Genomic DNA, 139,938 nt, shown 5'->3' on the forward strand with positions numbered 1-139,938 from the left:
ACTTCACCATAGTATATCACAAATAATTTTATGACCTCCCAAAAGACAATTAACTTAGTATATCGGTTTGACCTATTGTATCAGCTTTATGTTCTCGCACTAAACAAACAGCTTAATTATTAGAAAAAAAATCAATCTTCTATCGTAATTTCTTTCCTTTTTCCTAATTGATATCTACTATTTCTGTAAGAAATTGAACCATTCCAGTGACAAATACATTAATAATGATATACTTTTTTATTTTCGATGTAGCTCCGCTATGCCTGTTTGTTCCTTTTTTTTTTTAGGTAAATATAAAAGTAAAGTTTGTTCTCAATCTCTTGACAAATTTCATATAACAATTTCAGCGCTGAGGATCAAACTTATCATCAACTACGAATATAAGTTAAGGGTAATAGGGTAGCTGTAATTTTTGTGGACTTTTATTCATCAGAAGTAAAGTTTCTCTAAGACTGTAAATGTTGTTGTAGTGAACAAAAACCTCTCCTTTTCTGTTTGCGTTATGTCTGCGATATAATGGTATATAAAATGATGGTTTTTAAACAACCTAATCTGCTTCAGCCATTTTTAAAACTGGTTTATGAGAAAATCTAGTTCCGCCATTATCTTTGTACTGTGAAGATAGGTATGATTATTATTTAGTTAATAAGACTTTCCCACATCTTTAACAACTCGAACAATTTGGCTACTGGAAGAATATTTTAGAGATATTAAAACTGAGTGGCCAGCCTGAAAGATTACTAAAAATAATTTTGTCTAAGTACAGAAAAAAAGAGAGAAAAAAACGGATTTTAAGAACAAAAAGCAACTTTTAAGATACAGTTTATTAGCACTATAATTATTAATATTTTTAGGAATGTAACCTGGTCTACTATATGGATAAGAGAAAGTCCAATACAATCCTTAGTTACATTATGTTCATTCGGCGTTTATTTCACATGACCTTCAGAAATTTAATTGCATTCCACGTAAGTTTGGTCTTTAAAAGAAATGCACGAAGAAAAATATAATTTACACTACATCTTGTACTATTTGCAAAGACATATTAGGGGAAACTAGAAGAGGTCTGTTAGGAAACGTTGCATGAAACATTTTTTAGCTACTATATGATAAACCGTGATTATGAAAAGACCGGTGTAGAAAAGCATTAACACGGCTTAGTTAAGTCTGATCATTCTGTCACTGTGTGAGTTTCATCGGTTACAAGTTTATTTGTTTTTCTGCAGAATCTAATCGCAGGAAATATCTTTTCAAAATCCATCTCGCCAGCAACTGTTTAGCCTTCAAAGCAACTTTTGAAAATTCAGTTTCTTTCTTTTTCTAAAAAAAAAACCCAAGCATGACTGATTTCACTTTCAAGAACGTCAAGGAATATATCAGATGTCTTCAACAACTTCTTCGTTTTGTTTATTTGAACCAATTATCATACCAAACTTTAACAAATACCCATTATTAAAGGAACCTACCTCATCATTTGTAGTCCAGTCTTTTTATTTTTTAAGTTATGTATATTCTTGAAGTTGTTCCAGAGCTTCCTGGATACTGTCCAAATTACAGTGTATCATTTTATGTAATTCACATGACTTTCCTGTCGTGTACTGCAATGAGATTTCAAAGAAATGTGTACAGTTTTTTAAAGTATTGCCAAGTGAGCCGGTGATGACGAAAAATTTTGGTAAAGTCTTGTTATCATTGAAAATAACAATGTGGCGCTTACAGAGGACTTTGCAGTATCCGTTATTATTAGATTCAGGGAATGTGCAACACATGGCACATGCATAGTCTTATTAGTAAAAAGCAATCGTACTTGAACATCACCGCTTTTCACATTCTTATTATGGGAAATTAATTTTCAACTATGCTGAGTCCCGCTGTACTATGTCACAGCGTTGAGTATCTGAAGTTTGCTCAAACCAATGGGCAGAATCGTTGTTATTTGAGAAAACTGGACAGGTTTCTGGACCTTTGCGTGTCAATAAACTTAAAAAAAAGAGAACGCTGTAGTGAAAAACCTTGAACATGTATAAACATATTGATGATCAAGTTTTAGTTGGATATTAGATATTACCTTAACACAGTCTTTTACAAGTATAAATATCTACATCAATAGTTTGTTTGTTTTGGAATTTCGCACAAAGCTACTCGAGGGCTATCAGTGCTAGCCGTCCCTAATTTAGCAGTGTAAGACTAGAGGGAAGGCAGCTAGTCATCACCACCCACCGCCAACTCTTGGGCCACTCTTTTACCAACGAATACTGGAAGTGATCGTCACATTATAACGCTCCCACGGCTGAAAGGGCGAGCATGTTTGGTATAACGGGGATTCGAACCCGTGAACCTCAGATTAAAGTCGAACGCCTTAACCCACCTGGCCATACCGAGCCATGATTAATGTGATAGGAGAACAGAATATGCTATTTTTTATACAGTGCTATTATATGACATTAATAAGCTTATATATTTTAAAATTAACTAAACTTCAAAACTGCTATGTTTAAAATCGAAAGAAACCTCATCGATATGTTAATTTAGAAAAACAAATATTATTTCAATGTAAAAACTTAAACCAATAAATAATATCTTCCAAAGAAGATACGTGATGGTCAACGCGTTCTTCTTGTAATCTACGGTCACTGAATATACTCACCCTTTCAGCCGTAGAAGCGTTATATAGTGATAGTCAAACTTCACATTCGTTGGGAAAAGTTCTAGTTTGATGATGCTACTTTCACTCTAGTCTATCATTACTGAATTAGGGATGGCTAACACAGATAGTTTAGAGTGGATTTGCTAAAAAATTAAACAAACCAGACTCTCCCAGTGGCACAACGATATGTTTGCGAACTTTCAACGCTAGAAACTTTCGATATCTGTGGTGGGCAGAAGACAGATAGCCCATTGTGTAGCGTTGTGCTTAGTTAATAACAAACAAGCTAAAGATGTTGCAAATGAATATTTCACTGCAAGGTAATAAACCTGCTTATAAGACCAACAACATAATCCTAAAATTCTAGTTCAATCGTTATACAAATTTTGTTCAGATATTATAAAGGCTTTACGTGTGTGATATATAACAAAACTTTTGTAGATAAACTCTGGAAAGAGTGAATCGTTTTGTTATACCTAGATGCATTTAATTAACCTTAACTGTGTAAAATGTACAATCCTTTATTATTAGAATACGCCATGCTTTCCTTTCTTAATATAGTAGCATATCCCTACTTGTTACGTCTTCCCCTGTGATACATGCATGGAATATAAAATATTGTATCAAAAGTTTATTTTATATTTATAAACAACTCATTAGAGTGACCCAACATACAACTGTATTTTCTTTGGTTATATTTATTTTCATCTTACTACGCTTCAGTGGTGTCATTCTTGATGCATTCCTTCTCCTGATTGAGAGTAAATGGTGATAAAACTAACCACGGCTCTGCGTTTGTTTGTTTGTCTTGAATTTCGCGCAAAGCTACACGAGGTCTATCTGCACTAGCCGTCCCTATTTTAGCAGTGTAAGACTAGAGGGAAGGCAGCTAGTCATCACCACTCACCGCCAATTCTTGGGCTACTCTTTTACCAACGAATAGGGGGATTGACCGTAACATTATAACGCCCCCACGGTTGAAAGGAGGATTCGAGCTCGCGACCCTCGGAATATGAGTCGAACGCCTTAACCCACTTGGCCATGCTGGGCGGACTGAGTTTGGAAAATAGTACTAACCTGTTCAATAAAGTCATGTCTTAAAGAACCCGCAATATGGAACGTTGGGGGAAATAACAATAATAAAAAAAAATCACTGTTTATTGACTGTTTCTCTTTTCATATATATTTAAATTCCAATGTGAACGTCACTAACATACGTTCACGGAATTACTTGTCATTGTGCGAGCAAGACAATTACTTGCATTGGCGCCAAAAGAAAGGGGCAAGAGGGGGAATTTGTACCCTTTACATTTTACAAAATATTGCACGTATTATATTGTAAACGTAACATCGTAGTTATCTAAGTAGTTTTATCATTTTTTTATTAAACTGTAAATCTGTGTTTGTGTTTAAGCACCCATAACTCATATCATTTTACTCTCTTGATTTACACTGTGAAAGCTGATCCCCTGCATACGTGCTCCCTCCCCTACCATGAAAATATTTCTGTGGGCGCTCAGAGTTACTTGATTGCAAGATTAGTAATTGAGAAAAAACAAACAGTGATGTTATGGTATTTTCAGTTAAAAGCTACTGATTTCCAGACAAATATAAGATAGACAATTTGGCACGCAACTATATATTAATTCATGAAATAAGTAAAGTGATTGTGATTAAATAACTGCGTTTTCCCATTGTTTGTAAAATAATGAAACAGGATAAAATTGGTAAAAAATTAAACAATCGTTATTATAATATAAGCCAAAATGTGTGTGTTTTGTGTGTTTTTCTTATAGCAAAGCCACATAGGGTTATTTGCTCAGCCCACCGAGGGGAATCGAACCCCTGATTTTAGCGTTGTAAATCTGGAGACATACCACTGTACTAGCGGGGGCATAAGCCAAAATAAAACGAAGAGTACGCAGTCGTGTACGTGATAAGAAAGCTGTGTCTAGTCCCATAGCTTTCAATCTCTCAAAGTATAATTCCATTGAACAAAACATAACAATTTTTAATAATTTCGTACTATAACTGGCTCAAGAAAACATACTGTAATTCAAGAGGTAAATTTGCTTTCTTACCCTAGTTGACAATCAAATCGTTTCAAAAAAATGTTTCTTTATGCGAAAATTTACAGTACGAGCTATACTTGCTGTGTTCACCAGAAGGATCAAATCTTAAATTTTAATTTTATCAGAATTGAAACTTAATGCTGAGACAAGGTACTAAAGAAATATGTGATGTAAATCGAATGAAAATTATACAATTTTGCAGAAAATATGTATTCATAAATTTTAGGGTGTGAAATTAAAAAGTACAACTACTTATGATGCAATACAAGTATAGTTTATGAAATTTGTTTTGATTGCTTTTTTATATATAGAAAGTATTTCTTAACTGGCATATATAATTAGCGTATGAATTATTTTATTACGGTTTATGCATAAGATATATTTTGGCGGGAATTCACGCCTTAACCACGTGGGATATAGGCGAAGTAATCTTCATGTTGAAGAGCTTTTGGAATTAAGTCTCAATCTTTCATGTATATAACGACAAGATTGACCCTGTTAGAGAGTTCGTGTCACCATGGCAGAGCATATGGAGGTAGGTTTATGTGGTAGTAATAGTATTGCCTTAGGGCGTCTCTTCATTCAAAATATTCTGGGTAATATGAATGAAGGATATTCTGTTGGTTTTTGGATATATTTTCTTTTTCATGCCAAGGAATTCATTATTGTTTTGTACAGTTGAGTTGAATAATTTAGACCTTAGAATTGTATTACCGGTAAGGCATAACATTAAGCCTAACAACGCATTAGCCAAATTCTTTGTTGCACAAGCAAGTACAAATTACCGCTGCTAGTATTGCTAATAGTAATAATGTTTGTGATAGTAGTAGTAATAATGATAGATTATCGCAGATTGAGTAGTACTAGTAGTGGTGCGTACATTTAAAAGTAAGTTAAACTTAATGAAATGGTGTATATATTGTATTATACTGTAGGCTTTTTTTGACACTAGCAATAGTTGATTTTTAAAAATAAACACGTGTATGCTGGTTTTTGTATAATGAGTACCGGTTGTTAGCTTGTGATTTATTTGGTAGGCTTCTAACTATAGTGCTGGTTTTTATTTAAGAACATAATTTGAGTAAACGTGCAGTTGGACAGAATTATAATTGGGATAATCTTTCCCAGTTTCAATTTTGTCCACCAAAAACAAAATGGATAATTAAAGTTAAATCGAATGTAACCTTTTATATTTGTATATATTTCCAATAAATGCCTAAAACATCAAATCTAACACTAGTAATAGTACTACTAAAAGTAGTAATAACAGCACCAACAATTTTTACAACTTATAAATTTCGAAGTATGTAGTGAACGTGTATGATACACAAAGTGCATTGCATTTTAATTTCAAGTATAAGTTTCATGAACTTCAGAAAATAAGCTGTAGCATTTTAGTGGTTGAGTGAGTTGCCTTTTAACCTATTCAGAATATAGGTTAAATCTGTGAGCAGTAAATATTGAAGACCACATAGTTTTAGTAATATTTGTATCATTTCTTTGCCATTTTTGGTGAAACAAACCTCCAGTTGAACTTTAAAAGATCAATTTTCATTATATAATTAATTTTTATCACTTTTACAAATTTCAGTGATGTGTTGGCTGCAATGTTGATATATAGAAATGACATGCAAATATAAGAGCAATTGTTTATGATGAGAAACCCGCTTGAAATAAAAATGTAAATGTCAGTAAATGTGTTAATACCCATACTAGGCATTCTCTTATACATAAATATAAGAGCAATCTCAACAGTACAAATAATGTAACGTAGATTAGTGCAACGTAAACAGACTCTGTAACACGTTTACCTTGCTAGGCGTATATGACATGTGAATATTCTTCAACCTATTGCGCATAGGTTTTGTAAAGGATAAGGAAATGTAAACCATTTATGGAGCATAGACAATGACACACAACATAAGTCACCAGTTATTGATAACATTAACTTTTATCTTAACACCAGCTATTTAAAAAAAAGCAGTAGTTTTAGGAAATAATGTTGTATTTCATATACACACTCAATTTCAGCAAAGTATAAAAAAACAGTAAAAAGAATTGCCACTATCATCTGATTAGGGATATCTTCTATGGTAGTCATCCATTGTTAAAAAGCTTGCTGAAATGTAGTCATAGAAAGCCATATAGACCCAGCAAAATTGAGTAGTAATGTGCAACAACAAAATAAGGAACCTTTTATATTAGAAGATGCAGGAGTTGTAGCTTCCGTTCATGTAATAAGAAAAAAACCAGTAAAGAGCGCAGAAAATTTTACAGTACAACAAAATTAAAAAGATTAAAATAAGTTTAAAAGTACTGTGTTTTTTTTAAATTTCTGTGGGATAGTGTACAAAATATCACTTGGAATAGTTTTCCAGTAGAATCACAGTAGGAGTCTGTAGCTTGAACAAACTGTCAACATTAGGTCTCCAGCCTTATTTGTTTACACACACACAATTTGACTGGTAGAAAAAGATCCTTTTCAAATGAAGAAGTACATCTAGACCATCACTTAAAATGGACTCTCATGTATGTATGTATTTAGTTATTTAACCAGGTGACTTTCTGTCTGAGGTTTCATGTAAACATGTTTAACATGTCAACTACATAAGCAGTAACTTGGAACAACATAGATCAACCTTCTGTAACAAACAATTAAATTTTTAACAGGCCATGGACATTCCCAACATTCCATATAGTATTTCTATGTTTTGATGTCAAATATACAGCCAGTTTTACTGTAGGTTTGTTATTAACAATAATATGAACAGATGAGCAAATTTTAATTTTGTCTAACAGTTAACAAATCATCAGTGATGTTGAGAAACCCACTTGTTGAGAAATTTATATGCAAAAACGTCTCGTTTGGGTTGAAAATATTTTACGTAGAGGAGCGAACAATATGTTTTCAAGTCAAATAAACACAACATAACCATAGAAAACACTCAAATACTAAATAAAGAAACAAACATAAACAAACGCAAAATTAAAGAAGCCTTACTTATACAACAACTTAAACCCAAAGTAAACCAATATAAAGGAACACCTTTATACCTATATTAATATAATAAGCTAAATAAAAATTATATATTCAAACATCTAACACCGCCCTCTACATTCCGACACTCAGTTACACAACCGACTTCCAAACATGTGGTCATCTTCCGGTCAGTTACCTCTTTTTTTCTTTGTGAACCTGACGATGACCGAAGAAGGTCGAAACGTTGTTCGCTCTTCTATGTAAAATATTTTCTGAACCCAAACGAGTCGTTTTTGCATGTAAATTTCTCAACAAGAGGGTTTCTCGACATCACTGATTATTATTATTTCATCACAGCGATTGTACGAGAAAGGTAAGTTTTTGTGTTTTTTCTCAGTGTATTTGTACTTACCTGTTACCATTATGTCTGAACTAGCATACCGCACACCACTATTAACAGTACACACTCACACGATCGTTAAGAAACTAAGAAATTTAAACCAACGAATTAGTAATAGAAGAAATGACATTTATTTTATTCAACAATGTAGAAAGGAATAACTAATCCCTAATTTTGTAAAGGTAAAACTTTCAAATAATGTTAATACATACACAAACATTATCCAAAATTTACAGAAAAAACTACTTAAAGCCATGTTGAACACAAAATACAAAGAACTACATGACTTACGAAAACAAAAAATGAACCTAGACCATCAACTGCCATGCTGCATTAAACCAGAGATTTACGGACTTATACAACGAAACATAAACCAAATCAATACTAAGAACGACAGAGACAAAAAGATCTGCCACAACAAAAAGCTAGAAAAACTAAGATGCAAACAACAGAAAAGACACCAAAACGACAAACCATTGACTAACCTCATAATTAACAGATCCGACCGACAATTTAACACAGACGAGATACATCTACTTAACAAAGGACTCAACTTTGCAATAGCACCTAGGTACATTCCAACCATAGAAATCAAAACATGTTTAGAAGACTGAGCCAGGAGACTTGTGATACTTTCTACAGAGAACAAAAAGAAGGAAACAACCAAAAACAATCAACAGAAAGAAGACAACTTAGATAATTTTAGTGACATCCAACAGTCAAACTTCCTAGGTAAAATTACAAATTTATATTTTCCAGAAACACCTAAAAACAACATCTTAAACGATTTTCTCAAAGAATTTTCTCACAAAACCATCAAGATAATTTCACAAAACAGAAAATTAAAAAACAACCCTGCAAAAAGAGACATTAATTCCATTAAAAACCTAAAACAAGACAAAAACATAAAAAATCTAAAAGCAGATAAAGATAACGCTATAGTCATAATGAACATGAACGAATACATCCAAAAAATGAATAACATCCTATCAGACACGAACAAATTTAAACCAATACACACAAATCCAACAAAGACACACGAGACGCAACTGAACAAATTGCTACTAAAAATGAAAAAAGCCAACACAATTTCACAAACACTTTATTCCTACCTACGTAAAACCGACTCGCGCACACCGCAAATATACGGCATCCCCAAACTTCATAAACCATATTGTCCATAACGACCAATAATGTCCACATATGAATCGTTTAATTACAATCTTGGTAAATACATAGCATGGGCATTCTCCAAATATGTAACATCAGCCAGCTCATTCATCAAAGACTCTTTTAATTTCAAGTCTAATCTTAATCAACTTAATCATAAAGCCTTAATGGCCAGTTTCGATGTTATATCCCTCTTTACAGAAGTTCCAACCACTGAAGCCTGCAAGATAGCCTTAGAACTCTATATCCGAGACCCTAACCCAACTATAGACATTCCCAGCAACCAGTTAGCAACCCTCATAGAATTCACCACGATAAAGACAAACTTCATGTTCAACAACCACAACTATATACAAATAAATGGCCTAAGCATGGGCAACCCAGTATCACCAGTTCTGGCCAATATTTTTATGACACAAGTTGAAACACAAGCAATTAACACAGCATTACATCCACCACTATACTGGTACAGATATGTAGATGACACGGTTGCGGGATTCAAATATACAGAACACATTATTTAATTTTTTCAATCACATTAACTCTATACATCCCAACATGCGAACAGGAAGAAAGCAATCAAATATCATTTCTTAACCTCAAAATTACAAGAACCGACACACAATTCAAAACAGAAATCCACCGAAAAATCACCCATACTGGACTATACATTCCTTGGGACTCAGCACATGAAACAAAACAAAAACTCAACATACTAAGAAACCAAATAAGCACAGCCATAAAACTATGCTCACTGGATAAAATTACCAATGAATTAGACAAAATAAAACAATACTTCATCAACATCAATAAGTTTCCTCCACAAACCATAGAAAACATTATACGCACACACCTAGACAGAAAGCAAAATCAGCCAACTAAAGTAAATATATCTCACGAATCAAAAAAATCACGAAACCATACACTGCTGTATACCATATATTCCTGACATCCGCAAACAAATAACCACCATTTGGCAAAAATTAGTAACAAAATATGACATTCCAGTTAATACCAAATTTATTCAAAAACCAGGCACAAAACTGAGGTCTATACTATGTAAATACTACACTGACCAACACCACACCAACATTATTTACAAAATACAATGTGATAACTGCTACAACTTCTCTATTGGAGAAACAAGTAGAAAAATGGAAACCAGATTCAAAGAACATAAAAAGTCACCTTCACACGTTTTCAAACACTGCAAATCAAATAAACACAACATAACCATAGAAAACACTCAAATACTAAATAAAGAAACATACATAAACAAACGCAAAATTAAAGAAGCCTTACTTATACAACAACTTAAACCCAAAGTAAACCAATATAAAGGAATGCCTTTATACCTATATTAATATAATAAAATAAATAAAATTATATATTCAAACGCATAATACCGCCCTCTACATTCCGACACTCAGTTACACAACCCCTTTCAAACATGTGGTCAGCTTCCGGTCAGTTACCTTTTTCTTTGTGAACCTAACGATGACCGAAGAAGGTCGAAACGTTGTTCGCTCTTCTATGTAAAATATTTTCTCAACCCAAACGAGCCGTTTTTGCATATAAAAATTGGTTTATTTAATAAGCCATAGCTCTAAGACTTAATGTGATACAAAGCTGAATTTTGTTTTCCAATTTCATATAACATATCAGTTGATAAATCTGCAATTGTTGTAATTAATAGTCTGTTAGATCTCCTGTAAAACAATTTAGTTGCATGCAACTTTTTATGATTTTGTTAAAAATAGCCCTACTTTAGGCCATAGTTTGACTATGTCACCAGTTATTCAGCCTTTTCATATTTTTACCATATATTCTTATATTTCTGAATATGATCTACAAAGAAAATCAGGATGGTGTTCAACCTACTTTTTGAGTTATAATTTTTTTGAGTCTCCTCTGACCATACATTGTTTACTTGAGAAAATACACTTCAATTCTGGTGTGTTACTGTGTGCAAATATATCCATACAATTGTGAAATAATTGATGAATCCCATTGAAATATTCTGATCAGCCTTTACCATATATTCTTACATTTCTGAACATGATCTTCAAAAAATCAAGGTTGTGACAAATAATAAGTTATCAAATTTTATGTCTCTGATACGTACCATTGGGCAAAGGACCACATTCAGGGCATTGTTCTTTCTTGTCAGTCAGGAATCAGTCCTGCAGAATTGTGTAAAGTTTTGATCTACTTGAGCACTATGAAAATGCAAAACTGTGGCAGGTATTAGGTCACATCATAGCTTTATTCCCCACTCTACCAACAAATTGTATATGAGAAGGCTATCAGATGATGATGTGTACACAGTTGTAACTGTTGGTAGTAGCAGTGAAAGTGATGCTACAGCAGCTCAAATAGGGTCTAATGATAACAATGACAATTATCAGCCAGGGAAATATGTGGTATGCATATACGATCATGAATGGTATGTGGGAAACATAAAAGATAGATCAGATGAACATTCTGATGTGTTGGTGTCATTTATAAAGACATCAAGAAACGAACTGTTCTCATGGCCTGCAAGGTCACGTAAAGATGAAAGCTGGATTTCTTTCCAACATATTCTTTGTCTGATAAGTGCACCTACCGTGCAAGGCAGTAGCGGTCGCCACTATGTTCTAAGTCAAAGTGATTTCATCATAATCAAATTCGAATTTCAGAAACTTATTCAAGCTGTCTGAACAAAGCAATGTTTATTTGATGTTGTTACGGCTAATTTATCGCCAAAGCAATTTTTGAAACATTTCATATTCAAGATTATTGCAGTTTGGTGTGACTATAATTTTTCTCAATTATCCCCTGTTGTAGCACTGTGCTTTTTGTATCTGATTTACCTTTTGTATTTATTATATTATGAATCTTAAACTCGGCCATATCTGCATAACTGTAATGCATACACAATATACTTGCATTACCATGTGATCTAACTAGTTATGCCAATAAACTTGTTCAGAAATGAATTAATTCTTTCTTGTTTCTTACAACTTCATTATTTAACATTGTGAAAGGCTGGTTAGAATATTTCAGTGGGATACATAAAATTCTGACAGGTATTTTTCAAAATTGTATATATGTATTTGTACACAGTAACACCTGAACTGTATTTTTTAAAAATAAAGAACATATGGTCAGAGGATATTTAAAAAAATTATAATTCAAGTAGGTTGAACACCATCCTGATTTTTTATTTTTTTAGATCATATTCAGAGATGTAAAAATCTGAAAAGGCTGAATAACTAGTGACATGGTCAAACTGTGGCCTGAAGTAGGGCTATTTTTAGCTACATCATAAAAAGTTGCATGCAACTAAATTGTTTTACAGGAGATCTAATAGACTTTTAATTACAACAATTGCTGATTTATTTTATCAACTGATATGTTATAGGAAATTGGAAAACAAAATTCAGCTTTGTATCATATTAAGTCTTAGAGCTATGGCTTATTAAATAAACCAATGTTTTTTATGATTTTGGATTTTCAGGTGATTTTACAGCCTCACTATTAAAATCCTAAGAGAGATATACTTGGTCTGAGACCACTTTTGAATTCTGTGAGATTAATTCAGTCAGTGTAGCAAATTTCAGCCTTCTACCACCATTACTCTTGCAGTTTTAAGCAGCCAAAGTTGCCCAAAAATGAATTTGCCAAAAAAAAAAATATTAACTAAATTTTACAGGGTTGTAAATCAGAAACTATTAGAGATATTGATCTAATCTTTGGCAGTGTTTCATTATATGGGTAGATGAGCACATGTGAATTGTTTCAAGGTATTCTGTGGGGGTCACCTGCAGCCCCTTGGATGATTTGACATGGAATGACCCTTTACCATCTTAATCACTTCAATCATATCCCCTCTATCTGTTCTTTTTGTCTTTCCTTAGGTAAGGAACTCAAGGTTGAACATAATACTTTAAATGTGGCCAAAATAGCAACATGTAATGAAATTATAACCTCTTTCAGACTTGTATTTGATATTCCTGTTGTTGCAACTTGGATGGCTTTAGAGACTGATCAACTATTATGCTGAGATTAATTGTTTTCATGACACTGTTAAGGTCACCCCCATTCACATAATACTTATTCAAATTATAATAATCCTCGTGGATTATCATGTATTCATTTTAGTCAAAACCCATCTGCCATTTATTTGCCTGATTCACTGAATAATCTAAATCTTGCTATAAAGCAGCAGTATCCTCTTCACAGCCAATAACACCCAAGACATTGATATTATCAGCAAATTTAAGTAATTTATTCACAATTCCTCGATGCCATTTAGGTAAATCCTAAAGTGCAGATGTCCTAAAACTGAGCATTGAAGTACCTGACTTATAACATTAATCCAGTTTGATTGATCTCCATTTGTAACAACCCTCCACTTTCTTCCACTAAGCCATTGTTTTATCGAATCTAATAATGTGTATCCCTCATACCAACAGATATATATATATATATATATTTACAAGACTCTTATGTGATACCTTCTCAAATACTTTTTTGAAAATCCAGATAAACCAAATCTACACTCATATTCATAAGAAGTAACTTTTTAAAAGAATATTAAAAGATTTGTAAGACAGGATGTTTCCTTGGCAAAACCATGTTGACTGTCCAATAACATTTAAACTCTCTTGAATATATAAAAAAAATAGTAGCAATTGGATAATCCTTTACCTCCTTTAGAGCCTTTGGGTAAATATTATCTGGCTTAAGAGTCTTATTCTTTAAACCAGGGGTGTGCAACATTTTTCGTCGGTGGGCCATATAACCAACTTCATCAATCAAGCGGGGCCACTTAAAAAAACAAGCTTATTTGTGTACATGCACAATAAATTAAAAAAAAATCTCAACATGCAAGCAATAATATTTTATATTTTTGCATGAGTGATCATTTTAGTGCGACACTTGAAATTTAGAGTCCTTGCAGAGCTTGTCAATATCAGCTTTGACAGAAGTGGTTGCCACTCTTAACTGACTGGTCAAATGTTCATCAGTCAGCTGACTTCTACATTTGGTTTTGATGAGCTTCATTTTGGAGAAAAATTGCTCACAGAAGTAGGTGCTACCAAAAAGGGAGGCAATTCTTTGTGCATGACGGGGACAAATTGGGAAACTTTTCACGTACACAGAGTTTGTAAAAGTCTAGCAAACTGTTTTCAGAGAATTTCCTTTTAGTGTCCATGTCAGCCTGCAGTTCAATGAGTTCCATTTGGCAATCATCAGGACTGTCTTCCACTGCCAAATCAAAAGGTTGAGCGAACAATTTCAATCTAATTTTAGTTTGTCTGAAATCTGGAAATCTGTTTGCAAACTCATCACGCAGCTTTTGTACACTGGTTCCATATTTGGTGCAATCCAGATTAGGAAATTCCAGTTTCCTGGTTGCAAGACATGTAAAATGGGTCAATATGGCTCTTCTCAACTGAACCTGGAAAATTTCCAATTTCTTCTCAAAAGCACAAATATGCTCAAACAACTTATTCACAAGTTGACTTTTCCCTTGTAGTTTTAAGTTTAAATCAGACAGATGCTGTGTAATGTCTGTGAGGAATGCTAAGTCATTCAGCCAGTTCTCATTGCTCAAGAAGTCCACATTCTGACGTTTGCTCTCCATGAAGAACTTAATCTCCTCTCGAGATTCCAGAATCTCTTCAAAGTAGCAGCTCTACTAAGCCAACGCATACAGCAGAGAAGTACAAAACATCTGAATACTCACTGTCCAGCTCATCTAAAAAAGTTTTAAATTGTCGATGATTTAATCCTCGTGTTCGAATATAATTTATGCATTGGACGACATTTTTCATGACTTCTGCAAAATCCAGAACTTTGGTGCACAAGCTCTCTTGGTGAATAATGCAATGGCTTACAACTACGTCTTGTGCTCCAATTGAATGACGGACAGCAGAGGTTAGGGAAAATTGTCGCCAGCGGGCGAAGGCGAGGTTCAGGACATGACGTTGAGTCGTAGACAATAGTGCTAGTGCACGTCACCTATTCATGCCCTAAGGAGGCCGACCAATCGAATTCGGCTTGCTCCTCTCTAGCAAAGATAGTTTTAGAAGTTTGTCGAGTCGAAGCCTGGGAATCCCGTAGGATCGATGCTTTTAAAAATATTCCATTTGCGTTGGATTACAGATCAGGCCACATGGTTAGATTACAACAACTAGGGCCACACTAAATGGCTTGGCGGGCCGGGTTGTGGCCCGCGGGCCGCCTGTTGCACACCCCTGCTTTAAACTTTCCAATTATTTCTTAATAACTTGGAATTAATCCAGCCATTTTGTTCATTCTTGTTAGTATCAGCTGTTCCAGATGTGGAATAAGGCTTCAATCTTCATTAGTAAAACCTGAAAAAGGAAACCTTGATAACCTAGCCATCACATAGTCATCAGATATGAGCTTTCCTTTATCACAGTGGTTCTCAACCTTTTCTGACTTGCGACACACTACGAAATTCTGAAAATTTTTGCAGTACACCTGGAAAGCCTTAACTATGTTTTAAGGTACACATTATACGGCAAGCATTAAAAGCCTTAGAAAGAAAATCACGGCCAAAGTAAGCAATAATAATGTCATTGTGCATCACGTTTAGATACATGTAACACAAAAGAGTTAACTTAAAAAGCTTCAAAACGAAAATTATGACCAAAGCAAGTGATATTCATGTCAGCTGCATTTGCACGTTGACAATACTATCACTTGGTTTGGCTGTGAGTGTTGTTCTAAGGCTTTTTAACGATTTTGTGGTATAGCAGAAAAATCAAAACTTTTTTATTTTTACATATGTTTTCAATGTGACACTTGTGCTTGCTTCTGAGAACAAATCAAATTTAAGCGAGGTTCTAACATAGACAAACAAGCTCACATTTCATCATCGACTGTAAGAAGCCTCTCTCTCTTTCTGGTTTTAATTTCAGTCAATGCTGAAAATCCAATTTTGCAAAACCACAAAGATGCAAATGAAAGCAGAACTTTTAACTGCTTTTGAACTGATTGCAGGATATGAATTTTTAATGGAGACCCAAAACTCATCCAAGCTCTTTTCGGGAAACAATGACTAATAAAATTTGTCGTTTCATAAATCGATGAGCTGTTCTTCCTCCTCAGTTGTAAGATTTGTTGTCTCATTGATTCCGAATGGATAGGCCACCCAGTTACATTCGTCGACAGCAAGTGACGGGAAGTAATGCTTTAGTGCGAACTGTAAGTTGCTTAATGTGTTCAAAATTTGATTGACAATTTTCTTCTTTGAAGGGCATTCGTTAACAGAAGGAAAACAATCAAGGACTCTTTTTGAGATCTTATTCTTCCACAGCGTCACCTTTTCATTGAAGGCCTTCAGTTTGGCCGTTGTAGTATTAATGTTTTCAGATGGTTCTTGGAGACTTATTCTCAGATAATTTAATTTTTCAAACAAGTCGGAGAGAAATTGAGCCTTCAGCCATCATATCCCATCATGCAAAGAAAATTCAAAACCTGCTTTCTCAACCTCCAAGAAAGAAATTACTTTACTTTTAGTTGGACAAGACGCTTTAACACCTTTCCTTTCGAAATCCATCGAACTTCAGTGTGATACAGTAACTTTTTTAGTCTGAATCCATCACCTCACAGAGAAGAGAGAAAAGTCGAGATTAAAGTGGCCTAGACTTGATGAAATTCACCACTTGAACAACTTAATTCATAACAGACTGCAAATCTTTCGGCAAAGATTTGGAGGAGAGCACTTCTCTGTGAATCATGCAGTGAACAATCATAATGTTTGGATTTTGTTTATGCACCAGAGTGACGAATCTTTTCTTTTTTCCTTGCATTGAAGGACAGCCATCAATGCAAATGCTGACACAGTTATTCAAATGTAATTTGAAGAGCAAAATGTTTTCATTCACCAATTCAAACGTCTTTGCCTATTGCTGTACATTCTAAATCTTTGCAAAATAAGTATTCGTTTATGATTTTTCCATCTTTTATGAATCAAACAAAAGCCAGAACTTGAGCTTTTCCACTAACGTCGGTAGATTCATCAACTTGAAGAGACCATAGTAGACACAATTCATATGCAGGCACTTCAAACTGTTTGCAAATTTGTTCCTTCAAATCTGACAACAAGTCTATAATTCTGCGCGAAATTGTGTCATCGGACAGTGGAACTTGCTTAAACCTTTTTGGTGGCATCTATTCCAAGCATAGTTTCAACGATGATTGCTAACGCTGGCGCAATGACTGATTTGGCCTCCGTATGCACTTTCTTGCATTTTGCCAATAATTGAGCAACCTTATAACTTGCAATCAATCCTTTTTTGGGCAGCGTCATGTAGTTCACAAGCTTCCTTGATTGTTCATGTTGTTGAGCTGTGAGATTCTTGAAGTTTTTTGTTTTTTTTTATCCTTCACAGCTGAATGTTTTGTTTCCAAGTGTCTCTTCAGTTTGCTAAGAACAAGCGCCTTGTTTGATAAAGCTGCATTGCAGAATGGTAATTGAGAATGTTCCGATTCCAAAGCGATAAAACCGTATTTGATGTATTCGTTTTTGTACTTTCGTTTGATTCCTTGCTTTTGATTCAACACATTCTCCTTTGCAGCACCAGACTTACTTAAATATTTTTCCATGGATAAATGATAAAGCTAATTCATACATGATAAGCACAAAGTTCTGCAGTTAATATAAAATATCTACCTAGAGTGTAGTAGCTGTAGCTTACTGCAGAATGAAAACGTGTTCCAGAAAGCAGTTTGATGCATCATTTATGACATACAAAGTGCTTGTTGAGCCACAATTAAACTAACAGTCGAACTGTTGCAGTCGAGAATGAAATTTAAGTATGAACTTCTCAGTGCTTGAGTTAAATGAAAACCATCAAATGTTTTGGAACGTTTCAGAGTGTCTCTATAGTAGCTTTTATTAACTGAAGTGTTCGACTTGCTTGTAAAATCCCAAGAAAGTTGAATGTGTTTCAAACACACCACGGCACACCTGCTAATCTCTCGTAGCACACCAGTGTGCCACGGCACGCAGGTTGAGAATCGCTGCTTTATCGTTTTCTAAGGGTTTTACGCACATCCTAACATTTTAATGTATTCAAAGAAATCCTCGCTGTTAATTTTAACATTTTTAGCCAACCTCTTTTCACATATCCTTTTTGATGTCCTGATCTTTTTCACCAACTTTCTTGATATTCTATAATCTTCTAAATGTCCTGTTATACCAGTCAATTTAAATGTCAAATTTGTTATGCTTTTCTTGATTTTAATCCTTATACTCTTTGTGAGTAAACCTGATTTTTTTTTTTTTTTTTTTTACTTGCAGCTACTCTTTTCCTACTGTAAAGAATATATTTGTTTTGAATATTGAAAAACATTTCTTTAAACATTTTCCACATTTGGTCAAATAATTCTTGTTGAATCCTTTCAATGTTTGCTTTTTTGTGAAATTTTAAACCAAAATATTATTTTCATGTGTAACAAAACTGTGACCTGAATAGATCAGAGATCATTTTCTTCCAGATGCTCTCTAATTTCCACCCTCTGATATTTCCGTATTAGAAGTAAATAGTAAATCTGAAATTATATTGTTTCTAGTTGATTCCTTGACTAATTAGTAGACAGCCACCTTGAACGGTTTTGTGAAACATTTCTACCTAATAATTTGACTTTAGGTCTTCCTAATCTGTGTGCCCTAAATTAAAATCACCCATAATTAGGACTTCATTAACAAGTAAAATCTTTACCCATTTTATTATTGTAAAGTTTCTTTTTAATTTCACCAGCATTATCTGATGGTCTGTAACAGATTTCCACTAAAAGCCTTTTCTGTTTAGATTTGCAAATAGAAACTCCAAATTAATTCTGTTTTCCTGCTGTTATCTTTTGAAATCTTAAACTTCAATAGGATATAATTAACATTTTACACACAAAGCCATTTTGTTCCCCTCTCTTTAATACTCTCTATATTAAATAATGTCATCCTTTATTCCAAAGAAATTCTTATCGTAAAAATCAACTGTGTTCACAGTGTTTCAGTTATTTTTATATAAAATTCCTCCATTGTTACTAGGACTCCAGTCATCTGTTTTATTTCTTATACTTCTAGCATTACAATCATGAAAATTAAGACTACCCTTATAACTATTTGTATACTTGTTTCCTGTGCTAAACTTTTCTCTACCTTTATTCTTTTTGCAGTTAGTTTATTCTGGCTGTTCCTTACTATGGTCTTGTTCTAGTTTAAAACTTTCCAGCTGAATTGATAAGCTTAACAAACATGCCAGCTCTCATCCTATTTTACCCTTTTGTGATGGGCTCGGTATAACATGCACAAGTTTGCCTACACAATGCAGAAATTAAGTTTTTTTTTACATTTTGACTTTTGACATGTGTGTCTTCACAGAAGTTGGTAGGATTTTAGTAAAGATTACAAGTATTTTTGTATACAAAAAAAAATCAGATTTTTTAACAAAATATTTGTATTCAGATCACATGTCCAGTAATATAAAACTGATGTTTAATTTTCCCTGTCTTGGCTGTGTTTTAGTTGAGTAGTATTATGTAATAGACAGCCACATTTCAATTATTCAATATTAATATTATATTACTATGTAGAAACAAGTTATTAAACTTATTTTTCTTAAAATAATGAACAATAAATTTAGAAATAAAGGAAACAATTATCTCTCTTTCTCTACAACCTTTATGCTCAGTTGCTGCTGGATAAGGTTGCTAAACCTCTTAAAATTTTTCTTTGGTTTGATATATACAGTTGAATAATTAAAAAATAAAAAATAACTACAATGATAACATGAATTCCACTATAATTTAAACTTTGTAACTAAGATGTATGTAGATTCAAACAGACTAAAGACACAACCTACCTCACTGAAATCTTGGATCAAAAGAATGAGGTAGTCTTTTCAAATATTAAAATGGTTGAGAACACTACTTGGGACCTTCTAAGCTGTTGATTGTTTACTAACATGTCACATGCTGTACTAAGAATACATAGGGGACTGTTTCATAATATGGAAAGAATTGAAGAGGGCCACTGTGTTTTGATTCAATACATAAGCCATGTCTCAGCAAAATAAAAAGATGTGAGGAACTTTCTTCTGTTCATTATTCTCCCTACAATTTTCCAAAGTGACAGTTTAGTAGTGGTGCATAGAGGGAGTTGTGCACTTTGGTTTCGTGGTGCTCTCCTGTTGGTGAAGAGATGACACAAATTGATTTGTATGATAAACATATTGGAATCTTTGACTCCAATACTGGTGTGCAGAAGGCTTGTGGCATGTTATAAAAAGTTTGAATGTAGTGGGCAGCATAAAATGGGAAAAACTAATTTTGTGAGTAGAGGGTACTATTTATTGGAAATACATTTTCATTTTAAGAAAATTAAAACTTTCTTCAGCTAGTTGATTAGACATAAGATTTGGGTTGTTTTATGGTTTGTTTGTTTTTTTCCAGTCATCTATGAAACTACTGCCTCCTTGATGGCAGAATGGTATGAAGGTGAATATCTAATTTACTTCCTTCATTTGATATTGTTGTTCATGATGGGAAATTTGCTGCTCAAAGATGTGACACGATAGCTATGCCTTATCCACAACATTTGTCTAAACAGCACGCTTTGGCTCACCACTACCTGGAGGATATATATTCAGATTTTCAAAAACTTGTTCCCCTGTGATCACTTTGAACATACCATAATTTTCTTGGGTTCATTAGACTTCCAAATTTTGTAACAAACATATCGGTGTTCCTCGCATCTATCTGATGATGTATTTGGTATTTTGTTGACTTCTACCTTAGCATGTTTATTGGCTTCTGCTCTGTTTTGGTTTCCTGAATGCTGTTGTGATTTGACGGTTAGAGATGCCTTGTAGGAGGGTGCACATGCACCTGCCATAGCCCTACGTAAGTTACACAAGGCTCCTTTGCTATATCCATTGACATTTCATGGGTGTCCTAGAGATGTTGGAATCTCAAATTGATGTTGCATGTTTGTATTCTTCCTTGTTGTCATTGGCTTCTTGGCTTTCTTTTGCTCTTGCTGGTAGTAGTTTGCTCCAATCCCCTGACTTTACTCTTCAAATTGTTGGTATTCAGAAGATCTTATCTTTATATTTGTGGCTCCTTTGTTTGGGTCAGTGACTACCTTTTGTGGGTGTGTTGTGGGAGCAAAGTTACATCATTTTCATGGGTGCTTCAGGTTTTGGTGACAGGTCTGGTCATTCAATTCATTTCACTTCCTCCATTATTTTCCCAACATGTGATATTTCTACGTTTAATAGATCTGTTGTGCATGGATTTTCTTTCCAGGGCAACCAGGGAGTTATTGGTCAAGGGGGTTGTAGAGAGAGTCAATACCATTCTTGTGGGATTTTATTCTTGGTTGTTTGTTGTGTCCACAAAGGTGAGAGACTGGAAGTTGATTATTGATCTACCTTGTCTGAATCAGTTCTTACATTCTCCTAAGTTCATGATGGAGTCCTTTCTCAATTTAAGTTAGGGTTTAACGACTCTATGGATGACCAACTTTGATGTTGCAGATGCATATCTCAACATTCCCATAGCAACATCATCCTGCTGATATCTACATTTTGCAGATAAGGGTCAGGTTCTGCAATTTAAAGCTCTGCTCTTCATACTATCTTCTGCATTGTGTCTCCTGCAGAGTTGTAAAATCTTTCTCTTGTCACTTTCATGCTTTGGGACCATGCACCCACCACTATATACAGAGCAGTTAATTGGGTAAAAGCTGACTCGTCATTGTATGCTGCAATAAATATTTTCTTTTGTTACATGCTAAAGGTTGTTTTTTGGTTTTTTTTCAGCTCTGGTATAAACATAGTATTTGGGAGGAAAATGCAATGCTTTACATTTGCAACTAAACTGAAATTGAATATAACTGAAGATGTACCTGAGAAAGTTTAGATGAAATATATTCATGTTTGGTAGAAGTGCAATGTATGATAGGTTTGGAATGTATTGTGAAATAAAGTCCAGCTATTCGATATTACTAATGTAAGTTATTGATGATATCATCATAACTACCTATTTATATTTCATTAAAAATTTTATTTAACACATAATCTACAAGTGAAATAAAAAAAATTCACAGGTAATTTAAAAATGCATTATATAGAACAGTAATTACATTTTTATATTTAAAAAGAAAAAGTACAATAAGTTTGAATTGCAACAGGAATCTATCATGGCCAATAAAGAGAACTGCAGCAGACTGAAACAAATCTAGTATTTATTTACCAATTATTTGTTTACTCCCAAACAAGTTAACAAGCATTATTACATAAAATTCTTGATTGATTAAATATGTCTAATGAAGAACAGGACAATTTTGACTAACAGTGATAACAAAACAAATGTGTATATGACCTTTTAATAACAAAAAATAAACAAAATCCAAAGGAGTGTATTATCAGTTGCATATTTCTGACAGTATATGTAATTAATTAAACATGCTTCTTGAATAAAAGATCAGGCAAATGAATACATAGCTGTAATAGAAAGGAGTGTATTATCAGTTGTTTTTTTGACAGCATTGAAACCTGGTAACAGTAACATTTTGCTTAGTGAACCTATACAGCCTTTCTTAGGTCCTGTTTCAATAAAATGTATTGAATCAATGCAGTCACTCGTACTTCACTATAATAGTATGTTCAGATGCATATCTGCTCTAAAACGTTGTGTAAAATTAATCAAATATTAGAAGAAAAAACAAAAGGAGAATATTGGTAAAATGTTTCTATGCAAGTTTTTGTGAGGCCAGTGGCAACACTAGCTAATGCTACTACAGCTGATATTGTAAAGGTCTCTTAGTTGGATACTGGACAAATGCTTATTGAGTCATTAATGATGATAATTTGTGCTATACATGCAGATATGTTACTTATAATATAAACAGAATAAAAAAATCTTTGATACAGAAATATAAATATCTTGTTAACGTAACGTACAAGAGAATGCCTCATACTCTGTATTTTAGTAAAAATTTAAATATACTGTATTTGGCCATTATTTCAAATGTTTTTGTGTCAAGTAGTGATGTTTTTTCCTGTGTTGCAAAGTTATAATTACAATCTTCATTCACAGTTGGGCCTATTTTCAATTTCAAAGTGACTTAGTTTCATCAGTGTGCTCAGTGATTTTAGGCTTAACATGTCATTGGAATTACATCAATAGTACTTCCCATGGAAAATATACAAGTAAGGCTGAATTGAAAAGTCTCAAGACTGACTCCTCTATGTTTGGTGGGGAATACATACATAGGATCAGTGAGACATTAGGTCTAACTTACTGGGGGTATTAATATCTTGGAATAATAAGTTGGATATAACTGCTACTGATAATAACTGATGTTAACTTACAAGTTTAGGTCTAATCTCTGCTCTTTTTAACCAACTTTGAATATCTTAAAGTTTGCAACATGGGCATAGAATAATGAAACATGGGAAGTATGGAAGTACACACCAGTGTTACTTGTCACTATGCTTTAAGTGTGAAGCGAACAATGCCCAGTTTTTTGTTTTTTTTTCAAGCAAAGTTCCTTTTCACATATGCCACTGGTGAAAGAAAATCTACTTATATAGTCACTTGTTAACTTGACCAGTACTTTCATTACCACCTTTTAGAAAATATGTGAAAAATAACTATTGGAATAATTATTGGAAAATGAAGCAAACTCATCATCCCCCAAACTTCAAAAACAAATTTAATATAACATTCAGGATTTTATTTTTATTAAACTGTGAACAATAGTTCTAACTTTTGCACTCATCCAGTATTTATTAGAGGCATGAAATTAAAAAAATAACAGTAAACAATGAGGATAAATACAAACTCAAGTATGCTCACACGTCTATTTGTAGAGGACAAAAATTACTCATTTACATAAAAGATCTTCAGAAGGAAACGGTTATTTCACACACACACACACACACATCAGTCCAAATGTACTTGCTGAAAATAAGAACATTAATTTTTGTGTGCAAGATGTATGACAAAATAGATTTGAGTAATTTTACCTATTTTGTCTTGCTGATCTTTCCATAAAGTTTAATTGTACTTTTCTGTTTTTGTCAGCTGGATTTTTTTACCATAGCTGTACATTATATGTCAAAGTAATTATTTAGATTATTTTATATATGAATTTAACAGAATGTGGTATGTTTAGACACTGAATTATTGGTGGTTGCATGTTGTAAAGACAGTACTCGTAATTTGTTACCTGGCAGGTTACTTAAGGTAGAGGGTTTACTTCAAAAAGTGTTGTGATTAAAAGTTTTATAATCTATATTTTTATTATGCTTAGAGGATCAATTAGCCAGAATATTGTTATATACCAAGGAAGTTTTAATAAATACTAGAACATAACAGCACTGTATTTTTATAAGACAGACATAATACAAAATGCTGGTTCAAATTACCAAGTGTAGTTTTGTGTGTGCAATATGAAAAAATCACACTCCTCTAAACAACCTCTTAAAGCTATGAGATAAGAAAAAAACCCTGCATGTGTGTATCCAGAAGTTGCAGGATTTTGGTAACATGGAGCAAACTAATTCATCAAGAGAATTACCTAATTGAGAATGCTATTACAGTTGTTACCATAATAAATCTAATACCATCTGGATTTTGTGGTTTCTGCTTCCTGTTTTTAACACTGATGTACATATGTTACTTCAAAACAATGATTGGTGTGATCAATCCAAGATTCTATATTCTTATAGTGAAAATCTATTTTCATAGGTAAGTAATAATGTAAATTTGGTTACATTGTTAAACAGCTTTCAAAGTATCAAACCATAAGCCTAAATATAAAATATTATAGTGACTGGCATGTAGAAGTTAAATGGTGTTGTTAAAACAATGGTATTATATTATCTGAATATATTGGGTTGAGGAATAATTCGTGAGCGTTTTTTCAAGTTAACAAAATATATTAAGAAATGAAATGCTTTCGCAAAATATTTCATGTCATTTGGTAGATAATTTTTTGCTCTAATAGATGGTGTGTTTGATTTTCATATGTCTTTAATTTTTGCTTTCATTTTCAGCTCATTAAATGGAATGTCAAGTGGACAAAATCGAGCATTTTCGACACCATCTGCTTTTCGCATTTAATTTCTTGCAATTTCGTTTAAAACAATGCATACTATATACCTAGGTATTACATGAAATAAAGTATCATAATAAATGTTTTGGGTGTAATGTGCTCATGCATTGAAGTATTGTATAGTCTTGCATGTAATGCTTGAATGAAATTATTTAAAAATGCTCACGAATTATTCCTCAGCCTAATACTTTAGTTTTATAACAGAATTGACTATTCAGACTATTTAAAGAATATCAAAAATACTAGGTTTGCACATTGTATAAGTTCTAATTTAGGTAATGAATAAATAATTTATAATTATTGGTTTCATCTGGTTGGCTACAAAACATTTCAATAATTGCATGATTAATAGTTAGGTAAAACAGTACTCAGTTGTCTGAAATAATAAGTCCTGAAAGATAGGTAGAAAAATTTATATATTATTGTTGCAACAGGTGGTTGGTAAGTGAATGTTCTGTTATTCAAGAGCTAGAATGCATCTTTTGAAATATCCAGTATGCTATTTGCCTCTCCACTTGTGTTTAGTATTTGAGTGTTTGAGATTAGTGTTTGACTGTTGGGAATGCATTACTATTTTCATGTTTATTTAGTTGATCAGAAATTTTCTATTTTAATATAATAAATACAAAAATAAATTTTACACTTGAAAAGGGAGATTTGTATAAAATGTTTTTAAAAAAAAAAAAAAATATATACTGTTGTTAAAGGCTAGCATGACCAATTAACTTGCATTCATAAGTTACCAAATTTATATATTCTTTGATTTTGGTTATTTATACTTTCCAAGCATATATTTCAAATACAACTCTGCTGTTTTAGTCTTTCTGTGGCAATGAGACAATAATTTGGAAATTATTTTAAAAGTATGTCCTATGAGGAAAGTAATGAAAGCATAATGACAAGAGATGTCTGGACATATGATGAATTAGCTACTCTTTCATAGAAATGCCAAACATTTTTTTGTTTCTTCTGTCTAGTTAACTCAATCCTTTTGTAGTTTGCAACCAATACTGTGGTATATGTGAACATTTTGAGGAAAAGGTGATTTGGAAGGTATTTAAAATTCAAAGTTATTGAATCATATATTCTTCAGTTTACCACTGTTGCTTGTTCATTCATTATCTTGCTGAGAAAAACTGAATCTACTCAGGAGCTCATCTGCAAAATAAAAAAATATATACATCCATGGAATCGCAATTTCTCACTGATTGAGTAGTGTGTAATCTATTAAATACTTATACCAACATATAACTTTTTAAAAAGTATTTGTTGTTTATAATCATGTCTTATTTGAAGTTGGGCATTAATTGAATTTACCAACAGGTATCAACAACAGAAGGAACTACAGAAAAAAAAATGACATCAGAAGATTGTAATTCTACCCCAGCATTAACAAAACCTGGAAAATATTGTTGGAGATGTCAGAAAGAAATGGATGGATTGTCTACATACAAACCAGAAGAAATGACTTCTAAGGATTATTATTTTGACTCCTATGCTCATTTTGGCATACATGAGGTAGTAATGTTAGTTATAAAGTATTTTCTGTCATATTATGGAATTTAACCTAGTATCTTTTAGATTGGTTGAACTTTTTTTTTTTTATCTGAGCTTTGTGTGTTTTCAGAAATTCCCATGCACATGATTGCTGTCTGTCCAGTTTTAATTTTACCAAAAACTCAACACTTTATTTTTTGAATATGTTACAGCCATCAGATTAAATGCTGCCCTTTCTTTTCTCTCCTTCCTTTTTGTAGTTAACTAGAAAGCTACACAAAGAGCTATCTGTGCTGTGCCCACAATAAGTGTAGAAACCTCGTTTTTTAGCATCGTAAATCTGCAGACATAGAGCTGAACCAATATGGGGCCTCCAGATTATTTCATAGTTTTGTTCACCTTCGAGACCTCTGTAATATTAATATCCCTTTTTTGAAGGTTTCTATTACAAAAATGTAGTGAACTTGCACCATCATAAGTAATATCAGTTTTACCTCAAGTGAAATGGAAGGAATTATGATTTGCTGTTATAGTTAATATATTTTTAAGTAACTTCTCAATATTTTCTATGTTCCATTTATGTTTATTATAGCACCAGAATGTATTTTTTTAGCAAATCTAGATTTCTAATTTTAAAATAGTGAATCATTCTAAAAAGTTTTGTACTAAAGTAATAAACCAAAAACTAATACTTAAATTGTCTTATTTTACTGATAAAATTTTTTTTATCTTGAACTTAATGGGATAAAAAGATGGCTGGAAAGTGATAGAATTTCCAAAAAAGTGAAAAATTATAAATTGACTTTAATTTTTGGAAAAAAACATTTTAAATGTTTAGCTAAATTATTCGGTTCTTATCAGAATTGATTTTTCATTATCACATTACAAGTATTATATTTTAGATAAGGTTTACACAGCACATCTTAAAAGTTTGATACCTGGAGTCCAAAGTGTAATGTATAATTTGAATAGAATTGGTATGTAATTAAAATAATATGCACAGAAGGATTAGCCATGAAAATAAAAATTATGTAAAAATACAAACTATTTTTTATTCCAATACTGCTAGTCTTTTAGGAGTACATTTAACAACTGTATAACTATATTTCTTTATATCTTGGATATTATTTATATTAAAATCTTTATATTTTATAATGATTTTGACCTCTTACTCATCTTTTACTTTTCTGGTTTTTGTATTTAGGTAAAATTAATTTTGCTGTCCATTATGCTTTTCAAGAATAATTAATGTCCGATATATAAAATACAGGGTGTTCGGAAAGTCACTGTGCACTTGTATATTTATTAACAGACAAAACTGCACAGTGACTTTGAACACCCTGCACAACTTCTTTCAATGTTGCAAAAGTAAAGGAAAAGGATAAACTGTCATTTTTGATGGATAATTGAAAAATTAATTGTGCAGTAAGAGATTTAAAACATTAAAGCAGTGAATGAAAATAAATGTTCTTTAAATAGATTCTGATTGACATAAAATTTCATGTATCCTTCTTTCCTGTTTTATGATTGTTTTTTTCACTGTTTACATTTATGAATGCTATAAAAAGCAGCGACGTAAAGTACATTAAGATATTTTTAGATAGTCAATCACGCAGGTTAAAACAACTGATTTGTTCATTGCAGTACTCTAAATAAAACATAATATTGTTTTATGTATTATAAGAATAACTGGTTAAAAATATAATGTTGAAAATGAATTTATTTTTTGTGTTTAAATTCAAGTCATAGTATTAGCATGTTCTGCCATGTAAGGTTTATATTACTATTAGGTTATGACTGATGGTAAAGATGGTGGTACCGAGCCTGATTTTAGGTCTTGTTGCCTAGCAATAGTGCCAGCAAAAGATATTACAGATAATGTTTCTTATTTGAATAGGATGTGGTAGCACATCCATTAACTCTTATCAGGTGTTTCAAAGAAGTTTCTTCTGACACTAAGGAAGCTAACAAGAAAAATGATAATGGAAAAGAAAAAAAAAATGTTGCTCTCTTAGAAAAATTATTTTGATGGACTTAAAGATACAGAGGATGAAATATGTACTCTTTGCCCTGAATTTAAAGAGATTGCTAATTTAATATTATTTAGGAGTGGTAACAAAACATCTACAGAATAGACAGCAATGCATTTTGTTTTGCATCTTCCAAACATGTTGAGTGCTGAGACTCATTAAAAAGCCAGAAGAAAATTGTAATTGAATATTTTTTGCAAAGAATGAATGATTGCATATTAAGAAAACTTGGAGAATTAAAAAAAACTTTAATTTTCTATATTTTTAACATTGCCTATTGTATAATAAGTGAAGAGATGTCATTTACCCTTTATCTAACATTTTTGAAATTGCAAGTACAAAATGGTTTAGATTTAGCACATTTTCAGGTTTACCCACCCTAATAAAGCCTGTATAAGTTAAAATGTAATTTTCTATGTGAGCATTATTATTCTTTATCTGTTAGCTGTAACCATGAAATATTACTTCATTTATTGTGTTCTGATTGTCAGGATATACTTGGTCTTTGGAATAGTGTTCCTTTATTAACAAAAAACATCAATGGCACTTTCTCTTCAACTATTTTTATACCCAAGTGTTCAGTTCACATACAGTGTTGTCATATATTCAGTTATTAATATAAATGTTTGCGAGGTTCAGATATGGTTATTAAAAAGCATACAAGTTATTCATGATGGACAGCAAGATCAGCTTAAAGGCAGAACTGACTTACAAACAAAATAAATAATAAAATTGTGTACAATGGCTTTTAGGTGCTTATTATTGAATTACTACATTACATTACAAATTCCATCAGAATTAATACAGATAAGAAGAAGAAATTGTTATTTGTAGTATTGAATAAAAACCCTACAACTCAAGCACTTTCGAGAGGCAAATCTTTCTCTTTCAGGAACAAACTGAAGAAGCAAGGCCCATCTTTCAAAAGTGCTTGGATTATAAGAGTTTTTATTAATTGTTATAAAGACTTCTTGAATCTATGTATTTTTCTAACATCATGAATGGTCATTTTTAGTTAACCTCACCAACTAAGTTATTTTTTATTTTGTTAACCACAAAATAGAAGCATCATGAATCTAAAGAAAGAATATTGCTTGGAAAAATAGCAGATGTATTTTCACTTTCGTAGCATAACAACCAACTGAAATAAGTATGCTGTGCAAACTAGTAGTGCCCTATGATATTAGAAAACCCACCTGCCTCGTTAATGTATGGCTAGGTGTTTCAGCTGGTCTTAGAATGCAAAAGAAGGTTTGTAATCATTATAACCTATCCTTGCTTCCAGTTGATAATCATTTCAGGTTGAGTTTGTGTGACCTCTATGGCTTCCTTTACTTCTCTTAACATAATTAAAACTTATATTGCAGCTTATATTTTAACCCTTCCATTGTGGGTTGGGTGGAATCCATCAAGTCTGTTTCCCTCAACGTATCCCTGAGATTAATTATACTATAATTTTTGAGAATGAATTATTTTGAATTAAGTATTAAATTTTTATTAAAATTTTTTTAACAGTTTTTGTTTCAAAATGTTCACTGTTCAACGTGCAGAGTGATTTTTACTTTAAGATTAAAAATACTTTTACGAATCAGAAAAGTTTCAAATGTCACACGTGAAATTGTTACAACCGCCACATAATTATCTAATGATTTTTTAATAAAAACTTTATATTTCTATCTGTTATTTTCACTATTGAATCAGAAATTTTGTATATGTATGGTAGATTTGGTTGATCTCATAACTGACATTAAAATTTTTTCATTCAAAAATGTATATAAATTATAATTTAAACACAGATGTTTTGTCTAAGCAGCTCAACTGTTATAACAGTTGTATATTTTTCCATTGATGAGGTGCACATGCAGTCACATTATTTCCAAGAATATAAAACTGACCTTCACAAATTAACCTGTCTTGGCTCTGTTTTAATGGACTAGTATTTTCTAAAATAAATCACATTTCAGTTATAATACTTTATACGTGTTTATATGTAATTTTCCACTATAATTTATCAAGTTTAGTATCTAGGTTATATTTGAGTGTTAAAATGAAATTTTGAGTAGACTGAAGATTCAACCACAATTTTCCTGGAGTGTTGTTTCAAAAGGAGGTGATGACATGAGACTAGGAAATGACTGAAAAAGCCACTAGGAGACATTCTGAGTTTTCAGTTGGTTATTCACAAGTAAATATAAATTGCAAATCATGAAATAAGGGAGCATTTTGAAAAATATAAAACAGGTGAGCAGGGTCACTGTTTTATTAAGTACATGAGCGATACCTCAGCAAATGGGGAAAAGTAGAAGTTATTTTATATTCTAATGTCAGTGTTGGTATTTTGAGTTACTCATTCTTACAAAACTGTAGACTTTATTTGGACATGAATAAACATTAATTTGAACCATTGCTGCATTCAACATACCATGTGATGCAAGAAAATCAATATTGAGGATTTCATTCTTAATATTTACATTTTAAAAATTAATTAATGGATCATGCTCATTTAATTATAATACAGACTTTGATACCAGATTTATTGATATACATTCACAAAATTTTGAATGCAAGTGGACAAATGCAATCACATAGCCTTTGAGTATAACCATAGGAAGACCTCTAGAGATAGGGTTAACATTATTTTCAATTTCATGTATTTAGGTGGTTATTTTCAGCCTATATGGTTGTTATTGATCAATCCAAATTGTTGTATTATTAAAGTAGAAGTCTTTTCTTTCTTGTAAATATCATTCAAAGTATGGTTAATGCTATAGTATGAAGTTAAACAGTATTGTTTGAACAATAGTACTATATCTCCTGAACAGTCTTTTTAGTTTTATAGTTCATTTCCTAATGATATTCAAACTTTTTGAAATTGTTATAATTACCAAAAATTTTGTAAAATAAAATGAATAATCATTATTCTAATTTTTCCATTGTTTGATCTTGAGGTCAGGCTAATAGAAAAATATCCTAAATACTACTTTTTTTTTACCTTGGCAAATTATGTATTTGCATAATACAGTGAAATCTTATTCTCTTTGACAATTCAGATGACATTTCATGTAAACAAAACTCCATATTGTAAAATTTAATTAGTAACCAGTGTATTTGTGTACTGATTCCAAATAGCTGTTTCTTGTAACAAACATCCATTTACTTTGGATATATTATTTGGTAATCTGTACATGACTTGGCAAGATAACAACAACAGGAATTCATAAGTGTCGTGTTATGATGGATCCCTGTTACAAAGATGATTGTGAATATGTTAAACTACAGAAAAAAGTGTAAACAATATTGTTGTTGTATATGGCTAAGTAAATAAATTGTTCATTGTTTCTAGGTGCTCGGTAATGTATGGGTTTAACTTCTAATGTTAGAGATATCCAGGAACCTATCCACCATTGTGTGTGAAAAGTTGTAGGCACCATAGCTGATGTATTACTATTTTCATGTTAACTTTGTTAATCTGAAATAATATATTTGTAAAAAAATTATTTTGATACAATTATGTATAGGAGTTAAGATTGAGCAATGGAAACTTTTGGAAGTATATGTTTAAAAAATGCGATACTTTAACTTGACCTTGGGTCATCTTGATATGGTTCCAGAATTGTAACTGCTGTGTTTACTGACAGATAAGTATTTAGTACTATGCTTGAGATGTGTGAAACAAATCCTTGCAGAAATATAAAAAAGGAATGGGCAGCAAAGGAAGGATTCATACATTGTTTTGTAACAAGCAAATGAAAACTCTTAATTCTGACATATATTGTTTTCTCTGTGTTGCTCTTGGAGCTGATTTATAGACAGTTGATTTTGTTCTATGAAGAACAGAAAAGATCCTGAAAATATAACTCATTCAAGATAAATTAAAGCCCTTGTGCAGTACCTTTACAATCCGAGCTCATTCTCATTATTTATTGAAAGGAAAATTAACTTCCTGCTTTATGTATGTTTATGCACCAATTCTACCCTTCAGTATAATCCAAATGGAAGTGGCACAAAAGCCTGGTCTGGTATGTATCAACTTTTGAATGACTACTTTGATATGTGATCTAGGCCTGAAGCAGTGATTTGGACAAATTCACAACAACCCTAATACTGTTAATAAGGATATTAACTGGTATTCATTAATGTAGCTTGCTTATTTCAAGTATGAAAGGTGAAACTTTGACAGTTTTTCTAAATGCCACAGACCAAAATAAATTATATAGGACATAAAATATTAACAAAGCTCAAACAACTGTCAGAAACTGAATATCTTCTCAGGTAGCAACTTTATATTAAGTGTATGTCTGAAGAGCAGTCTTCAACAATAATGTTGGTGTTATCTAAGCTAGCAATATTTATTAAATAATTGTGTAAAGAAGTTTCATGTGGTCTGTGAAGATTAGGTTTAATTTTTCTGCCTCTTTACATCTCAGAGTTTTATATTTAAAAAAAAAAAATTTCATCTTCTAGGAAATGTTAAAAGATGAAGTGCGTACTCTCACCTATCGAAATGCCATGTATCACAACAAGCATCTGTTTCGAGGAAAGGTGGTTTTGGATGTTGGGAGTGGAACTGGTATTCTATGCATGTTTGCTGCAAAGGCAGGAGCTGCTAAGGTTATTGGAGTAAGTATAGTTGAATAACTTTGGTTGTGAGGTGTTGGAATTGCTTTCTATTATTATTATTATAAAGCCAAAAATTTCTAACATTTTAGAAACTACTGTGGACAAAATTTTTATGAATTTGTTAAAAGATAATCATGTACTGTACTCTCAAACATTCTTTTAGTTTCAAGTTAAGCTGAGTAATTAGTAGAATTTGCTAATTGATTAATAATTGGGCTTATTAATAGATTAGATTCAACTTTTAGATTATTCTCACATGAGACCAATCCTCCTATTTAGAAGTTTGTTTATTTGAAATAAATTTTGGAAATACCCCTCATATAGTCTGTTATAAATTGTCAGGTAAGATAGTGTAGTATTAGGTTACTTTGTTTTCATCATGTACGTGAAATTGTGTGACACATGCAACATAATGCACAATCTGTAAGAAGCTGAAAAGATAATTCATTACTGTTCTGTGGTTCATCCATAAAAGGTTTTATCTGAACTGTACTAAAGTACTAATTCTAATATAGTACTTATCACCTCAAATAGCATAAGGTATTCTTACTTGGTACTGCCCTTTATATGTGAATTTTTTTTCTTTTATGCATGTCGCGCGCCTTGAACTACCACCTTATTGAAATTAGTACGTTCCATGTGTGTGTCATGCAAATTAGTGTGTGGTGTCATATAATAGCATAGTATGTTCATGTGACTTCCTCTATGCTCCTCTGCCAAACTGTGATTTCTTGTTTGGCAGCATTTGAGTTTTGATAGCCATATATTATAACGTGGTTGTGGGCTGACTTGTAGGCAGACCGAGTGGATTCTCTCAGTGTAGCTGTTGGAGTTCGAATAATACTATTTGGTGTTACATGAAATATTTATTTGAAGTGATGGTGCAGTGGAGCATGCAGCCATTAACTCAAGGGTTTATAGTTAAAACAGAGTGAAGAGAGTTGAGACTAAGACTTCCAATAACACTTTTTATTTAAGTCATCACACACACACTTTATCTTCATTCATGTTCATCATAGACAATCATTTTAACTCTGTTAACATGGTGACTGTTCAAGAAAGAATGACATTAAAAATACTTACAAAGAGCTTGGGCCAGAAATGGTGTTTATACTAAATGTAAGAGGCATTTTATCCTCCTCCTATGAGATGTGAATGATTAAATCAGTTCGGATTACTTGCTAGATTTTGAATATTCTGGCATTTGTTCTGGGACCTTTTATACCTGCTGAGGGGAGAATTGTTGGCCTATTCATAGTACCATGGTGTCAGGTAACTTTCTCTTTGTGATTTCTAAAGCTAATTTCATAATAATAACTTGTACTAATGCATTGTCAAGTGGTCAGGGTTTCTTGTTTATGAATTCTAAAATTCGTGAGTTACATTGGTTAATCAATCACAATAGCTCACACTGTCATGTTGTCCTTCCCTCCAAGGTTCTTCTTGGTTTCAATGTCCAAGTGTGCTTAACCCTTTTTAAGCTTGATAGCATTCATTCACTTCAACTCAAACATACAACAGACAGTTTCTCATCTTTAGTTTATAGCTTGAATAACCCCTTTTAAACTTGATGGTGTCTATCTGTTCCAGTCTAAATAAATAGCAAATGTTTCTCAGTGGCCTTTCTTTGAATCTCTGTTTTAAATAACTGATGTTGTCCTTGACAGCATCAGTTCTTCATAAACTAGCTATAAATTAATCACATGGCAACAAGTTTGTTGGTGTGTCTCCTTGAGCTGTCATTATTCTATAAACATCATTGCCTTGAACATGTTTTCTTATACTTCACTATTTTGTTTATTATTACAATTACTTATATGAAGCATCCAAATATCTAGCAATACTTCAGTATGGTCTGACTCATTCCAGTCACTCTAGACCTTGTGATTTCTACCCTTGTATTTTATGAATTATGCACATTGACAAAGAGTGTATCTAGCTTGTAAGTGGTGCAGTTCTCCTCCTGATCTTCAGATATCTTTCTCTCGTGGTCAGGGCTATCCCTTTGGATGCTTTCAGGTGTGCTTTTGGTATTCCCTCACACCAGTTCCTCCTCCTTCTCAGTGTGGGATTCTAGCTAATCTTATGATAAATATATTAATTATAAGTCTGTTAAGCATATAGGTACCTAAGGTGTATGTACAAAGGGACTAAATATTACATCAGAAGTTACTTGTTAAAGATAGAGGAGTAGAATATTTCAGTGTGAAGGAAGTCGTATTTATTTTAAATCCACAAAATCTCATTTCAGAAACTATTTTTATGTGGCATAAAACAAAATAATCAAGAAAGATTAATTGAAAATAAGGAGAAATCATAATGGCAATATTTATTTAGATTAATCAATTTTACCAGTTTTGATTATTTGTATGACATTAATTGATATAAAAATAACTTGAATTAGCAGTTATGTGATATGATTCTATGTAATGAGTGATCTTTAGTAATAGATTGTGAATTAATCAAGTTGATTTTCTTGTTTGTTTGAGGTATAATTATCTTATTTTAGTTGACAATGTTTACTTTTCAGTCTAACTGGAACTGGTTGATTAGTGGTGTTGGTAATTAGTTGCTCAACAGTCTTATTAATCAATTACATTTTAGTGACCATTTGTATATATAATTTGGAAAATGATATATTAAGAGAAAAAAATTGGTGTTTGGTGTTGCTTGCCAGTTGACATCCTTTATTTAGTAGTTCAAGAAAAAAAAAATGTTGACAGCAGGTCTTTTCAGACATTTGTCAGTGGGTACTATATGTAATTTGCTTTTTCTCTAGTCAGAAGTTTAAAATTGTCAAATAGCATTATTACATTTACCATAAAGACAGGGATAGCAAATTTGGTGATTGTAGGATTAGTTAATTGTTAAAATAACCAAGAACAGTAGTAATCAGAAGTGGTGATTTTGATTAAGCACTTTAATTGATTTTGATTAATTAATTAACTTGCCACTAATGAGCATAATCACTGCTTGATAATTGATAATAGTTAATAGATTAAACAGCAAAGCTCTAAATCTCTGTATATAATAAAATTGGAAATGTTTATAATACTTGCTTTAAAAGTAACTTGACATTTTTGAGAAAGCAAATACTGATTACTTAATTCAAACTCTCAGAAGGTGAAATATTAAATCTGAAACTGAAGCAAACCTTTCAAGATAATTACTCCATCTATAATGTGTTTGTGAAAATAGAAGTTGAACTAATATTTCTTATTCATTTTTGTCTCTTTATGGTATGTTTCTAAACCAATGTTTTTCATTCACAGATAGAATGTTCCAGTATAGTTGAACATGCAGAGCAGATAGTAAAAGAAAATTATCATGATGATGGTAATAGATTTTGGTTTAAAATTTTATTTTGTAGAAACCTAATGAAGCATTAACTTCTGTCAATATAAAAACAGAATTATTTTATCAAATAAGTTTTCTAAAATTACTAGTATTTTCACAAAATTTGTTGGCTAAAAAAAAAGTTAAACTTTGGTAACAAATATTTTTATTTTATTTAAAGGTAATATGAGCACTAGCGATGTAGTTGGGGCAACAGTCCTGCTGTTGCAATCTTGTTTGTTTTTAAAACAGAGTAACATTTCATTGACCTTTTTTTAATCAAATAAAGAAAATGTGTTCTAATGCTAATATTTTTACATAATCACTTGTGTATGTGCTTGTTCAGTTTAACTGACGTTGTAACTGTGGAACTATAAATATTGCAGTCATTGGTGTACTATGTACATCTTCACAGAAGTTGGTACACTTTTAGTGAACTTCAGAAATCTGTTATACATAAAGCAAAATCTTTTGTTAAAATACTTTAAAATTTGTTTTGTGAATTCACAAAGCCTTTACTCAATCAGTTCAAGTTAAGTGATTTTCTTCCTAAGAATAAAAATACTTCTTTTCACTTTATAGTTCTCATATTTTAATTGTTAACCTCTAGGACCTCCTAAGTAAAGAAATATATATTTATTTCGGTAAAACGGTATTTCATCTTGTAGTTTCTCTACCCTAATACTGACTGTAGTGAAATCATCATTGTACAAAACAATGAAAAGTAGGAAAATATGAAACAAAATAAATAAAATTCCCAGTCATTCTAAATAAATAAAAAATGTATGTGCAGCTTCAAATTAGTTATCCTAACAGCCTCAGTTTTTAACCTATTTATCTGCTGTTTGGTTGAGTGTGCTTTATAGTTTTGTATTCTATTTACTTATTCCTTAGAACTTTTAGATTTTTTTGTTTTTGTAAATCCTTAACTTTATTTTCTTTACTCTGACAATAATAGTTATATTTGTAGCAAGAGCTGAAAAATATGAAGTAAAATCAAATGTACTTTTGATTTTTCTAGAGTGACTACATGTAGAAGATAATTAGAGCTGATTGCCCCAACAGCTTTAGGCCTGTAACCTTTTCACATTTTGCCTTTTAATATTATTGTGTCAGTTTTTAAACTATTCTAAATATTAAACTAACATAACAAAGCAAGAAATCTTGCTGTAAATAAATAAGTATAGGAAACGGTTATCTCTTCTAGTTATAATGACTTTTGTACTCATTTGTTGGTTGCTAAGCCTTTTCAGATTTTACACGTGGAGGATGTGAAATAATGTTTTGTGGTTTCACATATATATTTGAAATAACAAAAAAATCATAAATCACTATATCAATACTACAGAATTCTCCCAACATATATTAAGCTTAGTAACTGAGCTGTATTTGGGTTTTTAAAAAATAATTTTTTGAACTCTCTTAAGTCTTGCCTTACTACTTGGATCTAGCATGAAAGGAAAAGGCCTTCCTATGCAAATAATTTGCAAAGGCTGAAAAAAATCATGAGGAAGACATTCTGATCTTTCAGTTGGTTTTACACGTCATTAAGGGAACTAGATGTACATAAGTAAAGTATCTTCAAAGATGGAAGAGGTGGGCAGGACTACCCTGGTTGATTTAATAAATATGTTAATATGTTGGAAAATAGAAAAGATAGGAGGTTCTTATTTTATGTTCTAGCTTGTCAATATTGATAATTTAAGTCAGTGGTTCCCAACATTTTTATGCCCTGCACCCCTTAAAATGTTAATGTTCTCGTGCCCCTCACAGTAATTATTTATTTAAGAATAAAGGTGAAGGTGGCCTAAACAAATTTTTCTAATTAGTTTTTAATGATATATAAACAAAAACAAATCATTTGGAAAAGAAAAATATTACAACAATCTAAAAGTTGCATAAACCTTACCCTTAATATAAACAAAAAAATAAAACAAAACTGAAATGTTATCTCGCACCCCTGGTTGGGAACCACTGATTTAAGTGTTTAATTTGTACCAGTTCTTTATTCAGCATACTAGATAGCACACAGAAATTGATATTTAGAAATTTTTTTAAACATTTCTACTTTGAAATTAAGAGTAACTTAATAGGGACCCACTGTCCCTATCTACTATCTAGCAAAACCACAGCCAATGGAACTGGCTTGGAGAAATCAGCGCAGAGATTTCTGGTAATAAATCAGCAGAGGTGATTGCTGATATTGATTGATAGAATTAATCTCACAGCCCTAGTTGGGATACATAGCAGATAACACTATGTAACAAAATTTTTACTTTTTCTTATTCCTGCATAGAAAGTGTTATTTCCCAGTTGCTTATGCCTAAAGTAAATGGGAAAAGACCTATTTTTCTCTTCAAACTTTGCTTTTGTGACCTGGGTAATGAAATTTTCAAATTTACCCATTTTTTCAGAATATTACAGGTAGATTCAGTGCTGAGTAGCTGATAGAGAATGTTCTAGAACTTACAAGAATTTTGTAGAACATTCCTTAGTAATATATATATACACACATACATACAGGGGCTCACCACTTCAGTTTATTTCTAGCTGCATAAGTGAACACACAGACCTATCTGATTTTATCAGAGATGTCATCAAGAAGCTGCAAGCATTTTATAGATGCATTCTGTTATGTATGTGGCCAATTTGTCAAGACAAGAGCAAAAAATTACTCTGTGACAGCATCTGCTAAAATGTGTGAAGCCTACAAGGCATATTTCAGCATTCCTCTCTGCAATCAAGACAAACCCTGGGCACCTCATTTTACCTGCGAGCATGCAGAAAAACTCTAGAAGGTAAGACAGACAGTTTCTGCTTGCTTGAATTGTAAGATTTTATATTATACAAATTTTAGACCTTTTTAAAATTTAAATATCTTTTATTAATTTCCAATAGTATAGAAAAAAATATCAAAATATTTTGCATGAACCTCTTGCACATTAGTTGTGGATGAAATAAACTTATTCTTCATAATAACAATTTTATTTTTCTCTTTTGCAGGATGGTACAGAGGGGAAAAGAGACCCATGAACTTCGCTATTCCAAAATATTTTAGCATGAACCCACTGACCACTCAAGCAGCTGCTACTTCTGCATGGTGGACCCTTCCAGACATTGGGCTGGCAAGAATGCATCTGTTATCATGTACCTGAACACTCCATACAGTGCTACACTGTCCTAAGCTCCCTGTACCCACTCTGTTAGAGAGAAAGCAGCCATCCTCAAAAGAGAGCAGCAAATCAGAAGAAAAGGTAGACGTTGAAGATCCAGTTTACAACTTTAGAAATGCAGCTGGTGGGTGTAACCCATAGTACCACCCTAACCAAAGAGACCTCAATGACTTGATCAGAGATCTTGGTCTAACAGAGTCGAATGCCGAGCTTTTGACATATGGGCTCAAGGAGTAGGATTTGTTAGATGAAAGTGTGCAAGTCAGAGGAATCGTCACTGACATTTTTCAAGCTTCTTCACTCCTCAAGATGGGCTCTGCTTTTGCCATAATGTATTTAGTCTGTGTGAGACAATTGGAGTATCCTGTAACCTGAACTATGGCAAAATGGGCTGCAGGATGCCTCTGAAAGTCCATATCCTTGATACTCATCTTGATAACTTCAAGGAGAACATGGGAGCATAGTCAGAGGAGCAGGGCGGGCACTTCCACTAAGATATATTGGACTTTGAACGCTGCTACCAAGGAGCATATAATGAAAACATGATGAGAGATTATATTCGTGGGCTGATACGTGAGAGTGATTTAAATTATAGTCGTAAATCTGGAAAAACTACTTGCTTCTAAACATTTTTGTGTAACTTAGGCATAAATACATGTAAATCTTGATTCATATGTTGTTTCATTCAGACCTTATGTGAATGAAAATGTGCAAATTTGCCTGTTTTTACACAGAAAATAGGTTAGTTTTTAAATTTCATTATGTAGGTCACAAAAGTAAAGTGTGAAGGGTATAATGGCCTTTTTATGTACTTTTACAACATAAACAATTAAGAAATAATGCATACTATCCAGAAACAAAATTTGTTGTACATAGTACAGGGTGTTCAGGAAGTTGCTATTTATTAACAGACATGTTTCAATATAGAATACAGGAGGTAAATATGAATGACAATTATAAACAATGTTGAAAGTGACCCCCATTGGCATCAATATAGGCTTGAATCCTTCTTATTTTTGATTCTAAACACTGAAATCAGTTGCTGGCTTGAAATAGACTGAATGAATGCTGATTACAAAACTGCACAGTGACTTTTGAACACCCTGTATAATTCATTGTTACGCCTTTACTTTCATGTTTTTTGTAGTTGTGTTGATTTATATATTCTTCGTATTTAATTTTTTATGTATCCTCTTAATTTGTAATTCTGCTGCATTGTCTTCATTATTGACTGTTTAAAATTTTCTTAGCTTTAGCAAGAATATTAACTTAGTTATTAAAGATTAGGTTGCAGATTATCACTATAATTGTAAAGTGAGAACCATAACTCCAAGAATTAACTACTCACCTAAAGCAATTTTTATACTTTAACCTTCCCATTACAGACAGGTCAAAGTGAGTATGTGGTGTTTTTGAGAGAAGTTTTCAAAATTAAACAAAACAACTTTATTATCAATGTATGCCATTAAAATTGGTATAAAATGTAGTATGCAATTTAGAATTTATATGTACAATTTTACTTCAAAAGAGAACATTAAAAACTAAATGCTAAACCTTCTCTGTGCCTTACATTATATGTCCTCTTGTCTGTGAGTCTATATTGTATTATTCCTACTATACAGCATTTATAGTTTTTGAAATCTATGAAAATTGCCTTTCTCCTGCACTTTAAAGAATAAACAAGGCTTAGCATGTACAATGCAAGAACACATTTTGTAATCAGTCTTGTAAGCACTAGAAGTCAGTTCTTATATTTTTATACTTATTATTCTATGTTTTAAGAAAAATAACTAAAAATTGTACATTTTAGGAGAACATAATAATAACATACATCTTTGTAAGCACTCGCACAATGTTTACAGTTATACTTGTAAATTCTGATCAACCTGGAAGAGTAACTAACATCCAAAACTTTAGCAGGTTTTTTTCCCAGCTTTTGTTTAAAGCCATATTATAAACAATTTCTTGAACTTTTGATACTTTAAACCAGTAATGTCCAACAATTTTTCTTAATTGCCAAATTTGTGGAGAATGTTACCTTTTGCCACATGTTAAAAAGACTTTTTTTTTTATAGATACAGAAAGGTATAAAGATAGTTTGCGATTATTTATCAATAGAATGAATTGCATTTTTAAATAAATTGGTGGTAGTTGTAAAGTGCCAATTTGTCATAGGTTTATAACCATTTTGTCACATGTGGCAAGTGGTGACTATGTTGGACACCTTGGCTTTAGACAGTTGTTCTGACAGGCACTGTACTTTAAAGAAAATGATAAATCTTTTCCAAGTGTGTTCTTAGAGGTGAATTATGATAAAAATGTGGAGGAATCAACTTATTGCACTACACCTACCCTTTTGCTACTGACAGTTTCATCACATAAACAGTTTAATAGTAGTAGTAGTGATTCTTTGCTTTGTGTTTGGCAGTTTGTCTGATCCAGCTGCTAATAGTGAAACATAGGAAATAGATGTGAAAAATTTAAAGTAGAAATTCATGGGAAGTGCTTTGGTACTTCATGGTCAATACCAAAGAGGACAGAACAGTACTACTATATTTTTGTTTTTTTATGGTAGTTTCAAGTTTGGTCAAATGAAGTGAATGCATATAGATTTAGGATAGAGAAAATAACAGATAAAATATAAAGTTTTAGTGAAAATAAGTTTTTATTATGGGACTTTGGGATTATGTAACAGTAATTTAGATAAACATCAGATGAAAAGTATTTTTATTCTTAAGTTGAAAATTTTTGCTGATAATTAAAAAGGTTAAGTTTTTATATCAACATGCACACAATTAAAAGGAATATTGTGTTAAAATTTGTAAAATAAATTATTTGTGTAATTTCTGTAACTTTTTAGTATTTCTTTTTAGTTGCATATAAATTTCAAATTATTTAGTAGCTCTTGGTTGAAAGCTTTCCAAAATTAATTTAAAGCAATCAATATTTGTGCAGGTGTAAGATATTATAATAAAACTTTTTAAATACAGTCTCATTAACATGGTTTTAATGCTATAAAGACACTAAATTTTCCATTTCCATAATAAAAAGATGCAATAAATATGTTGTTAAATCAAAGATACTGTTGTAGCTGATTAAAAAAAAAATGAAATTTTATTTTGCAATGAAAATAATACAGAAATATTAAAATTTTGATAAAACCTTTGGTTTTCATGTTTTTACCAGCATTTAACACAATATTGCAGATACAATATGTATAATGAAAGTATATACTATCATAAAAACTTTTGATTTATCAAAGTTTCAGCTATTTAAGTAAGAAAAAATAAAACTCAAAAACTAGAATTTTTTAAAAATCAAAATGAATGTACTCAAAATATAATTTAAATGAAAGAAATATATAATTGTAACTGTTACTTAAATCCTAATTATTGATGTTAATACTGTTATTAATAAGCTTTCAACAGAATTTTACAAGATATGTTTTGGAAATTGATTATTCTGGTTGTTTTGGACATTAAAACATAAATTATTTTAAGAATTAAATTGATTGCAACAGAAGAAAACTAATTAACTCAAGTACATTCAGAAAGTGCACATTCTTTCATTAGGTGTAAAGGTTTTTATTTTTGTCATTTACCTTTGACAGGCCTAAGCATTATTGGATTTCTTTCCCGATTCTATTTTTTTTCTGTTGATTCTGTATGTTTTGGAATGTAAGTGACTTTAACTTACCAACTAATCAAAAAGTTCATATCCTAAAGTTTTCATTTATATATATAATTCAATTAACTCCAGATTTGGATGTTACAGTGATAACCATGGTGAGAGGAAAGGTGGAAGAAGTGGAATTACCAGATGGAATTGAAAAAGTAGATATTATAATTTCTGAATGGATGGGATACTGTCTTTTATATGAGTCAATGTTGGACACTGTTCTTTTTGCACGAGATAAGTGGCTGGTAAACTTTTTTTTTTTTTAGAATGTTATATAAAGTTTATGGATATTTATATATTACAACGTATTCAACTGTGTTGTGTTTTATTAGGTATTTTGTGCTTCAGATGTATGCAAGTGTTGAAATCTAGCAAAATGAATTTTATTTTTTAATTGATGAAAATAAAATATTCATTTTGAAAAACTAATCATTATCATATTGTAATTTTTCCTAATTCATTTTTATTGTTTCACTAGTGAAAATATTTCTAAAACAAATTTTGTTTGTATCATTCAACAAAAATCAAGTTAAGCAAGCTAAGGAGCAGTTTTAAGCTTTATTTGTATATCATTCTGTTCTGTTTTTCAGAAACCAGATGGTTTGATGTTTCCAGATAGATGTACTCTATTTATTACTGCTATTGAAGATAGACAATATAAAGATGAGAAGATCAATTGTTAGTACCTAGTTAATATTGTTTATTATAATTAGGTTATAGTGTTTTTCATGAGTGTAATATTCATAGAGAAAGAAAACTCAAATTGGAAAATTTTAGAAATACCATGACCAACTGACCTCTTTGTACTTGTTATAGTTTGTTTTATATTAACTTTTTAGTAAAATAAGTGTATCTTCACAAACTATGGAAGACTTTCAATGAAGTATTTTTACTAATATTTGTCTGTGACAGTATCGATTATTCCTTTTTAAAACTAGTACGAGTGCAAAGTGATTTTTTATTTTAAGATTAGAAATATTTATCTTTATTTCAAAAATCTATTTCATTTGCAAAACCTCTTAAAAAGATGTACAACTTTTTTCTCAGTAAAAGTTTGTTTTATCTGTTATTACATTTATTACTACTTGTCTATATTTCAAATTTGAGTTTTCGTATTCATTAGATATTTATACATGTTGTATGATGGGCATAATAAAATAGAAACTAAGTAAGTATAGAAATAATTTTTTACTAGCATGTTCGCTATTTTATTGAATACCCCTGTGAGCATCTGCTTGCTTTTCTGTTTGTACCTTCACTGGTATGTGTACGTGCATGTGTGTGCATGCATGACTTTGTTATCTTATTCACTGTGATGTACTTGTAATTGGAAAGTTGTAACTGCATCACAAAAGTTAAGACTTTATATGCTTTAGAAGGGTATTTTTAACCACTTTTATGTTGGTGTCAAGTCTTCAGAGCTAACATGATACTGTTTTGTAGAGAGTTGAAAGTGCTAGTTCCAATATAATATAAAATAGCTTTAAACAGTGAGTACTTGCCTGTTAGTCTTCCTGGCAGGTTATGATCATTACCATTCTGCTACAAATATTCTTTACAACGTTATAGATTGGATGTCAACATCGGTTTTATGCAATTTTCTGTTTTTAATTGCTGTTTTGTTTTTACCTTCGTTTACTTTTACAAATTTTACTACATTTATTTTACTTTTACCTTTTCACTGGACATTTGGCTACTCATTATTACGATTTTGCTATTTGTCTTTTAAAACTTCTATTATTTTACATTTTGATAATGACTGCTATGACACATAACCTGGAACCAGGACTGGAAAGGCCAACTTCAGGTGACTGACGGTGGTTCTTGAACTTAACTGTTAGTCTTCCTGGCGGGTTATGTTCATTATCATTTTGCTAGAGTAAGTACTTTACAACTTCTTTTACTCTGCTTTCTCTCTTAACATTGTAAACTAGCTGTCAACATTGGTTTCATGCTTTTTCTGTTTTTCAATGATGCTTTGTTTTACCTTCATTTCATTTTCTGTATTTTACTACATTTAATTTATTTTTACCTTTTTATTGGATGTTTGGCACAGATAGCCTAGCTGCTTTTTGCCATAAAACACTAAATCAATCAATCAATTAAACAGTGAAGTATAACAATAGTGTAATGGCTAAACCAACCTTGCTGATACTGCTTGAATCTGTAGTTCTGAACCAACCACGCACCTACCAGTTTTATTATTTGGCATGGGTTGTTGTGTTTATTCCTATAAAGTACCATACACTTTATCAGACAACCATGGATAATGAATATCAGTGTATAACATTTCTTAATTATAGATGACATTTACATCCATGAGCTTGTGGAGGCAATAACTTCAATCATAATTTTTTATTTTCAGGGTGGGATAGTGTATATGGCTTCAACATGTCGTGCATTAGAAAAGTAGCTATCTCTGAGCCTCTTGTTGATGTTGTTGACCCTAAACAGGTGGTCACTAATGCTTGTCTCTTAAAAGTAAGTTTTGTTGTTTTATCGTTAACACAATTTCAAGTATGTATGATAAACATATTTTTGAATAAATGAGAAGCAAAACTATAATTTAAGGTTTTTATTAAAACAATACATAGGTAAAAGCAAATGTTCATGACACTGGAAAATTTGTTTCAAAATATAATATATTTTTATTCATACATGTTGGTAGCATGTTTTAATTCAAAGGAAGTTTTTGTATAATATAGAAAATTAAGTTACCCTGACTTATTGCTTTTAATATTGTCAGTGAAGAGCAAAATTCTATATTCTAGGAAGTAGATTTGTACAATGTTAAATCAGAAGATTTGGTGTTCCATTCTCCCTTCCACTTACAAGTTCGTCGAGATGATTATATTCAGGCATTTGTTACGTTTTTTAACGTAGAGTTCACAAAGTGTCACAAACGTACAGGATTTTCCACAGGTATTTTTTTCTCTAGATTTTATATAATTTTAAAATTTATTTTACTTAAGTAACTAACAAAATATTGGCTGTCATTTTTTTAATCAACTTATTAGCACTTACAGCACTGCAGTTTCAAGTTATATTACTTGTTATAGGCTTGAGTATCTTAAGGGTTGTTTTGTAATGAAATATTATTTGATGAGGTAAAAATGTAATATGTAAAGTATCCAAGCTATAAATTAATGGTGATTTTTAGTTATCTTGCAACAACATATCTGTATTTTTATAGGATTTGGAAAATATATAGGATTTATTCTAATACTTTGTTCTTCTGTATTATTTAAAGTGTAAGCTATTTAAGATATTAGGAGGAAATATAAAAGTCCAATTTTTTTTTTCTTCAGTGTTGTTGATAGAGTGAAATTCCTTGAAACCGGAAATTGTTTTCATATCTTGAACAGCTAGTATTCTGAATAAATTAGTAGCATTTATGCTACACATTCTTTAAGTCCTACATAAACATAATTTCAGTGCAGTGAGTGAAAGACAAACACCATACGTGTAATTTGAGTCATCATTACAAGAAGCCTTGTGTTGGTTTTTCAATTTGTTCATGTCCAGGGTCACTGATGAAGGATGGAATTCCCTAAAATTGATGCAACTGATTAACAAGCAGTAACTTGAATAAGTGGGCTTTCATATTTATTTTTACTAAGTTAGATGTTTTACGAAAAAAAAATTCTCGTTATAGCTCCTGAAGCTCCCTACACTCACTGGAAGCAGACCGTGTTCTATTTTGATGATTACTTAACAGTGAAAAAAGGAGAAGAGGTGTATGGTGTTTTCAGTGTGAAACCTAATCCAAAAAACAAGGTTAGAATGCTCAGGAATTGAAAGATAATATTGTTGATTAAAAAAAAAAAAAAATTGTAACATAGGAGTAACTTGTACTTTGTTCAGTATTTGTTATTCAATACAGTAATGTAAGCTACATGTTAATCGAGTGATTTACAACTTGTATGGTAGGATTACCAATGAGACACAACTTAGAGGTCAGTAAAATAATAAAATTACGTAGAAACAGATATAAACTGTTATGAGCCATAAGCTATTTAGTATAAACAATCAGTTTCATATTAGTATTTGCAGTCATTCTAGTAAGAAAAAAGGTAATGGATTTATTGTGTATTTTTCATGGTAGTTACAGGGTCAGTCAAATCACTTAAGTTCTTAGGGAGTTAGGTTATAGAATATAAAAGATTAATTATAAAGTTTAACTTGGGGGACAGCAGGAAATGAAATATATTTAAGAGGTTCTGAGGGTTACAAAAAAAAAAAAAAAAAAATTTCAGATGAAGTAAAGTATTTGAAACTTAACATGACAGTTCCTTCACTTGAAACAGTGACTCCATAAATTCATGGACAAATCTTTAGTAAAAAATAATTAATTAAAAAAAATTGTTTATGTACAACAGACTTGTAGTCTTTACTGAAAGCTTGGCAAATTTTAGGAAGACTCAAAGTATTAAAAGTTATAGTATGTAAAGCCTGATGGGTAGTTGTCAATTACAAGGTTAGTGTAATTCACTAATCCTATAGGGAAAGAGTTAACAAAAGTGATTAAAATGTAAAACTTGGAAATTTGTTAGAGTAAGTAGCAAAACTTAGAATTTAACAAGGAAGCTAGAAAAACCTTTGTGGTTAACAAATATTTGTAACCTGATCATTTGTTTACTTTAAGCTGTATATAGAGGTTTTGCGTGTGATGCACTCTTGACATAGTTACTGCTGACCGCCATGATGGGTGGCACGCTCAGCGTGTTTGTATTCCAACACAAGGGTGATTCATAGTCAAAATTGCGCGATGGTACACTCGTGTTGTGCATTTAACTGTTCAAATCGACATGGACAGGTGGAAAATGTGTCATACTACAGATTTCCTAAAAATCCCCACCAAAGAAGACGATGGATTGCAGCTGTCAATAGGAAAAACTGGACACCCACAGAGCACACCAGACTTTGTAGTAAACATTTTGTGTCAGGTATGTATAATTCATCTATAGCCAGGCTGAATAAATTGAAACTTACATGCATGATATATGTACAGCAGAACACACTGCAGCACCAGTCAAAGAAATTTTTTTGCACACTTTACTTTTAAATAACTGAATAGTAAATTTACTGAAGGAACAATATCATTCATGATGAATAGGTTATATAGCCATTTGTACATTAAGACAAAATGTTAATATTTCTTAAAGGACCAATTTAAGTGATTCATCAGAAAACCACAACTGGCACAAGATTAAAAAGTGTGCAAATAATTACTTTGTTGGCTGTACATTCAGTTGTTAAACAATGTTCAACATATTCAGTTTTATATATATATATATATTCAGTTAAAAGTGTACAGTGTATCTGTTATATATAAATATTATCTGATAATGCCTGTAGATCTATATCTTAACTAAATTATTGTACTCTGTTTCAGGGACGAAGAGTGATGATCCCCTATCACCTGACTATGTACCTTCCATATTTCATTTTACACGTTCTCCCCTGAAGAGAAGGAAAGCTGCTAAATTGTGTAAATATGAAAACAGGAAAGAAGTGACCAAAAGGAGAAAACAACAACAAAAGAGACATGAAGCTGCTGCTGGGCTGCTTGACCTTGCTTTCATAGAATCTGCTGGCACTGCTGCCACTGATAGCAGCTGTACTGATTCTGCTGATGAACTTGAAGCTACATGTGATAATTTTGACTTGTGTACATCACAATATACAACTGAGACATAAATCAAAAATTTAAGTTTTGAAACAGCCTAGACAATTAGGTGTCTTGATATCATTATACAAACATGTATAGAAGTGCTCCTAGGCTAGAGCTTTGACAATAGTCAGTACACATGTAGAACAATAATATTGAACCATTTATTAAAATGGGGGCTCTACTTTACTTCAGTATCTAGTCTTCGTCTAAAATGTAGTTAAATCTATCATACAGAGTACATGATACATGTATGTAATATAACATGATGTACAAACCTTTGCTGTAATGATGACTTTATCCGACATTGCCCTGGTTATCTGGACATTCTGTACAAATCCTGCCACAAAGTACTTGTACACATCAAGGCTTTTGTAACCTTTTAGACTTTCATTTGTATAGGTGGAAGTCCTGTTTATCAAATATATATAAATGTCACCATATGTAATATTTGGCAGATCTACTCCGGCAACAGTCTGACTCTGAGCAACGTTGTCTTGGCTGGATATTACTGGCGTAAATACACGTGGCGGGAGCACATACGGGTCTCATACACCCAGTTCCTTCACTTTTTCCTCATACCTGGCCTTTTCAGCACCTGTCAGGTGTGCTACAAGTGATAAAAAGCCAGCGGCAGCCATTTACATGTGAATAGTACTGAATACAGCAGTTGTTAAATCGTTCAGTCATGCGGGACACTTGCCACCCAATATGGCGGTATGTTTACAAACCTCGTTGTGGTCACGTAACACTAATAGGTTCATGCAAAACCTCTATAAACGTACTATTGTAATTTATTGCTTTTCATGCAGACAGAGTTCAAAGTACAAGACAGACATACTCATCCTTTCAACCATGGGGGAGTTATAACGTGATTGTCAATCCCATTGGTAAAATAGTAGCCCAGAAGATGGCAGTGGGTGGTGATGGCTAGTTACCTTCCCTCTAACCTTACATTACTAAATGAGGGACAGCTAGCACAGTAACTTTGCATGAAAATTCAAAACAAACAATTCAAAAACGGTAATAAAACCACAAAACTGAACAAAAAATATGGCATAAAAAAACTCAGTGAGGCTCTAATAATAAACAATTGTATGTTGTAGTTTACATTCATTTAAGAAAAAAGTATTTACGTTTGTATTTTTAAATTTTTCATTTCATTATACAATGACAATTTTGTTACAGTCAGTGTTCATGTAGAGAAAATAGATAAAATAACTTCACAAAAAACAGAAGTTGATATTAATTTAGGAAGTTCTAGAGGTTATACAAGTATGAACATTATAAGATGAGTTCCTTTTGCTGTAAGTATGAAATTCATCTGCAACTCAAATTGACTTGGTAAATACTTCGTAACTTACACGGAGCTCTTTAACATAAATACTTCATAAAAAGTTTGTGTGTGAATATGCACTTGGTACATTTAGTTATAGTGAACTTTATTATTTCTAACTTCACAGATATGGTTGTTGGTCCAGTGAATTACACCCATGCACTAAGGGCTAAGTGTTGAAGTTTACATCTTGACCTACATTGTTTTCTTCAGAAACATTGGGTCATGCTGTCATTGTTCAGTTAACTTATAAACAATGTACTGAACTGTTAACTAGTGATGACCAGCATTTATTGATTATCGTTACACAGGCTTGCATACTTATACTTCATTGAAGTTGTTTTGGTTTTCATAATGGATTTTCTATAATTCAGCTATACAGTATACCCTCACCTGTTCTCGGTTCCCCATTCGCGGCCCCGCATATTCGCGGGTTAGGCTCTTAACCCTATCGCACCGTATGCCGGTATACCGGGCTAGCGTCATAATGTCATAAAAACGAATGCTCGGTAAACCGGGTTTTTGTAGGTCATAGAGACTAAAAGCGCTTTTTGAGGGTATGTCTGTATTTACTCTCTCAAGCAATTTTATCGATTGACGTCTTTATCGAACAATGGGCTGAGCTGCTATTGGCTGACTGCCTCAGCTTCCCCCACAACGCAAACGGCAAAGCACAGCCGGTAACGCACTACACACACACACACACACACACACACACACACACACACACAGCTAGGTGTTTACATTATCATTACTACATTAGTGAAATACATGACTGCATGCAATATTACTACATTATTACTGTATTAATGAGTAAGAGTGTCTTTAGAAAGTGTCTGGGAAGCAGTTAGTACCGTATATAATCTCATACATAGAAGTTTTAAGACTGCATCCAATATTCGTGGTTTTTCGCTATTCGCGGGTGGTAAAGAACGTAAGGTAGGGAATACTGTACAGGTTTTGAAAATAACATTGTCTCTATTTACCATGTAAGGATTTTTTTTTACAGATCTAGAAGAAAAAATTATTTAAACCAAGTTATTATTTTGTTTACCACAATGAAGTTTATTTACTTTTTTATTATGTTTGTTAATAAAAATACAAACAAACTGAAGAAAATGGAAGAACATTGAAGTTAAACAAATATGCATCCTCATTCATTTCAATTTGTGTGTGTATGTATGTGTGTGAAATCTACATCTTTTAGTCTCACTACTATGGGTTTTGGTCTTTTTTTTATGTATTGGATCTGGAATATATCATTTCAATGACCAGAAGTAATCATTCACCATATTGATGTTCCACTTTCCCTGATGGTTTGATGAAACATTTCCATTGTTCTTTCGCTGATGGCACCAAAATCTTCAGGGAAATAATCAATGTATGAGTGTAAGAAGTGAATTATCAAGTTCCTATTACAAACCAGCTCTTTGAATTTATCAAGCAAGTTATTGACCATATATTTGTAGTTTGGGTCTTTGTTGTTTCCTAAAATTTTGTCAATAACCTCTTTTTTTTAAAGGCAATCCATGCTTCTTCAATTTTCCTCATTGTCCTTTTGAACTGTGCATCTAAAGTCAAATTCTTGATTTGAGGCCCAATAAAAATTCCTTCTTTTAAGTTTTGCTCCAGAAAGAGCTGGATATTGTGCACATAGATGTTTGAAACAGGTGCCATCTTTTGTTAGAGTTCTTTACAAACTGCTTCATCAAACCCAGTTTATTGTCAAGTGAAAGTAATAGGACTTTCGTGTCAAGCAAACTTTCATATTCACTGTTTCTTGATCTAGGTGTGAAGTTGACTTTGCTTGGGCATTGCTTCTTTATACAGTGCTGAGTTTCTGCTCTATTCTCCCATTTACACAAAAGACATGGGAACTTTGTGTAAGCATACAAAGGAATTTTAAGTCTCCACGAAGTAGCCAGTTATATTTTTTGTATTTGACCTTATTAAGAAGCAGTTCAAGATTTGCATACATTTCCTTCAAGTAAACCAAATGCATAGTGGGAACAAATGTATATATGTTACCATTATGAAGGAGAACATGTTTTAGACTCATTTTGAAGGAATTGATGAACAGTTGCCACTGACTTAGTTCATAGACTGCAGCTCCTAGCCTTGTTATTAATTCAACAATATTGTTGCAATAAACAAATGAACATTTTTATGAAAAGTATGGTGTAAATTATTTCTTATGATTTCTGTGCCAGTAAAATGATGTTCCTAGGGAAAGTAAGTCCTTAACCCAGAGTTTAGACCATAAAATCTCTGAAAAATCCTTTGGAAGGGTCAAATCTTTCACTAAATGTTGTGGTTTACCAGACATTTTGTGTTCAAAACAATAATTTCTGTCATCATTTCTATTGATATCATATTCAGAATAAGGTGAAACTGTATCAAGAATCTCTGATGGAGTAGGTACAGGTCCGTGAGTTACAGGTCTTATAGCAAATTGAAGGTTTGGATAATAAATTTTCCCTTTTATTTTGAATGTTGTAGCTTTGCATGTTACATGAGAGAAAATGCAGTCGTCTCCATGGTTGCTAGGCCAATGCCAGACCATTGGAATTGCAAAGGCAAAAACTTTTACTTACCTTTATTTGTCTCAATTCTTCGACATGAATGGTGCAAACATTGTGTAGAGCCAATGATATACCTATGTCCCTGAGTTTTATTCTAAAATACATATAACCTTTTTTTGATAAATTTTTTGCTTTTGTTTATTTACAATAGATTTACCATTAATATATCAGAATATGTTTGGGTCACTTACAGAATGTCTTGTTGCCATAATGATGAACAATAATAGTGAAAAGAAAAATAATGTCAAAGTGCATACACAAACAAATGCTATCCATAAATGAAAAGTCATATGGCCTGTTCATTCTTCATATACTGGTGGTATGCTTCTTGTAAGTTCTAAACAATCGATAAGCCTCTCTCAATCACAATTTGTCTAGAGAAATCTAGACACAGTGGTTATCAGCATTTTAAGCATAACAAAATGTGACTCAGTATCTATTGAAATGATTTATTTATTTAAAAGTTAACATGATGTGTAAAAATCTGTATATGATGGACAAAAATATATATTTTCAGATTTAGCATATGAGAATTACAGTAGAGCTTAAACATTTCAAGATGGTAAAGTCATCACAGACCTGTGTTTATCTTCTCTGGAAGAGGATCAACTGTTTTCACCACATTTTTTATTGATACAAATTTAATCAGAAAAATTTCTTCTTACATTGTTGAAAGTATGTGTTTTTATTGAAAGTCTGACAGTATCAATTCCAATATCAAGTGTATTAGGCTGAGAAGTTTATTCCATTTTCAGTTTCTTAAGATATGTCCTAGGTGGCATGTTTTCTGTATTGCAAAATAGTAGGATCATAAAGTAGATGCCTACTTTTCTAGATGAAGCTACCTTAACTTTTCTGGCATGGTACTGACCTCAACCATTTTGTGCTTGTATTTTTCATGCTATAACTTTTTAAATTAATAAGTTCATGTTTACAAAATGTAGCAGCTTATCGGTAAACATTACAAGGCTTTCATATGCAAAATATCAGATTTTCTTTATTAGTTTTATCATGCCTTTTTTCTTTTTGCATGTTGCCTATCCAACATTAAAGAATTTTTAATCTTAAAATGAAAATTACTTCAAAATCTTTATTATAATGTTTATGTAGTTATTAAACAGTTCATAAGTTATTTTCACTAATGAACCTCTGTATGGGTTTGATAGGTTGATTCAGTAACCACATGCTGTATTATATATTATATACCAACATTATATTATTTTTTTTCATACTGACCTTTCAGCCATGGTTGGTTAACAATACGGAAGTAACAATGACGTGGAGCACTTGTAGTGATGTTTCTGTATCCATTAATATAAAACTGATCTTTAGTCTTCACAAGTGGCTTGTTTTGGCTGTGTTTTAGTGGACAAGTATATTGTAAAATACAACCATATTTCTATTATTATACATTATGTATGTATATACGTTATTATTATTTACACACACATTCTTAACTGTCTTGTCATGGGTTCAGTGAACTTGATTGACCATGTGACCCCTTTGTACTTGTTTAAAGGCTTCACAGATTTAATACTTTTAACTCTTAGTATAGTGTGTATATCTTCACAAAATTTGGCAGTCTCTCAGTTAACACTGTACTTCTTTCACATATAAAAATCATTTTTAAGTGAAGTATTTTTATTAAACTAAAACATTTGTCCATGAATATATTGAGTATTTGTTTTGAATAGTCTATGTGCAAAGTAATTTTCATGTTAAGTTTAAAAATACTTTTCATCATCTAAAAACATCAAATTTCCTTTGTGTAGTCCATAATTTCTAAATGTTTCAAATATTTTCTTCAGTAAAACTTTGTATTTCGTCTGTTATTTTCTCTATCCAATTCAAAATGGGATTGGTCAATTTGATCTATCTAATAACCACAAAAAAAAATCTGAATTGCCCTTTGTTCTCTCTAAAATGACTTCAGATTTTAACATAAAACCACATTCATTTATCCAAAGTATCTTTAAGTTAATAACAGTATATGTCTGTTTTTAATTAAATCTTGTTTTATTGCCCTTTGAACCATGTCTAGCTACCAACTGCTCCATTATAAGTCATAAATTACTTAGGACATGTGTAGCTTCATGTTACAGTATCAATTTACACTGTTCATGTGTTGGTTGCACATGTACCTTTTGAAACATCTTTATTATATTATTATTTTATTTACCTTACTTAACCTAGCCTAAAAAGATCCCTGTTTTTTCATTTGAGTTACTTGTATAATAATAATAATAATAATAATAATAAAGAATAAAACTTGAAAAACAAGAAATAAAGTACTTTCACCTTTTTTTCCTGCCATCAATTCTCAAAGCCATTTAAGCCTATTTTTTTATACTTGTGTCAGTAATGCAGAAAATAATTTTAATTTAAACAATGGACTAAAGGACATAGAATAACAAATGCAAAAAGTAAACAATTCTCCCTAACTCTTAGTTTTTCTGGTTTTCTAATAATGTGACAAGAGCTGTTACAAACTCATCTAAGCTAACTTTCTCTTGGTAGTATGTAATTAAATATAAGATAGAACTGTTAACAAATCATGAAAGAAGATGTGACAGGTGAGTGTGGAAAGAGGGGTCTGAATTTCTGTTTGGTAGTTCCATAGCCAAACAGAATTAGTTTTTTAGAACAATGATGATTTTATAGTGTAGTTTATATTTAATTTTTAACTTTTTTAAGGGACGGTAGGAAAAATAGATGACAAGATGTCTAGAGAAAATGCATCATGTCTCATGCTAGGGGAAATTAGAATTTTTAAAAATATTTCCTTGTAGAATTGGAAACTTAACATGTATACTATTAAAATATAGGTTATTAGGTCAGATTTTATGCCATGCTAATTAGTATAACATAAGCAAAAAGTAGTTTAATCCTTTCGCAATGGGTTTAGTATAATATACATGAGTTTGGCTAAGTATTTGTACTATAACGTATGTATATCTTCAACATTTTTTATACTTTTAGTAAAGATTACAAGTATTTTGTATTATCAAAAATCAGATTCTTTAATGTAATATTTTTACTAAAGCGTTTGTGAAAATAGTTGGTTTCATTACTGGTCTGAATGTAAAGTGATTTTGTTTAAAAAAACAAACTATTTTTCATCCCAAAAATAATCTCTGATGTTATTTGCATAATTTCTAGGACCTTCCAAGTACATTTTAAATGTTTGTTTTCAGTAAGACTTTATTTTCTATACCCTAACAATGTGTGTTCTGTCACTTTACCAACCTTGCAAGCTTTATAAACAGTTTTACACACACACACACACACACACACACACACACACACACTGTATTCTACTCGGTATGTAAGCTGTGTTTCAGCAAAATAGAAAAGATGTGAGATTCTTTTCTTATATTCTAGCTTGATAATATTAGTAATATCAGTTCCTAATTTGTACAAAATTATAGACTTAGCATTTTGACATCACAAACATCTAATTTTAAACATGACTTGTTAAAATCTATATTTTGATTATCTTCAGAATAATCTGAGGTTTACCACAGCTTCTATGAACACTAATTTTATTGAAGTAATTTCAAGATTAACATATCTAAAAATATTACTTAAAACTCCTTTAGAGGAACTCGTGATGTGCTCACTAATTAACAGGATAGCCATTTAACACTGGGGTACCATCATAAGATAGAACATTAATTTCTTGAAAACTTAAGAGGATAATTGTGATGAGAATTTTCCAACATTCTGCAGACTTCACATTTTTTTATTCTTGCATACTGATGTTCACAGAATTAGTAGTAGTGTATGGAGTATGTTTGGTAAAGGGGGTCTTACTATGTTACCTGTATTACCAACCCAATAACATATGTGCTTTAATATTTTGTGGATAACTACCACAATTTTGGACAAATCCTAGTCTAGCTAATATACTTTTTTCATCTTATAAAAGGCAAAGGTTATTGAGTGGTGTTATAAAGTGAGGTCTAGAGAAAATAAGTATGTTTCAAACCATTCATGTGCGACAGGTTGGAAAAAACTATAAATTATGTTTATTAGAAATAAAGCCAAAGTGTTAAAAGTTAACACTGAGAAAATTAATTAACTCTCTGCATATAAATTGGGTCAATTTGACCCATCATTTAAGTGTGAAGCTAGATTTAGAGTTATAGTGTCTTTGTTTATTTACTAAAAGCTTGCCAGATATTGCATTCTGCAGAAGTAATTGAGTTTACATAATATAACATATTTCTTGCTTAATTTCATAAAGGAACTAATATAGTTTTATCCTTTAGATGTTGCTGTTGTTTAACTTGGGCGATTCACAAGATGTAACACTGATTTACTAGTACTTCATAGTGGTAGTAAAGTTAATTCAAAAGAAATAATTGGTATTTAAAATAACTTATGTTGGGTTATTAACTCTTGCTCTAAAATTCTGATTGTGGAAAAATTTTTAAATAGAATTGATAATAAGAAGCAGATAAGTGAGGAAGTGTTTTACCATCTCAAGATTAAAGTTTTTCATCATCTGGAAGCCTATCAGAGAAAAACAACTTTAATGAAGTTATTTCAGTATTCATTTTATGTGCTTTAATATTACTTTTATATATATGTTTAAAAGTGCATGAAATTAAGAATTTAAAATAATCCCTGAGAATATCTACTACTTATAATAAAAAAAAAAAAAAAAAAAAAACTATTACCATTGTCATCAATTTTTTAAGCTTTTTTATTAGTGCTTTAATTCAACTTAAACTTTCATAAGAATGATTGCTTTCATTTGTTTCTTATAGCGTGATCTTGACTTCACAATTGATGTGGACTTCAAAGGTGATCTCTCGGAACTTGGAGCAAGTTTTGTGTACAGAATGCGTTGATAATGTAATTCTGAATTTGGGTGAAACCAGTGGGTATTATCAGTTTTTATTCAGTATAATGGTACTTCCCTTGATGCTTTTGGTGACGCTGTACAACAATCTTCTACCCTCCATTGTAAAAAATATTACCCATGTTGTGTCAGTTTGCATTTTCTCATGGTTACACTAGCAGTGTCAGCCATTTTCTCATAGTTTGTTTTGTAGAATCAAGTTAAAAATCGGAATCAGTTAAATATTCATTTCTGAAAATTTGCTGTTCTGTTTCTCATAGCCTATCACCAAACTTAGAAATGTATTTGTAATGCTAGGTAAATTCTGATTACCCAAAAAGGTTTACACTCTAATAAAAATTTTCTTCAAACACTTTGGCTGAACCATATATCTGGAAATGTTTACTGCTTTTGAGAAAATTACCTGCAGAAATAAATATTTTGTGGTGTAACAAGTCATCTGTCACAACTTATATTTTATTACTAGCGAACTTAGAATGCTCATGATTTAGACTCCATATTTAAAAACTAAAAAAGACTAAGGAAACTTCGGGTTAACATTTTCTATACGAGTGAAAGTTGATATTAACATATAGTAGGGAGATTAATAAAACAGAAGTTTTTAAACAACTTTGTTACAGATTATAAACAATTTAGTTTCAAAATTTTTGTAGCCAATAGAAATATTAAACATAATTGAAAGTGAACTATTAGACAGAAATACTTTTATGCTTTGGAATTTAAGCTTAATTTGTGTTTCTTACATAACAAAATGCTGACTTTTACTAATTCTAGAAGAGAAGAAAACATGGGTACTAAATAAAAAAAGCATCAACTGTAACAAAATGATTTGTTTTTTAATTAGTAGGATTAGTAGCCCATTTAATGCTTTTTTGTTTTTCAACACTGCCTTGAGCTGGTTTCAATATTGGTCACGTCATCCATTGATCATGTTCTTTCCCACCATGCTTAATGTACTTTTCCTTTAACTGACAAAATAAATTTTTTTTAGAAATTTAGTAGTTTTTTATGTTTGACTTAATTAGTGGAAATCTGATTCATCAGACCTTGAACATGAAAATGTTGAGGAACAGCCCATGATGCCATATGTAATGTGAATATTATTTTTAAAAGTTTGGTAGAGGAATATTTAATCAATGGACATCTCGCCTCATCTGAAACCCGAAGAAACTGAGGTACGTGTTTCTAGAACACATCTATAATTTCATACCATAATTTTCTTGTATGTTTTAAATATAGTAGCTTAACTGAATTATCAGGTGAAAGTCACACTGCTAACATGAGATGTGATGAGAAAAACTATTGGTTTCAAACTTTCTACTTAACTGTATAAGAATCAAGAACTTTATGTAATGGTAGTGTTGTTTATATCAGTACTTTAAAAGGTATTAAAATACCTGTAACTTAATAAATATACAGACTTGATTAGTTTTACACTTCTGAAATTGTTGAATCATTCTATAAGTGCAATCATGGCACTCAAGAATATTCTTTATGTGGATGGATGGCAACATGCAGTGAAGGCTAATTGCTCATGCTACATATTGTGCTTGATATACTAAAAACAGCTTATTTCAAATCTAATCAAAACTGTATTGGCCTACTGATTTTAAACTTCAGTTTCTCTTACAAAATGTGAAATTCAGATAAAAATACTTAAGTTGCATTGGAATGTTCCAATCCTTAATAGTATAAAACAGTTACAACATTCAAAGTTTCCATTTTTCTTTGTTATATTCATGAATGTATTTTTTACTATAATTGTTTTTAATCCAGAAGGATAACCTTTGAATTAAAACTGATATAAAGTTGAGGGACAGCTTGTATCAGTACAACATTTTGATATTGGCATTTTATAATAGTAGGATAACACCAAAAATTCTTCACTTTTGGGAAGAGTATGTAACACTTTCTGATGCAAAATATTCACATCCAGGTGTTAAAAAGGTGTTCATATTGGTGGTTCAGAATTTTCAGGATAGACATGTATGCAACTGAGGCTTGTTAGGTGTAATAAGGCCTTGATGTGATGGCTAAAATACATCCCATTTCCAATGTTCTGTATTTTTTAAATCTTACCCTGTTGTGTTGCACTCACACTGATCATTAACAATACATTATCTGCTAAAGAGTTTGGAGCATAAACAAATGGCATCTTTCTTTATTTTCTGCTCACATTATCAACACTGGCAATTTTGGTAGCTGTGATTATGAACTTCAGTTGTGCCAAAAATTACATACAGATATTTTGGTGTTTCCTCCAAAAAAGATGCCCTTAAAGTGATGACTATCTTCATCAGCAGTCTGTTTTTGAGTTTACAGAACACATCTGTGGCAGGATTGATGACTAGTCCTTTGTAATAACACCATTTCCTCAAACAGTTTTAGCTTTGTTGGAGCCTTGTGCTTAACTTCAAATAAAACAGCAAGCAGCTCTAAACTTACCAGGGAACTTTACTGTAATTATTTCTTTTCAAATTTATTGTTTTTATCACTTATTTTTCGTAAGTTTTATAGACAGTTGCTGTATGTATTATTGAAAATATTGTAACAGTAAATATTTGTGGAGGATTAGAACTATATCAAACAACGTCAAGAAGAATGATGCCTGAACAGAAACGATATCAGCGACATCCTACGTTCGACATCCATTCGTTTTTGAACAAATTTGGCAGAAAACGTAGAAGGATCAGTCCTTATCTTCGTGTTTTGTTGTTTTTTACTGCTGAAATTGAGATTGTTTGGTCTACTGAAATCAAATTGACCTATTCCAGAAAAATGTTTTCGTCTATGTAGTAGTTTACAAAAATCAAAATGTTTTATATACCAGTATGGCTAGGTGGGTTAAGGCGTTCGACCCGTAATCTGAGGGTCGCGGGTTCGAATTCGTGTCGCACCAAATATGCTCGCACTTTCAGCCGTGGGGCCATTATAATGTTACGATCAATCGCACTGTTCGGTGGTAAAAGAGTAGCTCAAGAGTTAGCTGTGGGTGGTGATGACTAGTTGCCTTCCCTCTAGTCTTACACTGCTAAATTAGGAACGGCTAGCTCAGATAGCCCTCGTGTAACTTTGCGCGAAATTCAAAATAAATAAATTAAGTATACCAGTATCAAAAAGGGCGTGTAGTTATACCTTACCACCAACTGAATTAGATATACAGTCGTGTGGAAATGTGACACATCAAAATGCAACACGTCTCACCTATACGCAGTGCACTGTAGCTCAATATCGAAGGTATCTCGAAGAAGCAGGACTTGAGTCTTCAATATGTAAGCTTCACTCATGATTAATAATACCAACTGCAAACGTCATGCATATTTTAAACAATATTTGAATTAACACACTTTCCAGGTTATTAATTTATTTCCCTTTGTCTATTTCATTTAGCTTTAAGCCGTTTACGATATTGAGAAAAAAAAAGGTAACAATATAAGTAGGTCTTTAAACAGTAAGTGTAAACATTATTTTATTTTGAGAATTTATTAAAGCATTGGCGATGAAAACATTTTGTGCGTGACAAGTTCTACACTGGCTACTGTTTGATACTTGTGCACAATTATGGTTTGACGTACTAAGTTTTTAATTTGACGTGATTAATATCTTAGCAGATGCGCAACTTTCAAAGACAATATATCTCCTGTACACAAAAAATCCATTATTGTGGATATCTTTTGTTTGTTTTTAATATCGCGCAAAGCTACAAGCTGGCTATCTCCATTAACCATCTCTAAATTAGCAGTTTAAGTCTATAGAGAAGGCAGCTAGTCATCATCACCCACCGCCCACTCTTGGGTTAGTCTTTTACTATCAAATAGTAGGATTGACTATAACATTATAACGCTTCCACAGCTGAAAGGGCAAGGTGTTTAGTGTGAGGGTCGTTCGAACAATAGATCTTCCGATTACGAGTCGAGCGCCCTATCCACTTGGCCCTATCAGCCCATTATGGAAATGGGATATATTGTGCCATTACTTACAGCGAAGTAATTTTTTATTCATATTTATGTGCAACAAAATAATAATTTAGTTAAAATAATGAAAAGTCACTAAAGGTTATTGTAGAATTAAGTACCAATAATAATAACAAATATCTTATTGAAACTGATGATATATTTCTACAGCTAGTGATGTTGCAAGATTTAACGTTAATATATATATACACACACACACACATTCCACAATAAATGATACAAGACATAGATTAGAAATAACCTTTATTATTCTAATAAAAAATAGGAGTAAAGTTTCTGACTTTAATGATCTTACGTGGAATTCTTAAAATATATTTTAATATTTTCACTTGAGCAATACTTTCCGTCTTGATTGTTTAAGATTTCTTGTTTTAGCCCGGTTATGCCATATTTCAAGGGCTAAAGCACAAAGCGAAAGTACTGAGCCAATTGATAGTATGATAAAAAGGCCTTTCACATCTTCAAGTTTGAGAGATCTACTGGCATCATCAGAAGTATGTAGACACTTGGTGAAGTTCTGTAATTCTTGTTGATGGTTGTGCGAAAAGAACCCGCTCACCATAACTGTAGCCATTCTGAAAATATTTAATAAATGAAATAAGGATAAAAAACACTACATCTAAGTGTTAGGTAGAATTGTAAAAAACAATACCAGACAAACATCAAATTAGATAATGTTTTAAGCAACAGATACGATATTGGTTATGCAGTAATGGGCATGTTAGAAATGCAGCAAGTAACCAAAATATTTCCTCAGATGATTTGACTTTAGAAGTTAGTCTTCATCAGTTTGTAAATTTTATAAGATACTTTGATGGTAAAAATACTATATGTTGTCAGTTCGTGTTTTTCAGGATATTTTATTTTGAAAATCCATAATTTTTTTCAGTTTAGGCATTTCACAAGATACTTGGATTTTCGAATACTTCTAAATTTCGTCAGTTTCTGCACTTTTAAAGATTCTCTGATTTTTAAATACTTCATTTTGTCAAATTGTGTGTATAAATAGATAATTTGTTTTTAGGAGTTTATTTTTGTTAGTTTGTGAGTTTCTCGAGATAGTTATTTTGGAAATTAATTTTCGCCAGCTTGTGTGTTACATTATTTTCGAAAATACGTTTCGTCATTTTAGTGGTTTTACAAGATACTTTGATTTTAGAGTTACTTTTAGTCATTTTATGGGTTTTGCAATATATTTTGTTTCTTGGGTTATTTTTCGTCAGTTGGTGCACCCGTTCCGAGAAATTACTAAACATATTGACTCACAACGTAGTACTATGACCAGTTTTAAAAGTCATAGAAAAGTTGATTGGTTGGTTAATTTTAAAGCAAGCCCACATTGGAATAAGCATCTGCTATGCCCACCACGGGAAATAGAACCCTGAATGTCAACGTTGTACGTCTATACACTTACCACTGCCCCACCGAAGGAGCGTATAAAAGTAATTTATATAAAGGAATTTGGTTAATAATATTGTTGCAGAGTGGTTTATCGGGAACTGTACCATTTCTTAAACAGTCCTGTTTACGTAACGATAGAGTTGCTATTTTTGACTTGTTAAAAAACTCCATCACCCCTGACAAGGCCACTTCACAACCCCACCTCTCATGCAAGATTTCGTTTTCAGAAGTGTAGTAGAATCATTCAATGCATCATTATCCAGATCTTCCATTGTTCAATTTGTAATTATTTGGATACATCTCACTATTATACACGTTTCTGGTGGCCCGACATGGCCAAGTGTGTTAAAGCGTTCGACTCGTAATCCGAGGGTCGCGGGTTCGAATCCCAGTTGGTAAAAGAGTAGCCCAAGAGTTGGCGGTGAGTGGTGATGACTAGCTGCCTTCCTTCTAGCCTTACACTGCTAAATTAGGGACGGCTAGCGCAGATAGCCCTCGAGTAGCTTTGCGCGAAATAAAAAAACAAACAAAACAATAAACATTTCTGACGCAAGACAAATCGCTCACATCTTTCGTTTTACATATTTTCTCGCACTCATCACATCGCCTACACTCGTCTCTCTCACAACGAGATGCTTTTCGTGTTTGTGGATAGACAGATAACTGCTATATGTTTTAATTAAACTGCAGAAGTACCAACACCATAAGCGTTCTTTATCTAGACAGGGAAAATTCAACATTAGATATCCACATGTAATGTAATAATGATAATTTTCAGATCCATATACAAACTGGCAAATTAATTTGTTTTTCTCGCAAGTAGAAAACGCATGAAAAATGGCCAGATGATAGTCCTACATAACTACAACAAAGTGGCTGATCTAAAGTTACCCTCAAACCATTGAGAGTACAGACAACAGGCATAATTTAATTTCCTAAGTAAGCGAATTGTTGATATAATATGTTGTATAGTACACTAACGAACTAAGAGTTTAAACACAAGGTTCTAATATAAAGTTCGTCACCTGAAATTCAGTTCTTCCCGTAAACCTTCAAGTGATAAATTTCGGCGGATAAGTAGCACTCGAGATTTTGCGTGGAAATGTCCCTTCGTCAAATAAAAATTGCAGCTTCTTTGTCTTGCGTAACGCAGCGACAGACTGTAAAATATTGATATTTCACTTGAGATCAGAGCGTGTGATCCTCGAGCCACTTTGTCCAAAACCTCATCGCTATACAGTTTCTCCGGATAGATAAGAGAGTCGTTGTGTTGAATAATTCGTTTCCATATTTTCCGGTATAGTTGATCGTCACTTGTCTTGAATAAGTGAATAAAACAGATGAGACTCATAACAGTAAAGAAAAAACTAAAGAGATTTAAAATTATAACTGCCACAACATGGTAATATGGACCGGCATGGGCAGGTGTGTTAAGGCGTTCGACTGTCGAATCGTAATCTGAGGGTCGCGGGTTCGAATTCCGGTTGTACCGAATATGCTCGCCCTTTCAGTCGTGAGGGCGTTATATGTGACGGTCATTCCCACTATTCGTTGGTAAAAGAGTAGCCCAAGAGTTGGCGGAGAGTGGTAATGACTAGCTGCTTTCCCTCTAGTCTTACAATGCTAAATTAGGGACGGTTAGCGCAGATAGCCCTCGTGTAGTTTTGGGCGAAATTCAGAAAACAAACAAACATGGTAATATTAGGCGTATTGTATATTTGAAACGGTAAATTCTTTTTACACTCCCTTAGAGTTTTAAGAATTAGAATAGTGTTCAAAAATAAGAGTCCAACCACGCTGTATCACAATAAAGCAACCAAGTTGTTTACATGTTGGTGACAAATGTTCATGATCTTTTAACTGAAAGAAAAAGTAACAGAAGTTAAATATTTTATATTGAGAGACAGGTAAGATACAAGTGAATGTTCATTATGATAAAGCTACGAGACAAACATACCGAATGTTTATACTGTTTCTTAACAATAACACTGCAATGAAATTATAATTATTGGGTTGAGGAATAATTCGTGAGCGTTTTTTCAAGTTAACAAAATATATTCATAAATGAAACACCTTCGCAAAATATTTCATGTCATTTGGTAGATAATTTTTTGCTCTAATAGATGGTGTGTTTGATTTTCATATGTCTTTAATTTTTGCTTTCATTTTCAGCTCATTAAATGGAATGTCAAGTGGACAAAATCGAGCATTTTCGACACCTTCTGCTTTTCGCATTTAATTTCTTGCAATTTCGTTTCAAACAATGCATACTATATACCTAGGTATTACATGAAATAAAGTATCATAATAAATGTTTTGTGTGTAATGTGTTCATGCATTGAAGTATTGTATAGTCTTGCATGTAATGCATGAATGAAATTATTTAAAAACGCTCACGAATTATTCCTCAACCTAATAGATGAGACTCTTTTATGGTAAACAGTGATATCAGTTTTGTTCAACTTCTCTATTGCAGCTTTCCATAAAACAGCTACTATTTACACGTTAGAACACATAACAGTTGTACAAGTTCAGTGAAACTTTATAAAGGGACTTAATAGGTATGTAGTCTAGCACGAATGTTGTGGTTTTAATTAAAACTTAAAACTGTCATTGATATAAAGGTTTGTCTAGAAGTCTGTCTACTTTAGTTAGACAGAAATATTCGACATTAGATATCCCCAAGTAATGTGATAATGCAAATCATTAGATTCATATAAAAACTAACAGATTAATTTGTTTTGCTGAGAAGTGGAAAACCTATAAAAAAAATGGTCAGATGGCAGTCCTACATAACGATAACAAATTAATTTTTTATCTACATCACAAATATATAAACTATATTTATTTCACAGGTGACAAATATGTTTTTTTAAACTTTGATAATATAAGTTCACTTATTCTAAAACTTCACAATTCAAATCTCTCTGCCTTATACTTTGACTCAGTGGCAAGTTTGATGAGTCCCCTGTTAGCAAAGCATGAAGTCTTCTAAGCTAAAATCAGGAGTTCGATTCCCCTCGGTGGACATAGCAGATAGCCCGATGTGGCTTTGCTATAAGAAAACTCACAAGCCTGATTAAGTATAATGCTAAAAATCTGCTTTCGATACTGGCGGTGGACACACCACAGATAGCTAATTGTGTAGCTTTGTGCTTCAAAACAAATACACTTGAATTCCAAATTCCTCTTTTACAAAGACACTGATATCCATAGGTGATCCATGTTCCTTTATCTTCCGATACTACTAAGTGCAAATCATATTTCCATATTTTTATTTTAAAAAAATTCTAACTCTTCGACCTGAACACATTTTTAATATACGAATATGCTAATATCTCTCTGTGCTGAAAACTTAATTTCTCCTGTGACGGATGGGTTAGTATTTTGCATGTCACTGTAGTACCACGTTAGATACAAAACCATTAGCTACAAAAACTGCATGACAAAACATTACCACTTAACTATTAAATTAGCCATTAAATAATTTCAATATAGTTTATCAACTGATAAAAGTCCATGAAGTTCTTAGACTGTTCATCAAATTGCTACAAACAAAATATTGTATTTCAGGCCAAAGTCCTATATATACCTCCTTTCCATACCAGTATGTAATAACAAAGAACATATGTTTGTATAGAGAGGTTGAGTACGTTATACTAAAATAATTTTGTTGAGTCACCATACTACAGGGTATTGGGAAAGTCACTGTACAGTTTTGTTATAATATTTTTATTCAGTCTATTTCAAGCCAGGAACTGATAGCGGTGTTTAGAAACAAAATAACCAAGCCTGTATTGATGCAAGTGGGGGTCACTTTCAACATTTATATGCAAAAACGGCTCGTTTGTGTTGAGAAAATATTTTACATAGAAGAGCGAACAACGTTTCGACCTTCTTAGGTCATCGTCAGGTTCACAAAGAAAAAGGTAACTGACCGGAAGCTGACCACATGTTTGAAAGGGGTTGTGTAACTGAGTGTCGGAATGTAGAGGGCGGTGTTAGATGTTTGAATATATAATTTTATTTATTTTATTATATTAATATAGGTATAAAGGCGTTCCTTTATATTGGTTTATTTTGGGTTTAAGTTGTTGTATAAGTAAGGCTTCTTTAATTTTGCGTTTGTTTATGTTTGTTTCTTTATTTAGTATTTGAGTGTTTTCTATGGTTATGTTGTGTTTATTTGACTTGCAGTGTTCGAAAACGTGTGAAGGTGACTTTTTATGTTCTTTGAATCTGGTTTCCATTTTTCTACTTGTTTCTCCAATAAAGAAGTTGTGGCAGTTATCACATTGTATTTTGTAAATAATGTTGGTGTGGTGTTTGTCAGTGTAGTTTTTACATAGTATAGACCTCAGTTTTGTGCCTAGCATACCGTACACCACTATTAACAGTACACGCTCACACGATCGTTAAGAAACTACGAAATTTAAATCAACGAATTATTAATAGAAGAAATGACATTTATTTTATTCAACAATGTAGAAAGGAACAACTAACCCCTAATTTTGTAAAGGTAAAACTTTCAAAAAATTTTAATACATACACAAACATTATCCAAAATTTACAGAAAAAACTACTTAAAACCATGTTGAACACAAAATACAAAGAACTACATGACTTACAAAAAATGAACCTAGACCATCAACTGGCATGCTGCATTAAACCAGAGATTTACGGACTTATACAACGAAACATAAGCCAAATCAATACTAAGAACGACAGAGACAAAAAGATCTGCCACAACAAAAAGCTAGAAAAACTAAGATGCAAACAACAGAAAAGACACCAAAACGACAAACCGTTGACTAACCTCATAATTAACAGATCCGACCGTCAATTAAACACAGACGAGATACATCTACTTAACAAAGGACTCAACTTCGCAATAGCACCTAGGTACATTCCAACCATAGAAATCAAAACATGTTTAGAAGACCGAGCCAGGAGACTTGTGATGCGTTCTACAGAGAACAAAAACAAGCAAACAACCAACAGAAAGAAGACAACTTAAATAATTTTATTGACATCCAACAAGCAAACTTCCCCAGGTAAAATTACAAATTTATATTTTCCAGAAACACCTAAAAACAACATCTTAAACGATTTTTTCAAAGAATTTTCTCACAAAACCATCAACATAGTTTCACAAAACAGAAAACTAAGAAACAACCTTACAAAAAGAGACATTAATTCCATTAAAATTCTAAAACAAGACAAAAACATAAAAATTCTAAAAGCAGATAAAGGTAACGCTATAGTCATAATGAACACGAATGAATACATCCAAAAAATGAATAACATCCTATCAGACACGAACAAATTTAAACCAATACACACAAATCCAACAAAGACACACGAGACGCAACTGAACAAATTACTACTAAAAATGAAAAAAGCCAACAATTTCACAAACACTTTATTCCTACCTATGTAAAACCGACTCACGCACACCACAAATATACGGCATCCCAAAACATCATAAACCAGATTGTCCATTACGACCAATAATGTCCACATATGAATTGTTTAATTACAATCTTGGTAAATACATAGCATGGGCATTCTCCAAATATGTAACATCAGCCAGCTCATTCATCAATGTCCACATATGAATCGTTTAATTACAATCTTGGTAAATACATAGCATGGGCATTCTCCAAATATGTAACATCAGCCAGCTCATTCATCAAAGACTCTTTTAATTTCAAGTCTAATCTTAATCAACTTAATCATAAAGCCTTAATGGCCAGTTTTGATGTTATATCCCTCTTTACAGAAGTTCCAACCACTGAAGCCTGCAAGATAGCCTTAGAACTCTATATCCGAGACCCTAACCCAACTATAGAAATTCCCAGTAACCAGTTAGCAACCCTCATAGAATTCACCACGATAAAGACAAACTTCATGTTCAACAACCACAACTATAAACAAACGAATGGCCTAAGCATGGGCATCCCAGTATCACCAGTTCTAGCCAATATTTTTATGACACAAGTTGAAACACAAGCAATTAACACAGCATTACATCCACCACTATACTGGTACAGATATGTAGATGACACGGTTGCGGGATTCAAATCTACAGAACACATACTTAATTTTTTCAATCACATTAACTCTATACATCCCAACATTAACTTCACATGCGAACAGGAAGAAAGCAATCAAATATCATTTCTGAACCTTAAAATTACAAGAACCGACACACAATTCAAAACAGAAATCCACCGAAAAATCATCCATACTGGACTATACATTCCTTGGGACTCAGCACATGAAACAAAACAAAAACTCAACATACTAAGAAATCAAATAAACACAGCCATAAAACTATGCTCGCCCCTTTTAGCCGTGGGGGCGTTATAATATGACGGTCAATCCCACTATTCGTTGGTAAAAGAGTAGCCCAAGAGTTGGCAGTTGGTGGTAATGACAAGCTGCCTTTCCTCTAGTCTTAACTGCTAAATTAGGGACGGCTAGCGCAGATAGCCCTTGTGTAGCTTTGCGCGAAATTCAAAACAAATCAAACCCTTTTGCTTTAATAACTGCAGACAGTCTTTTAGGCACTGTAGTAATATGTTAAGTCAAAGTATCCTTTGGGAATTTACTCCAAATATCTTTAATACACACTCGTAAGTTTACTTGGAAGTAACTTTGATATGTGATGTTTTGATCTATCAAATCCAGATCAGCTCAACTGGGTTGAGATCGGGGCTCTGTGGGGGCCATTGCATTATTTGAATTACTCTAGCAGCTTCTTTCTTAGATAAGTACTTTCTGCACAGGTTGAATGAATGTTTGAAGTCATTAAGTTTTTAGTAGTAGAATCTTTTTCCAATAATACACAAACCACTGGATATACCATGACTGATAAGTATCTGATGGTACTTGAGATGGTCCATTATTTCAGCTATTTTGTAAATATCTCCTGTCGCCTCAGCAGAAAAACATCCCCAAACCATCATACTGCCTTACCCATGCTTTTTAAATGGTAGGTATTATACATTGAGGTAAGTATTTTTCACGTTTCTTCCGCTGGGTGTACAACCTACACTTTGAACCACATATTTCAAATGTGGACTCACCCTTTTCCAATCATCAGCAGCCCAATCTTTGTACTTTTTAGCATATTTCAGTTTCTTGATAATATTTGGAGATCGAAGTAAATATTTTTTAAACTGGTACAACAACCAAATATTCCATTCTTCTTGAGTTTTCTTGATACTGTAAATCCGGACACTTTTCTGTCATTTGGCACATGGTTGTTTATCTCATGCTTGAGATCAGTGTGATTCTTCCTTCTGTCCAGAAAGCTGCATAAACTAAGATATTTAACATCAGTATCAATGAGTTTAGATTTTCTGTATCTTCCCTTCCTATTTTCAAATCTACCTGTCTTGGTCTCACAATGTAGGGTGTACTTGAAATTGTTTGAGAAGTATTTCAAGTCTTCAGCATCACATAAAATTTTTACGAGAACTCTCTGCTCTATTGAACGTTCTCTGTATTTTACGTGCCATGGCATTACAGCAAAACTTAATATATAGTGTAAACACTGTTTTTATGAATATTTATTTGTGAAGTGCTATTAAAGTGATTTCTTTTAGCATATATCAGTGTTTATGGGGCCAACTCTTCCTCACCATTACAGAATGTAAATTTCAACATTATGGTAATGCTTTACTGATACCAGTAGATAATTTAATGAATCAGAGTTAGAATTCTTTAGAATTACCATATGCGTATGCCAAGAGCATGCATAAAGGTTTTCCTTGAATGAACATACTAATCAAACTTAGGGTCTGAAATAGCTGTCATGGTGCCTCACGCAGTGTCTTAACTATATGGAAAGAATGACAAAATATTCTCTTATCTTAACACTTTTGCAGAGCACTGAATATAAACACAAACGTTTCTTTAGTAAGAAAATTCCTCTACAAAATTTCCTGGTTAGCTGGTCAGTCTATAGGTCTTCTGGTTAGTATAGTGCCAATATTACCATCTCAACTTATGACGTTATTGAAATAAATAGTAGATACTGTGAAGATATACTTAAAAAAAAAAAACGAAAAGAAAACAATGATATTGTGTTACTCTGTATAACCTACAAAAAAACCCTACTTTTCCCAGCAACTGCTCAAAAGAATAACACTATTACGGCAGTCACAGTAGCTTGAAAGACAGTCAGTTGTACAAACGAACATTAAAGGACACTTTTGAAAGACTTGACATTTTTCGACTGTATCTTAAAAAAAATATAACTACTTAAAGGCTACATGACTTAGCTGCATGAGTATCACTTTTGTTATTTCAACAGTCTCTTTCTGTCTCTAAGTTAACAAATTATATTCAAAACCAGAGCTTTTGTAGTAGCTTTATTTTTATAATGATCTTCGTTGCAAAAACTATTTTACATAACTTGGTTATGAAAAAAATAATTTCTGATTTTCATAAAACTTGATATGAAATTTTCCTCTCTAAAATTTTTAAAAACTTTTGTTCAAATATTATTTGTGAAGTTAATTTGCTTTACTTATGTGAACCAGAGTTGGCATTGTTTTTACCAAGTAATCCAAAAGACCCGACAACGGTAAAACATGTTACAACATTAATGAAGCTTATTTAGGTAAAACATGAAATTTTAAAGTTGAGGAAAACAGCATTTCCTTTTACGAGTTTTATTAATGATTGGAAAACATTGTACTTTTACTTGCTGTATGCTTAAATAAGCCCTTGATTAATTTCTGAAAGATAAAATATTCTTACGAGAAAAGCGTCTTTTCGGTAAAAGATGTTCACTTCACAAAGGACAAGTACATTCCTTTCACACGAGAAAATATCGTAAGTACCTTTTTCACTCTCTGCTTTCGTTACAGTGAAAGTTAGTGTATACATCGCAGTTTAATTGTATAAGTAAAGGTAAAACTTTTCGGAATGAAGTCACAATAAAAGTTTAAATTTATATTGTAATAGTAAAAACACCAACGGACCAATTCAAGAAAGTATGCATATAAATAAATATATGTATATTTCTGTGTATAAGCATTATTTCTGTATGGATTCATAGTATATTTGTTCAAACAATACAGTTATACATCCCAAACACTTCAATATCTTCTGACACGATATTCAAATCTTCAGTCATTAGGTATATTCATTTAAGGATACGAATAACATTGATATTTAACTACAGCATATAAAATATATATACCTTCGTCAATGGATATGTGATTTTTTATGACTAAAGTTTCTTTTGCAGGCCTAAATTACTGTCATTATTATCTATTTCGTAAATTATCATTGTTCTCACGAAAACTTTTACTTAGTACATCTTGAGTTTTACTTTCTTAATTGTGCATGCTCAGAAAGAGTGGATTTACTATTGTTAAGTGCAGAATTACGTAATAGCATATCTCTGCTCTTCCCACTAATTTTTAGTGTTACAAGTCTGCAGGCTTACCGCTGAGACAATGATATTACAGTTTTTCTACCAAGAAGATCCAGAACGGAGTTTTGACCACTACCACCATAGCAAACACTATACTCCTATTACCTCCCTTGAAAACAGGAGCGACATTAGATAATTTCTAACTGTTAGTTGTCGTTTTGAATTAAGCACAAAGCTACGCAATGGGCTATCTGTGATCTGCCCACCACGGGTATCAAAACCCGGTTTCTAGCGTTGTAAATCCGCAAACATACCGCTGAGCCACTGGGGGGCCAACCAGTTTGTATTTGTCCACTATTTAAGAGATTACAAAAAACAACGTTTTATATATCCAGTTCTTGACCTCCTTTAAAACCCTAGGGGAAATGTTATCTGGCCCAGGAGCTTTATCATTCTCTAAACTTCCCAATTTTATTTTAACAAGCTCAGAATTTATGCAATTGTCTTGTTCAGCTTTGTTTTCATCTATCAGTTATTCAAGATGAGGATTCTTAAGTCTTCATTAGTAAAAACTGAAGGAAACGCAGAATTTAATAACATAACCAGTTCGTAATCATCAGATACAAGGCTTTCTTTATCATCTTTCAGAGATCCTACCTCCATCCTAACATTCTGTTTACTGTTAATTTTTCAGTCAGATATTTTCATACATCCTTTTTGATGTTATAATTTTTTTTTAGCCAACGTTCTTGATATTCTACTTCTTCTATGATATCAGTCAATTCAAATTTCTTAAATCTGTGATGCTTTTCTTTAATTTTATCTGTTATACCCTTTGTCAGCAAACCTGTTTTTTTTACTTGCAACTACCCTTTTATTTCTGTAAGTAACATATTTGTTTTCAATACTGAAAAATGTTTCTTTAAGATTTTTCACATTTTCTTAGTATCTCCAAGAAACTCAGCTGCCAATATAACAATAGATAACTGTTATTGCATCCCTTCGAAATTAGTCTTTTTTTCAAATTTGGATGTAAAATATCATTATTACTGATTTACATATGTAGAAAACATCAAATTTAATACAGCAATGATCATTTGTACTTAGGTGTTCTTCAGTTTCCTTCCTCTCAACCATTTCTATATTATAAGTTAACAATAAACCTAAGATAGCATTATTTATAGTAGGTTCCTCGACCAATTGGTGAAGAACTCTATCTTGAACAATTTCCAGAAACCTTATCCTTCATTATGACGAGAAACCCACTTGAAGTAAAAATGTATCCTGAAGACAGCTGGTTTGGGTATTAAAACTTCAATTAAAATAAAGTACAAAACAACTTTCGACCTTCTTAGGTCATTTTTAGGATTGCAAACTCTTGTTAACCTGAAGATGACCTAAGAAGGTCGAAACGTTGTTCTGTACTTTATTTTAATTAAAGTTTTAATACTCATACTAAACGTCTTAAGAATACACTTCTCCCTCATGGTTTGATTCTAGCATTTCCCAATCTATATACCTGAAACCAAAATTACCCACAATTATGACTTCAATAACAGCTGAAATCTTAATCTCATGGTAAAGTTTCTCACTAATTTCATCAGTTTCATCTAATGTTCTATAAAACATTCATACTAAATGTTCTCCCTTGATATCCATTAACAGAATCCCAAGTGGATTCAATATCCTTGCTATTATCCTCAGTATTCTCAACTTCAACAGGATGTAAGTCACACTTTATATATACAGCTACTTCTCCCCTTTCTTTACTACTCTGACCCTATGAAGTAACTTATAACCATGTATTTCAAATAAATTTCTGTCGTCAAAATTATCTACATTTAACCATGCTTCAACTATTACCATTATATCAAAATGTTTTGTTCGTACTATTACTCTACAATCATCTACTTTATTTCTTATACTTCTAGTATTACGATAGTAACAGTTAAGTCAATTCTTATAACTACTCTTATAATTATTTCCTACGTTACACTTTCCCTTATATCTCAGTTTTGCTCCCCAGTGGCATAGCGGTATGTCTGCAGATTCACACTGCTAAAAATCAGGTTTCGATACCCGTAGTGGGCAGAGTACAGATAGCCCATTGTGTAGCTTTGTGTTTAATTCTAAACAAACAAACAACCAGTATCTCAATTTTGTTTCAATTTGTTCATCTTTGCCCTCACCACTATCCATTTCCTCACAGCTAAGTTAATAGCCCTTGTAGACATGCCAGATCTATTCCAACTTATGTGTAAACCATCCATATCAAAACGTTTCTTTTCCAAACCTTTTCCCTATAGGTTTTCATTTTTTCAAGCACTTTGACAACTTTTTTAACAATAAAAATGTTCAAAACCAGGCAGCTGCAGAAAAAGCTTTCAGGGTGTTCAATAAGCATAGAAACTCTGAGTTCTACTGCAGTGGCATAAACAGCATCGTTACATGTTGGAAAAAGTGTGCTGCGGCAAATGGTGCTTACTATGATTAAATGATGTTTTACAACACTGGTTTATACTTTTCGAAACTTTGAAGTTTAAAAATGACATTTATTTCTGAACAACCTAATATTTCTTTCTCTGTCAGCTATGTGTTCCACCTGCGCTCCAGAGTAGCATAATTTAATTTTTTTTCTCTCTGTTTATCCCACAGACTATTTTATCTACATATATAAAGAAATCACCTATAACGATAACCTCTTTAAGTGCATAACCTTCTCTATTCATTTTGCCTCCCCAACCTCCAATAGTTTCTTATTTACATAACCACGGGCTGAAATATGATGTTTATGGTCTTTACAGTTAAGTTCACTCTGAAGAGTAAAATTAATTCTTTTTGTTACTTTAGCCAGATAGTTTTTATAGTTGAATTTATCCGATAATTTTCTTTTATTTGAGTTTACTGCGAGATTAAAGACATTCCAGACTGGAAAATGGTCGATGTCTGCGTATTCACCTACACTGAATGATATAAAAGATGGGAGAACAGATGTATAGTACATATAATGATTCATTATGTTACTGGAGTGATGGTAACTATTAGTACGTTAGTGTTGTAACATTTATCAAAAATGTATCTTCCATAAACGTCTTCCATTTGTATTTGTTACTCTGAAACCAAAATTAATGTTTTTGCTGTTGAGATTTCAAATAACTATATATTTGCGTTGATATTAGTGTGCGTTAATATCATTTAGTAGCTGTAAATCAAACGACGTCTTTCTAGAGATATAAAAAGTTCCTGCTATTGTTGTTATTTGATTACTACGCTATAGAGTGCCACGTACTATATTCTAGTTAAAACGTGTCGTATTTACAGAGAAGTCTTTTCTAAGTAACTGCATGACGCCTCAGTCAGGTGATTCTTTACAAGCCTTTTCTTTTCAAACTATGTGGTAATCTGCCATGGTGAATTACTGATGTTTAAATCCACAGTTTCTGTAATAAATATTATATCAGCTAGCCTATCATGGTATGATTTGAGATATCTTCAACCTCCTGCCACTTGGAGACAATGCTGTTCTCTATGTTAATGTGGAGAACTACGAATGTGTTCATTCTGTCAATATATATCTCATGATTTTGGTTATAAAGTACGGTTTAAATTGTTTCTAAATTATTTTAAATGAGTGTGATTATGTTGTCTAATATATCTCTATGTGTTTTGTCTGTTTTTTTATTGTATACGTGCACAAATAGAAACATCTAGAACAAAGCTTCAGTGGTTTGGTTTGTTTTGAATTTTGCACAAAGGTCTTCGAGGGCAATTTGTATTATCTGTCCCTATTTCAGCAGTGAAAGACTAGAGAGAAGGTAGCTAGATAATATCACCCACCGCCAACTCTTGGGCTGATCTTTTACCCACGAATATGGGATGGACCATTCTTTATAACGTCTCTGCAGTTGAAAGGGGTAAACATGTTCGATGACGGAGATTCGAATCTAAAACCTACCGAATCAAGTGCTCTAACCACGAAACCATACTAGGCCAAGTATCAATGAAAGTTCATTCTTTACCCATACTACTCATCTTGAACAAAGCTTCCGTGAACGTTCCTTATTTACCTCTACCACTCATCTTGAACAAAGCTTCCGTGAACGTTCCTTATTTACCTCTACCACTCATCTTGAACAAAGCTTCCGTGAACGTTCCTTATTTACCTCTACCACTCACCTTGAACAAGGCTTCAGTAGACGTTCCTTTTTCAACAATTGGTATTATATCAGGGAACTTCAACAGATCCTGAAGATTTTGAATTCGGTCTTGATTATCTCTAAAAAGAAGCCAAGCTTTGATGTTCCCACTGAAACTATTGGTCAGGATCACAAGTCCTATCCACCAAAATCCAATCAGCAGACGTCAAGAAGTACAAGATGGAAGTTGTGGCATGCCTTGGAAAAGAAAATGTTTAAAAAACTATGTATCGATACAGCGAAAGGAAAACAAAACAAACATATTGTTTTAGATAATGTTAATACCACAGGGTTTGATGTTGAAATTACTAAAGTTTTACACTAGATTATTTTTATTGTAATATGTGAATACGTCGTGAATTGGTTTAGGTTGTATTGAAGTTTTAAAAGACTAAGGCATAATAAAGATATAAGTTATTATTATTCGTCTGATATGTATGCACTTCAACTGGTTACTTAGTTTAATCTTCGTTTGGTGAATGTAATAAATTATCCCAGTGACACACAGGTGAAAATATGTTTAAAAATTATTATTTAACCACTACAATGTATCTGATGGTGTGAGTTTTTTTTTTCATCAAAACTCTACAGTGATATAAAGAAAGCAAAGTTTCTGGACTGAGAAAAAAGTTAAATATACTCTGTGCTGTCACTATTGTTAACCAATTATAATTTTGTTGCATTGAACATAGAAATGAAGAACTAATTTGTAAAGCAAAATCTTGATTCAAGCACTTATATTAAAACTAACTACACAAGCAGAATACATTATTTTAATTTTCTACTAAATTTCTCGCTCTCTTTGAACTTCTTACAAGCGATCTGACATGGTTAAATGTTATTTTACCACTTTGCTACGCCAAAAAGAGAATTTTTTTTAAAAAATGGAATTTGTCTTTTTTGTCAATTCATTGAATCTTTTAAAGATTTTCATATAGATAGTGTGTGTACGGTTTTAATAAATATACGTTAATTTTTATTCATTCTCCGTTAGGATTTTTAACGTACTTTCAATCCTGGAACATACTTTTCAGAGTTTAATCAATAATTCAAAGTGAGACGTTGTATGTATTTACCTTGTGTAAAAATACATCCGAAAAGGGCTAGCAGTTTTTTCACCACGAAATCACGATCCACTTTTTCAGGTAAAATAACCAGAAAGACCAGACAATAAGCCATACAAACGACAAAAAGGGCCAAAAATATCGATGCCCACACCTACAGTTACAAAAAAAGAAACAAATAGGATATTTGTAGAAAAATATTATAAAAGTTTTGCTATTTTCTTCTAAGTTACCAGTTAATATGAATATAATGGAACAAAATATTTCTCAGCATAGAAAACACTGTTAACAGTACCTACGTTGTGATTATGGAAACCAAGCTGTTCTTGCAATCTATTGTTTCTTTCCCGTTATATCTTGAGAAATTTAATACAAAAATACCATGTCCTATAACCCGAGCGATTTAGAAAGGTGAACGTTTCTTCTTCAGGTGGGTGGTGATTACTAGCTGCCTTCCCTCTAGTCTTACACTGCTAAATTAAGAACGGCTAGCGCAGATAGCCTTTAAGTGGCTTTGCGCGAAATTCAAACCAATCTTCAGGGACAAATTAGGAAGAAAGGCTCACTTTTCGAAGGCGTTTGGCTTATAATGTATTGTATCTTGGAGTTGAATTGATTTTTCGAACATACGTGTTTTCCTGATATCATGGACATTGAGGAATCTGATATGAATTGATGATAAGGTGTTCGTAAAATAATAAGTTTAAATAATTTTACTTTAATGAATCGGAACTGCATTGGTAAATAAAATTCATATAGCAACATAATTTAGGTTTCCCATCAAAAATAAATGTGTTAACAGTTCACAATTTTTCTGGAATATTCAAGCATAAATTACAAATTCGGAAATACCATGTTAAAATAAAACGCATTTCAGCTAGCTTCCTCCCTTTCCCCTCTCCCACTCTCACAGAGACTCACGAAATATTACAAATCAACTTTAATTAATTATTTATTTTTCTCATTTCAAAATTTCCAGGTTTTACCTTCTGGTTCAAGAAAATAGTATCACATTAGAGGATATTCAGCAATATTATTTACTCAGACGGTTGTTCTGCACCTTTACAACGTCACTATAAAACATCATGTATATGTTAGTCGTAAAATGTTTTGTTCCTTATCTCGGGCCCGATATGGTCAGGTTGTTAAGGCATTCGACACGTAGTCCGAGGGTCGTGGGTTCGAATCACCATCGCAAAAAAAATTTGCTCGCCCTTTCAGCCGTGGATGAGTTATAATGTTACAGTTAATCCCACTATTCGTTGGTTAAAGAGTAGCCCAAGAGTTGGCGGTGGGTGATGATGACTAGCTGCCTTCCCTCTAGTCTTACACTGCTAAATTAGAGACGGCTAGCGCAGATACCCCTCGTGTAGCTTTGCGCGAAATTCAAAACAAACTAAACCAAACCTCGTCTCAGACTGATATTACACATCACTGTGGTCATTCACGGGAGTTTACGCTTGCTCGCAAAACTTCTTTCTCGTCTATCTCCTAGGAGAACTTACAACGATAGAAACCGGGTTTCGAAATCCGTGGTGGGCAGAGCACAGATAGCCCATTGAGTAGCTTTATGTTTTCTTTCCAACAAACTCTCCTGGAATGTACACCATATACAGGAAAAGTGACAGTGTATATTAATACACACTGTATACACACAGTACTTATATTACTGTGTAATATATACACAGAAGTGTATATTAGTTGGCAGGAGTTGGGAGTTAGTATCTCCTCGGATAAGTTTAATGGGAAGGTCATAGACATAAGTAATATGGGATTGCAGTAAGTGGTAAAAGTGACTAGTTTCCTGCAAGTACGATAACAGCATTTAACCCATTCCACACACACACACACATACATAGGTTTTTACATGAATAAACATTTTAACTTTTACGAATCGAAGCTTCTCTAACAGTTACAACATTTAATGGAAAAAATTAGTCCACATAAGTTTGGTTTAAAGCATTTAAACTCTGGACTAGCCAGAGTTCACTAATCGACCTTGAGGAGGTGACATTGATGATCCTAGACATCGTGAATACTTCTCACGTGATTGGAAATATAATCTGAAGGGCAGTAGTTTCTTAGAACTACGTGATATTAATATTGGTAAAACCATAATGATAATTCAAAACATAAAACGACTTTGACAAAATTATTTTTCGTTAAAGGTGTGAGTGTGTTCTTATAGCAAAGCCACATCGGGCTATCTGCTAAGTTCACCGAGGGGAATCGAATCCCTGATTTTAGCGTTGTAAATCTGTAGACATTGGTAAATACTTACCGGTACTTTCATCCCAGTTTGTGAGATACCAAACTAAAACTCTCGTATGAATTGAAAATATGTTATAAATAGAATTTATTTGTTCTACATTGTGCAAATTTTTCATTTACTAGTCATGTTCATTTTATTCTTTTATAAGTATTTTTGCACGGCCCGGCATGGTCAGGTGGTTTGGGCGCTCGACTCGTAATCTGAGGATCTCGGCTTCGTATTCCCGTCACACTTATGCTCGCCCTTTCAGTCGTGGGAGCGTTATAATGGTACAATCAATCTTACTACTGGGTGGTAAAAGAGTAGCCTAAGAGTGGGCGTTGAGTGGAGATGATTAACTATTTTTTCTCTAGTCTTACACTGCTAAATTAGGGATAGCTAACGCAGATAGCCCTCTTGTAGCTTTGCGCGAGATTAAAAAACAAACAAACGACATTTTTGTTCAAAAATCCTGTGCTGTAGAGTTGATATTTACTACAAAACACAGTAAGAGCACAAGTTATCTTACTGTTTACAACTATAAAATACAATAAGAGTACAAATTATACTAATATTTACACATTACAAAAACACATCAAGAGCACAAGTTATTTTACTGTTTACACACTATAAAATACAATAAGAGTACAAGGTATACTAATATTTACACATCACAAAAACACACCAAGAGCACAAGTTATTTTACTGTTTACACACTATAATGAAACACAGTAACAGCACAAGTTATCCTAATGTTTACACACTATGATAAAGCACAGTAACAGTACAAGTGATATCAATGTTTACACGCAATAAAACACAGTAACAACACAATGTATCCTAATATTTACACACTGTAAAGCACACTGGCAGTACAGGTATTGATGTGAGTAACACTCAAAAAGATACCACGCAATATTGTTATAAATTTTGTAGTCAGTTCTAAATATCATAAAACATTCTAGAGAACAACATATCATAGTAAAATACAGAAATATAAAAACTAATACATACCCTAAAATTGTTGTTATATTACGAATGTATTCTTTTTTTCAAAATAAGAGATTCATTTTGTAAAACAAAGGCAATCGAAAACGACCTGATAAATGAATATAGTAAATATTTCAAATTATATCTAAATAATTTCGTTAATAATTTGTTTGTTTTTCCTTTGTTGTTGATTTTTTAAACTAACCATAAATCCTGTTTTACATTATCCAAATAGATATTGTAGACGTGATACCAATGAGTTAATAATCTTAAGGTGTTTGTATAACTAGGTTCTTACAAGACGAAAGAGACGTAAATAGTTTCGGGGTTTAATTTTATGAGAGGAAAAATATTTTAAACTGGTGGTGACTTACAAAGAATAGCTTTGATATAAGGAAATCTGTTTGTTTGTTTTTTTACTTTTTACATTAACATATGATAAAAGTTGGACTTATCTACTCTTTATCTTGATACTTGCCTTCTTTCCTAAAAGCCTAGTCTTACGCTAATAAAAATGTTACTTTTAATTTAAATCATCTTATCGCTAAAACCGAAAACTTGGAAATCCTGTGAACAAGAGTTTATTTGTTACGGTTTCATGTTAAGACAGTAAAGCGATTTTTTCTTAGTAAAGCAAATTTTAAGTTTGTTTTAGTAATGTAATGAAAGACAAAACTTCAAAAATATTTTTAAAACGGCTCACAAAAGATTATTTTTCATGATGTTTGTTTTATTTAATTGTTTCCTTCGTACTCAGTAGGAGCAATTTAAATAACTGCTGCATAATTAAGAGTCAACTTATATTAAATGACTAACCAGTTGTGCTTGAAAGTTTTATAAATAAGGACACTCAATACAACAGAATATACCCCACTGATAAGATAATTATACAAGAAATCCTAGCTCTTTTCATATCAGCAACGTACTCAATTTTGTACTGTTTGGAACTATTAGTACAACTGATGTAGTTTTTACGGAGTATTATTTCTCCATATATAATTACTAAAACGTATCATCCCTCAATATAATTGCTAAAGGGTATCATTCCTCTGTATATTTCAACAGAATATCATTCCTTTACACAATTACTATAAAGTATCATTTGTCTATGATAACTAGTACAGAATATTATTCTTATATATCATTATTACAGAGTGGTTTGGCTGTTTTTGGAATTTTGCGCAAAGCTACACGAGGGTTATCTACGCTAGCTGTCCCTAATTTAGCAGTGTAAGACTAGAGGGAAGGCAGTTAGTCATCACCACCCACCACCAACTCTTGGGTTGCTTTTTTACTAACAAATAGTGGGATTGACCGTCACATTATAACGACCCCATGGATGAAAAGGCATGTTTGATGTGACAGAGATTCGAACCCGCGACCCTTGGATTACGAATCGAGTGCCTTAACCACTTGGCCATGCCGGGCAATTACAGAGTACTATTCCTCTATAATAAATAGTACAGAATATTATTTCTTTATACCATTACTACAGGGTTCGATTCCTCTAGATATGTATTTCTTATTATTATTCCCATCCCGCATGAAAGGCCATCGTCTATAATAACCAATACATTTACATATTTATGCCTCCAAAAAAGCATCCATCTGTAATTGCTTGGTATCAAAAACAGCAAAACAAGTGTAACACACAGACTATTCTTTAAAGTGAAATATTAATGATGGAGTTTGCCCCTCCAACATATTTTATTTATAAAACAGTAATAACGGCATTCGTGTAAAGGAAATAGACAATATTGTAAAATGGGTCTTAAATTTACAGTTTAGGTAGTAACGAGTTTAAACTTCTAGCATGATTAGTTAGTCTAACACATAGTAATATTAATAACCAAAAGCGCATCATTACCTGTCTAGACAGACTTACAGTACCTAGCGTAAACAAGTGTTGCACTTGACATACCTGTTTCGTATTTTGACAGTGTGTAACTTAACTTACATACCTTTCATATTTACTCAATCTTACATATGTAATACAAACGAAAAACATGTATTACAGTTTATACAGTTTAGCATATATACCTCATGTACCTTTGCAGATATGATTAGCCTTACACTTTGTAACGTGGATAATAATCAGTTGTAATATCTGAAATTACCTTTGCATGTTTAGTCTTACAGTATATAACAAACAAACAACTAAAAACTCACTTACATTGTTATATTTTGTCAATCTTGCAGTATATCACAAAACAACAACAAAATATTACACTTTATATATCTTTTATTCATGAATCAATTTGCCAGTATGTAAAATGAAGAAATTACAAAAAATGTTAAACCTAATACATCTTTACGTGTCAAGTCAACCTGTTAGATTTCGCACATCTTTACATGTTTAGTTAGTCTTATAGCACGTAATATAAACAACAAAAGAATACTACCCACACAAACACACACACAATTTCGTACTTAGTCTCACATTATATAACATTAGCAATAAACAAGAATTACAATTCATGTGTCTTAGCATATTTAGCTATTATTACGTTATGTAGTACAAATACGTGTTACACGTTACACACCTTTCCTGTTTAGTGAGTTTTGAATTATATATAAAAACGTGTATGACTTTTTTAATAGTCTTTTACATGTTTAATCATCATTAAAGTACGTAACATAAAAATAAATAGCCATAATATATTATATAATTTAGCATGTTTAATTACAGCATAAATAACTGAGTAAAGTAACTCACATACAGTCATGTGAAAAAGTTAGGACACCCTATGAAAGCCTGTGTATTTTTGTAACATTTGTGGATATATAGATATTTAATCTCAATTTTAACAATACTGAGAGATTATAGGAATGTAACTAAACAATTAAAACTGAAGAAAAGACTTTTCAAGATCTTCTGTGAATGCAATTCTACAAAAATGCATATTCTAACTGAGGAAAAAGTTAGGACACCCTAAAATAGTCAACAAGTGGAGGGCTTTCAAAACAACTGCCAACATGCCCAGGTCTGGTCGTCCAAGCAAGTTCATCCCGAAAGCAGACCGCAAGATGCTAAAAGAGGTCTCCAAACACCCTAACATGTCATCACGGGACCTACAGCAGGCTCTGACTACCGTTGATGTAAAAGTGCATGCCTCTACAATCAAAAAGAGACTGCACAAGTTTAACTTGCATGGGAGGTGTGCAAGGAGGAAACCTTTGTTCTCTAAGAGAAACATCAAGGCCAGACTGAAGTTTGCCAGAGAGAATGTAGACAAAGACCAGGACTTCTGGAATAATGTTCTTTGAACAGATGAGTCCAAATTTGAATTATTTGGACACCAGAACAGAGGACATGTTTGACGTAAACCAAATACAGCATTCCAGGAAAAGAACCTCATACCAACTGTAAAGCATGGAGGTGGAAGTGTCATGGTTTGGGGCTGCTTTGCTGCAGCAGAACCTGGACAGCTCACAATCATAGAATCCACCATGCATTCTACTGCGTATCAGAGGGTGCTTGAAAAACATGCGAGTCCATTTGTAAGAAAATTATAGCTGAAGCGGAACTGGACCCTGCAACACGACAATGACTCAAAACATACCAGTAAATCCACCAAAGTCTGGCTGAAAACTAAGAAATGGAAAGTCCTGGAATGGCTGAGTCAAAACCCAGATCTTAATCCCATTGAGACGCTGTGGGGTGACTTGAAACGGGATGTACATGCAAGAAACCCCTCAAACATCTCACAGCTGAAAGAATTCTGCATTGAGGAGTGGGGCAAACTTTCTTCAGACCGATGTCAGAGACTGGTAGATGGCTACAAGAAGCGTCTCACTGTAGTTATTTAAGCCAAAGGGGGTAACACTAGCTATTAGTGGGTAGGGTGTCCTAACCTTTTCCTCAGTTAGAATATGCGTTTTTGTAGAATTACATTTACAGAAGATCTTGAAAAGTATTTTCTTCAGTTTTAATTGTTTAGTTATATTCCTATAATCTCTCAGTATTATTAGAATTGAGATTAAATATCTATATATCCAAAAATGTTACAAAAATACACAGACTTTTATAGGGTGTCCTAACTTTTTCACATGACTGTAGCTTTGCATGTTTAGTCTTTCAGTATGTAATGTAAACAAATAACAAGTGTAATATTTCACACACCTTTGCGTGTTTAGCGAGTCTTACAGCAGGTAACACAAACATCAAACGAATATTACACCATGCATATCATTCTTTCACTTATTTAGTCGGTTTTACAGAGCATATGTAACACAAACAACAAATAAGTGGGAAACCTTACACAAATCTTTTACAGTACATATCTTTGCATGTTTATTAAGTCTTACAGTGTGTAGCAGAACAAACAGGTATTACACTTTACATATTTTTGGACTATAAACAGCGTTACAGTTCATAAATATGGAAATATGTTACATGTAGAAGGTAAATAATACTAAAGGTAGACTTTTATATTTCTGATAAGTTGGCCTTTTTTTTTCTTGTGGTTCTTTTTTTTTATGTTTTCCAGACACAACTTTGGCTCAAAAATAGCAATGTTTATGATATAGGACAGTGGTGCAACCAATAAGTATCGAGTTTTACTTTAAAGAAATAAAAGAAAATCAAAATCTGTAGACACATTTTAATTCTAAAAAATAGAATTTTTGGTGTACAGGGTCTTAAAAGTGACAGAACAGCTAAATTGTTAGTTTACGGTCCACCTCTCCACCCATACATCGACTAACTCACCTAGCTCTATGTACATTTATTTGCATTCAGTCTCATGTAATCAATAAAGCTTGTACAGAGAAAACATAGTTTACCTCCCACTGAAATGTTTTAAGAAAACTGTATGATTTGTTTTTTCTTTCGCCTTTCCTAATAAAATTGTCAGGTGTTCCACAAATAAAGGATTGGTAAACTCAGCAACGTCATATCTATGAAGATTTGCAGAAAATGGTCCTAGTCTTAAGTTGGCTTCCTGAAAGACAGTAGAAAGGTTATGACTGTCATAACATGTACCTGCTTGTTATATTATGTTTTATTAAGAATTAAGTTGAAAATATAAACCTAACTACACCTGTTCTTACTTTTCCTATATGTTTATTTGAATACACATCCACGTAAAAAGTTCTTTACAAGCTGTATGAGACGAATAGTAAACAAATGAATCAAGACTATAAATCATAAGTAAAACGGAATGAGAATTAAAACAGTTATTTTACCCCTCTGAAGAGCATCCCCACCATTCCATTCCAGGATCCATTTTCCATAACACCCCATTTTCGATCAGAAGCCGTCACGAGGGTGTAACTGGAAGAGTTAAAAACATTAACGTATACGAGTATTTACACACCAATGACTCAGATTTAGGTCTGAAGACTTATAACTGTAACTTTCGGGTATCGACACTCGCAGTGGGCATAACACAGATTATGTTGCTCTGCGTATAACAACAATCAAAAGATACAAGAGCTTATAATGTGTTTGAATTATTCAAATACGTCTGTTTTTGTTATGTTTAAGTGAACTCGGGGAGACATCATTTGGCAAGAATTTACCATTAGTTTGTCTGGAATTTTGATTCGCAATTGATGTTTCGCTCGTTAGTCTCTCTACAACTTAATTCTACTTTGGTTACCGGGTCTATCACTGGATTCTCGGCGCTGACCTAACGTTTATGTATACTTGTATTTTTAAAAATGACAAATCCAAAGCTTAAACTTTCAGCTTACACACAAATCGAATTTTCGGTAACACTAATCCTTCCATTGGTATTAAAAACCAGGCATGAAAAGAGAAAACTTACCGCACTTCTTTGTAACTTATAAATATTTTTTACTAACTCACGCCATTTCGAAAAACTCTCTTCCAACTTTCAGTAACATAATAATACTAACTAGAATAATTTAAATCAGAACCACTTATTAAGTCATAATATTTGGAGTTATCAGAAAGAAATGTATTAACATGCTGCACGACTCACAAAAATGATTAAATATACTGCGGAAAATTATAAATAAACTCAATAGTCTAAGTTAAAGGGAAGTCCTGTACACTCTACACTTTGAACAATGTGTATAGAGTTATATTATGATGATTACAAAGAAAATGCGGCCCGGCATGGGCAAGTGGGTTAACGCGATCGACTCGTAATGTGAGGGTCGCGGGTTCGAATCCCCATTGCACCAAACATGCTCGCCCTTTCGGCCCTGAAGGCGTTATAATGTGTAAAAGAGTAGCCTAAGAGTCGGCGGTGGGTGGCGATAACTAGCTACCTTCCCTCTAGATTTACACTCTTAAATTAGGGACGGCTAGCGCAGATAGCCCTTGAGTAGCATTGCGCGAACTTCAAAACAAAGTACATTCATACCTACATTACGTATGGTATTGCATAAAAGTGTTGATTTTTAAATACTGTTTATTTAAATTCGGGTATTTTTATCGCATTTAAAAAATATATTCTATTAGAGGTTTCAAATCTTTCTGGTGTCTCCTACAAGTCACTGATTATGAGGCCATCTGATTAGTGGTAATACTAAAGAATTTCTGTAATGCTATTTGTTTGCAGTAGAATAAACTGAGCCACTGACGCTGACAAACTAAGGAGGTTAATTGAATTAAGGAGTGGGGCGAAATTCGTATTTCACTGAAGTCAATGAAGGAATCTTGTATCAAATAGCTTCAGCCTAGCTGATAACTTGTGTTAATATCTTAGCAGTACGTCTGTGAACATATAACTGTAAAAACCGAGTTTTGATACCTGTGGTGAGTACATCATTGTGTAGCTTTGAGCTTAAACAACAAACAAACAGTAATTTGTGGTAACATTTCGGAGAAATGCTAGATTGTTACATGAGTTTGTATTTGTAATGCTACTGTTAATATAAGGCTCGTTTATATTAAATCAATTTATTATGAGTGAAGAAATACCTACCTAAAATTTAAATGCTTTGCCAATTCTGAGAGAAAAGTGAACATTGGACCAGTGATGAAAACGCAGCCATTATCAGAAGAGTTTTTCAGCTCCACCAACGGTCTCCACTAAAGTTAATTGCAAGAAAGAAAAAAGGGTTTGAAAAAAATAAAAAGCTTGGAATTGAATATACAATATTTAATACAACTTAATTATTTTGAAAATACTACCCAATGCTAGAGAAACTCAGTTTATCGCTACCGTTTTTAATGATTTAACAACTTTTATTTAGTTCTATTCTAGCTATCAGATATACTTAAGTTAGTTTCAAGACAATAAGTAAATCCATAAAATTTCAAAAGTTTTAGAATTACATTGTGAAAATCCAAAGGATTTAGTTCCAAGAATATCTCTGTTTTCTTTAAGATTTGTCAAAATGTTTACATTATTTTATGATGTATTACGTTTCACTCAAAGTTATTCATCGATGCTAAATAGACGAAGCTTTTTCGCTTGTTTCAGGAAAACAATCAATTATTTGGATGTTGAATCTGAAAATGCGAGCACTCATGAAAACTGTTTATAAGGATTCATGAAAATATTGCCACTAAGAATCACTTTAATATGTACACAAATGAGCTGGAGTGATGAACAATTTTTACATACGGTTCTTGTTGATTTTACTTCTCAAATGTATTTCAAAATTTCAAATAGAGCATATCGTCAGCTATGTTTTCCTTTTTTTTCACATGTTCGAACTTGTTAGATTTTTCTTTCTTGTATGGTTAATGTGCATAATATTTAAGATTTCAACTATGAAAATATATTTACTATATTAAGTCATTATGTTTCAGCTGGCTCAGCGATGAGCTTAAGATTTTATAAAGCTAAAGTTCCCAGTTCAATCCCAGCAGTGGCTTGTTTGTTCATTTGTTTGGAATTAAGCACAAAGCTACACAAAGTTGGGGGGGCTGTTCTGGATACAGCGCAGATAGCTCATTGTGCAAATTTGCGCTTAAACCAACAAAAAAAAACATTTGTTTTGTGTACGAGCTTACTAGAACCTTAAAATAATCTGAAGTAACCACGCTGACTTTATAGGTAAATGACGTATTTTAAACATAAAACACCAAATAAACGTAATAGCATCATGAGAGAACAAAACAGTGCATATGCATCTCAGAAGCGAAATGTTTCAAATTATACAAATTAAATAAAAACGTATAGAAGGCGCTAAATACAGCTAACAAGAAAAAGTACAATAAAACTGATAAACCAAGTAATATAATTATGAATTGATTTTCATTCTTTAAGTTACGTTGTTCCTTTTAAAGTTTTTTTTGTTTTAAATTTCGCGTAAAGCTATCTGCGCTAAGCGTCCTTAATTTAGCAGCGTAAGACCAACTGGTGGACCAATTTTTTTACCAACGAATAATGGGATTGATTGTCAGATTATAACACCTCCATGGTTGAGAAAGCGAGCAGATTTGGTGTCATAGAGATTCGAACCTGGGATGCTCAGATTAGGAGTTAAACGCCTTAACCACCTCGCCATGCCGAGCATCCACGTAAAAAGAAATGAGTGTGTTACATTAAAACGATTTTGAATATGTAAACTATTAAGCCACAAAGAAATAATAAAAAAGAAGATGTAGTGGAAAGATAAATATTAGAACAACATTTTGACACTGATTGGTATTTAAAAGGTAGTTTGATGGCACCGAAAATGTATCGCTTTTCATATAACATAAATTTTACTGAATCTTAAAGCCAATTATAATAACTCATATATTTAGCAAGCTTACTCTTAAACTCACTTAAATTTACTGCCTCCACAACATCCAAAATCAACCCATTCCTAAAGCCAGCCACCATATTAGAAAAATAAAACCTCCTTAGCTGAAGATGACTCCTAAGCTGCCAAAATGTATATATGTATCCCTCTAGTCCTACTATTCTTGCCGTTAAGTATGAAAAAAATATGATGAACCAACATTATCAACTCCCTTTACAATCTTAAACACCTCTAACTTTTCTTTTTTCAAGAGAAAACAGTTTCATATATTTCAGCCTATTTTTGTATGACAACACCTTCGTTCCAGACACCATTCTAGAACCTTCTCTGAACCATTTCCAACATTTCAATGCCTTTCCTAAGGTTAAGAACCCAAGACTGAACACAAAATTATAAATTCAGCCTAACCAGTGGCCTATACAACTAAGTTATAACTTTTTTAGACTAGCATTCAGCATTTTTCTACATACAACTTAAAATAACATTTGCCCTACCACTAGTAACAGCACACTACTTGGATGGTTTTTGAGACTGATTGACTATTACACCAAGATCCTTTTCTTTCATGACACTCTTAAGGTTATTTCCATTCAACTTATATTTATAATTCAAATTATGATAACCTAAATGCGTTATTTTATATTTATTGTAATTAAAACCCATATGCCATTTCTTTGCCCAACTAACTAAATGATCTAACTTTTTTTGTAAATCAGCAGCGTTCTCTAGACAGCAAGCAATACCCAAGACCATATCATCATCAGCAAATTTAAGAAATTGATTGAACATTCTTTCATCTATGTCATTGATGTAAATAAAAAAGAGCAGACGTCCTAAGTTTGTTTGTTTGTATGTTTTGAATTTCGCACAAAGGTACACGAGGGCTATCTGTGCTAGCCGTCCCTAATTTAGCAGTGTAAGACTAGAAGGAAGGCAGCTAGTCATCACCACCCACCGCCAACTCCTGGGCTACTCTTTTACCAACGAATAATCGGATTGACCGTCACATTATAACACCCCCACGGCTGAAAGAGCGAGCATGTTTGGCGCGACGGGGATGCGAACCCGCGACACTCAGATTATGAGTCGCACGTCTTAACACGCTTGGCCATGCCGGGCCGTATATTTGTTGTTGTTGTTTTGAATTAAGCACAAAGCTGCACAATTGGCTATTTGTGCTCTGCCCACCACGGGTATTGAAACCCGGGTTTTAGCGTTGTAAGTCCGCAGACATACCGCTAAGCCATTGGGGGGCGACGTCCTAATACTGAGATCTGAGGAATTGTGACATCAATCCACTTTGACTGAACTCCATGTTAATAATCCTCTGCTTTGTTCCATCCAGCCACTCTTCTAGCCAATTAGCTAACTTATGCCCTACGTCTGTAGAGAAAAATTTTAGGAGCCTTTCTGAAAATCCATATATACCAAACTACACCCTTGCTTTCATTTACATAAGCAGTAACCTTAACCATACCAGTCCATTTTCACGCCAAATATTTATACACTTGTTATGCAAAGATGTATTCGTCAAGATAAAGATTTAGAGTTTACAAGCTATGGATACTTCTTGTACTAAATGACATTGGAAAACAAAGGAATATTGATGAATGTGGAATACTCGTACCACCCAGAAAGAAGTACGTTAAAATCTTATCTCACTTGCGGTAAACAAAGTGTGGCACCTTGCAACAGGTAAGAATACATAAACATAAATGTCAGTGGTAAAGGTCATCCAAGTGCTCCAAGTAATGAAATCAACAAGGATCTGCGTCTGGAAAGCAACATAAGTAACGTGTCTAGAGTTTCTTTCCAAGAAATATTTGTTCAACCATCACATGCCTTGTATTCTCAAGACGGCTGGTATGGGTATTAAAACTTTAATTAAAATAAAGTAAAGAACAACGTTTCGACCATCTTAGGTCCTCTTAGTTAAAGTTTCAATACCAATACCAACCGTCTTGAGAATACATTTTTACTTCAAGTGGGTTTCTCGTCATCATGAATTGCATCACATATCTTAAACAGCTGTAGAATGAAACAGACATTTGTGCTCTTCCACATGTCAAATCACCAGATCCAGCGCTTGTGGATTTATAAGTGATAAGACTATTGAAACGGGTACAGGAAAACCGTTGTCCTGGTACTCTAGATGGATTACGTAAGCAAATAAGGAAAATATCTGCATTTTTGATACGACGGATCCTTTAGCAACGGAAATAACGCGGCAGGACTATTGCCAATATGCGTCATCGTCAATATATACACACATGTATCTTATGGACACCATTACAGTCCTTCAAAAGTTGTCACGTTTTCCTAATCCAGGAATAATCAAGACGACTAGTAATTGGTCTAAACTACATATTGGAGCATTTTAAATAAATTTTCATTGATGGATCAAACATTAGAATCAAATTTCAAAAGTAATTAGGAAGTAGATTCATTCATTGTCAGCCGCAAATCCATGAAGTTCTTTGAATTACAATGTCACTTACAGTTTACAAACAGTAAAACAATTTATCTTTTCGATCCCCTTAGAAATTTTAAATGTTATAACATGATCCTAGAACGTTCAATATTAATTCCATGTAAACATTAAAGGCCTTCGATAGATGTTAGATGAATCGTCGTTTTTGTAATTATTCCTCACGTGTTTCAGTATTTGTATAGCATTTAAAAGTGTACATACTCCTTGTCCCTCATACACACATGAATTCAATAAACGATTTTACTGATCATAAGAAAACATTAGATTTGTGGTTATATTTTCGTATTAACAATTCCTTCAGCAGGCCACTTCTTATTTCTCATCTTTGACACCATTAACGTAACTTTATGTGTCTGATAGCATGTGAAAAGAATACGTAGATAGAAAGCATGCATAAACAGATAAATGGCTGGGAAACAGTTTGCTAAAATATCTAGAGGCATTGGAATAGATGTATAGGCTGACATCTCAGTAATTATAAAAACACAGACGGTTGAGTACGATTTATACTAAACAATTTTGAAGCCTTATTCCCTTCTTGACAACAGCTCTGCAGTATAATTTCCACTGCAAAATTATCCATTGTAAGGATGTCATGTACAAACCACACACTCCTCCCTGCGTGTCTTCTATGATCCATTTAGTGTAGGAGGACAACAAACTTCCAGTACCTATTTCAACAGTCCAATCTCACGGAATTCCTTAGACAACTTCAAAAGTATGCATTTTTTATAGAGTACTTATTTTATTTTTAAACTGCTTGAGGTAAGCGACAACTGAACGGGAGGTATGAATGAAAACCTTATCATGGTAATCCTATACCTGATTAGCCTTATTTACAGAAAGAGACTATTCTTGATTATGTTGCACACTATTGCCTGGGTCATGTGTACAGTTTTTGCCACTGACTTTTGGTTGCATGGATTCTCACCTGTTTACAACAGCTGGGATATGACTTGTTGCAGGTCTTTTTTTTTGGATTTTATGGGTGTTTCAAGTTGGTCCACATTATTTTATTTTCAAATGGCATTAAGTACAAAGGATATGACAAATCCTTTGCAATTTTAAACCCTCGATATGGATGAATGAATATTTTCCGTCGGAAAATGCCGTTACATGTCTTTCTCAAAGGCGAACAATGATTTAGCAATATTACACTACTTACGAACCCAAACAATCTCAAAATGCATTTTTGATACATGCTGTTCCACTTTGACTTGAGAGCGACTGTGATTGTTAAGTGATTTTCTAATTTGTATATTCAAACACATTTGAACATATAACGTACTCAACCATATAGATTATTAAACAGTTGACTGTCTGGCAGAAAATATAAATAGAGACAATGAAATAAACACTGCTTTCTTTTACCTCATCAACAACGATTCTTAAGCAAAACCGATGTTCTGGAAAGTTGTCCTTAGTTTCAGTATGTTTACCAGGAAATACAAAACAAGGATCCATAGAGCAGTTATCTACGTTAACAGAAATTAATTTATTAACATTCTGCAAATAAATATACGTACTTCAAGTATTCTTTACATTGATTAGTGAGTTAAGAAAAAAATGATCATTTATCCAAAATTTGTTGAGCATATCTAAAAAATAATAATATCGTATTTTCCCTTAACTCGCTGCTAATTTCAGTAGGATAACCCATTAGCCTCTTGGGAGTTCGACTCTCACAGTGAATTATTTCATCCAAGGCTCATATAAATATATATATGTTTAAATAGTAAAATTAATGTTGGTGGTTCTGCGTACGTTTGATACTGCGACATACAAAAAAAGAGAAGAAACTGAAACCAGTACAAAGTTCGAACTAATAAGTAAAGTAAAGTGTTGAACTCTGAAATGATTGCATTGAAGAAAAGTGATTAATTACACAAGATTTTCTAGTCAGCACAACGGTCCATTATCTGTTAGTCTTAGTTCTTATGTTTCACTACAGTATCACAGGTTGAAGCTGTCAATTTGCTACTGGTTGTCTCCTATTTGATGGATATAAATACGGTTGTCCAAACAAAATGAACTCGTTGCTTAATACGATTTATCAGCAAACTGCGAATTTTGTTTGTTTTTATGCGCCCAGCTTTATAATGGGCTATCTGTGTTGTGCTGGTTACGAGTACTGAAGTTTGTCTTTTAACGTTATGAGCTTTCAGATATGCCGCTGTCCCATTGGGGGCAACTTTGAAACTACAAAACACTCAAACTATAAAATAATTCAACATATTTTGATTATAAGTTGATGTTTTAACTACCTATGTGTATATGGCTACTCTTCACCGTTATAAGTTCTAATTTTGATTTGAATGTGTATTTAAAATTATAATATCTGGCTTTATTTTAAGTTGTATATTTCACAATATATACTAGCATAGGTATCAAGTTTTCACTTTTCCCGGAGGAGGTGGAGAAGAATTGATGAGACCACAATCATAATTAGCTACTACTATTCCGAGATATATTAATAAAATTGAAATTAAAACGCCACAGAAGGCCTTCGTGCAACTTTGTATTGAATTTTGTTCCACAACAAACAACAGTTGTTTTTTTTGCAGGTTTAATTTAATATTACTATTATTATCTAAACTAGGCATCAACATTTGTTCATGTTCTCCGTGTAGGAGAACATTAAAAATAAACCTCAGAGATCACTTGCACATAATAAGCATTTTACAACAATATTTGCTGGTATAGAATTATAAAATCCAAATTTCACTATTATTTTTATTATTTTGAAAAAAAATATACGTTTATGGTATAAACAGAACGAGAACTTATTTCACTGAATACACGAGGGCTGAGAATGACCTCGTAGTTAGTGCGCCCAGACTGTAGCTCTAGGATTCTTGGTTGATGTCCAGTTGCTGCAATAAAGCCCTCCAAGTTTTGGAGTTTTAACAAATGAGTCTATGAGTGAGAGTCAACTCCCACCATTTTGGTCATAGAAGAGTAGTCCAGGACTTGGTAGTGAGTGCTCTTGACCCTTGTCTCTCAATTTCACAATTATGGACGGCTATGCGCAGATAGCACTTATGTAGCTTTGTATGAAATTTCTAAAATAAACATACCGCTTATCTAAATGTACAAACCTGGAGACCTCAAGATCAATGAGTCTCTCTATATAATATTAGTTTGTTATAACTTAAAAACAGCTGAAATAAACTATATTAAACAAAAAACGCTGCACTAATTGAAAATATTCCAGAGTACAAGATATATGTGGAATTATAAAGTAATATAATTAGTCGGAGGTTTGGATTTGCTGTTTTTTAACGCAGTCCTTCATTGCAATTTTATTTATTTATTTGTTTGTTTTTTTTTAATTTTGCGCAAAACTACACGAGGTCTCTCTGCGCTAGCCGTCCATAATTCAGCAATGTAAGGCTAGAGGGAAGGCAGCTAGTCATCACCACCCACCGCCAACTCTTGGGCTACTCTTTTACCAACGAATAGTCGGATTGACCGTCACATTATAACGCCCCCACGGCTGAAAGGGTAAGCATGTTTAGTGCGACCAGGATTCGAACCCGCGACCCTCGAATTAGGAGTCGAATGCATTAATCCACCTGACCATGTCGGGCCCCAATTTTGTTTACTTTACTTAACTTTATCAGTATTAATTTTCACTAAAATATGTATAAACACATATTATATATATATATATTCACGAGAAGAGTGATTGTGTGTGTTTTTCTTATAGCAAAGCCATATTGGGCTATCTACTGAGTCCACCAAGGGAAATTAAACCCTACATTTTAGCGCTGGAAATCTGTATACTTACCGCTGTACCAGCGAGGGACAAACGAGAAGAGGGGTACAGATCCCCGTTTTCATTTTTTGTGAGAGGTTCAAACTCCAGATATATGTTATAGACAGTTAAAGTGAGTTCTGGTTTCGAAGTTTGTGTTGGTTATTATTTTACGTCTGATTTTACCTTTACATCTACAAGCTACATGCGTGTAGTGTTACACTGTGTGAATATCATAAAATCCTTTAAAAGGACGTACAAGGCGAAGCAGTTCATTTGAAGAACTTCCAGCTCGAGACGTTATTTGTTATTGTGAGTAAAATTACTGATTTGGAGAATACGCTTTTAGACATCAATGATACATTTACTTCGTCCGAGAATAATAGGTGTATTTCATCATCAAATTTGAAATGTTCAGTGATGAGAGGAATATATATATTATCTTCACTAACTTGTCGCTAAATAATTCAGAAGAATAACATCAATGCTACATTCCTCTCCCCAAATGGTTATAATTACCAGTGTCTATACATATATCATATGGCTCACCATTACAAGAAACCTAGTTTTGTTTTTCGATTAATCCCTTCCTAAGAATACTAATGAGGGGGAAATTCTTAAAAACTAGTTTATCTTCGTTATAATTGATCAATCAAATGATAAGAGTTGACTTCCCCACACTTTTTTCTTTCTATGTTAAAAAACATTATATTAAACAGATTGTTCGCTGAATAACTGGGGAAAATGAATTAACAACGTGAATGCTATATGATTCTAAAACGATTATAGAAATATAGGTTCACTGTGGCGAACAGCATCAACACACGACCTCATGACGTCCATACGCCATCTATCTGCAAGACGATGTCATTCTTGGCCAGCGATTGGGTATAGAAGAAGCATCTGAAGAGAAAGATGAAGATCTTATGAAATAATTTTTTGGTGAGTTATATAAAAACCCAAGATTGCGGAAACCAGAACATTACTGCAGGATAAGAGTGCTTGGGCATTCTTGTCGTGCAACTTGTTTCATATTCGCTATTTCTAAACCAATGACATTATTTACCAAAAGAAAAAAATAACATGAAGAGTTATGTTTCTCTCCTCCACAGTAACAGAACTTTTGTTTGAAAATCCGTCATAAAAATATTGTTTGTTTGTTTTTCTAAAGTCATGATCACATGTATCTCATTGACCAAGGCTCTCGACTCGTAATCTAAAGGTCTCGAATTTGAGTCCTCGTCACACCAAACACGTTCGCTCTTTCAGCCATGGGAGCATTATAAAGTGACGATCAATCCCACTTTTCATTGGTAAAATAGTAGGCCAAGAACTGATCGTGCTTGGCGATGACTAGCTATCTTCCCTCTTGTATTACAAGGCTAAATTAGGGACAGTTAGCATAGATAGCCCTCGTGTAAATTCGTGCGAAATTCAAAAACAAAAAAACAAACCTCAATGGTTAACATTAGCCCTTTCTAGTTTAGGCTTACAAGGTATTTTGAAAACAGCTTTGGCTTTGCTAATTTATGCCCGAACATTGTAGGCGTATTTTCATGTTACGCCAAAATAAGCACTACTTTATTGCTGTTTCTTACGTTGCCATGAAGTGTTGTTGGGTTTCACATATAATATTATCCAGTTTGAAAATTATCCATAAATTAAATGGACCTAAAAAAGCAAAAGGGGTTTCAAAACATTTTTTTTTTTCAGTTTTGGTCCAGAAACATATTATTCACCAGCTGCTAAAAGTCTACTTTCCGTCTGCAAAACATAATGTGTTCTGCTTATAAGCTTTGTTTTCAAATTTTGGTTCATTCACGCGAATCATCAATTGTTATGTTAACTTGCTGTTGAAAAGTACAGTTTGAGTTCGTTGAAACAGCCAGTTGTAATAAAAAATCATAAAAAATATTTATTTAAAGTTCCGTGTAAAACATAACTAGTTCTGTTAGCAAATTCAATAAATTGCAGTTGAAGTGTAGGAAATATATTATTTTCTGTCAAAGACTGTGCGAGTATTATTTTAAATTTTCTAGTGTAATGCAAATCCCAGCAGGTTTGAAACCCGTGGTTCCATTAACTACGTAAATCACCACTTTCTAACTTTATTATGATGAACCCTATCGAATGGTAGTCAACCAGACTTCATAGATCATAAAATAAATTTATAAAAGTTAAAATAAGACAACTCAGGGGTGTCATTGGACACTGGCCCACAGTATATATCAGATGTATTTTGCAGTGTCCCGAATCTGTTTTAAGACATTGCATAAATTATAACATATTTGAATCACACTTCGGTAGCTGAATGTAATTAGGCATGTAAAACGCAAAGGATATGTGTCGTTTCATGACTTCCTTAATTTAGTAGGGCAATAGTTTGAAGTTGACTTAGAATTTTCAAACATTTCTGCGAATGCACGTTTCTTGCCATATGTGAAATTTTAAAAAATAAAATGTTATTCTAGGAATGTGTTTAGGTTCCTTTTGCTCTATCTACTATTGGTTTGAGTCGTTCTCCTTCGATGTCACCTTAGTTTTCATGGGAAACTTTGCTGTGTATTAGTATACACGATGTAAAGAAAAACAGTGATTTTTCCACTAGTGGGTCAAATAATGCCTTGAGAAGTATACCCCCTTATTTTTCTATTACAATGACCATCAGTTATTTACATAGTGTAGGCGCAATTAGAAGGATGACTTTGTAGAACTGACACATATTGCTGTAAATCACAAAGTAGCACAAGCCCTCATCATTCAAATCAGGCCAATAAGATACAAACTGGTATAAGCCTTCACCATCCAAATTAGCCACGTAATTTACGTTTTGTTTGTTTGTTTTGGAATTTCGCAGAAAGCTACTCGAGAGCTATCTGTGCTAGCCGTCCCTAATTTAGCAGTGTAAGACTAGAGGGAAGGCAGCTAGTCATCACCACCCACCGCCAACTCTTGGGCTACTCTTTTACCAACGAAAAGTGGGATTGACCGTCACATTATAACGCCCCCACGGCTGGGAGGGCGAGCATGTTTGGCGCGACTCGGGCGCGAACCCGCGACCTTCAGATTACGAAGCGCACGCCTTAACGCGCTAGGCCATGCCAGGCCCCCGTACGTTACGAGTTTTTAGTTTACAGTGCATTTAGTTTAGTGCATTCACTATTTCTTGATAGTTTCTTTGATATTAAACACTTCTTTTTTTTTTTTAATTGTGTCGAGTCTCTTTCTTAAACCTTAGTCAGAATTAGAGAAATTCAGATTTTTATGCGCTTTCTGATATTCCTTAAGCGTTGTGGTACTACACTTGAGTTTGAGATTATTAGTGTCTCTTTCACCGAATATATATTCAAGACAGTCAATTTGCTTATAAAAAATTCTTCAAACACCCTTTTGCCAACCAAATGGTGTTCATTTGATCAATTTAAACAAAGCTTAAGGGAAATATCTTTTTAAGGTTGCATTGTACTTGGAATGAGTTATATATTTATAAAAGTATTCCGTAAGAATTTGATTTTAAACACCTGGCAGTATTAAAACAGAAAATCCTAAACTTCAGCAGAATCTGTACACTAAGGAACTACTTCAATGAATGAACTACATTTGTTACATATATCTATTTTTCAATAAGTTTACAGTTAAACACCTTACACTAAAGTTGTAATAACCTACGACTAGCTTGAATTAGGACATCATCTTGAGACGAAGGTGGCGTATCTGTATAAAAACGTATGAAAAAACAAACAAACTGGTTGCAAATAGTTCTGTCATAAAAAGCTGTAGAACGACACCAACAGAAATATAACTTTTAAAATCAAGATAATTGTTTGCATAAAATCAAATATCAATCAACTAATTTTAAATATACAAATTAATAAGCTTATATTCTGAAGAAAAATATCACTGAAATTTTCTTTTAATTTTTTATGCTTAAAATATCAGTGTTAAAATTATAATAAGTTATAATTCATTAAAAACACAACACGTAACACTTAATTGAACTTTTGAGAAATTGTATATTTACTGATTTCGAGGTGCTGGATTATCGTAATATATATATATAGCGAACAGGAAAAAATAGGATCTGTTATGTCGGGGTATGAGAAAGTATTTTGTATTTAAAATAAGGCTTTGTTTAATTCTTGGAGCTCACCGTTCTTAATAGAAGTAATATACATTTATGGTGAAATATATTTACGCATAATTAAATAGCTTAAATAACACTGTCTATTACCTTTCCCGCTGGCAATATATTTGTGAAGCAGTGTTATGCCTAAGAAAAGTGCAAGTTTTAACATTGTTGAAATAAACTGCCTAACATTCAGGTAAACACATTCGTCATACACAAAGCACGAGTGTGAAAGGACGTCTTGTTCGTTGCACTTATCTGCATTGACATGTTTACTATTAATAAACTACAGAAAGGTGCAGCCTTGGTTTCTTCAGTTGAGAGCAGCAAAACCAATAACCATTTTCTCTCCAATGATTGGACAAATGCCTTAATAATACCTATTTACTTCCGAATTCTTCCTAGGCGTAATGCTGATGTATGAGTTCATTTATCATGTTTTGTACATTACAGTAACTACGTATTATAACTACGTCTGTATTAGCAAGGCTTTATTTATTACAAGGATCCAACTGAAACCACTGTACCAAATATGTTTTTTCTATTAATTGTGTTTTGCGTATTTATAAATATTTTATAATAAATTCACGTTAAATAACTGGCTATTTATTGTAAATAAAATTTTTCACAACACACACGGAACAAAATATTGGACGTATATTGACCCTATATGCCAAATGGCATGCGAGGCGTAGGCGCATGCATCAAACGATTATTTTCACTTAAAACAAACTATGACGATCGAATAAATTCGATTATTCGATAATTCTGAAATTCATCGAAAGTAGCATGTTTATTTGTTTCGAATATTCGCGCAAAGCTGTAAAACAATAACAACAAAAACACTCTGTGACAGCCGTCCCTAATTGCTAGAGGGACGGTAACCATTGAATAGCACCAACAGATCTCGTGCTGTTCAAATCAAATTGTTTATTTTGACCTCACTTTCATAGTGCACCCCCGGCCCCAAAGTTCGGAGAGCGATTTAGCAGGCAATGGGAAACTAACTATTTCGAAAACTATATTAATTACCTCTCTTATGACAATGGAGTTCTGAAAGAAATTTTGAAGTATAATTAAAATTGCATTAAACAATCTCCACACACACACACACATACCAATCAGTGTATCAATGCAAGATGTTATACAGTTTAACAATACTTTAACACTCCTACGAAAAGTGGGGCCTAATAGGCCCCAGAGCAACTTGAAAGGTTATTAATATTAGGCTAATAATTTTGTATTTAAATGAAATTGCCATTTAAATCCATTAATGAATGGATTAACGAGATTCCCACTGTCCCTATCTACTATCTAGCGAAACCACAGCCAGGGGAACGGGCTTGGAGAAATCAGAACTAGAAACGTCTTTTCGTTGGAGTGTTAAATAGATAAATCAGAATGTGTTTTTCTTATAGCAAAGCCACATCGGGCTATCTGCCGGACCACCGAGGGGAATCGAAACAATTTTCTATTACTGTCTTTCCGCATTTTTCGATAGCTAGCTTTTATAGTTATTAGGCGAGATTCTTGAAAGTTCAACAATATTTGAAGATAATGCGCTAGTGTTTTCGTAAAACATATATTGTTGATTCTTACTCTCAAGAAACTTCTGCAAATCTAAAAAACAGGCAGGACTTGCGCAATACACAATAAACAATATACATCACATGCATCAAACTGAAACAAACGTAGATATTAATACAAATGTATAACAGCAAATCAATTATAGTGTTAAGAAAAAATTATGTGTATTAATCTTGTTGGCAAATATCATAAATTTCATAAGTATCGACATTTAGTTAACTTATAAATTCAAATTTCCGCCTATTTGAAATCGTAAGACATAACGTACCTAACACAATAAATCGAAGACTCGTTCGAGATAAATTAAAACACACCACGAATTTTTAGTTTAGTTTCTTTACATTGAAAAACGTCGCTGCCTTCCTGTTCAACCATGTTTAAATAACAGTAAAAATATTTTTAGATGAACACTTTAAACAAGAAGGTAATCACATATTTGACGTTATAAGAAGGTCTAGTGGTTAAAGTGTCGGTCTGGGTATCTGGAAGTCTAAAGTTCACGACCCGGTACCACCAGATATTATCCACGCCTTACCTATAATTGAGGTACATTCTCGTTATTGGGTAAAATATAGCCGTTTAAGTAGTGGGTGCTGCAAATTGAATACCTCTTTTATGGTCTGAACCAAATATAGATGTAGGTGCTGCTAACTGATTGCCTCTTTTCCGGTCCGAATTATATACATTTTTAACAAGACGTCATTTAGACGAAACAAATGAATATAATAAGTTGGGAACTGGTTGTTTTCAGTTAGATTATGAACTGACCAAACAAAGAATTTGAATATAATGAACTAAGCACTAAGATATTAAATATATATGACTGTTTGGTGTCTTTTTATCACAAGTATTTGTGAGTTTGTGAGGATTTTGTTGAAATTTGGTATAGAAACGCAAGTAGACTCGTAAAGATCAAGTTCAAACGAATGAACACGAAGAGTTTGATTTTGGCAGCCATTCCAGTTTTCACTACATGACGCGCACACCAAACGAAAGTAATATTCATGACGCTCGTTTGCTGCTGCAAGAAAACTTGCCGATATGGAGAACCCCACACTTGATGCGTGAACAGATACTTTGTCTAGAAACGATATACAAGACACCGGAGTTCTGGTTCACATGTGTATGTTTGTGGTTCGATTATAAACAAAGACATTAAAGAAAATTAATAGAAGCCAAGACATTAACACACAACACTAAGAAGACATCAACGCATACCACTTCTTAATAAACAAATTATGTAGATACATACAAAGCTGACAATGAATATAACTATATGATAAGCTATGGTAACTTCTAGAAACAGCAACCTTTCACGTTCTATTGAAACTTTATTCTAGAAAACTCCAGTTTATCGTAAGTCATATTAATAAAAGAGGTTTGCAAGCTTCATAAAAGTGGTTTTGGTTTCAATAAAGAATTTTCTGTAATTCAGCTACGAAGATTTCGAAAATAATATTTTTTTTCTATCACATAAGATTTTTTTATAAATTGGGAATAAAAAATCTCTCAATTAGATCAAATTATTATTTCTTTTACTACAATGGACATTTCTTATTATTATGTTTGGGTTCTAGAACGATCAATAAAGCTCTCGCGTCGTGATTGGTCTAGCGAAATCTAATGCCAGTGGTTTTCAACTTCTCAACATTTTAAACATAATAAAATGTGGTGCCCTGTTTTCAGTGAAAATAATTCACTTGTGTAAAAGTACGTATGACGTTTGTTGTGAAAATTCTGTTCGTGATGGAGAAAAATGGAAATCATTTCCAGATTCAGCGTACAGGAATTAGTGTAGAATATGTAAACATTTCAAGCCAATAAAACTATCTCAGGTTTCTTAGATTCTCGATAATAAAGCTTCAGACGAAATACTTTAGTACCAAGAGGGTGGAACGTTAGATAAATATTATCACATGCACTCTTGATTGTTTCTTTCGAATTTTCGCTCTTGGGCTACTCTTTTACCAACAAATAGTGGGATCGACTGTCACATTATAAATAAAACCACATTGCTAAAGAATGCTTATAATTTTGTTTAAGGTGTTTTATAACTTGCGATTTCAGTTTTGTTCCAAGAGACTATAAACAATAAATACAGACAGAAGTGTAAAGGGAGATTATGTATTTTGTTTAAAATCTCGTATTTTAAGAAGTGTTTGTTTTGTTTTGTTTTGTTTTTGAATTTCGCTACAAAGCTACTTCAGGGCTATCTGTGCTAGCCGTCCCTAATTTAGCAGTGTAAGACTAGAGGGAAGGCAGCTAGTCATCACCACCCACCGCCAACTCTTGGGCTACTCTTTTACCAACTCTTTTACCCTCAAATTACGAGTCGCACGCCTTAACACGCTTGGCCATGCCGAGCCTCTTTAAGAAATGTCAGTAAGCATACTTCTGCATGTATCTTAATGGTGTGAAATTACACTCATGGATTTCCATACGTTGGGTTTTCATGGTGGTTCTTTGTATAACATATTTTAATTATTATGACAGTATTTTCTGTACTCTTCCCACCGAACCTCGATTTTTAGCCTTACAAGCCTTCAGACTTATCGATAGACCAACGAGGGTGTTGTAATTGAGTTTGAAAGCTTACTTCCATGTTAATGGATTTAACCAAGTGTATGAGAATAGCTAGTGTTTTTCTGTTTTTTTTTATTGAAGCATAGAATAATTCATAACATACATATATAAACATAAAGAAACCTTCATTCTGCGACTCTTTATGAGAGCAAAACATGGTCATATTATTACACTCTAACAACTTTCAGAAGTACGTAACAGATTTTTTTTTTAATATCTACTCCCTAGTTTTTCTAGTTTTATATGTCACTAGGCCAATGATATTATAAACTTAATAACATCTCTCGGTTTGGTTTTGAATTTCGTAAAGCTACACGAGGGCTATCGGCACTAGCCGTTCCTAATTTAGCAGTGTAAGATGAGAGGGAAGGCAGCTAGTCATCACCACTAACCGCCAATACTTGGACTACTCTTTTACCAACGCATAATGGAATTGACAGTCACATTATAACGGGCGAGCATGTTTGGGGTGACAGGAATTCGAACATGAGACCCTCAGATTAGGAGTAGAGTGCCTTAACCACCTGTCCACGCCGGCCAACATCTAATGGAGAAATTCTTGGATATTAAATAAAAATGGTAATCTAAGATAAAGGATTATTCATGACGCTTAATTAATAAAGACATCTATAAAAGAAAAAGTAGGGGTTTAAGAATTGCTTTCGTTAAATTAAGTCATGAATGATGTATTTTATGTAATAAAAGCAAATTTAATAATTAATGATTTTTAAAAGAACAAACAACTCTGGTGTATATCAAATATCTCAATTTTTGTATTCATACTTTTGTAAAAAACAAATTCGAACAAAGGTTAACAAATGAACTTGGCCTTCATCCTCTTGAGATAAAAGAACCGTACATTCAGGTGATGATAGCTGGAATATATCTATCTTGTTTCTGATGAATGTCGTTCTTACAATTAGTTTTTCACTTTTCAGATATATGTTACAAATAATAAATTCTACTCCCAATAAATATCAAATACAAATACTTGAATAAGTAATAATCATCGTCACTTGTGTATTGCCTAAAATCTAACCGATCATTAAAATGGGGTTTTTCATATTTACGAAATTAAAACGAGTTAAATATACACTAGTACACTCTCAGGTCAAGAATATAACAAAAATGTTATTTGTTGTAGTAACCGTTACATTTTTGTTTTAGAATAATTTTATTTATTAAAAGTGTTTGTGTTGTACAGTATATTATGAATAAAAATCCTATAACCCGAGCGCTTTTGAATGGTGGATCTTTCTTCTTCTTCAGTTTGCCTCTGAAGAAGAAAGGTCCACCTTTCGAAAGCGCCCGGGATAAAGGATGTGTATCCATTTCTATCAAGACTTCTTGAACCTACTTGTATTATTATATCATTTATATTGTACAGTGTATTATATCATTTATATTATTATATAGTGTGATATAGTATATATAATGTACAGTATATTATATCATTTATGTTGTACGGTCTATTACATAATTTATATTGTTCATTATATTATATTGTTTATATTGTGCGTGGGTATGGAATAATTTATGTTGTACTGTTTATTATATCATTTATACCGTTCGGTGTACTATATCATTTAGATTATATGATTTATTACATCATTTATATTGCACAAGATATTATATCTTTCATAAAACTTATTGTAAATATTCTTACCCTCTTTAATATTCTTTCATTTCGAAAAACATTTTAAGATTTTCAGCTGGTTTAATACTCATATTTCTCAAATATTTGTTATTTATAAATGAATATGAAACGTATTGATGCACATTAAATGACTAGCTTATTTTTTCCCATTCTGTACAAATATAGCGAACTGAAAATATGTACAAATCAAACGTCACGAAACATGATATCTGAAAATAAGTTCAAACACTTTTCGAATGAAAGAGCATAAAGATGGCGTGTAACTAGAATATCAGTAGAGCTTTCACTATGGCCTGGTTGGATTGATAAGAACTGAAGTAACTTGAAACTATTGTTCTCAGCCTCAGAAGCGATTATTTGGTATTGAATTTGGAGTTATATTAATTGCTAATGCTTGATTAAATGTATATTCTATGCTTAGCGTGATTGTTTACTGTTAGGAATTCTGACGTATTCGCTGAGTAGATCTGGTAATTCTACGCTGTCTTGTTTAAGGTTCTACCACTTCTAACAAGCTGCCCACGCAAATGACCTGGTGATCCATACTTTTCAAGTGACGTTTTGCAGCTCTGCTAAGAAAGATTTTAGTGTAAGTCAGTGCTTGAGATATGCAGTCGTACAAACTATAGCCAGAACGTAAATACTTATGGACAGTACTTGTAAGATGGTGTTTGTGGTGTGTTTAATGTTATTCACTGTTGGTCTAATGACAGCGGAATCAAAATCAAACGCTGCTCTTTTTAGACGTTCTATTGAAAGAACAAATAATAACGATGAAATTATTGCCAGGCTAATAAATAAACTTCACTATCTGGGATACAAGTTAGAAGAGTTCACCACTTTTCAACAAAAGGTCAGGAAGTTAGAAGAGATGAATAATTTTCATAGTCAAAAGATATCGGAAATGTTAAACCATATTAGCGAGCTGACGTCATCTTTAGCAAAAGAGAAGGAAAGGAGAGATAAAGAACGTACGAAGGGTGAAGAAGATGCAAAGCTATCATCTGACTACATAAACATGAACGAATCTACTCATGAGAAACAAGAAGAAAATTTGACGCCTTCATTGCATAATCTCGCTGGTGAAATAAGAGAACGACTTCTGCACTTTGAAGAATCTTTAAAAACAATGAAAGAAAATATTAAATCACTGAAGGAAAATAGTTCCAGTAATTTCACTAAAATGTTTAAGGACGTCGCAAAAAGCAGACGAGTAACCAATGATATATATTTACGTTTAGATACTGCAGAAAATCTACAAGCCGACATTAGACACGACTTACGATTAGTCTCTGAAAAAGTAAACCTACAAGAACGAAAATTTAGCACAATTAAGACTAACTTGAAAAAAGATTTGGAAGAAATTCATGGTAATATTACTGAAGAACTATCTTATGCAAAAACAAGAATGAATCTCTTAAATGATAATTTGAGTTCTGTTAGCAATAAAACTGGTATATTGCAAGATCAATATAACGAGTTCCGTGAGGAATTTTATCAGTACCGTAATTATGTGGAGAACAACGTTATGGAAGTGCAAACAACGACAAGTCCCCCACATTCAAATAATGAAAAAATGTAAGTTTCACTTCAGCTTACTCTTTTCTATTTTCTATTACAAGACCTTGAGTTTCATTGCGCATTTTTATTACATAATTTGAAATTACTAAAACGAGTTTTCCAGGAAAATATTTTCAATTGATAGACACTTTACTTAAATTTAGTAATTTTTGAAGATACATTCATTCTCTAAGTCGTAGTCAGTTTTCCACTTATAAATTTCATGAACTTGTATTTTTACCCCGAACGACACATAGGCTAAACGACCAACATCTAAGGTTCAGGTGCAATTAATCATAGACTAAACAACTAATACCTAAGGTTCAGGAGTAATTATCTTGGAAACCACTAAAATTCTGGTATATTTATCACAAAAACATTTAAAATATGGAAGTAATTATCCTGGAGACACCTAAAGTTCGAGTGTAATTATTCCAGAAAATCCTAAAGTTTTGGTGTAGTCTTTCCGTAGTCTCCTAACATTCAGGTGTAATTATCCCGCAGACCCCTAAAGTTCAGGTGTAATTATCCCCTAGTTCTACCTGCTGATATGCATGAACATCATTCGCTACCCTATGATTACTCTTATTAAAGTAGGGGGGGGGGGTAGCTATAACCATTACTATGTCTTCACAGCTCAAAGTGAGGAAAACGTTCAGTGATATATCGCAAGTCGATCCCAAGACCTGTCGATAAATAGCTCGGCACTGCTGTAATGTAATAATTTTGTGTTTTAAAAAATATTAATTTTTCATATAAGTTACAGTTTATGATATACGAAGCATATGAGAAACAAAATATGTTGTAATATCAATAGAATTCCAAAATATGGAGAATATTACAAACTTTACAGGATTTTAAAATATATTATTTAGGGTTGTAACTCTCAGTAGATATTACGCAAAAATAATACTGTAATTATTGTTACAATAATTCTGTTTCACTGTCTATGAATAGTGTGGAAATTATTTGAGAGTTAATATATTGTTAATTTATTTCCAAAAAGTGTTTTTATTTTGTGTTGCATTGGTCTTTTTAGTAACATTTTTTAATATTAATTTTTGTCATTCAGAAGTTTAGCTTTCACAATAGATACAGAGCTCTTGACTGACGTTAACATATAGCAGCGAAAAATACATGTCATTAATCTTTCCTTAGGAAACATATGAGTGGGTTTAGATAATTTTTCTACATTTATTTTATAATTAACGTTCGACAAGGTCAGGTGGTTAGAGTGCTTGAGTCGTAATCTGAAGGTTGTGGGTTCGAATCGTCGTCACGCCAGCTATTCTCGCCTTTTCGAGTGTGAGAGCGTTATAATGCAACGGTCAATCCCACTATTCGCTAATAAAAAGAGTAGTTCAAGAGTTGGTGGTGGGTGGTAATGACCTGCTTCCTCCACCTTAGTATTACACTGCAAGTTAGGGATGGCTAGCAGAGATAGCTCTCATGTAGCTTTGCGCGAAATTAAAAAAACAAACATATAAATTTTGAAATTGAACACATACATTGAATAAGGATACTGGAAAAAACACTTCTGGTTCTAACAGTTTGTTTTGATTTATGGAAACGTTTTGTTCTATCAAACATACCGGTGGAAATAAAGTACTATGTATGTTTGGAACAATCAGAAATGGTTCATTAAGCTCCAAGTAAACATCCCACATAGAATATAGTAATTTTCTTTGCTGAAGCTCTGGAAGCTTCTTAAACATCAGTTAGTGTTTTTACCTAAGACTAAAAGTTTATATATATTATAAATGATACATTAAATACTGACGTAAACAAATTTTGGCAACAATGGGTCACAAACCATGAATTCTAAGAGTCATAGTTTGGCCATTCTAGCCACTTGACCACTTCAGTTCAAAAACATTATTAAATGGTTGCTTAGACTTATTCTCTGAAATACTTAAATTAAAATACGAAAGTAAAAACCAAAGTAAAAACAACACACCAAAACAGGTTGAAAAAGAAATTAATTGTGACATTGAAAAAACACTTGCACAGAAGCCTTTTAACTTAGCATAAAAATTATTTAAAAAACGCTCACATACCATGATTAGTTACATAATATGAAGTTTCTTTTATAATTTATTACAATATCATTTCTACAAAAAAATAGAAAGACATTAATGATATTTTATATACGAATTAAGTCCGCTAAATGTTCCTTACAAACCAAAAACTTTTGATTTTGAAAATAAATTCTAGATATTCGCCCAGAAAAGGAGTTTTGAAATATTTTTTATCTGAAAATGACCTAACATATAACTTATACTGATATATCTCTGATCTTATAACCGCTAACAGTACAGTGTAAACATAATTTACGTTAGTGACTTCGAAAGCATTAAAAACTATACAATCAGCAAAATAAACTCGAAAACAATATTGCATCTCCTACACTATAACACAGAAAAACATTAAGTTGAAGTAATTTTGTATCTCACATTTCCCTATAATTTAAATATTTGTGTTCAAATATGTAAACAGCACTTAAATATCTTAAATGAAATTAAATAAAGGTTCAAGGTAATTGTAGTTTCAATATTGAATTAAATTTGAGATATATAATTTCGTTTGTAAGTGGATTGAGAAGAACAAACAAAAACAAATGAAGGAGAATTCTGTTTACGTTAGTCGATAGCAATGTTCCTTTATCTCTAACGTACACTTGCTAACGTTTGCACGCTTGGCAGTTGTTCCTTTATCTCTAACGTACACTTGCTAACGTTTGCACGCTTGGCAGTTGTTCCTTTATCTCTAACGTACACTTGCTAACGTTTGCACGCTTGGCAGTTGTTCCTTTATCTCTAACGTACACTTGCTAACGTTTGCACGCTTGGCAGTTGTTCCTTTATCTCTAACGTACACTTGCTAACGTTTGCATCGCGTTGGCAGTTGTTCCTTTATCTCTAACGTACACTTGCTAACGTTTGCACGCTTGGCAGTTGTTCCTTTATCTCTAACGTACACTTGCTAACGTTTGCACGCTTGGCAGTTGTTCCTTTATCTCTAACGTTTACACTTGCTAACGTTTGCATCGCTTGGCAGTTGTTCCTTTATCTCTAACGTACACTTGCTAACGTTTGCACGCTTGGCAGTTGTTCCTTTATCTCTAACGTACACTTGCTAACGTTTGCACGCTTGGCAGTTGTTCCTTTATCTCTAACGTACACTTGCTAACGTTTGCACGCTTGGCAGTTGGTTTCTTAGCTTAGTCTCTGGCTTCTTTTTTAATTATTTTTTTGTCAGTTCTTCGTGTTCCATCTCAAAACATCCAGTTTTATTTCTCAACTATGACTGGTCACATAATCTTTTTCTACTTTTTTCATCTTATGGGGAACATTGAATTTTCACTACTATTCTCCATCTTTGGCGGTCTTTCTTTCCTCCTCTTCCATTTTGATAGATTCCAATCCTATTTCTCATCAAGGTTTTTATTTTGTAGATGGTTTACCTCTTGCCTTAAAATGATAGTCCCGTTTCTTATATTCTCTGGGCTTACGTGTATCATAACCATCGCTATCTTCTTTCCATGATTTCTTGTCCTATTGGTTAATGATTTAGGAGAGAGAGTAAATTCTTTAGCATACTAACTTTTTTGCCACTTTGTGTCATAGTCGCTCTTTTATGTCTAGTCGAGCTGTACTGAGTATTGATGAACTGCATTAAGTATTGTTTTTGTTTTATTTAAAGAAACTGGTCTCTAGCATATTCCCAATCCCCTTCAAGACGTGATATGGACTACTCTCCATACTACTTAATGATCAACCCTGGAATAGTACAGTAGTTATTGATACATTCGTGTTGCTACTTTTGGAAAGTTTAATACAGCCACAAAATTTGTTATTATCACCTAACTTTATAACATTGGATATTTATGAATTCTTCCTTTAGAAATAAGTGTTTGAAGTATGACTTTTTGGTACTATTTTTACACGTGTTGATTTTGTAATGAAGTTTTTATTCGATCATTATTGTTGTGTCAAACAAATTATAGGGTTTAATATAAATTCCTCTACGCGTTCTTGTTTATGTTTCTCCTTGTAGAACCCTAGAATCAATCAGAAAAGCATTTGAAAAGTATGGCGTGAACCCAGTTAGCAACAAAACGATGAACTATCGAGATAGCAAAGAAAAGGAGAGACAGTGATGACAATGAAGTGCAGAAAAAAGATGGACCTCATTCCAAAGAGTGCCTGCAGTACTTATTAACTATGTCAATCATGCTTTAACAAAATAAGCATAGAATAGACTTGTACGTGAAGATTGTGTCGTAGCAATCTTATTTATTAAATATAATAATGTGCTCTTCAATAAATCAACTTCTTTAACTAATGTAAAGATCAGGATAATGTAATTTTAAAACCCGTTATTTATAAAATAATTTCTATATTTTAGTTTTGTGTTACTATATATATGTGCAATAATGCACATAAATAATTTGTTTCATACATTGTTTAACATTTGTGATAGACCACACTTCTACATCAGATATAAACACTCTATAAAATAAAAAAGAGGGAATTTATTCAAAATTTAGCATATTTAATTGTAAGACTGTCAACCTCCAACATATCCACCATCGTTTCGTTGATCTTGAAAGCGATTTTGAAGTTCCCTGAACATATTCTGCTGTTGTGTATGAGTTATAGCACTGATCACATTTGTTATCCTAGCACGTAAGCCGTTTAAAGAGAAAGGTGTTGTTGAATAAACTTCAGATTTTACATCTCTCCACAGGAAAAAATCTAATAGAGACACAACTGATTCTTTTCTTCAGTTGAAGCCATTTAGTATAGTAAAGATTTATTATTTGGAAAATAAAAGAAAGAAATTAGAATAAATAAATCATTAACGATTTTATTTAAATTCTAAATAAATTCCCTTGTCATTGTATTTTACAGATTATTTACATCCTATACAAAAGTAAAGTTATTAAAGATTCAAACTACACAAAGACTTTATGAACACCCTGTATGTTACACAAGTTACTCGAAATCATTGTTTATATCTTTGTAAATGTAAGCTTACAGGTCATGTATACACAAGCTTAAAATGCTTACTATTTATATATTAATGTTTAAAGCAGTATAACAAAAGGCTACATCAAGCTCAGATTGTTGTAACTGACATTATTTCTTTCGCTTTAAGGGATTCCTTACAGTTAGATGATCCAATAATTCGAAAATGTGCTAATCAAATTGGGTCTACCACAATTTACTGTGCGTTTCATGAACGACGACGTATTGTTCGGTGTTCTTGACCACGGGTCTTCAGTGTTCGACAAATAGACCCAATTTATACCCCTTTCTTACAACCAATACATGAGTATTAATAATTTATGCCTGATGTGTTAGTTTTATTATTCAATGTTTAATTTTTTTTAAAATTTATTTTGAGTCTCGAAACATCGTGCATAATTTTTCGGGTGTCCCAAAATACAAAAATGTAGTTTACAACATATTGTAGCCCAGCTCCAAGATTTTTTGTATTCGATAAATCCTTCCATTACAAAATCACAGACCAAGATAATGTAAGGCTTTGCCACTGTGACTATTGACACGTTGCAGCTAACGTAGACTTACAGACTGAAAAAGCGTTGGAGGTGCTGATAACCATTAACGGTGTACATGTGGAAGTCTATTGGCACGCCGCTAAAAACTCTTTTGATTTAGGCTACATGCTGTTGCAAACTGCATCTTATATATGCGTAATTATTGTTAGTTATTGTTTTATTTACGTTCAAGAAAATAAATATAATTTTTGAACCAATAACCTGTATTATTCAAATAAATGACGTCCGATAGTAAAGCTCTCCAAATAGTTAAAAGTTTTTTGTCTTTTGTTTTTATAAAGAAAAGTAACAACTAAATTTCTACCAGAATTATAACTCCAATATCAAGAGGAGGAAATACAGAATCAAATTATTCTTCCAAAGTAAACGGTATGGTTCATAATGTTTATTATGGCTTTCCAAGAATTTTTAACGTGACTGTATCTTTGAAGTCAACAAAATTACCATCAAGAGATAGTTCCTAGATTATGGGTTTAAGTTCAACTGAAATTTTCTTCAAGTGTCTTATTCCTTAACACATAGAAAAAATTAGGGGTAATTTAGACTCTTATCAGTCTGATCATAAGTTACATTTTTACACAAAATAAGGCTTTTTGGTGACGTATTTTAGTAATTTTTAAGTATAAAAAACAACCAAATAAAAATCACAACTTCTTAAATTCTTATTGCTGTTATAAAATATTCTTCCCTGTTTGTATACTTTATATTCATGTTTTGTTCCTGACCAAGTTGTTCAAAGAGCATTTAATATAGAAAATAGGTAGGGATTCTTTAATTCTGACAAAAATGTATTACAAAGAAATGCAATTCTGTTACAAAGGGTTAACTTTGCTATTGGCAGCTTTAAAGAAAGCATCCACCAGTGTTGTGTCTGTATATGATTATTCCAAATAACCACTGACAATAGTTCTTTGTGTTCTTATTAGTGATTTTAAAAATAAATTGAAAAAAGAACTGGTGAAAGGAACGTGCCATGAACTTAGTTTATGAACAGGTATATGTCTGATCCATCAACTTACTATACCCACAAATAAATAACTGTTATATTTCGTATGATATTGTAACATAATTTTTGTCTTGTTCACATTTCAGTAATTGATGTGAAATAAAATAATAAGTTAAAATGTGGTTGTTACTCTTTTTCAAGTGTTATTGAGGGATAGATTTGAAGTTCTCTCCACAATCTTAAAATAATTAGTTCTTGAAGATGGAATATCTTTGTCAGTCATTCTTCATTAAACCTAATTTGTTTTGTTTCTTTTGCTGGTAGTTCGTGATTGCAAGTTACTGATCAATATTAATATTGTCCTAAGGAAGTTTAATTTCCAACAAAACAACTCCAAGATTCATTATTATGTTTCTATTATAAAGTGTCACAGGTAGTTTGATCACATATGGAACAACAAACTAAAACTTCTGTAAGAGTGTATTAATCATAATGTTAACAGAACAACATAAAGGATTTGTTGGTTGTAATAATTTTACACTGCCCCTGTAGAATATAGAATAATAAAATAGAGTGGGTGAATTTAAATAATACTTTAGTTTACGAATAAGTTGTTTGTTTATGTGTGTTTGTAAAGCTAGACAAAGTAAATCTCTGCAAGCTAACCCTAGTTTTGACTTTATAGATCAAGCACTTATTCAACAGTATTAACCGCCTACTCTTTAGCTACTCTTATCTTACCGGATAGTAGGAATTAATTATCACTCTTATAACGCATCTGTGGCCACTAGGTAATGAGAATAAAAAAGTGACTCCAAGTGGAATAACTTTAAATAAAAAGTTCGAAATTGTGAAATGCTTTGACGAAGGACGACGTACTGTTAATGTTGCACGAGACATAAGGCTTTCTCTAACAATCGTAAGAACAATTTTCAAAACTGCAGAGAAGACATAAACTTCAGCTCAAGCAAATATGCCATTAGCTTCAAGTAAACTAAGACATACGAGAAACAGTGTCATACAAAAGATGGAAGCAGGAAACAATGCAGGTTATCTACCAAATCAAGAATCGTCTGCCACTAAGCCAGGCTATAGTAATGGAGAAAGCTAAAACTTCGTAGGAAGAATTACTTGAAGAGGAGGCTGAAAGCTCAACAGAAGGGCAAGTAAAGGCTGGTTTGACCACTTTAGGTGAAGAAACGATCTACGTACCATCAAAATAACAGGCAAAGCCGCTAGTGCCGATTACCAAACTGCATTGGAATTTTCAAACAAGTTAAAGGAGATCGCGAAAAGTGGGTGGGGGATATCCCCCTGAATTCTTTTTCAACGCGGATGAAAGGGGAATATTTTGGAAACGGATGCCGTCTTCTATATTAATTTCTTGTGAGGAAAAGAATGCTCCAGGATTTAAAAGCACAAAAGATATGCTGTTACTTATTGGTGATGTGACAGGAAACCTTAAATTCAAACTTATTGATGTTTGTCGAGACTGGTTTGTCTCCTAATTTTGCCCAGCAATGGAGAAATACTGCGCTGGAAAAAAGACCTTACTTCTCCCAGATAGTACACCTTGTCACCCTTCTCTTTAAACAATTTGAAGAATTGCATTCGAACATAATATCGCCTATTAAGCTAATATTTCAGGGGGATGTAGTGACGTTTAAGACGTATTATCTATGCCATTCCTTTCGCCAGCTATTTAATGAGACAACTGATAATGAGAATCTTACAATCAGGGACTTCTGACGTTCGTATAATATCATGAAGAAACTTGACAACATCACCATGCCTGGAAAAAAGTCACTAAGTTTGAAGGAAGATATGGCCGTAATGCATTTATGACTTCGAGGATTTTCAAGAAAAAAATACCAGTACTCCGCCAAGAAATTGTCAATTTTGTCTACAATGAAAGACTACAGGGAAAAAACTCGTATAGGGAACGTAAACCTAAAATAATTAGATCAGCAACGATTTATGGAAGATGCAGCAAAGGATGAAAAGTCAGAGGAAGTAAAACAAGTTGTTGACTTGACGAAGATTATAAAATAATAAATTCTCTCGTACAACAAGTAGCTAGAATACTGGTACTATAATTAAAATATAACCATGTTAAGTTTAGTAAAAATAAAAATATACTAAGCATATTGTGAGATGTTGTATTTTTTAAGTCAAAACGTGTAGAGTGGGTTTATTTGCACTTTCTCCACTGCGAGAAACCAAATCTCGGATTTTACAGTTGGAATTTTGTAATCTTACTGCTAGCCAACCAGGGGCTGTATGAAGTGTGTCTAACAAAACTAATTCCAAGCAGACAACAATTTTCCATAACAGTTTGAAAGTAATAAGATGAAGTTCTAGAAATATCAACAATTTATTTATTTACAACAATAGAAACTATGACAGTTAACACAATCAATAACTTAATTAAATCATTATTTGGCTAGTATTAACTCTACATAAGCTTAAACTGGGAGGCAAAACCAGTAGTGGTCAAAACACTGTAGCAGTTCAATCTATTTTATACGTAGAGTATTTCACTCTCTTTCAAATTTTACAAAATAAACAGTGTTGTATCAGGGATCTAATACAATAATCTTCTATTTTCGTAGATGTGAAATAAACTTTTCCTGAGGTAATGATGTTATTGCAAAACAGTATCTATGGTGACTCTAGCAAAGCCATTAATAATCAAAAACTGTAAGGAAAACCAGTAGAATTTTATTGAAATATATGAATATCTCATTTTTTTCTTCACCATATTTAGTGATTTAGATACTTTTGAATTTTTTGTGAAGTTTGTTCTAATGCAGCTTTAGCATAAAACACTCGGCCCACCTTTCTCGCTTCTGGTTGCCTTTTGTGTTCTTGTCTCTCTCATATTAGGTAACTCTTATTTTGTCTGCGAAAATGTGGCACATCTTTCGCTAGCCAAGTAGATAATATCTGTATGCCCCAACTGATTATTGCTTTAAGAGAATAACTTGATACGTGATGACGTCATTGTATGCGAAAGAAACAGAAACTTCTTATACGGTTAGAACTTTCGTTCTTTCTCAGTTCTAACTGATTACATCGCTTTTAGTCCAAAATTAATCTACCTCAAGAGACGGAAAGTTGCATGTCTAACCAATGATCCAGAAGAGGCAATCGTTCACTTGTATATGCAAGTACAACGCTCTTTGCGTTGTTATGTTTCACTTTCCGTAAAGCATGTCTAATACGTTTATTTCTCACTCAACTTAAAATTTAACTGAATTTGTAGATTCTGATTACTCCACAATTTTCCTGTTTAATTCTTCCGTTAACAAGCAGACCTATCTACTACTTGTGAAAAAATCAGTTTATTTAATAATGCAATACTGTAAAGATTGTACTTATTTTGGAGGACAGATGGCAAAAGCATTAGGTTCAAAGCCTACTTCAATTGAAAGATAGCAAACCGCTCGACGCTCTACCAGTGCAGCAAAAGTGAATGTAAAGATGGCGAATTTCCAGTTATAGATAAAGGAATTAGTAAAGAAAACAGGGAGGGAACTTCCTTTGGAACATGTCTGGCATGATGTGGTGCTCGTCCTTTTACCTGGTTAAATCAACACAGAATCTTGAAGAAACTTCTTTCTTCCTGAAAATCACTACTGGAAACGACCAAGTACCCTCTGAAGGACATGTAATTTTATCTTTTAACATGTATTGTATCTTAATACTATCTTCCTCCCTGATACTTCAGTTAAGCCAGTGTGGTGATTACTTGATTGGATGTGTGTCACCCTTAATTATGTTGTGACAAGTCATTGTTTTTCCTTATAGTTGGAAGGGGTCTGACATGGCCTTGGTGGTTAAAGCATTCGACTCGCAATCTGAGAGTTGCGGCTTCGAATCCTCATCATTGAACAAGTTCATCTTTTTAGTCGTAGTAGCATTATAACGTGAAAGTTAATCTCGCTATTCGTTGGTATTAGAATATCACAAGAATTGGCGGTTGGTATTGTTGACTTGCTACTTTCCCACTAGTCTAGCACTGTTGAATTAAGGACATATAGCCCTCGCGTATGTTTGCGCAAAGTTAAAAACAAACACATAAAGCTATTCAGTTTACTAACACTTATGTACTCAAAATCTGCACTGATTATATATTCAAAATACCTTTGTTGATTTTAAGTCATTGCAAGGTATGTGTTAGTGAATAATCATTACCTTATTTGAAATAAAAATCTAAACAATTTCAGTTGTATCATCAAGATTTGATATCAAAACTATTCACACCAGAAAATCCTGTTCTGACATCAGGCTTGTCATAATTATCATACGACATCACAAACTTAGTACTAATGTCTTGAGGTAGAATAGAACAATTCACTCAAAAGTTTGATGTCAACAGATTTTAACAAATAGGCCGATTAGTTAGAAAAATAATAGATCTACTCATTATTTGTAACTTTGTACTAAAAAGGTCTTACAAACTTGGTTATGGTTAAACCTTTCATTTGACATTGCATGTCATTATACAAGTAACATGCAAATAATATTTACTGTTTTGTGTATTTTTTTAATTTAGTAAGGTGATCGTTTGACGTTGACCTAAAATTTTAAAAATATCTGCGAATACACGTTTCTAGCCATCTGTGAAATTCATAAAATAGAGTGTTGGTCAAGGAATGTTTTAGATTCCTTTTGCTCTATCTACCAATTTTCCGAGTCATTTTCCTTTGATATCACTTGAGTTTTTTGTTTAGTTTTGCACAAAATTCGAAACAAAACAAATCGTTAGAACAAATAAAATTGCCAAACAGCGAAAACGAAGCCCATCTACCTAAAGACGTTCAAATAGTCGTTGGAAGACGTGAACAGCCACAGACAGAATAGAAATAATGGTTAATTTTGCTGGAGGCAGAAAACCACAGTGAGCAATATATCCATTGAAAGAGTCACAACAAAAGATTCCTCGGGCAAGTCTCTATAGATCTTTATATTTTATTCCAACTTCTTCGGATTTTTAAATCTCATATGGATCCTACTTTGTTACCAAAAATTACACTGCTAGTCCAGTTGACTCAGAGATTCGTTGTTAAATTTTAGACAGGAATGTGTCAAAAATGTTGCGATGTAAATATATTTGAAACCAATAATTGGTATAAATAATATTTTAAACTTCCAAAAAATGAATAAATTTTGTGCTCAAAATGTGAGTTTACAATCTCTATCCGCGAAGTTTTGTAATATTGAACAGGTTCTGCTGTATCTAATGACTTATGAGCAGTAGTAAACATTGTAACACAAAGTATTTGGAAGTTTTGTAATTATAATTTTAAAATTAAAAGTTTCCGTTTTCTTTAAAACCTTAAAATTGAATATTTGATTAAGGATATTAAAATTTAAGTGCAGGTAGTGTGTTTTGCTTTTAGCAAAATAGATATTTCTCAGTGGATTCTACTGAATATGTACAGAGGAGACTAATACGGAGAACGTTAATGTAGGATTCATTAGTAAGATTTGTTACGTATGAAAATTCATGTTCGAATAAATATAAATCAGCAACGCTGAAGTTACTTGCAGTTTGAATTCCTTGTATTTATTGGGAGACTCGTGAGCTGAATGTATTGTAAAATAACAAATACATATTGAATTAATCGATTATTTCTTCTGTTTATTGAAACAATGTATTTTAGTGAGGATAAAAATTCACAATTAAAAGGTAAATAGCCTACAGAACTTTGTTTAATGCAATACAACTGTAATATTTACGAATAACATTGTTATAACCATCTCTGTTTACTAACGCACAACATTAAGTTACCAGAATTATCAAAGATCTTGAAAGTGTCGATCAAAAATTCTTTTTAATTTAACAATAGGAAAAGAAATGTAAATACTACTAAATTAAATATTTTTATTACTTTTGCCTCAAAGCCTTTAACTTCATATTTAAAGATTCTATTGCCAATGGTACTTTTACAGAAAAGCTAATAGTTAGGTATTTAATTATTCAAGTACGAGGTAACAGAAATGTCTCTGATTTCGGATTCTGCTTCAACTAGTTGTTTATCTCTGTAACATACATATTACGAATTATAATTTATTTCGGATAAGTCTCCGATTTACAAAGATTAAGTATACCACATATTACAATTTCAAATAGCCTGCAATTTTAATTTAGAACTTAACTGAATGTCAAAATAAATCAGCTTTATGATATTTGCCAACAAGATTGATACAAACAATTTTCTTTCTTAACACAAATATATTTTAATATACAAACAACAATATAATTTCTAATAACAGTTTTACAAATGATCATTTATCTTCCAGAGTTTTACATACTTGCAAATAATACTGAGTCTTTTATCTAGTCTGGAATTGAATATTTTATCGACAGTTCACGAGAAGCGAATTATGTGTTGGTATTGTTACACTTCGCTTAATGTAATATTCGAAATCTATAAATGTTTCTGGTCAAATATATATAGTTTTCCAATTAAAAAACATTTATCACAGTTACAGCTTCCGAGGTTTGTAGTATACTGATTGCAGCAACCCAACAATAATAAACTGTTTCCCCGCGTATTGCGATAGTTACTTTTTATATTCATTAGGCGAGATTATTCAGTTGACAATAATTTTAGAAGTCACTAGTATTTTGTATACACACATCGTACTTTATTGATTCTTACGTTCGAGAATCTTCTTCGAATTTAGAAAACAGTTGGGACTTTCGTAATACACGTTTAACAATATAACGTTACATGCATTTCTAAATAGATATTAAACTGAAACAAACATAGGTATTAAAATAATTGTAAAACATTAAATCCGTTACACACAACAAAGTGAAATACCCACGAAATTGAAACAAGTTTATAGATAAAAATGTGTGTGTTTTCCTTTAAGCAAAGCCACATCAGGCTATCTACTGTGTCCACTGAGTGGAAACAAACCCCTGATTTTAGTTTTGTAAATCCGAAGACTTACAGCTGTCCCAGCGGAGGACAGATGAAAATGAAAACAACGTTTTGGGCTATGGCTCCTCATCGGGTTCTACTGAGAAAAAAAAAACGGTTCCTACAGGAGATAAGACATAAGTAGTAAAACGAGAAGAAACAAGTAACGCATTCATTGAGATAATCATGAGAAGGTATTGACTGAGCATGAAGGACAATGGAAATAAAGTTAGGGAAAGTGAAGTGGATAAAAATTGAATAACATATCTAATTTATACACTGTTCTTTTCTTTATTCATTATCTAAACTTTCTCATAACGATCTTTGTTTTACTTAATAATTGTATTCAATGAACGCGTTCTTTTTATTGCTTACTAGTCCGTCCACTCATGCTTATTTCCCACACCAAGTCATTTCCTTGATCACATTTGTTGCCTTTAAATTTATTGGTTCAGTAAGTTACATCATATGTTTTCTGTCTTCTTTATTTTCCGTTTATAATCAATTCCCATACCTTTCATTCTTCTAGCATGCTGAACCACACAATTCAGTGTACGTGTTAATTTTCTCATTGTTTGAATATCTAACGACTTAGTTGCCTTTACTAGTGTTCCATTTATTATTATACTTAGTTTCTTAGTATAATATGTTATTAATCTAATGTATTTTATATTATTCTTTACTGAATAATTTGTGTTTTACTTTTTATGTCTTTATTTTATTTTAAGTATGTAATAAAAATACATGTTTAGTGTCTCGCTCCCTTTCTTTTACAACTGCCAGTCCCACTTTTTTCTTGGCTTTTTTTTTTTCTTTTTGATGATTCATCGTTTTTCCATCACATATAAAAGACCTCAAATGAGTTGAAAACAGTTGATTCATTTGTCCTTTTTATTTATTTGTTATACTTTCTGTATCGCTTTGACGAAAAAATGAAACAAAGACTTCTGTTTGACACGAACCCTCTGAGTTTGAGCAACAATCATGAAATAAAGGGTGAAAAATTTCTCTATAGGAAACCATTAAGAAAAAAAGACCCCTTTTCTTTTTTTCGAAAACAGAGGAAACCTAATGAAGGACTGTTGTCCAAAACGTTATTTTTATATTCGTCAGTAAATTTGTCTTAATTTTAGTAAGTGTTTCAGATTGTTTGTTTTTCTATACATTTTATAATTTCATCTCCTATGCAATTCCTTTATAACTAGCTTTAAACTTATGCCAACGAGTGAAACTATAAGATTCACTAGATTTTTTTCTTTTAGGTTTAACTATAACAAAAAAAGCCAGTAGAAGCCGGAACTGGGAAAATCACTCCTATCTTGCAGAAGATCATTAATATGGTTAAACATTTTTATGGAAACAGCAAGTAAAGTTATGAAAGTTGATAAATACTGAAATAAAACATAACAATACACTAATTTATTTGAAATCATAGAATTACACCATATAAGATGACTGGGAACCTATATCAGATTTAAAGCGTTACACCACTTGAGACGATTGGGAGCCTACAGCAAATTTAAAGAGCTACACTATTTAAGACGACTGGGAACCTACACTAGATTTAAAGAGCTACACTATTTAAGACGACTGGGAACCTACACTAGATTTAAAGAGCTACACTATTTAAGACGACTGGGAACCTACAACAAATTTAGAGTTACACCACATTATTCATCTCATTATTCAGTTCCTTTCATTACTATCCTGTTGCTATTTCATACACGACAGTTTCCTTCATTACTGTTCTGTTGCTATTTCATACACGACAGTTACTTTCATTACTGTTCTGTTGCTATTTCATACACGACAATTACTTTCATTACTGTCCTGTTGCTAGTTAATTCACGACAGTTCCTTTCTTTATTGTCCTGTTGCTATCTGATACACGACAGTTCCTTTCATTATTGTCCTGTTGATATTTCATACACGACAGTTCCTTTCTTTATTGTCCTGTTTCTATCTGATACACGACAGTTCCTTTTTTTATTGTCCTGTTTCTATCTGATACACGACAGTTCCTTTCTTTATTGTTCTGTTGCTAAGTCAATTCTCTGATTCTTTCTTTGTTTGTCTGAGAGAAAAAACAAAAACAAATTTGGCTATCTGCTGTGTCCATCGTGAGGAATCGAGCCCCTGATTTTGGTGTTGTAAGTCCTTTAAATTACTGCAGCCCTATCAGAGGACTTCTCTGAGTTTAACTGGAGAGAGCGAACAACTGAAAATTGGTTGCTAACATAAGTTTTCTAGCTTAAACGCACTGACCAATGCGTCTAATCCGTGATGGTTTGTTTCTTGTTCCTTACAAGTAAATAACATTCAAATAAAAAGTAAAATAGCGCCTGATTTCTCAGAAACACCTTGGTTTGAAGTAATACAGTCAACATATAAATTATTTTAATGCTAGAAGTGAATGTAATTGACATAGACTTCACGTATAACAAATATCTTGTTCAGAAATCATATCGAGATAGAAAATTCAGTACTATAAAGAAAGTCCTAAAATAATTTATGTTTACCAGTCCAAATTGTTAAGAAAATTGAACAACTGGAAAACAACTGGTAAAGTTCACAGTGAAACCTCGTTGTTATTTCTCATGAACTTATTCGATGGATTACTGAGACATTCAGGTAAGCGAATCAGTGCGACAGAGATTATTAATTAACAGTTTGCATTATCAATTGATAAATGTAAGGGTAGACGTGCAACTGGTAAACCTAAAGTAACTATATGTACAAACTTTACCAGCTTGTTATTATATACATTGTCAATTATTGTACATATTGTATAATTAAGGTCATACACCATTATTTTCACGTAAAACATCACTATGTTCAAACCAGTGACTTACAGGATACAAAATACACAGCACTGGTCAAATATCTATCAAATGACTTTTCAAAGACAAATGTAATCACAATATGTTTTCGATCTTTTTTTCTTTTAGAGTTTCTTTTGACAACCAGTTTGAGCTGCTGAGTCGACTTTGGGTCAATGATTAGCTGATACAGTTTCTACTCTCATTTGACATGACTGTAACACAAATCATCCTTATGGCCTTTTTATATCTGTTATAATTTATATGTGCACATCCTTACTGTAATGGTCATTTTCAGAAATATTCTTAAACGGATACGTTTCTTGGTCAGTAATAATTATCTCGTTGCTAGTTTTTGATTAATACCTACTTGACCCTCTTGCAGTCATGTACCGAACATCTTTGGATTTCATATCATTTATTAAATTTACCTCGTTAATACTTGTTAACATGAAAAATCAGCCGAACTGTCAATGTCTGGTTTAACGTTGGTTCATTGTTGTTACTTTCACTTCGAACAAAATAAGCATTGAAATTTTACTTCGTACAGACAAAGGCATAAAAATTAAACATATTTAAGGAACTTCAACTATTCTTTCACCAAAACTAATAAAAACAACAGTTTCTTACATGGAATAAATCTTTCTCTTTTGTTTTGCCAGTGCTTCCATTACTATATTTCCATGTATTTCTCACTAGTATTAAGTAAACAAACTGAGTATTTCACTGAGTGTGGTCTAAACAATTGCTCTTGTTCTTATCAAACAATGGATACTTCAGAACTCAAACCAACTTTGTTATATGCCTAAAACGTTATATATCTTAAACGTTTTTACATAATCAAGTATTGAAAACCAGTCCACGTATAAATTACGGCTCTTTTGTAGTGATACATATATATCTAATGTAAAGTTACATGTTAATCAGTGCATACTTTAAAATTTCTACAGAACAATTCAGTGGGATTACCAACACCCATGGTTTGCTACGGAACAATTCAGTGGGATTACCAACACCCAATGGCAACCAATGCCACTTAGTTGCTCTTTCTGTTTGCTTAAGTGCATGTCCAGCTTTCACGCAACATCTCTCTAGTTAGAACATCACCAGTTAGAGAGGAATCAACATAAAACTAGTCATATATGTAAATCAACAAATTGGTTATTTCTGCTACGGTTCAGTATCCACGTTAATTTTTATGTTGTAATATGCAAATACACTACTTGTTGTATTAGAATACTAAGGATAACAGTAAAATTATATTTTATCATAGTGAACCAATCAATCTACCCTGCCCCAACTCCCTTACAATAAGTCAATTAAAAGTCGAAAGGTTTGTAATGCTAAGCAATTTGAATGACCCCCCAAGTGGCATAGCGGTATGTCTGCGAACTTACAATGCTCAAAACCGGGCTTCGATACCCGTGGAGGACAGAGCACGGATAGCCCATTGTGTCGCTTTGTGCTCAACTTCAGAACCGTCTGAATCATGCTTTAGATAGTGCTGCCATCTGTGTTCTGAATAACACACTACATCAGACAAGTATGAAAAATAATTTGGAAACAAACGTCTATCAAAATTATAACAGCTTTCAAAACTGTTAGGAATATTCCGTTTATTATACATAATACAAAATATGCACATGAAAAACAATACATCTATAAAGGAAAATCAAATTGGCTAGATGTTCTCCACAATATTCCAAAACCTACTTCCACTTCCTGTCTACTACCAGTTGTGGGTATGGTAGTTTCCTCTTTAAAAAAAAAACCCTTAAGATTATGTTACACTTATTATCATAGTATAAAAGTTTCGTCAGTAAAACCCATCCTTAAGACACACATTTGTTAAGCACTCAATAATTGAGTACACATTTTCCACCCTTAATGACATCCATACTTTCCCTGTCATATGCTTACCAAGCCAACAGATATAATTTTGACACAACTTCAGGTCAAAAATAATATGCAAAACAACTTTGAGCGTTTATACAGACAGAGGTAAACCGTACAGGATAGTATTTAATACAAAACATACCTGCGTGCTTGTAAAACAAGGTTTGCAAAGTCTCTTCAGACCACTGGTACGTTAAGAGTTCACAGCAACTATCAACCCCTTTGACCAATCATTAATGTTCCAACATCAGTTGTCCTAGCTATGTTTATCAAGTGAGTATTACTGTGTGGTCTGTTGTGCACAAATGTTGCTGGATAAACTGAGGAATTATCATGACACATCACACTGACATCTTGTTATCACTCAACAGTTCAGAAAGAAATGCACACAATTCTTAAATGACCATTAAGTTATAAATCAATCTCATCATCCTAACTATTTTAAAACTGACCATTACTGTAAGCCTCCATTCAATAGCTCAGACAATAAGGAATATTATTCATACTTCCTTACAACCATTTATCTGTCAATCAAACGACTATTATAAGGGCTGGTCAAGCAATTATTCCTAATCACAATGATTAATAGAGCCAACTTCAACAACTAACTCCAAATAGATTGTCTGATACAAGTATATTTTAATTGCTTTGACTAATAATCAACTGAATAAAGATTATATCATGCAGAGATCTTTCACTTACCATCAAACTGCTCATTCTCCTCTGATTTTTAAAGTGGGAACCGATAAAGTTAGAACTGAGTCGTTTAATGATGTTGATATTTAACATAGTCATACTTAGTCACCACAATCGATTTTTCATTCCATTACTATTTTGATATGTCATCTCTTTCATATATGGCACTTCTCTCAAATATTTCAGAATGTAACCAATCTACATATTTCTGTCAACACTATTGTATATCAGCATTAGATAAAAGTTCATGTGTCAGAGTGACAGTATCTCTTTAATTTTAACAAGAATAATAAGTCAACACTGGTGCTTGAGCAAAGTCACACTTGAGGGAATGGCAGTTTTCTTACATTAATGTTTCTATTCAAAGTGTATACCCATCATGGTTAAAGGATGCCACATTAACAGTAGCAAAACGTTTCATTTAATACAATTTTTCTATCCTATTTTAGCTGTTTCCTAAATTTTAAATTTAGTGATGTAGCTATCTTGGAGATATTGATATTGGCTTTAAACTACCAACATTAAGCTGTGGGCTCAGTTTAGAATAATTCTTGATTACTATGATATATATTTAAACAATGGCAGATGCTTCAATTCAGCACCATTGTACAATGATGGTACAACATGTGCAATATACTTGATGCAAGTATATCTACAACGTTGTAGCTTAAAAGTACCAATACTTGATGGAGGCCATTCTAATCTCTCTCAGATTCAAAAAGATAGATATACTCGTGAATTTAGTGTCTTCAGAGAATGTCAGCAACATGTAGGCATGTATGTTATAACTGGGTACTGAATCAACCTCAGCAATACCATCAGTTTACTTTGACAGCTGCAATATTTTAATTGCCCCACAATTGCATAGGAATATGATAAGTGATAGGTATTCCACCTGGAAGCATTAAAGTTTTTTCATGTTGGACTTCACCCATCATATGCACTTCATCTCTTTTTCATTGTTACAGACAACAATTAAAGCTCCCATAAAATGCCAGACCTGTTAAATAAATGTTAAACTGTTTCTTTGAAATCATCCCGTTTGGATTCAGTACACCTAGATAGGCCATTATTAATATGGTATATCTTTTCACTGTATTTTCTTACATAAGAAAGGTAACCAGTTTAGGTGAAGTTGTAGTTGTAGTTGGTTTCCCTTAGCTGCTCTTAAACCACTCAATCCTAAGATTGGGTTAAAAATATAGACATAGATCTTATGGCTAAGAATGTCATTGTTACAGGAAATGGCCTTTCCTAGTCCTTATCATACACTCAAACCATATCCCCACCTCAGTCACAGTGGCCTTTCCTAGTCCTTATCATACACTCAAACCATATCCCCACCTCAGTAACAGCTTCTTCTTTTACCAGAAGTTTTACATATCTTCAGAAAGCATCCTTCCATGATCAAGTATTATTAACTTTGGAAACTTTGTTTCTGGGATTCAGGTTTACTGATGTCTAAGAGGTAAGTACTAGATATAAGAAAAACAAAGATTTACTTGGAAGATAACAAAACGCAAATGAACAACAAAGGAAAAGTACAAATACAAGAGAATAAATAAAGCTGTGGCTGTTAAAACCAGACTAGGACAATTATATGTGTATAGGACATGTTAAATAAGCACTGTGTATTGATTAGACCAGAGGCTGAAATATTGTGTTAATAATAAACTGTTAAAACTAATCATAGACCTAATGCTATATTTCAGAATCCCAGTTATATCCATCAGTGATCATTCCCATTTTGCACTCTTGTAGATAAGAGAAATTTCAAAATATGTATGAGATACATGATCCAATAGTGCAAAGATAAGATACATTACATTTGTTTGCTTTCTTTTTATTTCTGTAATACAAATTTAAATATTTTTCTTTGAACTTTTATTTTTTGCTCAATAACATAATTACTGAAAGTGAGAATGACAGAACAAATATTATGGTCCTGTTTGCTTAAAAAAATATTTTGTTTACTCGTTTGCTCAAGAAATGTTGTGGGCACAAGAAATTTGCTGTTATGCAAGTTATATTTTGAAATTGATTTTTTAAAATAAAATTTAGCTTATCTAACCTAACATATAAAAAACAATAATCAAAGGTATGTAATAGGTAGTATTTAGTTAATTTTCATTGTCATTTTTTAATTTCCCTCTTATGTTTATGAACTTATAACCAAAAATCTGGAATCCTGTTCCCCATGGTGGACAAAGTACAGATAGCACATTATGTAGCTTTGCATGAAGAAAATAACAACATATTCCTAAACTATATGTAACATTTTTACTGAAATGGTTTAAATGTGTACATTATTAATAAAATAAAATTTTACAGACAATTCAGTGCAGTGCCAGTTGTAATTAAAGTTGTTTCAATTTGTACAACCATTATAAAATTAACATATACTTTTTATTTATTACCTTTTACTTTTATATTAATGGGTATTCTAATCTAAAAGTCAGTTAGAAACCAATTGAAAGAGTTACTTAGTACAATTTAATTGAAAAAAAAATATTCATTTTTGTAATATTAATGTAAAAACCTCTTGTGAAAGAAGTACTGTGTGTTTTAGCCTTAGTAGCATTCTATTCAACAAGTGGAATAAATAGACAGGTCAGAGACTCAAAGCCCTCATTGACTCAGTAATAACTCTTAAGAGATTATAATGCTAAAAATTAGGTTTCAGTATCCAAGATGGCCAGAACAAAGATAGCCTATTGTAAATAGAGACTTCAAAGCTCAGATATAGCAGTCCCAAACAGAATGTTTTCCAGGAGTGCAACCAGTCAGCAAGTGTGCCATCACATACATGGAAATCTATAATAATAAAAAAGCGTGTCTATTAATCTGTGTGTGTGTATGTTACCACCATAGTTCCAAGAGCAAAAACAAAACCTATTAACCTAAACCTTTGCACCAATACCCATCTTATAATGAAGCAAGCTAGAAAAAAAATCATATAGAAAAGAAGTGGTTCATGGACACACATGGAAAAGTAACAATAGCTATATTACATGGACTCTGAGGGTATGCATCTTTCTAATGAAGCAAGCTAGAAAACAACAACATAAAAAAAGAAGTAGTTCCTTATATAACTACTTCTAATATATATAAAAGCCAGTGCAGTTTAGTAACAATGTGTTCTGACAATGGCTTTTATGTCATGCTCTTTGCAACAAAAGTATATAGGTTATACTTTTATACTAAAATGGATTAAGAATATACATTGGCATAGTCATCTAGAACGTGTTAATCTAATAACTCGAGCGAAGCCAGGTACTTTCGCTGGTCTATAATTAAAATAGTAGAGAGAGTGTGTGTGTCTGACTGCCATAGCTCCAAACGTAAAGATCGTAGAAACCTTACATTCTGCACCCTTACGAAGTTGATCTCAAGGGCGTACACTTGGGTATTATTTACTTATTTACATGCATGTGCGCATGCACGTCTTTTTACGAGACAAGCACGTGAAAGCCCACCCAGAAAAGAATACGTGGCTGCCATAGACAGAAGAGAAAATAATATAAAAATCTGAAAATTTGCATCCATACTATGTGGATCCTGAGGGTGCGCATCTTTTTAGTGAACAAACTAGTGAAAAATCACATAGGAAAGAAGTAGTTTCTTACAATAAAAAATAGTAAGCGAACCTTGAGGGTGTACTCCTTGGTATTACATTACTTATCCACGTGCATGTGCGTATGCGCATCTTTTTAGAGAGACGAGCTAGCGAAAAACCACATAGAAAAGAAATACTTTATATTACCGGGAAATGAAAATGTTTTTAAAATATTTTTTACTGTTTCTCTGTACTTAAATTGGCTCATAATACAGCCACTGACATAATCATCTAGAATATATCAACCTAATAACCCGAGTGAAGCCGGCTACCTTTGCTAGCTCTTAATAACATAATAGGATTTACTGTCACTTTATAACACCTCCATATTGATCAGAGATCTTGTCTATAGCCACTAAGTTATATCTGGTCCATATTGTCTTGTTTAAAGAAAAACGAAATAAAACAGTTATTTTATTAAGATTAAAATATATTTTAATCATATTCACTTAAGTTTCCTCCAAAATGTCTTCTTTTTTTCTTCTTTTTGAATTTCGCACAAAGCTACTCGAGGGCTATCTGTGCTAGCCGTCCCTAGTCATCACCACCCATCGCTAACTCTTGGGCTACTCCTTTACCAACGAATAGTGGGATTGACCGCCACATTATAACGCCTCCACGGCTGAAAGGGGTAACATGTTTAGCGCGACGGGGATGCGAACCCGCGACCCTCAGATTACGAGTCGCACGCCTTAACACGCTTGGCCATGCCTACCAAAATTTCAATCTCTAGTATCCTCATTCGTGATAAGTGGTTAACGTAAAGGAGACATTGTTAGGATGAAGTACAATAAGACTTTGTTCTCGTGAGTACTATGGTGGCAGTAAAGGCCTCAAAAGATCCTTGATAAAACGACAGATAGAGTGCGTGGAAAGGAAACGAGTAGCCAGCTACACCTTCAACAATGAAATTTGATCAAAAAGACTAATACAAGATGTCTACAGTAAAACTTCTTGGACCAACATAGTGGAATCCCCGGGTTGAGAACTTCTTTTCTTTCTCATCCTAAAACCATCAGACAAATTGGCTTCAGGAATCTAAGCTTAATACATGAGAAAGGAAAAGGCAGCTCAAGTGATTAGAGAGATGAGAGGATACAGAGTAGATGGATAGGAAATGGCAATTTAACACTGAGCACTGAGGAGACAAAGAGCTATTCGGATAAGAGTGGCAGCCAGCACTAAGGAATGGAGTCACTCTTATGCTGTATAAGACATTAGAGAGAGTCTTTATCAAGTGGAAACCAATGAGTTGAAGAATAATGACTGCATGTTTTGAAGCTAAATTAACCAAGCTTAGTGAGGTTCAGGTTTATGCCCCAACAAATTATATAAAGGGAGATTTTAGGAGTATCTACAAATAACTTAACAAGTAGTCTCAATGCAGGTTGTCCTAGCAATAATGGAAGGTTTAAATGCTGAAGTCAGAGAGGAAACATCAGTAGAACACAAGGTATGGGAGAGATGAAAGAGTATGGTGAGCTATTTATAAATTTCGGTTGGTGGAACATTTTTGTCATAACGGGCACCATCGTTTCATATGAGGCAATTCACTAACAAACATGAGTTTCACCAGAGAATGTAACCAAAAATAAAATATACTTCACTACAATTAACTACAAGTGGGAATGGTGCATAGTCAACACCAAGACATATAGAAATGCTGCTTTAAGGAAAAATCTTATTTTAGTGATTGCTAAAATTCAGTTTACATTGTGTAAGCAAACAAAACGTAAAATGATTAAGAATCTTGCAATGGAATGCTTCAAAGATCAGATATTAAGATAAAAGTCTTTTTGAACCTACAGAATGGATTCCAGGTTCTAACAGAACTATGTTGCAGGTAAAAGATATGAGACAGGAAATTTTAATTTTTTTATTATTATGGTGGTGTTTATTGTTAATTTATTATTTCTTTCCATCACTTCATTTATCTATGAATTTTTCGTTGCATTAAAATGCTAACTCACCTTCTAGTTAATCATTTGTATTTAGAGTAAGTATGTACAGTTCTTAAGACAATAATAGGATTTACTGTCACTTGTATATAACTACGTAAATACCACTATTGTTGGGCCAACTGAATTTTTAGAACCACGTCTTTTAAAAGCTTAGAAATCGCAACATGAGGAAATGAACAGTTTAATATTGTTGGTCTGCTACAGTCAATATACTATAAACCGTCAAGTGAAGTGTATCTGTATATCAGCATAAAATTAATTTGCTTGTTGTGGACCTGAACCGTCGATAAAATATTCAGTTCGAGACCAGATAGAAGATTGAATATTGTTTATGAGTTTGTTTGGTTTTTGGAATTTCGCACAAAGCGACTCGCGGGCTATAATTTAGCAGTATAAGACTAGAAGGAAGGCAGCTAGTCATCACCACCCACCGCCAACCCTTGGGCTACTCTTTTACCAACGAATAGTGGGATTGACCGTCACATTATAACGCCTCCACGGCTGGGAGGGCGAGCATGTTTGGCGCGACTCGGGCGCAAACCCGCGACCCTCAGATTACGAAGCGCACGCCTTAACGCGCTTTATTATTTGTAATAATAAATTATATTTTTATATTAAAATATATTTGTGTCATAAAGAAAACTGTTTGTATCAGTATTGATGACAAATATAATAAATTTGATACATATCGACATTCAATTAACTATTAAATTAAAATTAAAATGTCTCGTTATTTGAAATCTTAATACGTAGCATACATAACAAGCTGTATTCTTAATGTACGTTATAATTCAATCAAATTTTCCCGCTATCAAGCTTTAGCTAGTATATCTGATTTGAACATGAAAAAATAAATAGCCACTTAAACAAGTATCAATCAGCAAATTGATATTGATTGAAGTAATTAGTTTTATTCCACTTTATCGTTATAATTAAAACCAATAAAAAAGCTGTCACTGTAAAGATAAAAATGTTATGAACGTTTGGAGATTGAAAATGTATTATAAAAATTATTATTTCAATTTTAATACATGTTAGTGTGATCTTTAAGCTTTTACTAACCATAGTTTTGGAACAAAGCTGTGTTATAATGAAGACTAATTTTCCAAAGACTGTTCAATAATATTCTTTAATGCAAAAATTTAATCATTACAAGATCTTTCACTATCGAAACAAATTTGCTTCTTACGTAATTGTTTATAAACAGATATTTATATTATTGCTTGAATATGCTGAGCAAAGGCGTTAGATGATATGAGCAATAATGTAATGTCTTTCTGGTTGTTATAGTCTTAACTGTTATTCTTTTGTTGCACGTTTGACTATTAACCTTTCATATCAACCTGCTAGAACTGCCCTATCATCCCAAAATTGCATAGGTCTCTTCTATTGAAGATGAAATCGAAGTGCTCTGCCCGTTTCTTCACTTACTCCTCTATAGCTGAAAGTGAATTGCTATATTTGTCTTTTATATAAGTTGAAAATTGTTGAAAATGTTTCCCATAAAGTTTGATGGTCTTAACTGGTATTCTGCTGTCTCCAGTTCTAGGTACTTCCTAATATTCGGCCTTTTTCTATATGTAGAATATTTTGTCTTCCCTTATTTATTTTTAACTACAGTAACGACAGAAAGTGTTCGTACCCCTGCGTCGTAAGTGGTGTTTTCCTCATAACTTAAAAAGTATCATGATTAGAATAATAGAAGTACAGTATATTATAAATATTATACTGACACACATGTACATAATTTTGTATGTAAATTGAAAGACAAATAAACTGTTTACAAACAAAAAAAACAAACGTAGTAGGGGCAGAAAGTGTTCGTGCGTCTACTTTAATGGTCAGTTGTGTAGCCTATAAGGTGAATTATTTGGCGCAATCTCTCCTCCTAGCCCTCCATGATCATTTGACAGTACTCGACTGGTAGTTTTTTTTTCCATTCTTCTTTACAGAAGGCCTCCAACTCTTGCAAGATTTTCGGATGACGCTGATGAACACTGGTCTTCAACTCATGCCAAACGTTTTAAATTGAGTCAGGTGACTGCGATGGCCACTCCAGAACGCTTATATGGTTCCTCTGCAACCAGGATTGCACATATTTCGATGTGTGCTTAGGGTCATTGTCGTGCTGGAAGATCCAACGACGCCTAAGCCGCAAGTTCCGAGCATAATTCTTGATATAAGTACCTAATATATTAACGTACTCTTCTTTTTTCATGATTCCGTTGACGCGGTGAAGTCTGCCTACACCAAAAGAGCTGAAAGAACCCCATAGCATAATCGAGGTACTTCCGTGTTTAACTGTAGGGACGGTGTTCTTTGGAAGATTTCGTTCCCCTTTCTTACGGAAAATATAGCGAACATCATTGTGGCCAAAAAGCTCGATTTTAGTTTCGTCTGACCAAAGAATACTCTTCTAATAAGTAAAGAGTTTATCTACATGCTTTCTTGCATACCTCAATCGTGCTTCTAAATGAACAGGCTTTAAATATGGAGTTCTACGAGGACGGCATGCTTTGAACCCAAAAGAGCGTAACATGTTCGCAACTGTAGAGGTGCTTACTTCAACCCCAGTTTCCATTACCAGTTTCTGTATGTCGTTACGTGTTAAATGAGGGTTCCTACTAACTTCTCTGAGAACCTTCTTCTTGGTTCTCTCAAGAATTTTGATGGGGCGTCCGGAACGAGGGATGTTAGCAGTTGATCCTGTAAGTTTAAACTTGGCAATTATGCTTTGAACAGTAGATTTCAGCACATTAAGTTGTGTAGCAATACCAGAAAAAGACACACGAAACTTGTATTTTACAATTATTCGGTTTTTTAAATCACTGGACAGTTGTTTCCTGTTCGTCATGATGACCAAGCAGATAATGACGGAGACGGCGCTGAATTGCTGGAGTACATTTTTTGCTGGCTAAATTCCAATAATTATGAACCCAGTGTTTAGCTCTGAAATGGTATGATGTAGTTTATTCGCCAAAATAAACAAAATTTTACGGAATATGAGTTTTTTCACACGTTCTGAACTGTACGAACACTTTCTGCTCCTCCTATTTTTGATTATTTGTTTATAAACAGTTTATTTGTCGTTTAATTTACATACAAATTTATAATATACTATATTTCTATTAGCCTAATCGTAATACTTTTTAAGTTATGAGCAAAAAACCACTCGGGACGCAGGGGTACAAACACTTTCTGTCGTAAGTGTACGTTGTTGATTCTTACGCTAGAGCAACTTCTACAAATTTAGAGAACAGGCAGGACTTTCGTAATACACATTTGACAATATATGTCACACGCATTTCTAAATAGATATATTAAACTAAAACAAACATCAGTATTAAAATAAGCATACATTAGTAAATCCGTTACAAGCTTATTTTAGATAGCAAAGAAATCAAGTTGAATTACAAATGTACATTAAGAATTACGACTGCTTCCTTTGATACAAAAGAAACTTGGATGAGTTACGAAAATATATTAAGAACACTGCTGCCTTCTTGATTGAAAATGTAATTGTATTATGTTTGATAAGTAAAGTAGTTATTTTCCAGTTAGACTGTGTAAATTTACTAATAATATTAATATGATTACAAAAATAAATAATAGTATACACTACTCCTGGTAATTAATCGATCTTCTGATTTTAACGTTGTAAATCCTCTGTCCCAACTGGGCACTCTAAACATAGGTATGAATTATAATTCATAAGACTTCACATTATAGATTTTATTTTAAAAATAAGAACTATTTAAGGCTTCAGATATTCATAAGTGAATATCACTTATAATTCACTTACGGTATCATTACACGATTACATCGTATAGTTTATACTGCATGATCCCCATTGAATTACCATATTACGGTCTCGTATATACATTACGTCTCCTTCTCTCCAGGCCTGGCATGGCCGAACGCGTTAAGGCGTACACTTCGTAATCTGAGGGTCGCGGGTTCGCGCACGAGTCGCGCCAAACATGCTCGCCCTTCCAGCCCTGGGGGCGTTATAAGGTTACAGTCAATCCCACTATTCGTTGGTAAAATAGTAGCCCAAGAGTTGGCGGTGGGTGGTGATGACTAGCTGCCTTCCCTCTAGTCTTACACTGCTAAATTAGGGACGGCTAGTATAGATTGCCATCGAGTAGCTTTGTGCGAAATTCCCAAACAAACCTTCTCTCCAAATAACTTTTGCTTCCTCAATAGTGTAGGTGAACAAGGTATTCCACTTTTTCTTTTGTTAGCATTAATTATACATTCTATATTTTATTACGCCGCTGCAGTGCTTTTCTTGCACTCCTTACAGATTTTATTTCAACTGTATTAGTGAACTTGAAGGTTATTGATAGCTCCTGACAAAGCTATAATAGTGAAATATATTCGGTCAATAAAGATGAGTTCTGCAGATACAGGTCGTTGTTTTATTTACACGAATAAAAATGCTTCGTATTAAACTCCAGTTTGCATTAAACATAATTAATAAAACGTTCCAAATACACTTGAGTGCCATAACTATAGTATAACTGAATAATTCTGGTACTGAACCAACGATAATTTAGACAGTGAAAATTTTAAAGGTAGATGTGAAATATTTCGAAATATGTACTGGATAAATTAAAATGAATCTAAGAAAAAAACACTTACAATAAAGAACTATTATTTATATACATACATTTCGTTCGTAAAAATTTTACTGAAATTTACATATTGTTATGCAATTTCTCCTTTACATCTTCATTTATGCATATATATAATACTACATTTTTATGAATATAATTTTCAAAAGTAATCACGCAGACGTCTGCACTACGGTAGGTTTTAAAAGTAAAACTTGTGTAAGTTAGAAGGGCCTGACATTTGATTTCCGTAAAATGTTAAATTAGGAAGAAATGGAATAGATTTAATGCAAGTTAATAAAAGAAAAATATTACAAAATATAATACCTCCATAATCACGAAAATATAGTTTGAGGTTAAAACAATAACATTAACTTTAGATCTTATGTTATTAATTTTAATGAAACGTCAGGCCTAATATTTGAAATATAGGCTATAACTTCAATACTGTTGTAATATATTTCTAACATCGCTTATCGACAGCAGCACTAACAGTAAGTAAAACGTTTTCGTTATATCCAAGTTAGTAAGAAAACCGCGACACATAAGACTAACAAGAACCAGGTAAAAAAGAAAAAATATTTGTTTTACGTACGTTTATTATTTTCAATTATAAATACAAGTTTAACATTTTTACCTTTGAAAATGTACTACCCTTTGTATTTATAGTATAACCAACATCTGAGTAATTTAGTTTTATTTTTGCCGCAAAGTGATGAAGGACAGTTGCTGTTATACATTTTTTTTAAAAGTTTGCACATTATAATTACGACGCCATGCGAACATTTAAATAACCAATTTAGCATTACTTCCAGTTTATCCATTATCCCTTGGTGAGTCAGTGGCAGGCCCGGCATGGCCAGGTGGTTAAAATACTCGACTCATAATCCGAGTGTCGCGATTTCGAATCCCCGTTACACCAAACATGCTTGCCCTTTCAGCCGTGGGGGCGTTACAATATGACGGTTAATTCCACTATTCGTTGGTAAAAGAGTTGACGGTGGGTGGTGATGACTAGTTACTTTCCCTCTAGTCTTACACTGCTAAATTAGAAACGGCTAGCGCAGATAACCTTCGTGTAGCTTTGTGCGAAATTCAAAAACAAACCAGCAAAAGTTTATCCATTAAATAGTTATGCCCACCGACGGGAAGCGAATCCGTGATTGTATCGTTGTAAAACCGTGGACATACCGCTGTACTAATCATACATTAGACTTGTAATAGACTATGCAGCTCCTGCATGGATCAATGTAAGTGTAAATCAAATTCAAACCAAACTCCAAACATTACAGAATACACTAATTACATCAACATACAGAGTACCTAAAACCACTTCGTTAAATTTCATGCATAATTACTCAAATACACAAACAATACCAGATAGACTCCTGCAGAGTACAATAAAATGTTTTGATAAAAATTGGCGAAAAAATGAGTTGTTATGCGAACTAGACAGGTATTGCATATACGATGAAGAGAGACCTAAACACCTTTCCCCGTTAAATCTATACATTAGATCATTAAGACAAAATCATTTAAAATAATAATAGTAGTATTAGAATATAGATAAAATAAAACAGGCCACCTACGTTCTAGACTCATTAAATAATAATAAAAATCAAGAAGAATATAAATGGACATTGTCCTGAAAAGGACCAGACTAAATTTATGATATCACTCCAGCCATTCTGTATTTAAATCGAAATATATATTAATCTGGCCACTCCAACAAAGTCATGGAAGGAGGAAGAGGTCGAGTTTACTTGACCCTCCCGGGTATACACATAAATATACCCAAACACCAGAGAGAGACTAGAGAGAGATCCATTAAATAGTTTTATTTTTCCAAAGTGAAACATTGGTGTATATTTGGTATAACTTTAAGATATTCTTAACATTACGTTTCTTGTTAGCTACGCGACTCGTAGACTCTTATTAATTATTCATTGAATAGCTATTTGCATGCCTTTTTAAGGTACCTGGTAGAACATATCACTACTGGTTGAAACCAACAAAAACTTATTTAACTCGCATACGTCAGTATTGATATCAAGCTATGCAAAACTAAGAACAACCCACCGTTAAACAAACCTAATTGGGCAAACGAAAATTTATAATCATAATGATGTGTTTTTATTTGTCAGAGTTTTCAATATGAGTGGGATGGGATTCTTCTAACGATTACACACACACAAACTAAACCCTATAGAATATCACAGTTTTATCTAAAACTCAAAATAATTATATTTTCTTGTTAAATGTTCACACAGGCGAATTCAATTTAGAATTCAATTATTTTTCTCTGTTCTGTTTCTTAGTTCACAATTTGTTTTAGATTGACTTACCGTGGACTATCACAATTACATCGAGAATTTTAAATAATTGTCTCGGTTTCGTAAAAGCCCACAAGAGCAAGTTATTACATTAGAACACCCCTGGAAAAGACAAATTACCTTCCTTATCTCCATTAAACTATGAAAGTCTCTTGAAATATTGTCGGTTACTGTTATATTAATAATCACGCAGTCAAACTTTATTTTCACCAAGTTAACGTTTTCTGACTTAACTGCTTTCGTTGGTTGCCACAGTTGTATCCTAAGCTTCAAAAAAACTGTTTCTTCCTTTCGTCAAAATTACACAAAGGCTTGTTCAGTTACTTTAGAATACAAATGACGAGACAAGTTATTTTTTTTTCCAGTTTCTGTTGTTACAATACAGCTGTGAAACACAATATAGGGAATACCCGTTAAGGTTAATCACTCACGCACTGGATAACTTCACCTTTTTCTGGCTAGGCATGCCCAGGTGGTTAAGGCACTGGACTCGTAATCTGAGGGTTGTGGGTTCGAATCCCGGTCATACCAAACATGTTCGCCATTTCAGGTGTGTGGGCGTTATAATTTGACGGTGAATCCCACTAATCGTTGGTAAAAGAGTAGCCCAAGAGTTGGGGGTG

At 32.8% G+C, this 139,938-nt stretch overlaps 3 protein-coding genes and 1 long non-coding RNA gene across 4 annotated transcripts; 3 read left to right on the forward strand and 1 right to left on the reverse strand.

Annotated features, from left to right (window-relative positions):
- Positions 1–4,935: 4,935 nt before the first annotated feature.
- Positions 4,936–59,204, forward strand: LOC143222046 (protein arginine N-methyltransferase 1-like). The gene is made up of 10 exons (XM_076447878.1): positions 4,936–5,254; positions 26,740–26,934; positions 33,408–33,563; positions 36,836–36,899; positions 43,847–43,995; positions 44,341–44,428; positions 46,116–46,231; positions 46,522–46,672; positions 47,406–47,527; positions 58,112–59,204. Exons 1-10 carry the CDS (start codon positions 5,237–5,239, stop codon positions 58,193–58,195), a joined length of 1,143 nt encoding a protein of 380 aa, XP_076303993.1. The 5' UTR covers positions 4,936–5,236; the 3' UTR covers positions 58,196–59,204.
- Positions 48,389–49,474, forward strand: LOC143222047 (THAP domain-containing protein 1-like). The gene is made up of 2 exons (XM_076447879.1): positions 48,389–48,696; positions 49,146–49,474. Exons 1-2 carry the CDS (start codon positions 48,519–48,521, stop codon positions 49,448–49,450), a joined length of 483 nt encoding a protein of 160 aa, XP_076303994.1. The 5' UTR covers positions 48,389–48,518; the 3' UTR covers positions 49,451–49,474.
- Positions 59,205–106,595: 47,391 nt separating the features above from the next.
- Positions 106,596–114,618, forward strand: LOC143222049 (uncharacterized). Its single transcript, XM_076447880.1, has 2 exons — positions 106,596–107,928; positions 111,967–114,618. Exons 1-2 carry the CDS (start codon positions 106,997–106,999, stop codon positions 112,067–112,069), a joined length of 1,035 nt encoding a protein of 344 aa, XP_076303995.1. The 5' UTR covers positions 106,596–106,996; the 3' UTR covers positions 112,070–114,618.
- A 14,053-nt stretch (positions 114,619–128,671) lies between these two features.
- LOC143222048 (uncharacterized) lies at positions 128,672–130,489 on the reverse strand. Its single transcript, XR_013011958.1, has 2 exons — positions 130,437–130,489; positions 128,672–129,603 (listed from the first exon to the last, which is right to left on the reverse strand). It is a non-coding gene; the product is annotated as an uncharacterized LOC143222048 (long non-coding RNA).
- Positions 130,490–139,938: the final 9,449 nt, after the last annotated feature.

The sequence above is a fragment of the Tachypleus tridentatus genome, chromosome 8, assembly GCF_004210375.1.
Source record: "Tachypleus tridentatus isolate NWPU-2018 chromosome 8, ASM421037v1, whole genome shotgun sequence".
NCBI classification, from domain to species: Eukaryota; Metazoa; Arthropoda; class Merostomata; order Xiphosura; family Limulidae; genus Tachypleus; species Tachypleus tridentatus.

Excerpts from the sequence above, each read along its gene's own strand:
- LOC143222046 (XM_076447878.1), top strand. Across the intron at positions 26,935-33,407 it reads CTCATTTTGGCATACATGAG|GAAATGTTAAAAGATGAAGT; the intron begins GTAGTAATGTTA and ends TTCATCTTCTAG. Across the intron at positions 44,429-46,115 it reads TAAAGATGAGAAGATCAATT|GGTGGGATAGTGTATATGGC; the intron begins GTTAGTACCTAG and ends TTTTATTTTCAG.
- LOC143222047 (XM_076447879.1), top strand. The coding sequence starts at position 48,519 with ATGGTACACTCGTGTTGTGCATTTAACTGTTCAAATCGACATGGACAG. Across the intron at positions 48,697-49,145 it reads TAGTAAACATTTTGTGTCAG|GGACGAAGAGTGATGATCCC; the intron begins GTATGTATAATT and ends ACTCTGTTTCAG.
- LOC143222049 (XM_076447880.1), top strand. The coding sequence starts at position 106,997 with ATGGACAGTACTTGTAAGATGGTGTTTGTGGTGTGTTTAATGTTATTC. Across the intron at positions 107,929-111,966 it reads CATTCAAATAATGAAAAAAT|AACCCTAGAATCAATCAGAA; the intron begins GTAAGTTTCACT and ends TTCTCCTTGTAG.